This window comes from Dipodomys spectabilis, unplaced genomic scaffold, assembly GCF_019054845.1.
Source record: "Dipodomys spectabilis isolate Male_0828 unplaced genomic scaffold, ASM1905484v1 ptg000032l, whole genome shotgun sequence".
Taxonomy (NCBI): Eukaryota; Metazoa; Chordata; class Mammalia; order Rodentia; family Heteromyidae; genus Dipodomys; species Dipodomys spectabilis.
In genome coordinates, this window is record NW_024870709.1 from 9223508 (window position 1) to 9367686 (window position 144179).

The window sequence follows — 144179 nt, forward strand, 5'->3', positions numbered from 1 at the left end:
TAGCAAGCATTGTTGCCTCCTCCTTTGTTTTGCTCATGTAACTATAACCCCTCTGTACAGTATTTTCACAATAAAAAACTTATTAAAAAACTTCAATTCACTAATGCTAGGTTCTTGTTACCTACTGATATAGAGAAATTTCATTTAAGAAATGAATCTGCCAATCTTTGGCTACCTTGTTCTTCTGATTGTGTAGATTCTAGAGAAAATAGCAAAATACTGTCACTTAGTTATGCTTTCTGTTAAAAAAGTTTTTTTGAAAAAAGATGTAAATAACAGGTTTACAGCAGTGTCAGCTCGGAATAAAAAGGAAACTTTACAATGAAAATACATTAGCAATTTCATCAGCACTCATAAAAAACAAAACTATTCCCAAACACAGTATTATGACACCACCTACTGGGAATTTAGAAGACAACAGTTATCTCAGTGTAACTATCCCTTCTTGAACTATAGACTTTAAAATTTACAGTGATTGAACGATAAATCATTAAAAATTATCAGTAATAGTCAACTTCCACATACTGATAATAAAATTGCACAATTTGGCAAAATTATTAGTAAAGTTCTATATTAGAAAAGCCTCTTAATTTTAACTATCTATTTGGGGACACATCCTATTAACCAGGATGGATTATAGCTATCTAAAACAGTTTGGTTCAACAGGTAGGGGTTTTCAAGTGGTAGAATATATGAGTAGAAAGTGTGAGGCCGTGAGTTCAAATGCCAGTGCTACCAAAAACATATAAAAATAATACTGTCAACTTTATTGTCAGAACATATCTTTAACCTCAATTTTGGCCTCCCACCCACATTCTGTAGGTACTCAGTTTGTGGTACTCAGATTGCAAATAAATCTCTCCATCCAAACTATGAAAAAAGATGAGATTCCTATTTACTGTCTTCCTTCCAAAGGTTTATGCTCCCTTTATACTAATGATCTTTCTTTTTGCGTTGGCTGTAGGCTGTTTTTTCCCCTGCTCCTTACTAGTCCTGAATTGTTTTATGAGCCCAAAGATAAAACATATTGTGTTATTGTTGTTGTGTGTAAACTCACTATTATTCCAAAACCTTAAGGCTATGCCCTTAGTGTATCTTCTAAATGATTTACAGATGTGTGATTAAGCCCTCCCTATCTGAGTAACTTCTCTGACATAAATAACCATAAACTGTATTATATATAATACCCTAACCCTATATATATATATATATATATATATATATATATATATATATATATATATGAGAGAATCAACTCTTCAGTGTTTGGACAAAGGCCTGCCTGATGTAAGGTTGCAAATTGTAAGAGCAGAAAAACACATAAGGAAAGTACTACCTGGAGATCTCTCAATGTAGGGAATAAAAGAACTGCAACCTAAACAAAGAACAGGCATTCTACTTAGTAAAAACTTCTAGACCAATAAAGGGAATCCAAAGTTCCACACTATTACCCCAGACCAACTTTATAAAATAATTAAATTTCCAAGAAAGTATAGGAGTGCTATGAGAAACAAGTCCCAATAACTTTTTAAAATAAACATTTGAGTCCTTGCTAAATTTTAAGTTAATTGTGTGGGAAGTGTGGGTACAGAATAATCTTCATCATTATGCTGTAGGTTTGGGGAGTTGTAATTACTACTTTTTCTTCCGTTCAAGCCTTAGCTTTGTGATTTAAGCACAGCTGCTGCCAACAAAAAGCCCAGGCAGGCAGGAAAAAAAAAGTTAGTTTTCCCCTTAAAGTGTCTGTCACAGGGTAAGTTAATGCTGACATGCCACTTAAAATGTAATTATTTTCAAACATTTTTAGTTTCTAAAATGACATCAACCCTCCCCCACTCCTCACGGTATATCCCCTGCTTTCACTGTATTTGATGCTAGTATAATTAGGGGAGGGGAAGGAAAAAAAAATAAATTGTTTAAATAGGGATACAAATTGACCCATTGCAACAATGAGATACACAAGACACTGTTGAAAAACAGAACTTTACAATTTAGGAGGGAGGGGGGAGGTGTTAGGGAGTATAGTTGTGGAGGTGGGAGGGAAGGGATGGTAGGGGAAAAACAAGAGGAGGTAACAATGCTGGATAAGAAATGTACTCATTACCTTGCTCATGTAACTTAACCCCTCTGTACAGTATTTTCACAATAAAAAACTTTTTAAAAATAAAATGACATCAAGTGATATAGTCTACCTGCACAAAAAAATATCTCAAGACTTTTGAATGTAAATAGGTTCTGAGTTGAAAAGTTTGAAAAATTCTTTTCAAAAATCTTTTCAAAAATCTCCCTGGTTCTCTGAGGAAAAGAGGGAACCATTCATAAATGCGGCAAAAACAAATACATTGAGATAATTAAACTTAATAAAATGAAAATAATTTAGAAGCCCACTGAAAGACACATGAATCTAACAGAAATATGAATATTTTAGATAGAAATATTCAGTATTATAAGAACACCATAACTTCTCAGTATATTTACATCCCATGTTCTATTTCTGTAGCATATATAATCAGAATGCCAACTGAACTTAATTGAGGAAAAATTAAATAATTCTAAGAGAGTATGGAAAACTATGAAAGACAATAGGTAATAAAGGTGAATATCTTGGAGAGTAACTAATACAAAAATGTGTACTTGTTAGGAAAAGGCTAAAACTTGGCCTCAACCCTTAGATTTATGTAATTGCCAACTGTATAAAAGATGAGATAAAATGTTTTAAAAAGAAAAATAACGTACTATATAAAAGGCAGAGAACTATTACATGATAGAAGTTCAACAGATTTTATTACATAAAAATTATCATAAAATAATAAATTTTACCATAAATGATAGTAAAAAAAAGTTTGCATCAATTGCTAAAATATTTGGATGTGAATACCTAAAAGAAACAATAAGGGCAAGAAATTTTCTTTTCCTTTTAGAATGTGGGGCTGTGCTGCTGAGTAAGTGATCTTCCACCTGAATAATCTGCCCCCCAACTTTAAGCAAGTACACTATTAATACATTGAAATACTCTTTTAGTAAAAATAAATAATTCACAAAAATTAATCCTTTGGTTGCTACTTAAAAGTACTAATTTCTAATAACGTTCTGTGTTACTGACTGAAGAAGTAAGTCTTCTGTACTGAGGATGGCAGTATAAAAGGGAACAGCTAGTTTGTGAGTGGGAATTTGATAATTGGACTATTGTCCAAACTTTTAAATATGGAACTCAAGAATCCATATTAAAAATCTACATTTAGAAATTTATCAAGACAACATCTATAGAAACTAAATATAGGAATATACATGTGGTAGCCTACACATATATTTAGATGATAAATAGGACCCTTTATTTTTATTATGTAACAGTAAGTAGATCTATGCACATTTTCTCATATGTGCGATAAAGTTTTTATGAAATCATTTGAATACAGTTGTGTGCATATATATGTAAACATGCATATCACAAAAATGTTAACAGAGGCTAAATCTGGAGAATTAAGGTTTTGGTTGTTATATGTCTCAATATTCATTTTGCTTAATGTAATTTATTGAAGTTGCCAAATCCTAATGCTGATTGTTATATTCGGTAGACATTCAATAGGTGTTTGAATGAATGATGGGCACGAATTACTTATGATACTTTCCCATGAATTACTGGTTATACCCCTCGATTGTGGGTTTTATAACATAATTAAACAAGATCACTAAACATTTCGTTTGATATAAGAACCCAAGATTTCCATTAGAGCTAGTACACTATCTACTGAAGCCGAGACAGTATCTACAAATTTGAGCCCCAGTTCCATTCTTCTACCATCTGCTTGTGATTCTAGGGTCGGGGGACTGAAAACTACATTTCTCTCATTCCAACTTGATAGGCACTGTCACAGGTAAGTTCTAGAGGGACGTGGGATGGTAAGAAGCAAGGAAGTTCTACTTTTTCTTTCCTAGTTCCATCAGTGTTGACTTAATATTGGTAGCTAAGCCTTTCAAAGCTTTATATTGATCTGTAAAATGCACAGCATTACCAAAGGCAGTTTGGTGTGGTATATGCCCTGCATTCAGTCAGAGGTCTGAGCAACAGTCATGTGCACTTCTTTCTTGGAATTCAAAATTTCCCTTTTTGTTTTCCTACTAGGAATAGGAGATACATTTTGCATTTACCATCTCTTAGTTTACAATTGATCTGTACTTCCAACTCTTCTACTACTTGTGTGCAGTAGAAGTACTGACTGCACAGATGCTGCTAGATAGACATGCTACCTGAAGAACAGATTAGTAAAGTTGTTAATGGCAGGATTAGGATAAAGTGAAATCAACGCTGAAGCCAAATTTATTCAGCTTATACTTTTGAGTACCTGAACAGTAAAGTGAGTTAGAAAGATGTCCACATAATCAAGGGTCTCGAACAGCTTGAGCCATGGAATATTGTTATGATAGTGGAAACATCCTAAAGCATGCTACCCAATATGGTAGTCGACAGTAATGCACAACTACTGAACATTTAAAATGTGGGTAATTTGACTAAGAGAAGGATATTTTAAATGCCATTTAAAATACATTTACTTATTTTTTTCTTGTCCATCCTGGGGTGCTGTCCCTGAGCTCTTTTTGCTCAGGGCTAACACTCTACCACTTTGAGCCACAGTACCACTTTCTGGTTTTCTGGTGATTAATTGGAGATAAAGCCTGCCTGGGCTGGCTTTGAATAATCCTCAGATCTCAGCCTCCTGAGTAGCTAGGATTATTAGTGTGTACCACCAGCACCCAGCTCATTTACATTTAAGTAGCCACTGTCACTGGCTATCATATTGGACAGTGGAGGCCAAAAGTGGCTGGAGGGCTTAAGAAGATTCCGAGTGCTACAAAAACAGGTACAACAAACACAGACATGATTTCCCATTAAGAGAATTCAGTCCAGCAACGGAAAACACATGGCGGAAACAAGGCAACAAGCTTCTTCTGCCAACAACACAGAAGATAAATTAGGACAACAGAGAGGATACTCATTGGCAAAACAAAAAGAGGTCATACTGCAGCTATAGTATTGAGGAAATATTACAGTTTTGACTTTTCAACAGTTGATAAATGGTGGAAATAAGTAGTGAATTCAGTGTCTCTGAAACATGCAAGTACATAAAATGAACAACTGGAAATACGTATCAGTCTAATGAAGACACAAAGGGGAAAGAATGATGTCATAAAACTCAATGTATATCCTAAAAAATTAAGAAAATTGAGGGAAGGGGTAGAGTTGGGAGGGATGGAAGAATGATGAAAGGGTAACCTTTGTATTTATAAACTGATTTGTTGGACAGCAACTCCTTTGTACAACTAATTAAAATATTACAAAAATATACTACACAAACACACACACAAGTATGGAGCTAGCAAAAGATTGACAAGTGGGTCAAGTAGTATGGTTTCAGCAATCACAATATTTAAGTATTAATAAAAAAGGAAATAGCTGGGCGGCGGTGGCTCATGCCTGTAATCCTAGCTACTCAGGAGGCTGAGCTCTGAGGATCACGATTCAAAGCCAGCCCAGACAGGAAAGTCTGTGAGACTCGTATCTCCAATAAACCACCAGGAAACCGGAAGTGGCACTTTGACTCAAGTGGTAGAGCACTAGCTTTGAGCTTTGAGCTGAGGGACAGACCCCAGAGTTCAAGACCCATGAAAAACCAAAAAAAAAAAAAAAAGGAAATAATGAGTAATGTAGTCAAAAATAAGAAAAAGCTTGAAGAAGTGTTCTTCAAGAAATAATAGATCCTGAAAATCAGGAATAACCAGATGTGGTAACTGTGAAGCATGTAAGGATGAAGGAGCATGCAGTTTTGCCCAGTGCTCATGCAAGAGAATGCAAGAAACATGCAACATGCAAAGGGCAGATGAAATCACTTTAGCTAGGCTCAGTTTCTCAGGACAGAAGAGAATATCTAGATAGTTCTCAACCAAGAATCTTGTATTAAAGAACACACATAATAGAAATTAAAACAAACATAAAACTATATGCATTTGATGAGCAACAAAGAACTGTCTACCTCATGATCATTGAGTTTTTGTACCAGTTCTGGGAACTGTCCTTTAGTTTAGTGTTGTTTTTTTTTTCCTTTTTGCTCAAGACTAGGGTTCTGCAACTTGACAGCTTCATTTCTGGCTTTTAGCTGGCTAACTGAAGATAAGAGTTTCACAAAAATGGCATCAAATTGAAATGTGCAGATTTTAATATTCTGAGAAACTAAGATTGTAGGCATGAGCCACCAGCACCTCTCAGTTATTAAAAATATATGTAAACAAAATTAGTTGATGAAGAACAAATAAATATACTTCAAACACTGTGGACCCATTCATATAGGTAATGTTGTTCAGGCAAGGAAAATAATTATTATGTTGAGCAAAAAGTAGGAGACAGAAAAGGTACACGGAGCAGGCAAGAATGAAAACAGCAAAATAGAAACACATCCATGGCATATCAATGAAACTGACAAGATAGTCATCAATGTGAAATATTTTCTTTATTCAAGAAACATCTATTCAATGAAAAGTCTAACATTAATGCTAGTGGCTCATGCCAATATCCCTAACAACTCATAAAGCTGAGATATGATGAAAGACACTGACAGGATCATTTGAAAGAATTCTAGTTTCAAACCTAGAATACCATCATAATCTTTTTGTGTTTGTGCATGTCAGTTTGGGGGCTTGAACTTAGGGCCTGGGCTCTGTCCCTAAGCCTCTCTGTGCTAAAGGCTAGTAGTGCTCTACCACTTGAGTCACAGCTCCACCTCCAGCTTTTTCTGTTTATGTGGTACTGAGGAATCGAACCCAGGGCTTCATGCCTGCTAGGCAGGCACTCTACCACTGAGCCACATTCCTAACCCCATCATAACTTTTAGAATAAAGTAATAAAACACAAAGAAGTAAAATAGACCTGAGAACAGAATTATGGACATTTGCACTGTATCCTGAGGCTAAAGAGAAGGGGCAAGTAATCCTACTATTGTTTCTGGAAGAAGGGTATAAAAACTAGCTGTTCACAGAAATTGAGGGACAAAGGGTAAATGAACGCAGCAGTGATAGTCAATAGACAGTATGTTGAAAATGAACTATGCAACTTATGGGTGGTGATGGGAGGGAAAAACTGGGAAAGAGCAAGTGAAAGGATGACACTGTCCAAAAAGCAATGTACTCATTAGTACCTGACTTATAAATCTGTAACACCTCTGTACATCCTCTTTATAAAAATAGGAGCAAAAAACCCTACGTGTCACATACTGTAAGTGACTGAATTATGACTCACCAAAATCCACATGTGACAGTTCCAACCCCAGTGCAACTTTGTTTTAATATGAAGAAGGTAAATTTGCTCCAACTGAACTGTGTGTGTTGATGGCAACATCACAGCAAAAAACCCTTGAATATAAATTCAGAACTAACATTTAAGACTGAAAGTAACTAAGGTTAAATGAGGTTATAGTTTCAAAGACAAAAAGCCATGCAAGAGTACAGAAGATGGCCATCTCTGCCAAGATGTTAGGCCTCCACAGAAACTAAACCTTCCAACTTCTTCATCTGGAACTGGCAGCTCCCACGACTATGAGAAAATAAAGCACCGGAGAACCAGTCTGCAGTATTTTGTTAAGAAATCTTTACACACCAACATAAATACTCTAGATGAAGTTACTATGGCCAAAGTAAATGGCACTCAATCTATTTAAAAAAATAAAATTACATAAGGAAGTACCCACTCTGCACCTAAAAGCAATCAAGTTTTTGTTTTCTGGGGATGAGTGGATCCTAGAGGCAAGTTGACAAATCTGAATCACAAAACAAAAATATTAAACTTCTGGAAAATCAGACACAAAAAGAGAAAACCCATCATATTCTATTAAATCTAAGATGAAATAGAAAAACAAAATCACTTCCTTGAAGCGACTAATAAAAGAAATATGAGAAAGCCCCTAATAAAGAGGATCAGAAGAATGTATGGAAATCAGTAAGCATCAGTTAAAATTGCATGAATGCTACCAATAATTTTATCAAAGGCAGAAGTGCTCGGCCTTAAGGAGATGTCAAAATTGTATTTAGGATTTGATAAAAGCTCATAACACTTGAAGTTTCTGAATCTGAACTCTGAAGGTAGGGTTCAAGAATTTTCCTTTCTGTTGTATTTTCAGATTCTGCTAAAACTTTTGGGTAAGAGACCATACCTTGACAGTGAATAATTTTGTTATTGGTTATTACAGTGAATGTGATCAATGTGGGAAGGGTCACATAGATTCATTCAGAGCTTCTGGTCTCCTTAAACTATGAATTTAGAAGCAGTTCCTAGAAGTCAAATTCTATCTATTTGGATTTGACCCTGTATTATTTCAAATGTAATTGGGGGGGGAGAGAAAGTTCCAATTAATCAAACAGTGTAATAGTTATTTAAAGTCAAATGTGCATGGACAACAGAACTATGAAATTCTAATTCTTAAATTACTAGCTATGTTACATTTAATCCTGCAAACTATATAAAGAAATACCACATACTTCATCTTAAAACTAGATTAAGAACCAATAAATGTAAGAACCAATAAAAGTAAGTTGTATCCCCAGGCTTGGAAATAGTTTACTCCTTTAAATAAATTATTTTAGATTACCAGATTTCAAATTCATTACTAAGAATCAATAACCTAGTTTTTAAGTACAATGTAAAGATATGCCTTCCACAGGATTAATTTGCACTTAATAGTTGAGCATGTTTGTGTCTCAGCAGTCAATTATAAACAAACATGAACTAACTTACCACTGTGAGGATGATGACACCTGTGAAGTTTTTAGATTTTTTTCTTTAAAACAAAACCAACCACCATTGAAAACGAATGCAATATTCTGCTCGTCAGAGAAATCAAACTCCAAACCAAAACACATTGTGATAAACTATGATGAGCAAAATGAAACTTAACAATAGGAATGGAACAAATTCTTCATCACTATCAGATTAGCAATGCAATGATATCTTTATAAAGACTATCATATAATAGATATATATTTCCTCTTTCACTATAGGTCTTCTTATGAGACACTAATTAAAAGCCTTAGTTTGGTGATGCTAAAACACACACATAACATGATGCATGTTGTGTGTGTATGTATATAATCTGCTAACACAGCATCATTTATACAGAAATTTTTATAAGTTCAAAAAAAGATGTCATGATTAAAGGTTACGTAGTTACCTTTAAAGAACTGATTTTGATTTTGATTCACAATACTTCATTAATCTTAAAACAGAAGTTCCATATACAGGACTTTCTATAGCTTTGTTTTTGGAAAAAAAATGAAGATACTTATAGCTTCTAATAGTTAAACAATATCAATTTCATTTCACAGCATTGATTAGTAGAGAACATTTTCAATGAAAGTGGTATACAATTTACAAAAATACAATAATTATATAATGCTAACATTGTCCTCCATTATGAAGAATATACATGTTTGTGGTGTACATATATATGTACATGTGTGTATATAGATATGCACACATAGTTAAGTTATACAAATAATCCTTATTCAAGTGCTTTATTCATGTTTCATTTGAAATAATCACTTTACTATATTATTTGTAAAAACATAAAAGGTCAATCTAAGAAAAGACTAAAAACTTCCATGTAGCTTGACTTATAAATCAGTTGCTACTTTCAGTGAAAACTTGATTCAATCAAAGTAGGTTTTAGACTCCATTTAAATTCAACAACTTGGTTAAAAATATAGCCAAAATATTATGTGTCAAATAGTAAATTGTCAATATGCTACCAATACAGCAAAATAAAAAGACTGTATAAGCCACTCGACCTAACATCAATCCCAAGGCCAAGTTCATAATATACCTGCTTGCAGACACATAGGTAGCCATAAATAAAACTTTATTCTTTCATTTCATTTACAAGCTATCAAATAATTATGTATCATACAGTGTTGAACACTTAAATGGCTTAGTCATGGAAATATCCAGACTGCAATGAAAGCTGTTGATAAAGAAAAGATGAAAGCGAAGTAATACTGTAATAGAAGGGTGGCAAAAGAAGTTTTGCCATAATGAAAGCAATTGGGTTGCCGTTTTTCATCAGTTCTGGTTAAAACGAAGTCTGAGTGCCATGCAATTCTCAGCTTTATTGTGTGTAGTCTGGCTAAAGTCTGTATAGACATTTTGTCTTTTGCAGTTATTAAAATAAAAAAGTTAAAAACTATAGCAGCAACAAGCAAACCCTGTGACAGCAAGGCAAGGGTTAAGAACTAAAAAAAGTTTATACAGTGCGTTTAAGGAAAGAGTGCGCTGTTTATCTTCCATCAGCAGGCGTTCGACTGAGGGACAACATGATTCGGGCAAATCGCTCACAGAGTTCATGTGTAGAATATGAAGGTAACTTCGGGGGCTCATGGAAACCTTTAATCTCTGAAGAGCAGTCAAGCAGTTTTGGAAGAAAATCTGTCAGCTTTTCTTGGAGATTTGCTGCAAATAAAAACAATTCGATGAATCAGGCCCTGGGCTCTTGCCTGTAATCCTAGCTACTCAGGAGTAGAGCTGTGGGTGAAGTAGCAGAGCTCCATTCTGGAGCGAAAAGCTAAGGACTAGTGTTCAGGCCCTAAGTTCAAGTCCCAGTTCTGGCCACATACACACACAAAATTAGATGCATCTTAACAGCAAATTTACCAAGTTATTATCTGCAATGTGATTCATTAATCTGCTTTATTTTGAACTAGGTAAATTAACTGCCATGCTCTAATAGATATTAAGAGAATAAATGGCAATAGCACTGTGTAAAAAATATTATGCAATACAAAATTGGCAATAAAATAACCATATCCTAACTATTTTCATCCTCATAACTCAGATAACTACTAGCATTAAACTTACATTCCATTTCTTGTCCTAAGTAGGAACACCATCGATTCCTCATATCTTCCACAGCAAGTATATCTTTCTCCTCCATCTCATCCACCAATAACAGAGGCAAAAATGGAACAATAAATTCATTCATGATAATCAAGCCATTGTTTACTTCTCGATCCTCTCCAGATTCAAATAGTTCTGCAGCTTGCTCATTTAATTTCTTAATGCAAAAGAAATGACCAAATGTTATTCTTAAATGAAAAAGATCGTTTTACTTCCTTTTATAATTAAATAAAAGAAACTGTAAATATTAATGCTTAAGATAGCAAGGTGAATTTGATTACTACCAGCAACAGAGTAAATAGAATATAAAAAATACAAACTATTCTAACACCAAAAATTTGCAGAGTAAAAGCTATTCATGTAAGAGCAACAAAAACAAAAGCTAACATAATAAAATTATAACCAGCTAATACTTCTTTTAAAAAATGATAAAGACAATATACATTAAAATTATGTAACCTGGATTTCTTTCTCAATGAAAACATTTCACCACCACAACTACCTGGTGTTTTAAAAAGTACTCTTCAGGCATATAACCAAATTGTAAAGGTTAAAAAGACACTAATCATTCAGTATCTTTTTTTTGTATTTGTTTTATAAGAAAAAACTACAACTTTAGAATTCACAATATGGAACAGAGTAAAGTTAACAATTAACTAAGAAAAAAAATAAAAATAAGAATTTTTAAAGGAGTCTGTGATTATATGACATTTACTCATTCAAGGATCATCGACAAAGTATTTCTGATATCTAGTTATGTGAACTCGAATAAAAATTTTTACATGTAGTTCAATACATAGTGAAAAATTTTGAATCAAGAACTATCAGCAGGTGCAAGATAGATAAACAAAAAGATACTATATCACAAAGAACTGTTAGACATTATGCATGCTGAGTAAACCACCATTTGCAAAGTCTCAGAAAATCTATTATTTGCTTTCTAAAATATTTCCTCATGAACTATGCAGTACTTTCTTGCCTACCAGAAAAGGAATGGTAGCATGATGATAAAATCTAACTATATAATGAAAATAATCTGGTCTCATTTCAAGAGCATTTCTGGTTTATCAACGAAGTATTTGAGATCCATAAAGGAAGATTTTTGCCACTCTACGGGAACAGACTCAGTGTTATAGTCGTTACCACGATACTTACTCCATTAGAGTTTAGAATCACTCACTTACACATGAGTCTGGAAAATGTACCCAATGTATGAAAGAAACCAAATAAACACATGTACACTGAACTGGACTTACTAGTAAACATTCTCTTCTATAATGTGATATCAACTCTTCATCATGTCCTCTGTATGGACCCTTGGACAAGAGCTCTTTGTTATTCTGGTAAGCACAGATAAGGAACAGCAAGGAATCTATATAACTTAAAAAATTAAAGACAATGTTAGAATTTCATTTCTGTAAAAACTATAAAGCATTTGGTGTATACTCTTAAATTTTAAACATTATGCACTGACTTTCCCAAAGCATCTTTTGAACAGCAACACCTTAAGTTATGCTTTAAATGAAATTAAAACAGTAGCTAGGAAATAAAAACTGGAAGAGAGGCTCATTGCTGAAGAAGGCAAAATGGTCATTCTATGTTATTTTGTTACTTCGTTTTCTCACTATCTTCCAGTTGCACTCACAATTTAGATTGATGTGAAAGCCTACTATGTACTTGTTTAACAACACAACATTTTTTAATGAAACAAAGATCAGGTTTCTTTGTTTTATAATCACAAATATTGTTTGGTTCATGCAGAGACTCCTTAGTATGAGCAAAGTCTATACAGTTTAAACCTAAAATGTCATATGTTCAACTAGGTCTAAAGAATAGGTGTAAAAGTGTTTAACAAAATATTATGTTTGTATCTAAAATAATTATCTTTACAGGCATTTAAGGAGTAAGGAGTCATATTTACAAATGAAAGATAAAAAACATATTAAGATATCTCCTTTTTCATTTTTCTAATCCTTAGTCAATTAATGATTATTATCTTTACAGAGATTAATAGAGAAAAATATAACATCTTAAACAGTGAAAAAGTATAAAGAAACATTTGTTTCCAAACCTGAGCCTAGATGGCCAATCAGTGTTAATGTTTATGATTTACTTCATATGCTCAGAGAGAAGATAAATCTACATTACAAAACGCAAACTGCTATATTATTTGAAAATTAATATACACATTTATGACAAATTAGATTATGTATCAGACACTAATTTGATAAGTTTAAATATTTTTTGAAAATACTTTTCCAGGAATTTGGTTTTCATAAAACTTGTGTGAAATTTTATTTTTAAATTGCATGATTATGCCAATAAATAAATCCTCAACTAAATGTCTTTCTTATGAAAAACAGGGATGATTTTAAGCGTATAAATTGTGGTCGTTGGCTATTTAATATATCATTGACCTACGAATCTTTTGTATCATAGCTGTTAGTTTGCAATTCAAGATCTCTCTTGAATTACACTTTTGGCCTGATAGAGCTGAGTCCCCTCCCTGAGGATAGTCTCAGTTCTGCACTGAGGTGGACAAATAGTTTTTGTCAACCTTTAAAGTTCTTACAAATACATAAAATTCAGAGTAAAAGCCAACAGTCCAGTTACCATTCATTTGAAACAAAATATGCTTCTTTACCTTCCACTCGTACTACTGTTCCAAAAAATATTTCATTTTACTGTCCAGAAATTGACATGTCTTCGGTTACGTTTTTATAAATATAAGATTAACACAAGATTTCTACATAGTAGCTAAAAAATTAAAAATAGCATTTCTTTTGAAAATATTTGATACCATTATAACTTTTGTAGCCAAGTATCCCACTATAAAAGACATTGACTATCCTAGAATACTGACATGTTTAACTGTATATTGAAACCAAATAAGCTCATTATGTAATGGAACCATTCTTCTAAGTTATGCAATTAAAAAAAAACTAGGAAGAATTATAGTGTAAGCCAGGCTTTTAGTTAAACAATTACTTTCATCTTTTAAGTGTTTACTGGGTAAGATATATGAATACATTTTTTGGAGACACTGTGCAATTATGTTGCCCAAGCTGGTCTCATGGCTTAGAGTACATTTGGCATGTATTTTATTCTATTTTATTTCACTCAACATAGTTGTCTCTATTTTAATTTTTCTCTCCATAGTTGCAAGTTAACATTAAAGATATCTATGTTAAGAAATGTGTAGAGAAATAAATATATGTAAACTAGTAATTGGAATGGTAAGCAAATCAAAATCCATCCTTTTCTTAACTATACATAATAACATTAGTTAAATAAGAAGTTCCTTCAAGATTATACATAAATAGAAATCAATTTAAAATGTGTTTAAAAATCACATTACTTTGAGATTTTCTATACATATAATTTACAAGGTTCCTGAGATAGGTATAATGGGTATTCTACCTCTGATTTAAGTTTACTAAAAGTATAAAAGACTACTGGGTTAAAGGTAGATGTTAGGGAATATTAAAGAGTTCTCTGTGCTTGGTAATCAGCTCCTCTGATCCCAAGCAAACTCAGTAGTTTTTAAATCGAAGCCTATTTCACCATAAACTCTTACTATAACATTTGAGAGCTTATAAAAACACAGACACTAGCTGGGCATGATGGTATGTATATATTCACAGCCCTAGCACCTTGCTAGGCGGAGGGAGGAAGATCTCTAGTCTGAGGCCAGCCAGACACTTTCAAAACACAAAACAAAACAAACCCTCAATGGATAAAATTATAAAACCAAAACAATGCCAACAAAAGAATTTGCTCATCTTATAGATTTAACATAAAACAATATATTTTATGTTGGGCATATAAGAACTATTTATTCTAATTTTCAAATATTCTAGAACTTAACATAGTTTTAAAATGAAATGTTTATTAAAATAGGCAACAAAAATAAAAATAAATATTGTGAGACTTTTTTTCTATTAAGTGAGATCATAACTGAATCATTTTGCCAACAGCTATAGTCTCAAGTTGTAAAGTGCTGCCTAGCCAAAACGAAGTCCTAAGCTCAAATCCTAGCTCATCAAGATACATTTTTGTTGTTTTGCCAGTTCTGGGGCTAGAACTCAAGGCCTGAGTGCTGTCCCTGAGTCTCTTTTTGCTCAACACTACCACTTATGTACTACCAGTTGAGCCACAGTGCCATTTCTGGGTTTTTCTGAGTAGTTTATTGGCAGTAATAGTCTCACGGACTTTCCTGCCCTGGCTGACTTCAAACCATGATTCTCACATCTCAGCTTCCTGAGTAGAAGATTACAGATGAGCCACATCCAGCGCCCAGCAATAAACAGTTTTAAATAAAATGGTTTAGTTCTTCTTCTTTTTTGTTTTTAATATTTATCCACGGAGCTTTACCTTTCTCTTTGAAAATTTTCTAATCCAATTATGAGATACATAGTGGTTTCCCTGAATTTCTTATAATCTTGATGCCACTCCTGCAGTGAAAACAAAAATATAATGAATTATTCAAAAGGTAACTCATAGTTATGACTATCCAATACAAGAGAAATGAAAATTTCAAAATTAAACTATATAACTCATAATTTATTTTCTGGCAGACCACTTTTTTCAAAAAATATCAAGCACTGAGAAGTTAAGCAATAAAGATCTAACTAGAAAATTAAAGATGCAAAGTCAAGGTAAGTCATTTTTCTTTCCATCCAAACTACCTTCAGTGATTGAACAAGTTTACTCTCCCACCAACAATGAAGTAGGCTTCCCTTTTGGCCACATCCCCTTCAGCATCTGTTGTCATTAGATTTCTTGATTATAGCCACTCTAACTGGGGTGAGGTGGAATCTCAATGTTGTTTTGATTTACATTTCTGTTATGGCTAGAGAGGTTGAACATTTCTTCATATGTCTATTGGCCATTCTTATTTCCTCTTCAGAGAAGTCTCTCTTCAAGTCTTTAGCCCACTTATCAATCAGGTAGTTGTTTCTTTTGAGGATTTCTTGTTGGGGGACTTAAATTTTTTTATTTCTACATGGGTTCCCTTATTTGCAATAACTAGTATATGTCTAGGACAAGCAGAACAGGTCAAAAGCTATGTACATATGACCGTATAAGATGATACTAAACAAAATGAACCCCAAGATAGGGACACAAGGAGTTTTATCTTTCTTGCTGTTGTTTATAATGTACTGTATGATATTTTTTGTTTCTTTGGTACATTCTTCCCCCATAGTATAACCCCTGGTGTCACTGTATTTGGTTCTGGTGCCCTGCATCTTGTATACACATTTTTATAATTTGGGGAGGGGAAGGGAAGTAATAAAATGCAAAACAAGGATACAGGTTGAACCAATGTAACAATGAGATGTACAAGAAACTATGTTGAAAATGAACTTTACAACTTCGAGGTGGGGGTAGGAGAGAGGGAGGAGTTGGGGAGGTGAGAAGAAAAAGGATGGTAGGGGAAAAAAAAGGAGGGGTTAACAATACTTGATAGGAAATGTATTCATTACCTTACTCATGTAACTATAACCCCTCTGTACAGTATCTTTACAATACAAATGTATTTAAAAAACTGCATTCAGTATACATTTATATTACTCACACACAGCAATTTTATAGAATATTGTTTATCTAAAATGCTTGGGACCAGGAGTGTTTCAGATTTCAGTTTTCAGATTTTGGAATATTTGCTCAAAAAAAAAAAAAAAGAGCAGACAGATTAAAAAAAAACAGTTTATCATCTCTAATTCAAAAATCCAAAATTTTTCATTCTCTAGAACCCAAAACTTTTAGAATATCATGTTGGCACTTAAATACTTTTAGATGTTAGAGTATTTCAGAAAATTTATCTCTCTCACATTGAAGGAAGGAAGTAAATTTATTACTTCAATGTGCATAAAAGTTGAAATGCTTAGTAAATGTTATCATGCATTTATTTACTTTTGTTGAATGCATGGTATCCTCAGGTGCAGAACATTTAAGATATGGTGACCGGAGGACAAGTCAACAAAATTAGGATTTTATTAATTTATTTAAAAAATTTTGACTAAAGAAAACTAAAATACAATATATAATTAAAATCTAAACTCATTAAAAAATAAAATTTGAAGTGGTAAAGCTTTAGTAAACATTAAAATAAAAACAGGTTATTAGCCAAATATGATCTTGCTTATAAGCTATCTTACTAAATAATTTTTACTCTCAATTTTAATTTTCAAGGCAGAATTTTGATGTTTTTATATCTAATAAGATAGGCAAAACTGCTTCAGCCAGTAGCTTTAATGAAGAAAATTCAAAATTAAACTGCTCCTGTGGGATATCATCAGAACTGGCTTAGAAGTTCTGAGGCAGCAAAGTTTCCCTGTGAAAGGATGAGAGAAAGAAGTTTTGGCTGTATAGGTCGTGCAGTCTCTGCCAACTAAGTGTTAGTGGGCAGTCAAAGGTGGCACGCAAACCAATTTCTATATGCCAATACACCTTATTGACAAAAGCAGGCAGTGAGTTATAGCTAGTTCACAGGCCAAAGTTTACTGACTCTTGAACTTAGAAGATGGCAAGGAAAGACAAGGAGTATGAGGAATCCAAAACCATGTTACTTAAATATTCACGTGATTTAGTGAACTATAGTTAAAAAGAACATGAGGTTTCAAAATTAAAAAATAGAAGAGAGGCAGATTTCAGTCTTTTGAAGCAGCCAGGAAGACTGCAGAATTACATCTAAGTAAAAATCAAGTCCCAGGCATGTAAATCCTGAGGGAGGAGAAGCATAAGATAAAACCATTATGAAAGGCACTATGAGTTAGGACCATTATCTACTAAAAGATTGGCTTGCTCCTCATGTCCATAAGGAACCATATTCTTTACATCTTTGGTGCCACACCATGTATACTAATCAGAGCTCTCTGGTCAATGTATTTCCTTTATGAGTTAATAAAGCCTAACTTCTAGACAGCTTTAGGCAGAAATCTTTCAGAAATGAAATAGACCTAATAAATAAAGTGAGGAAAAAATCCAGCTTTACTTACATCCCAGAATCCCTTAATGAAAAGCATTCTTATTGTTAATGGATTTACTTCCGATATCTCTGGCACATGTTCAGCATTACTCTCTGGCTTAAATCCAGTTAATACATGCAAAAGGTTGAGAAGAATGCTCTGCATATATACTAGGTTCCCGATAAATATTAGATGCTACCATATGAAAGCAGTTTCAAAATTAACAGTATGATGTTACACTCTTAATTAGAAAAGTTGTTTTTAAAGGTATATAAAAATTAAAAAAATCAAAACACAAAATCCCTTTGGATTTTGAACTTTTTAGCCAAGATACCACTATACCAAATTAGCCCTAAATCATTTACGAAAGTATTAGTATCTCGGGCGTGATTTAGACATTTAATTCTTATTCATCATCCATGACGCATTCAAGGTTATGCTGAAACAAAAGGAGTTATCAGTAAGCTGCAAGATACCTCAACTGAGAGTTCAAGTTTTCAAAAGTATATTACCTCATATTCCTCCATGTTTACTTCTTCCGGTTTTATCATTTCAAGTTTAGCTTGAGCAACTTTCATGATATTATGACACCTTCAAATAAAAGAAAATATATTTCTAAATTAAAATTCAAAAAAATGAAAAATATGTAAAACTAAACTACTAAAATACACATAAAAATAAAATCTACTATATCTGAACTTATTTGTGAAATAACTTTCAAATAACCTGAAGTGGCAAATATGGCTTATTAAAAAAAAAATTTGGGAGTGAGTGACAAAGAAAATAAGATCGTAATTCTAATTCCAAGTTACTATGTTATATTAACATATGCCTTTGAAACTCTAAGCTCTATTAAAACAGTTTACATAGACAAAAACTAACCATGTTTTTATTTTATTGTTTCTTTTCTTCTTTTTATTGTCAAAGTGATGTACAGAGGGATTACAGTTACATAAGGTAATAAGTACATTTCTTCTCAAACTTTTTACCCCTTCCCTCATCATTATCTGACTTTCCTTCCTCCCCAGCCCCCCAACCCAAGTTATGCAGATCATTTCCAACACATTGTCTTATGAATATCACTGCTGGATTGGTTCCCTCCTTGTCCTTTGTCTTACCATTCTGTTGTTCCCCTTCCCTTCCCTGATTCAGATAAATGTATAAGTAATACCATACCAAAATCAAATACAGTGACAACAGGGGCTATACCATAGGGCAAGAACATACGAAAGAAACAAGAAATTACATAGTATATTAAAAACAACAATGTGGTACACACACACATAAACACACTTATATATACATACAATGGAATTCTATGCTTCCATCAGAAAGAATTGACACTGCCCCATTTGTAAGGAAATGGAAAGACTTAGAAAAAATCAAGTAAGCCAGACCCAAAGAAACATAGGTTCCATGGTTTCCCTTATTTGCAATAAATAGTACATGTCTAGGATAATCTTAGCAGATGAACACAAAAGCTCATTAGCTATGTACATATAACTATATAAGATGATGCTAAGCAAAATGAACTCCAAGACATGGACACAAGAAGTTTTTCTTTGTTGTTTTTAATCATGTTTTAAATAACATATCTCTATTAAAGCAAAGAGACAGTGTTTCTTCTTTTCCCTTGAAATGGGATTATTTTGAAATAGTAAATAGTTCAAAATGTCTTATCAAAATGCCACCTCATGTCAGGTAAAAATAGAAAATTTTGATGAATGTTATGATTAGACTCATATAGTAACAGTCCTCATCAATTGTACTGCTGAGTCCTCTGTAGTGATATGTATTAAAATAAGCTATATTCATGCTGTGACTAATATAGTCAGAGCCAGCATTTATTGAACACTCAACTGCCTACTACATATTTTTCAAAATCATGTACTTGTATTATTTTATTTAATTCTAAATTTCACAAGAGACATACGATGAGGCAGCAACTGATCCCAGATGGTCTGCTTCCCTCATGTTTTCCTCAAATACAATTTTCAACTTCAGTATTTTAGAAGCATTTAAGAAGATAATCATGTATGTATTTCACAATTTAAAAATTAGGATAAGGAGGGTTGGGTGTGGGAGGGGTGGGGGGGGGAGGGAGGATGGGATGGGAAGGGGAAACAAAGGAGGAGGCTACAATGCTTGATAAGAAATGAATGTAATTATAATCCCTCTGTACAGTATTTTCACAATAATTGTTCTGGATACTAAAATAACTCTTCAAAATCTTTTGAAACTTAAGCTGCATAGTAAGAGTTCATTTACTGTTATCAAACAAAATTTAATTAATTTTAAAATTTATTTATTGTTGGTTGCAGGGCTTGAACCCAGGGCCTGGGCATGTCCCTGAGCATTTTTACTCAAGGGTAGTGCTCTACCACTTAGAGATACAGCTTGACTTCCAGATTGTGGTGGTTAATTGGAGATCAGAGTCTCACAGACTCTCCTGCCTGAGCTGGCTTTGAACCGTGATCCTAAACAATCAATCTCCTGAGTAGCTAGGATTACAGGTGTGAGCCACCAGTGCCCAGCTAAAATTTAATTTTTAATGTGTGGAATTTTTTAGTAGAAAATAACTTTTGGTGACCCAAATTAATTTAACTATTATAAGTGCCCTTAATGTCAATGCAAGCTTAATTATTTTGTTTTCATAAATGAAGAGAAACTTTTCTTCAGTGATTCTCCAGTGTATTTTTCTCTGAGGTTTTATTTGAAAAATAAAATTTCGACATGTTGTAGGCTTGTCACAGTTGGGATATTATTGCTATCTATCAAGCGGAGATCAGTGGCACTGCTAAGCATCCTACAGTCACGTCAGTGCACACAACACTATTTACTGACTTGAATTATCTGAATTTAAGATTGAAAAATATTTTTCTCTCTAAATTACTGAGAGTGACCTTTTGACTTACAATTAAGATATAGTAAAATTATCAAAATTATTTTCAGTTTACACTTTAAAAGGTCATATAGACTTCAGATAAATTATAATGTATTGCTCTAACTGATATCAAATGCAGTGGTACATTTATTAAAATTTTGTATGAAAACTAAATACAAATTATATTTGAGCTTTGAAAAAGGACAAATGGACAATATGAATTAGATAGTTTACCTATCACATTACCTTTCATCGAAACTCAAATTTCTGTCTCCAAATTGTTCTAGTAGGGTTTTCTCAATGATTTTCTTTGGAGCCTGGTTCTGGATGAAGTAGACTACTACATGATGTAAACGAAAATCTGTCTCTGGTGGGGTGTCTTCCTGGGCCAACTTAACCAATCTTGTATATTCCAACTTAATGGCCTATAAAATATAACAAGAATGACAATTTTAACTAGTTATAATCCCTTAGAAACCTTTAAAATTACAATTATAATACTTGTATTCAAATATGTCTTCATTTTAGCATACCACAAGTACAGTAGCATACCTAAGAATGTTCCGTATTTTACTTTCGAAGAACTTTCTGAATAAGTGGTCACATAGACCCTTCCTTATCACATCATTACTGTATATTTATTTCTGGCTTCAACACAGAAGTGACAAAATACTATATTTTGTTTATGATGTAACTAATCATGTAAAATTTACCAAACCATCGTCAAAATCTATATAGTGGCAACACGCAAGGGATATACTAAGTTCTCACTTGCTACCTTTCTCGCATCAGTTTAGGTATCTAAAGTTTAGAGCTGATATAGTTACCTAGCATACCTTAAAAGCATAGTTAGCTTACTACAATTAACTTTTAAACAGTCTACAAATAAGCATGAACTAGAAAACTCTGAATTGCAAAATGATTCTTTGATGCTTTCACAGTATATAGGTTTTATTACTGTGGTTACAATTATTACATACTGTTATTACTGTTACCTTCCTATTTGTTTTCCTTTAGAAAAACAAGCATCTCAGAATAAGTAATTAGTAAGTATTTTTGCATTTCCATATATGAGCAAAATCTGTAAAGTATATGACTATAAAATGCTAGGCTTATCCATCAAACACTCATGTACCCATGTAGTACACACAATAAAGACAAAACTTTTGAAACTTTCCTCTACATTAGGCTTACATCTATAGTCTAGACTACAAAACATTTTGAGATACATAAAAGATAATGTTACAAGAAACTATTCTATGAGAAAGGTGGGGATTTTTTTGGTGGGGAGGGGTGGTACTGGGTTTCAACTGAGGGCCTCATGCTTGCTACACAACAACTCTAACCACTTGAGTGAATTAGGTTTTCATGGTTTTCCTCAGTCCAGCCTCAGACTACAGTCCTCATACCTTCACTTCCTGAGTATAATTGAGATTAATAGGTATGCCTTCACTATGCCCTGCTTGTTTTATGATATAGATCCTGGCTAACTTTTGTCTTCAAACCACAATCCTCTTATTAAGTACACTACCACAACACCCAGAAGAAAAATTTTGTCCAATGTATGTATTCCTTAAGGACTTTATGTAGCTGTGTTCAACTGAAGGTACAAAATACAACTATTCAGTCTCATTTAATGTTACTCTTCCAACTGGACATCTTTCCACTGTGATCTGTGTACCCATAAATGCACGTCCCCCCCTCCCTGCCCCAAGGTTCTCAACAAATATCCTCTCATTTATTCCCCATCTATCCATGGAGACCCACCTGGTTAGCGTAGTCATGTCACTTTTAAGAAACTCCTCTTCAAGTAATTTCTGCATAGAATTTTGTTCTACATTTCTAAAGTATGTCATAATATCATTTTCTGAATTTTTCTTATAAACACATTGGAACATCAAATGCATAAGCATATAGAATATTGGATTCAAAAAGTTATGTATGCCATTTACTAATAGGTTAAACAAACCATATACTATTCTAAATCTTCATTCTCTTATTTGTAGTTATAAGAGTATGTTTCAAAATGACCTATCATTTAAGACGTTATATGCCAAGAAATGAAAACAATTTAACCTTCTTAAGGTTTCAGAACAAATGAAATAATATTCTTTGACTCTTACGCAAAACAAAGATGAAACTTAGGAACTTTAAAAATGTTGTCCTAATATGGAGCCAAATTATCCATGAATCAACTGACTTAGCATATTTAATGTTTACAAAACCCTCAAAGGAGATAAACAAAACCCTCAAAGGAGATAAACAATCAACATAAATATCCACACATAAAATATTTATGAGAAGGTACTGACTCTCACCAAAAAGAGCATACATTTTAAAAATGGATTACACTTTTAATGCCATTTTGCTAGACAACCACCAATAAGAGTTAAAACTAGCAAATCTACGTGAAGGTAATTTGGTAGTTTTATCAACAGGAGAATTTATAAACACTTTTGAGTTGTCAATTATATTCTTCTATATATATACACACACAATGGCCAATAATATATATGTAAGAATGCTTGCAACAATATTGGAAGTGACCTAGATCCACAGTAACGGACAGGGCAATGATGAATTTAGTAAAAGCTTAACAATTTTCAAGTATTTTTATGCAAAAACATAATCTAATGAGCTCCATATGGATTATCTCATTTACTTTTCAGATGTCTCCTTTAGAAATAGAAACACTGGCTCTCATAACTTAATAAACCACCTAACTTAATAAGTCACACAATTATCTAGTGAGAAAACTAAGACTGAAATCTGGGTACCCAACCACAGTGTTCTTCCTGGTTTGTAGCTGGTTTAAGAAGGAACTTCCTTGCCTAGAGCATGAACAGGTTTGCTGAGATACTGATCCCATCAGCCTGTTTAGAAGGAGGGAGCTCTTAAGTGCATCATTGATGGACATATATCATGATTATTTTATACTTGGCAGAACATGGGGAAAAGGTAAATAGGATGCTCTTCTATGCAGATATTTAACTATATTTTGGTAATCCCAATAGGAAATAATGGAAGTGCAATAAATCTATAAAGTCTGATATAAATAATTATGTAAATTATATTATGTGAAAAAAGAACCCAAGAAAAAGAAGCAAACAAGTCAAATAATATCATTCTACTTCTTGAAATTATGAGTGCTTAAATGTAAGTCAAACTTGTTTATCTTTCTTCCTATGTAAGAAACAGTATTAGAAGCTAATTGTACAAGTGAGAGATGCAAGAAAACCACTTATAATCTATATTTTGGTGTGTGTAGTTTAAATGTCATTTTCCTAAGCTTTCTAGATTCCAGCTCTTTTCTCATTTTGTGTACTCCTTATCAAGTTGCTTCTTCATCATACTGATTATAGTTCAAATTAATGTTTGCCTCCCCACTATGACCAAAACTCACCCAAAATTATCCTAGCTATAGCCACTAGATTTAGGACAATATCTTGTGTATTTTGTATAGCAATTGTAGGATGGGAAACTCTTTCTTACTGTTTATGAGGATAGACACTGTCGTGGGAAGAACTGTAAAAGTGCTCTTATAATGGATTGATAACTCTTCCTAAAGCAAGTCCGTTTACCAAGACACATGTTTTATTCTCCAACACTTTTTTTTAAAAAACCAATTACAGTGCTGAGAGTTTCACTGGATGCTTTTAACACCATCAAACATACAGAGCTTTGGAAAACTGGTATGGAAGTCATTTTTAATATTCCTCAAATACTTATAAACCAAACTATTCTGGAATCCAATGATACCACACTTGGGGCATTTATCTGAAGGATACAAATCCTGCACACTGAATTTCCATGGAAGCACTATTCACTACAGTCAAATATATGCTAATGGCCAAGATGATCTATATTCAGTAAGTGGACCAAGCATATGTGTGTATGTATGTTTGCATACATACACAGTGGAATTGTATTTATGCACCACAAAGAATAGAGTAATTTGCAGGAAAATGGATGGACCCAGAAAAAAATCGTATTAGGTAAAGTAAGCTAGTAAAGAGTGCATGGTTTTCATGTATATATTAGATATATATTAATAACATATTATATATATATATCTAATATATACCTAGCATATATATAATATAATTATATATATTAGATATACAATCAAAAAGTCAAAAGTATGGCTTTTACAGCAGTGAAATTCCTTGTCATAACCCTTTTTTGAACAATTAACATACAGTTTAACAAAATGATTATCAAGAAGCTGAAAGGTCTTGAATGTGAGGGGTCAAGTTAAAAGAAGAGTGGCAAATATACTCTTAAGACTCAATGTATATACATAAACATGAAACTAGTAACCTTGATGAGACTGGTGGGAAAGGGACAGGTAAACGCAGCAAAAGGATACCAGATGTGACTGATCAGGATACATTTACACATAAATGGACACATTTTATGGAAAGTGGAAACCCACTTGTACCACTATTTGGAGGAAAAAAATCTAGTCTTATCTTACTTAATGCATAAGAAATTCCTTGTGCATTAAGAAACACTTTCAAGCACAGAACTGAAAAGCTTTCCCTCGAAGTCCCTCGATGTGCAATAAGTCTAAAGATTTTTTGTGAAGTGGCAAGAACAAAATGTGAGATATCATTTTCCACAACTTATAATAACAACAAAAACTAGAATAGGAAGAAAATAGGGAGACAAAAGCAACTTTCATATGTCAGATGTTGTGTATGTATTTTATGAATTAGAACTCAATAATGACTAGAACGAACTGTCAAGAAAAAGAAGCCAAAATGAGACAGAGACAGAGAGAGAATATAAGAATGAATAAGTGAGTTCCTAGGTGCTAGTAGCTACGCTAGAGGAGTAAAAGAAAACAAATCCATATTGAAGTATGTCCATAAACCTCTAGGACAGGCTTCTCCAACAAGGTAAAATTGGTAAAGGTTAATAAGATTTAGAAAACCATACAAACCAAACTAGGAAATGACTAACTTCAAGAAGATGAAGGCCAAAGAAAGAAAGAGTGATGTTTGTAGCTTGGTTCAATGCTGTGCAATACATACAGTAATAATACTACAACCTTCTCCAATCCTTCCCTCTTCCCTTCTTTTCCTGTCTTTCTTTTCAATGTTTTAAAACAGTAGATTTTTAGCATTTCATATAAGATCTTAATAAGAGGATGATTTTGTCCTGGAACTAGTGTACCTAGAAGTAGTTTTGTATAGCACTTCAAGTCCATATTCTAGAAAACTCTCAGTCCTAGGCATGTCAAACCATTGCATACGGAAGAAGTGGTGAACAGATAATGATGTACTCTCACAGTAATACACTGACATATATTGCCAGTGATAGCAAGCAAAATCTGTCAAATGTCACTGTGCGGTTTACAGTTTCAAGCTCCCTGGGCTAGTTGAAATGATCTATTCTATCAATTTTGATAGTTGTATCAACTATAAAAAAGTGATTACACTAATCCTAGAAAATTATAAAATGTTCATTGAGAAAAGCTATTGCACGCAAGACTTTTATTTTATATACTATGTTTTGCAACAGTGGTGAGGATGAGGAACTTTTAGAAGACCAGTCTAGATAACTGAAAAGTATAGGAAATCAAGAGATATTTCGAAGCCAGGTGCCAGTGGCTCTCACCTGTAATCCTAGCTACTCAGGGGCTGAGATCAAAGGACTGCAGTCCAAAGCCAGCCTGGGAAAGGAAAGTCCATGAGATTCTTATCTCCAATTAACCACCAGAAAACCAGAAGTGGCGCTGTGGCAAGTGGTGGAGCATTTGCCTTGGGCTGAAGAGGGACAGTGCCCAAGCCCAGAGGTCAAGCCTCACAACTGACAATATACATATTTATTTTTTCTTGAATTTTTAAATATCAAAAAATTGTTTAGTTAAAACACAACATGAAGAAGTAATAGAAAAGGTGAGGATGTGTGGCAAATCTAAATGATAATGTATGAGAAAACATATGTGGTACTTCATCTTATAAATATGTAAATAAAATAACTTAGGTTGGGTGCCAGTAGCTCACATTTGTAAGCCTAGTTATTGAAAACACTGAGATCTGAAGATCAGATTCACATATAGCATTGGTACAAATCTGAGATATTCTTTCATCCAATTAACCAGCAAGAAGCTTGAACTGGAAATGTGTCTCAAGTGTACATCACAAGTCTTGAGAAGAAAAGCTAAGCCACAGTGTGAGGCCATGAGTTCAAGTCCCAGTACCAGCACCAATAAATAAATAAATAATCAAAATATTGAAAAGTTCCCATATTAATTGGGAAAAGGTGTGATCACAGAATAGTGAAGCAGGCTGATTGTCTTATATGCATGAACCAACTAGGCTATTACAAATTCATTTTGTAGGAAAATGGGTAACAAAAAGATTGAATAAGAAAAAGAAACAAGATAATAAATGAGCAATTTGTTTCAGAAATATTTAAATGAATAAATCAGTTTGCTGTCAAATAACATAAGCAATAAATAACTATGACCATAAGTAGTTGTTTCTATAATTGTTCATCAATACTGTTATTTCCTTCAAATGTAAATATCAATTCAAATTTGTGGTAATGAACCACATTATAGTAGCACATTATAGAAGCACATTATAGTAACTTAGGTAAAATATTTTCATTTTCTTAAATTATCTAAATTCAGAGAAAAGCGTTCTGGATCATGCATATAAGAAACAGCCCCAGAATTTCAGGTGGTCATGGCTAATAGAGGAAAAGAGAAATTATACAGGAAATGAATCTAAGATGTTATTCCTTAGAAACGCAAAGGCAAAGTTCAAAAACATAAACACCACAGGAAATAGGAGAACAGAGGGAAAATGGAGTGAATAATTCAAAATTAGGAAGAGTGAGGGAAGTGGTGGGTAGCGGAGGGATGGGTGAGAATGTTGAGGGGAGACATTGTTCAAGATGTATCCATAAACTGCTTTGTTAAACAGCAACGCCTTTGCACAAGTACTTAAAGGTAATAAACATTTAACAAATTTCATTGTATGAGCAAAAAAGACATTAGGACATATTTCAAATCAGGAAAATAAAATGAAAATATTAATAGTACCTTAAAGAACCCTGCTTCAGGACCACACCTGTCATACACATTCCTGGATTTACCTATGGCCATGATAATACCTTGCATATTCGGTGTCATCATGATCTGCCACAGGAATTTAAAGTAAGAGGTTTTGAATGGTTAACATACAAAAATTTAAAAATCAAAACAATGTCTTTCCATGCAAGTTAAAACACCACTTGGTTTCCACTGCTTATAAATCAAATGTAGCCTTTATTAAACAGCAAATGTTATCTGATGTGCAAGTAAGCATCTTTCAGAATCATCCATACAAGGTACAGGTGACTCAAACAGTGCCTTCGTGCAAACTGCAAAAAGGCATCTTCTTTAAACTCTAGATTTTTTTTTTTTTTTTTGGTCAGTTGTGGGGGCTTGAACTCTGGGCCTGGGTGCTGTCCCTCAGCTCTTCAGCTCAAGGCTAGCACTCTACCACTTGAACCACAGTGCCACTTCTGGTTTTTCTGATGGTTTATTGGAGATTAGAGTCTCACAGACTTTCCTGCCCGGGCTGGCTCTGAACCGCAATCCTCAGATCTCAGCCTCCTGAGTAGCTAGGATTACAGGTGTGAGTCATCGGTGCCTGGCAATTCTGAAGTTTTTTAAAGGCATTTCCTTCTAGACAAATCAGAACAATCTCTGACCTCTGAGAGAACTTAGAAGCCTCAAGGGTTGGTGACCTCAGAAAAAGCTAAACTTTAACCTCAGTTCAGCCCCCAGGTTAGGAGTCCCGGTAAAACTATAATGTGCATCTATTAGCACCTGTCTTGTACCCATGACTTACTCTAAAAACATTCAACACACATGCACTGTTAAACTATCATTCTAATAAATTAAGACAATGACAACAAACACAATTCAGCCAATAACCAAAGAATTAGCACAAAACAGTGTGTTAAGTGATTAATAACAGATCCACTTAAAATGCTAGGAGGCTTATTAATGCAAGCAACTAATGCCTAACAAATAATTTTTATTACTAAAAACTTGCTGGTTTCTATAACTTTTGAGAATAAACATTGCAAGAAAGTAGTGAGTTGGAATAATAAAGAAATATTAAGTACTTAATTTTTGTTTTTATACTAAGTGTTCAGAGCTGTTTATATTTTAAAATACCTGCATAATTAAATAAAGCACTCTAAAGGTACCGTATATCAATCAAAAGATTGTAGCCACTACTTCTGACTCAATGAACGTATTATTCATAGTTTTAGTCTGGAATGTACAGTGATAGTTGTCTAAATGTGTCTAAAATCTAAGTAAGAAAACATTCTGATAAGTTCCTATTTTACAAATCTACTTTTTCTTTAAATAGCCATGTTATCTTACATTGAACAGTAATATTAATGATTTTGTAATGTTTTTGATTTTGATGATTCACTTTTATGTAATAGTCTTACATAATTAAGTTGGAGGTAGTTATTTTAAAAATTATACAAGCATGTATTTTTAATTCATACATTCACTCACACTCACACTTTCCTCTCTCTGTCTCTGTCACACACACACACACACACACACACACACACACACACTCCATTTTTTATCCACACATCCATAAGAACTAACAAAGGACATAGATCATCAAGTCACTCAATTGTCCTAAAGGAATTGCCTTCTCCGCTGTTACTGTGCAGAAATTGCTTTACTGGCCTTCTCTCAAACACACAAAAGGGAACCATTTGAAAAGGCTCAAGAGAAAGGTATAAAATGAATGGAAAATAATCCAATGGACCAAACAATAGATCACTTTCATCTGGATTTTGAAGAACTCTTGTGAGAACTAACATACCTCCAGAATATATGAAAAACTACGTAGATGAGAATAGAGATAGAGATGAATTAAGACAGAGGCACCACAGTGTGTGAAACATCACAAGGTATAGTCACGTGGAGAAATGCCATTCATGATCACAAGCAGAGGCTGTAGCAGCAAAAATATCATGTGTCTATCTTTTAATCATGCTTTAGAATGATCTACCTGGTAGATAATAGTAGGCAACTTACAAATAAATTATTTAAATAAAACAGGAAAAATATTTTAAAATATTTTTAAATGCAAAATAGTCTGTTGTGTGTCTATCAACCTGAGAGTAAACTGATCCTATTTTCGTGTACAATAATTCTTTTAGTATACTCCATTGCTTTCTACTTTGTGTTAATTTATATTCAAAGTCGTGTTAGTAATTGGTAAGAGAATTTTACACTAAGGGTGGCAAAGCTGTATGTTATGCAGCAAGACATCAAGTGTGAGGGTGTAGGCATGCCTAAAGTGCTTGTATCAAACAACAAACATTAAGAATGGTGCAGAGTGATAAAATAAAGTACCTCATCGTCATACCCCCCCTCCTTTGATTCAATCATAAATTTGCCTACATGAGGAATCGCCACCTCTACAACTTGCTGGTTAGAAGGTGGTTGGCTTGTGGTAGTTTCAGGTTTCTGTAGAAGAAAATCATTAGTATGAACATTAGAAAATACAACAATGAAAGCACCAGCTTTAAGTGCCTGGATTCTCACACCTTTTTTTTCTTTTTTCTTTTTTTTTTTTAACAATGCCTGAATTTGCATTTGCTAAGTACAAACTTAAACAGAACATTGGAAGCAATTTTTTAACCAAAGTAATACAAAATCTACACGCTTTTCCGTTGCATCCAGCACACTTAGAAATAGTATTTCAGTTTTCCTTCAAAGCATCTGAGGCTCTACTTAAAATTACTGAAGTTAAAAATAAATACTGAAGATGAATTTCCTTCTATTTATTCAGCTGGAGTTTTATTTCAAACCAAAATTCCAGTGACACTCAAAAGTTTGTCTTGATATTTTAATACAAGTAAGACTATACTTTCTACAATCTCATCAAGAATAAGAAGAATTTTCTTAGTAGGACTTACTTTTTTTTTTTTGTCAGTCATGGGGCCTGAGCACTGTCCCTACGCTCTTTAGCTCAAGGTGAATGCTCTACTGCTTGAGCCACAGGGCCACTTCTGGTTTTCTAGTGGTTTAGTGGAGATAAGAGTCTCATGGACTTTTCTGCCCGGACTGGCTTTGAACCGTGATCCTCCAATCTCAGCCCCCTGAGTAGCTAGGATTACAGGAATGAGCCACTGGTACCCGGCTAGGACTTACTTTCTAGTATCCTTTCTAGTAATCAGTTGTGTTTCCATCCAGTTAATATCCATTCTCTATTGTGGTTAACTCATTTTGAAAGCCTACAAGACTTCAATACAGTGCATTTACATCTTAAGTATTCAGTGAATTCAGAAGTACTAAGGCAAGTGTCAAAAGTTTACACGGTGCTTGGAATCATCTTGCATAAGTTATTCTAATTTGTAGTGGGCTCCAACATGATTATTCTTAATTCTGATATAAAACAAAGAAATTTTATAACAATGGAGGGAATGTTAAATGTTAAATAAATAAATTCATGGCCAAGGCCAGTAATTAATGCCTCTTCTAAAAGAACTGTTGTCTCTTTAAAAGAAAATGGTATTTTCATAGTGCTTTTAAAAATGGTGTTCTTATTTGTGTGACCCTTTAACTTTTCATGGGGAAATAACTAATCAGCACTGTTTTGTGATCCTGAGAGGTAATATTCAGCTAAGCCAATATCTAGTGCATAACAGTTGCTTTATAAATGATAAATGATAGGCTTTACCAATGTCATTATACTACTCTAAATTAATTATACTTATATAATGCTTACTAATATTACTACCAGATTCTATAAAGATGTGCTTATAACTATAGATTGCAAATTCTAGCATGTAAGAGAGGAAATATTAGCTAGTTCACCATTCACAAGAATCAAAGATAAAATAGAAATTAAGAAATCTTACAGGATTTTTGGTGATAAATTTCGAATTAGAAAACAAATCTAATGGAAACTAAAGCAAACTGGGAAATAGATGACTGAGAATATTTAGGAAATGCATAGGACCTGGGGGTGAGAGGAGCAATTTGAGAAATGTGTTATAAGCCTAAGTAGTTGCTGTCGAAGAGTTCCAACAACATTAATGTTGAGGAATTCTATGGATGTAAGTTGAGGACAGGAAGACAATTCATCTATATCAAGCTTTGAAACACTCGGAGACTACTTTCTGTTGCTCTAAGATTGGAACTTAATATATAGTTTACCAAATTTGGAATAGTAAGGAGTAATAAATTCAGTATCAAATTTAGATACATTAAGATGCAATTTTTCACATAAACAAGGGTTCACTAAAGAAAAACACGTTTATTTTTCCATTATTTTCAGTCTTTATATGAGCACATTAAGAAAGGGTAAGCTTGAGAACAGTTTTTAAAAGTTCCTCAGTAAGGTAAAAAAAATATGATAAAGAATTTTACTAATTTTCTAAATCCCACTAACTATACAATTTTTTTTAAGTGTTCTCATAGTCAGGTGCTGGTGGCTCACACCTTTAATCCTAGCTACTCAGGATGCTAGATCCCAATTCAAAGCCAGCCCAGGCAGAAAAGTCCCCGTGAGACTCTTTATCTCCAATTAACCACTCAAAAACTGGAAGTGAAGTGGTAGGTAGGTAGAGTACTAGTCTTGAGCAAAAGAGCTCAGGGACAGTGCTCAGGCCCTGAGTTCAAACCCCACAACTGACTCCTCCCCCCCCAAAAAAAATGTTCTCATAGGAAGGTAGCTATAAAGTCACAGAACTATAATCCCTTTGGCCACCTTAACATGTCATTCTTTTAATAAAATTAAGCTATGTTTTCATAGAATAGATTTTTCTATTCTAAGGAAAACACTTGAAAATACAGATTTTTATTTTAACAGCTTATTTATAATAAAAGTAAAAAAATGTGAATGTATAAATAAGTATACAACAGAATGCTTAAGCAAACAATAATTTAATTATTTAATGAAACAGTACTCAGCAGAATTTGTTTAGTTTACAACATCAGGAGACATTATAAGATTAGTGAAGAAAAGGCAAGACATGAAATTTTATATGCAGTAATAACTCAACTACAAAAATAAATCCAAGAATTATATTTACAAATAAAGATCGGAAAAAAAACCCAACATATTGACAGGAATGGGTGCTAGGATCATTGAAGGTTCTTTCTCCAAGTCTAATTCTCTGGATTTTGTTAATAACCTAAAGCATTCCAAATAATATAAAACACAAAGCTGCTTAAACATTTCAATGCTGCCTACTGTTTCCATCAACCTAAGATTTACAGAATATTCTTATATTTTAACGTTGGAAAATAAATACTATATATGCAAAATTTCTAGGACTAACATAACAGAAAAATTACTTCTTTGTCCCACAATTATCTCCATTTATTTCCATTTTTGAGACTTAGGGAAATTTAGTCATCAGACAAGGCTGCATTACTAGTAAACATAAAAATCCCAGCAATACCTGATCCTAAATATTGAAGACTTAATTTAGCTTCTATCATATATTAAACTTCAATGAAAATAAAACACCATATAAAACTGTGACCAGGCTATTAAGTAATAATGAGATCAAAATTGCCATATTATAAGAGACAATGAAGTTAACTGTGGATTATATTACTAGAAGACAGTAATGTAGGAAAGTATTTACACTATTTCCCTATCGTATTCTCTCCCTGCCATTGTACTTTTCTAAGTAGAGATGCAGCAGCAGGTTACTAGTTCACAAGATAATAACTTTATTAGTAAAACAAAATCATCAAAACTTGAATTACTTATGATTAACCAGACTTAAAAAAAAAAGAATGTGACTCTAAATGAAACTAGCTGTTTTGGGTTTTAAAATACCAGGAGAAAAAGCTGACAGTAATTAGCTATCATTTAGAATCTACCAAACAAAAGTTCTAGTTACCCAAGTCCCTACAAATTAATTTGCGGCTGGGGCAAAATTACTACTACTCTGTTTTTATTTCCTACATTTTCCTCTTCCCACCCACCTAGAGGCAGAATTCTGACCAAAGAATTTTCCAAGAAAAACTTCAGCGTTAGTTCATGCTCATCTTAAATTCATTTACAGTCTCCAAGCATTTACAAATTTCGGAATCATAAGAAAAATCTTACTTAACGGTAAGATGATGTTAATACATTTTCCAGTTTACAAACTGGAAATAAAGGTAAGGAAATACAATTAACAAAATATAATTAACAAAATACTCTATTTGACATTTTAGTTAATATGGATTTAATATCAAAGTCTCATTGCAATTTTAAGTTACTCCTGAGAGTTCACTTGCTATGCAGAATATTGTGTTGTAAAATTATGATACATCCTTCTATCAATAGTTCTCTCAGAGGAGAATTTTCAAACACTAAAAGGCATTACCATAAAATCTGCATTAGAACTGCTGATTCTTACTACTGAAGTACAATAAATGATAAATAACAAAAACTGAGAGGTTTTGCAATACCAAATTCTTGAAATAGCATCTCTCAAAGTCGTATGCACTTATATACCACTGTCCTCATTTAGGGTTACAGAAACACAAAACTACAAAATAAAAATATGATAGGGAAATAGTGTAAATACTTTCCTATATTACTGTCTTCTGGTAATATAAGCCACAGTTAATCTCATTGTCTCTAATAAGATAGCATTATCTTTAGCCTGCTAACAATGCTCTAGCAAGGAGTATCTGACACTCTTACGGCCAAATATATTTTATGAAATAAAATTTATGTCTTCAATTCTCAACTATTCCAATGCAATTGTATTTTAGGTAAGAGGTGTGATGGGCAGGGAAAAGGACAGTAACAAACTTATTAACTTCTCTTTTTAAGTTTCTAGTCAAATGCATTATTTGGTTTATAATTAGGATTCTTCCTAGTTCTCTCACATACAGCCCAGGGTTTATGTGAGTTGCCACGATGACTGACCCAACACTGTTTCCTGTCTCTCAACTCCCAGACAGGTTGCTCTCCTTCATATTGCAGGAAATGTCATGAACATGGCTACGTTCAGAGAGCCAAAAGAAAAGTTCTTACCGACTGCAAAACTGTTTCAGGACTTTTATCTTCATGCTCATGTGATGCCTTGGTAATTATTCGAATAGTTTCTTCTTTCAAGTGCTTTGAGAAATCACTTCTTGAAGGCTGTTCTAGATATTCTGGTTCTCCTGCTTGTGCTTCATGAGAAAAGAATCAATTGTATATCTAATATAAATCACAGAGTCTGTACTAAGATGAATCTGTTATTTATTTCTAATCTGCAGTTATACAATAACCAATTTTAGTATTCTGTTTACAATAAAATATATCCTTCAAAATACAGCACTTTCCACTTGAAATTTACAAAGAAACAAAAAATAACAATGAATAAGAACCAAGAGCATTTAAACAATTATCAAAGAAAGCACTCATCATCATTTATGATAACTTATGTTAAAACTTTTCTAGAATGGAAAGTACCAAATCTCATTTTAGAAAATAAACATTTTGTCAAGAACAGAATTTGATATGGATGAGAACAGAATACCCTTCTTCAAACACCTACCTAACAAAATCCTAATCCTGAATGAAACTAACCATTCATACTTTCTAAATTTGCCCTGGTAGGAGAATATTGTCTGAGAGGAAGCAATCTCAAGTTGGGAAACTAGTACCAGTATTATGGTATATTAATGTATATTAATGGCATATTAATGCCATCTATGTAAGGATATTCTAACATATCTCTCTTACCTACGTTTTGAGCTCAAAACAATGAATCCAACAATATGAGTATGTCACAAACAACCTCCTTGCATAACTTACATATTCACAAAGCTTTGTGTCAGTGCCTTTCCCTTCAATGTCACCTTGTGCCCTTTACTCAAAGGGCACAAGTTTACTTTTCTCCATTTCTTCAAGTACAATGAAAGTGACATTTACTTTCCAATTTTCCTACATATTCTTCCCTCTGCTCAACCTACACTCACCTACTCTTCTGCTCTACTCAGACATTTTCACTCATCCTTGTCCTTGATATTTCTACTACAGTAGGCTTCCTTCAGCATTGGCATTACCAAGATATTATTTCAGATAGTTCAGTATTAGGCAGGGCTATGCTAAGAAACTAGCATCTACTTCCTAGATGCCAGTAATTCTGTTTCTGCCTGCCAGGGCATAAAAGTCAGTGTCTTCAGCATGGTCAAGTATCCATTAAAAGACTAAATCACTGATAAATGAGAATACCCTAAAATTTCCTTTTAAACATCATTTACTACAATGTTAACCTAATTACTATTGCATCTGTTTCAAGCCCCTATAAGACTGTAAGGATTGCATGAGCTATCCCTTGCATTGCTGTCTTCAATGCACAAAACAGGAACATAATAACTTAATGGAACAAATGAATTAATGCCTCAGTTAAGGAATGGATATGAAAATAAAGAGGTAAAATCCCGCACTGTTCCTGAAAGTGATTAAATAAGTCTTTCCTCACCTACCTACTGAGGCACAGCAGGGCTACTGTCAGAAACATTCCATTAAATTTAAAAATCTCTAAGGTAAAATAAATATTCAAAAAGTAATTTCAACATACATGGCTGAGTGGTCATTCATTTAGCCAACACATTTTAATTAAGCACCTAAATGTATGCCAGGTACTACAACTCCAGTTGTCTAGTTTCTTTCCTCTTAAAGTAAACTATGGACAAAGTCATTAATCAAACGACCACAGATATAAATTGTGACAACATTCTAATAGTACATTCTATAAGGATAATGAAGGTAGTGTGCTGTGGTAATTTAATTAGTATGATAAGGAAAATCTAATTTAGCTAAATGAGTTGTTTTCATCTAAATGTGTTGATTCACCAGACAAAAAAACAACGGCCCAAGCACTTTGCATGAGCTGAATCCAAGTAACAATGTGCCTGCACAACAGTAAAAGAGACAGATAGATATATTAAAAGATGATGAGGTAACTCACAAGTTATGTGAAAGTTTAGAGGGAAATAGGAAATTAATGATACTTTAAATAATGACAACATAGCAAATTAAAAACAGAAATGTCTTGGGAGCCTTTAGGGGAAGATCAGTGGTAGAATGCTTGCCTAACCTGTTCAAGTCCTTGCATTTAATACTTAGCACAGAAAAAAATATAATCCTAGTTACATTGCGAAGAAAATTTAGAAACGAGATTATAATTTAAGGTCAGCAAAGGTACTAAATGTGTGTTAGAGCAATCCAAAAAGAAATAACTGTACTTCTGGATACCAGACACCAATAGTGGTTGTAAGAAGTGGCTAGATTCAAGATTTACTTTGGACACAGAGGTTTAGAGACCAGAATCAGGTATAGTGGAGTATATCTATCTGTAAGGCCAGCATGTGGGAAGCTGGGGCAGGAAGTTGTGAGTTGCAGGTCAGTCTGGGACACATCTGAGACACTGTCTCAAAAGCCAAAAAGATTTGGAGACTATACATGAAGTTGAGACAAAGGTTTTGGCATGAATAATGAAGATGACAGAGATAAAAAATTATTGTAAAGAAAACTCAAGTTAAGAAGGGATGTGAAGGGTAAACAAAGGAGGAGGCAGCAATGCTTGATAAGAAATGTACGCATTATCCTGCCCATGTAATTGTAACCCCTCTGTACAGCATGTTCACAAAAAATAAAATTAAATTAAATTTAAAAAAAAAGATTTAAAGTAAAAAAAATGTTTAACATGTATCTAACAAGAGGAAGAAGTTAAAATGTAACTGTCATACATATGTATTTCCTGACTTTAGACTGGCTTCTATCTATCCTTGGATGGTCTTAAATGATAATGGAAAGATACCTTAGGCTACTTCCAGTTATGCACTGCAACTTTCTCTGAAGGTTTTATGCAAGTGCTTAAAGCCAGCAATTCTAGGGCTTTTCAGAAGAAACTTCTTGAAGTTTTTTATTGTGTTTGCCACTCTTTTCACTATATAGTCAAGAGTAGGATATGAACTTAATGTACTGAGGGTCAAAAGATCAATCTAGCCAAACATTGGCCTAACTGGGAATATATGTAAAATAAGTCCTTAGGAACAAGAGTAATTTTATTTAATTAACACAGTCAACCCACTATGGGACATCAGGGCAAAAAGTTTTCTTCCATGTAGAAGTTTAAGTACAAAAAAAAAATTATGGGTGATAACTACTGGTTTTGCCTCCACCTCACAGAAAGGTATTTTCTCTAGAATATTTAGAATATTATTGTTTCCAGACAACTTATTGGATTGGTGATATAGGCATAGAATACAAGCTTACAAGGACTCAGAATTTTGGGAAACTGGAATAAGCAACATGTTACATTTCCAGTATATGTGTGAACCTGTAACAATTTCAGTACTGTGCTATATATTTTTATATATCTAAATATTTTGTTCATATTAAAGAATTCCCAGTAAAATCAGACACGTATAAACTCTATTATCATACTATGTGCTAATTGCAGTAAGATACACATATGGTTCTACAGAAGAATACACACACTTGATATGGTGTTGTATGAAAAGAAAGATTTTCTGGAGATGAGTCTTGAAGGATTTGCAGAGAATATTAAGAGGGAATAGCATGTGGGAAATCACTGTTGGACAGATACGCATGAAATTCCTGTTATCAGTGAGTCTTTATGATGGTAATCAAACCAAAATATATGTGAAATATAAAGAGGGATATGATAAATTGGGTAGTCTGACAGATGTAGGTGATGTAAAAGGGATTCACAAAGACTTCTGGATAAGAGATTGCTTTTAAGAAAAATCTATGAATAGTGACTTTTTCAAGATGAAAGATACTCTACTAGCCAGGTCATGATTATAAGAAAGCTCCTACATGTAAGAAAAATGGTAATTACTTTAGATGAAGCATTACAGACAATTCATCATAGGAGATTAACAAGAGAATCAGATAATAACAAGATCCTCAAGAAAGGAGATTTTGCCTTAATTTTATCAAACCAAAATAGTAAACATGTGTGTACTAAAATTATAATAAGCAAGCAGATGCAAAGAAATATACGTCCCCATAGTTTTCCCTTATCTGCAATAACTAGTATATGTCTAGGACAAGCAAAAGAGGTCAAAATCTATGTACATATGACCATATAACATGATGCTAAGTGAAAATGAACCCCAAGATAGGGACAAAAGAGTTTTTATCTTTGTTGTTCTTTTTAAGGTACTTATAATGTACTATGTGATTTTTGTTCTGTTTTGTTTCTTTTATGTTCTTCCCCCATGGTATAAGCCCTGTTGTATTTGATTCTGGTGTCCAGCACCTTGTATACACATTTTTCTAATTTGGGGAGGGGAAAGGAAATAACAAAATGCTGAAACAAGGATACAGGCTGACCCACTGTAACAATAAGATGTACAAGACACTATGTTGAAAACAAACTTTACAACTTTGCAGGGTGGGGAAGGAGGGGTTGGGGAGGTGTGAGGAAAGGGATGGTAGGGAAAAAAATAAAGGAGGGTGTAACAATGCTTAATAGGAAATGGACTCATTACCTTGCTCATGTAACTGTAACCCCTCTATACAATATCTTTACAATAAAATATACATTAAGAAAAAAATCTATAAACCAAAAAAAATCAAAAGCTCTTTCCACTACTCAGATAAAGTAATTGTTAATGTTTTATATTACTTATTTTTGTATATTACCTGTCTGATCTATTTTTAAAATAAGTTACATACATTGGTTTTAATTTAAAACATATTTTCATATCAATATACATCATTTCTTTTAACCAAGAAGTTATGTACAACTAAGTCTCACCGTCACATGTAGGCAATTCCCCTATCATTGTTAATGAGAGCAGTAGGACAAAACATTTAGCTTTTACCTGTAACCCTATACAACTGCCATAACTGCTGGCCTGTATGATTGCTAAAACTTTAATAAGTGGAGACCATGCTGCTTGATAAATCTTCTGCCTCTACATATGAATTGCTTTGGCTTAATATATTGTCACTTAAGACAGTGCAGATTACTTGTGAAAGTTTTGTTGGAATTTTTTCTCCCCCTGAGAATCTTTTGTTTCCCAATCTGGTTTAGATGTTAAATTTCCCCCAAAGCACATGTGTCATAGGCTTGGTCACCATCCAATGGTGTTATAAGAAGGTGGTACAAACTTTAGTTCGAAGAAGTAGATCACAGACTGCATGCTGCTGAAGAGCCTAGCCCCTTCCTCTATCCCTCTCTCTGCTTCCTGGTGACAGCGAGATGAGCAACTGTACTCCATAACATACTTCCACCCACCATAATGTTCTGCCTCACCACAATGCTAAAGGCAAGGGGCCAGTAAACTATGGGCTAGAAGATCTGACACTATGAGACTAAACTATTTCTCTTTAAGTTATTTATCTTTGGTATTTCGTCAAAGGGAAGGAAAGGCAATACAATTCCCTACCTATAGCTACAAGCTACTACATGCACTCATTTTGCCATGATTGACAGGTCTCTACAGACTGGTCATATCTGTTCCTTAAATACCTCTCAAATCATTTCTGTGCTTTTCAGGGTGACTGCTGAGATTTTTCAAACAAGTAACATCCACAAAAGATAATTTGCTACATATACTAGTCATTTCATTCACCTATTTCACTGTTATAGCAGATCCAGTGTTCACTGGCTCATTGGATATGCCTTCATATTAAAGTAATAAACTGAAGGAATGTTTTACTTAAGTGTATTTCTTAGCTGTAGTATCCAATATTTTAACAAGAAAGTTAATTGAACTACCAATTCTATGAAAGTATAAGAATCTGTTCTTAACAATAAAAAAAAAAAAAAGAATCTGTTCTTAAACAACAATAAAAAGTAACCTTTGAGCTGGGTACTGGTGGCTCATGCCTGTAATCCTAGCTACTCAGGAGGCTAAGATCTGAGGATCCTGGTTCAAAGCCAGCCCAGGCAGGAAAGTTCGTGACACTCATGTCCGATAACCACCAGGAAACTGGAAGTGGTGCTGTGGCTCAAGTGCTTGCCTTGAGCTGAAGAGCTTAGGGACAGTGCCCATGCCCAGAGTTCAAACCCCACAGCAACAACAACAACAAAAAGTAACCTTTGAGATGTATTTCACATGTATTTATTACCTTGACTTATTAATGAGTCATAATGATTACTCACACTGAAGGAGAATTAAATATTTAATAGATATATAGTCCCTATACTCTTCTAGAAATGCATTTAAAATTAGTTCCTTAACAACAACTATAGAACTGTGAAACTATCGAACTGGCTACATAGAACACTTTAGATTCCTGGGCCCTACTCTAAACAGGTGAGTTAATACAAGTCAAAATTGATGCAGAATATAGAGTACTATAGCATTACTATGCACTTAAACCTATCAACTGTAAACTACACTGTGAGTATACTTGAAAGTCTTAACTTCACCCTAGAAAAGCCAAATTGAAATTTCCAGACAAAGAACTCATGACAGAAAATATTCCAAGAGACATATACCATCTATCATCATCATACTAGGTAACATCCTGTACCAGCTTTTTAAAAATCTGAGCATAGTAAGTATCTATCAGGTCTTACCTTAGGAAATAATTCTACCCTTCCTAGAACATTAGTTGATTTCGGACTTCTAGACAGTGTTTGCAGCTAAGTCCCAATCTGTCTCCTACACATAGACAAAATGCATGAAATCTTATGGAACACATCTCATGTCAATCTTAACCAGTGGTACAATACTTTTTCACCTTTCTTTTTATTTCTTTCATTTGAAATCTGAGTACACTATGTGTAGCTGTAAGGACCTCAACTATTTTTTGGAGGAAGAATATAATACTCTTCTCTCTAATATAGATTTTCTATTGTATAAATACAACTTAGAGCCAAGCTGATCAAGCAAAATTATATCTCTGAATTTTCTGAAGATTATTCAACAAATACTATCTGGATCTATCTTCCTGTAATTCTGATTCCACGAAGTCTTAGATGTGATGTGATGCTTATATGCAGAGGAGAAGCCAACTGATACAATTCTGATATGTAAAATTATAGTGAAGAACATGGGCTAGAAACCTACACAGAAGTAGTAAGGTAAGTTTCACTTTGGAGTAAGTAGGTTTAAAGAGGAAACATGAGATGAACCTAATCCTTTCTTACTACTTATTACTCATTACACCTTCAGTTAGGTAATGAATAATGCTGGAGAGCTGAGGCTGACAGTATTATTAATCATATATATAAAACAAAGACATGCTAATTTGATAGATTAATATTCTTGTGTGGAACCAAAGTCAGTATAACTAGGACTTAAACTGGTTCCTCTATTACATCTTTATTGAGACTTCCAAGGAGGGAAGGAAAATTGCTGCTGAATTCTATAAACAAGGTTTTCTTCTATTATTTGTACCAGCTAACTCATAATCTTAGGGCATACCTGTGAGACTTAAATACAGGTTCTCTGAGTTCCTCAAAGTAGTACACTTAAATTTTGAAAATCTAAGTAAAACAGGAAGACAACAGGAACATTTCAACAAAAAAATCATAGACTAATGATAGGAGATAGGATTTATAATGAAATTTAGCCTTTTTTTCAAGAGAAAGAGAGTGTGAGAGAGAGAGAGAGAGAGAGAGAGAGAGAGAGAGAGAGAGAGAGTGCCAATACTATAGCTTGAACTCATGACCTGGTGCTCTTGCTTCATTTTTTTCACTCAAGGCTGATGCTCTGTCACTTGTGACATCTTCACTGCTGGCTTTTTTTTTTTAACTGAAGAGAAGAGCCTCAAAGATTTGCCTGCTCAAGCTGGCTTTGAATTGCAATTCTCAGATCAAGCCTCCTAAATAGTGAGCCACCTTTGCTCTGCTTCAACTATGATATCTGAAACTCCCATACAACAAAAGGTTGTTGGCATGACAGATAATAAATCAAATATACTAATAGAAATTGAAGATAAAATATTTTATCTAATCAAAAGTCAAAGATAAGATAGTAATAGAAATGAATCTTGAAATAAAGTCTACAAATCTGCAGACTTGGCACATTCTACTTCCACTAAATCAAAAAATATATTTACCATAGAAGATACACCTTCCCCATTGTAACATTGCCACTGCTTATTCAAAACTCAATCTGGGGCTGGGAAGGTGGCTCAGTGGTAGAGTGCTTGCCTTGCATGTATGAGGCCCTGGGTTCCATTCCTCAGCACCACATAAGCAGAAAAGGCCGGAAATGGTGCTATGGCTCAAGTAGTAGAGCGCTAGCCTTGAGCTGAAGAGCTGAGGGACAGCGGCCAAGACCAGAGTTCAAGCCCCACGGTCGACCAAAAAAACAAACAAACAAACAAAAAAAAATGACTGAATCTGGAATTGGGTATTTCTATTCTTTATGTTCAAGTCATTCTGCCTCTGCTCATGTTCACAGCTGCCTTTAAGTTTAGTTTCCACATTATAAAAAGACATGAGGGCTGGGAAGGTGGTAGAGTGCTTGCCTTGCATGCATGAGATCCTGGGTTCGATTTCTCAGCACCACATAAGCAGAAAGGCTGGAAGTGGAGCTATGGCTCAAGTGCTTGAGCTGAATAGTTGAGGGACAGTGCCCAGGCCCAGAGTTTAGGCCCCATGACTGATCAAAAAAAAAAAAAAAAGACATGAACCAGATATAAGTGACTCATGCCTATGACCCAAGCTTCTTGGAAGCTGAAACTGGGAAGACTGCAGTTTGAGACCAGCCCAGGCTTAAAAAAATATATTTGAGAGTCCCCTTTTCATACTGAACACAGGGACATGTGCATGTTATCTTAGCTGCAACTGGAAGCCTAAAGCAGGCAGACTTGTCCAGGTACATGCCTGGGAAGAAAGTGATAAATCATCTCATAATTAATCATCAGAAGGAGAAGCTGAAGGCAAAGATCGTATCTGCCTAGCAGAGCATGCATGGCTGAGTTCAAAACCTTAGTTACAGCAAAATGAATTAAAATTAAACATTAAATAAATAAAACATGAGAAGCCAACAATTAATACTGAATTCTAAAAACTACAGAACAGTTTGGAAATGTGTAATGGGAAGCACTGATTATAAAAAAAACTGACTGGCGTCAGTCTTACAAAATGGCCAATAAAATCAAGAATGTAGTTCTTATCAAACAGGTATGCTAATTTGATAGTAAAATAAAATGTATTAACCCTAAATTTGGGGAGCTAAATGAGAAGCAAGCAAGATGATTTTATGAAACAAAGAAGGAATTCTGTGACACTCATTCTCTGAAGCCAGAATTACCAGAACAGGTTAAAAAAAAAAATGCAGGCCAATTTCCTTAACGAAAAAAAAAGAAAACAAAAACAAAAACAAAAGCCCTTAATACTTGGAGGCTGAATTAAAAAACCAATAAACGAGATCATAAACCATGACTGTTTCACTCCAAAGATGAAAGAATTGTTCAATATATACAAATCAACAATACAATATAGGGCTTAAACAGAATCAGGGACAAAAATCACATAATCACCTCACCAGATGCACAAAAAGCCTTTGACAGAGTTCAACATCCCTTCATAATAAAAGCCATGAAGAAAATAAGGAACATACTTCAATATAACACAAGTTATATCATTTTCAACCTATAGCCAACATTATCCTGAATGGGGGAATACTGAAACTACTTGTTCAAAACTGAAAAATAAAAACTTGCACACTGTCTCCATTCTTACTCAATATAGTGCAGGAATTCCTAGCCAGAGCAATAAGGCAACAGAAAGAAATAAAAAGCATTCATTAGGGAAAAGAAGTCAAATTATCCTGTTGATGATGATATAACGCTATACTTAATCCCTAAAGACAAATGAACACAAAACAAAACTCTTAGATCTGATCAACACTTCTGCAATGTAGCAGAATACAAAATAAACATACAAAACTCAGTAGCTTTCCTCTATAAACAACAAATGAACAGGAAAAAAAAAGTCAGGAATATTATTCCATTTACAATGTAGGAACATGAAATACCTCTACAATGAAAACTATGAAACCTTAAAGGAAAAATAAAAAAGACATAAGAAAATGAACTGACAGAAGCGGTATTGTGAAAAAAACCTGTACTATGGAAAGCAATCTACAGATTCACTATAATGCTCACCAAAATCTCAAGGTGATATATCACAATATTTTACCTTTATTTTGCTGAACCACAGTAACAAAAACATTATGTCAATGGCACAAAAAATGTCAATTGCACAAAAATATAGATAAATGGTGTAACAATAGACAATTCGGAAATAAACCCACATAATTATGGCCATCTGAGTTTTGATAAACAAGCCTAAGTATCTTCAACAAATGTTGGAAAACTGGATATCTAGATACACAAAACTAAAATTAGATACCAGTCTCTCACTCTGTTCTAAAATCATTTCCAAGACAAATATCTTAATGTAAGAACTTCATCAATGAAATTACTACTTTCTAAATAGGACTCGAAGAGCTCAGCAAGTAGTGGCAAAAAACAGGCAGGTAAGACAGCATAAAATTAAAGTGTTCTGTGTATCAAAATAAATAATTACCAAGATCAAGGGACCACCCAGAAAATAGGGAGAAAATTTTTGCTACTTTATCAATGGATAAAGAATTATTCAGCATATACAGAGCTAAAAAAATAAAAGAGCCAAAGAACAAATAGCCCTATTGGGATTGGGTAAATGAACAAATAGTTCTCAAAATACAAATGATTAATAAAGCATGAAGAAATAGTCAACATCCTTAGACATAAAGGAAAGGCAAATCAGAAAGATATTGAGTGAGAATGGTAGTTGTAATCAAGAAGACAAATAATAAACACTGTTGATGGCAATGTAAAACTAGTTTAGCAATGACAGAAATAAGTATAGAGATTCCTCGAGAAACTAAATATAGATTCTGTTACAACCTCTTGGCTATATACCAAAAGGAATGTTAGTCAAAATTTGAGAGATACTAGCACACAGAGATTTCTAGCAGCACTAAACAGCCAAAAAACCTGAACCAGCCTAGGTGCCCAACACCAATTTTGGATAGAGAAAATGTGGTGTATACTTAATGGAGAATTATTAGATCATAAAGAAGAAATGATGTGGGACTGGGAATATGGCCTAGTGGTAGAATGCTTGCCTAGCATGCCTGAAGTTCATAAACAGAAAAACCTAGAAGTGATGCTGTGGTTCAAGTGGTAGAGTGTTAGCCTTGAGCTTCAGGGACAGTGCCCAAGCCCTGAGTTCAAGCCCTAGGACTGGCAAAAAAAAAAAAAAAGAGAGAGAGAGAGAAATGATGTCAATTACAAGAAAATGAATAGAAACATAGATCATGTTAAACAAAGCTCTGAAAAATAAATGCTGTATATTTTCATTATATACAGATACTAGACCTAGAATAATGATAACAGTATGTATATATGACATAACTGTAAAAGGGGGACTATTTGGGGAGAGAAACCAGGGAGAAGAAAAGACAGATTGACAGAATATTATAGAAGTAATATATATTACTTCTTATATATTGTACACACATGCATACACACACATACATATACTTGAGCTAAACGAAACTCACTAAAAACTCTTTAAAAGGGGAAGAAAGAGGGTTAAGGAAGAGTACTATAAATTACTATAAAGCAGAAAAACAGTATATGCATGTAATTAAATATCACAATGGATTAATTTATGCTAAAAATAAAGAACAAGCAAGATAAAGAAGAGTATGCTCACAAAATTTTCTATTTTAGAATGATAAAATGTAGGTACACCAAGAGTAATGTTGTAGCTCCATCAATGATGGAAAGCTCACAGTGCCTACGCGCTCAGGTACTACTTCCACAACTTATGTTAATTATGTGGCCCTATGCTTCTATAAATAAAAAGAAAATTTGCATGTGCACTTTAAGGGAAGAATAACAAAGTAGCTTCATCCTGGGCAAGTTCAAGAGAGTGATTGGGAAGGATATGTATAAAAGATGATGAAGGATGAAATAAAGTCACAAAGAAATGGATCTGGCTTAAAAATGAAAGGAATATATTGGAGTCAGGAACCTCTTGACATCTGCCAACAGTAGAGTGCTGCAGACCCACAGTCTCACCTCTTCCACATGGCAAACATGGATGGATATGTGGGAAGAAAGCACAGTCCTGCAAAATGGTAGAGCTCACCAGCCATTATAGTGTAGTGGGATATATATATATATATATCATATATGATATATATATATATATCATAATACTTGCATTTTGTTTGATATCCAACAAAAGTAGTCTTTAGTAATTCTGAATTATTAGTGTCTTCAGATAAAAAAAAAATCAAGGAATCAACTATTTGATTGCATCAAAAGAAATTTACAAGTCAGAATGGACTGACCTATGCAGTCCTGCCTCCATCAGCCAACAATAACATCTGACAGTATTTGAAACTTCCTACTAGAGGAAACATTCTGCCAGTGTTCAAAATGGTAATGCTCAAGCCTACTCACAAAATGCTGCACAGACATTTCTCTATGAAAGATGAAATTAAACAAAAATGAAATTCCTTTAAAAACACCACAGATCAGAAAATAAAAGGTTATTACCAAAAAAACTACCCAGATAGAAAAGAGACATTGAAAATATTAATCCAGGTTTAGTTATAATTTCCCCAACTTTTACAGAAAAACAGTACTTTGTTTACAGCAAAAGAATATATTGCCCTAAAATATATTTACAACTCTGTGATGATTAATCTTAAAAACAAGAATTAGAAAACAAGTTACTCTCAATATCCTCAAATATATTTTCATTTTAAGTATTTACTTTGATCATTTAGTTTTATCAGTTTTGAGAATGGCCTTTTTAATATTTATATTTTTATGCACTTCTATCTTCAATAGGTCTACTGTATTTTTCTTGGACTACTTTAGTGTTGGTTTTTAATCTGAAGATTTTCAAAAATAAAATATCCTATTGGATGGTGTTATTTCAGTATTGTACAAAATACAGATTAATATACCAATAGTATTTCTCTTATAAAACCAGAAGTAAATAGAACTTATTCTTTTGACAGATTCAGTGAAATTGGTTGAGTTACTTGATAATTTCACAGTTTTTCCTGTTTCTTTCCAAGAAGATCCAAGACTTAAAGCAGACAAGTATGAAGAATCACAACTACCTTGAGAAAGTACTACTGATATTCAGTGGTATGTGGTAAAGTAACAAAAATTATAACCTGTGGTTACTTCTGAGTGCTAGAATTATAGTTGGTTTCCACCGGCTTCTCTGTCGTTGAACATAGTTGAGATTTTATGCATCTGTATTTTCAATTAGTAATCCTTAGTTTATTATTAATGATATAATGTATCAAAAGTAAAATACAATTGAATAGAAATTAACAAACCTGTTGTCACAGAAGATTCTGATTCTCTCATCTTCTGAGCTGCTAAAAGCTTTTCCTGCAAAGCTTTCTGCGTTAGTTGTGCATCCCATTCTTCTAGTTCTTTTTCAAATCGTTGGTTGTCTTCCTCAACAAAATCTCTTAAATCTGGTGGTAATGTTTCTATTCCAACAAGGGCCTGCCCAGTTTCTTTATTAAATTCCTCTGCAAATCATTTTAAAAACTAGTATAAAATTTAGAGTTAAGAAAAATACAATGCTCAAAACAGACTGCATTACAAATGGATGTGCTATTGGTATACAGCAAATCAATTTTATTCAATCTTTTTAAAACAAAGGCCCAGAAGCAGAAATTTATTCAATTATTTTTAACTAAGCAATAAATATGAGACAAGATATAAAATACTACAATTTTTTTGTTCTCTAACACTATGTAATACTATTTTGCTATAATAAAGGACCAAATGTTTGAACAATTACGATTATGAAATAAAATTTCAGGAAGTGAAGGTTTACTTTTTCAATAGATTTATTAAACTAAGTAAAATTGGTGAAGTATAGCCATAAATCAGTGAACCAAAGCCATAAAAATATGTAATTATGAAGATAACCAACATATGAAAATGTTTTATAGTTACATACTATTTAAATTGTGAATCAATTTTACAATCACAAACATCCTATATATACCTTTTTAATTATAAATGGCTGCTTTGTTGAATTCAATGGTTAAATATTAAAGTTTATCATTTTCAGCTAGGCAACAGTGGATCACATTTCTAATCCTAACTACTCAGGAGGCTGCAATCTAAGGATAATGGTTTAACAAACAAGGAAAGTCTGTGAAATTCTTATCTCCAATTAACTTAAAAAATAAAAAAGAAATGAAGATGTGTCTCAAGTTGGTAGAACAGAGTTGGTAGTCTGAGCAAAAAGAAAGTTCAAAATATCAGGACCAACACACACAGACCAACACACACACACACACACACACACACACACACACACACACACTTTATCATTTTAATATAATTTTACTGTTTCCTAAATCAAAACCCATACCTACCTATCAAAAATAAATTATGACACAGAATGTCATGAACTTTGGTTTTAAAGGGAAATAAAGGGCACAAAGGTAAATGTGCAAAACAAGTCAACACACAATTAAAACACAACTATAAGTGCCAAAAAGTATGCTACGAGAGCACAAGGAGAACAAATCTGAGGATGGCACCCAAACAGACTCCTGACAGATGAGCTAGAATTAGACAGAGAATGAAGTAAGGAAGAGAGAGGGGACTGGGAACTGAAAAAAAATAATAATAAATTAAAAGCCTAGAGATGTAATTCTGTGAAGTAGTGTTATGTATCAGCAAAAGTAAGTGTAAATTTCAAGGTAACAGTGATAAATGAAGCTGGCAGGAATGTTAGAGGCCAGAAAACAGAGGCCTCTGTGCTAGGCTAAGGAGTTCACATATGAATTAATACTATAGTATTGGTTATAGTTATAGTAGTTATTAGAAGGTTTTGTTTGTTTTTTGTGCTGGTCCTAGGGTTTGAACTCAGGGTCTGGAAGCTGTCCTTGAACTTTTCATTCAAGGCTAGTGCTCTACCACGTAAGTCATAGCTCTACTTCTGGCTTTTTGCTGTTTAATTGGGGATCAGAATCTCATAGAATTTCCTACTGGGGCTGGCTTCAAACCTTGATCCTTAGATCTTAGCCTCCTTAGTAGCTAGGCTTATAGGTGTGAGCCACCAGTGCTAAGCATTAAAAGAGGTTTTAAAGAGGTTAAAGAGATTTTAGCAAAACCTCTTTTGTCAAAAATGAAAAAGGGAAAAACAGATTCATATTTGACAGATAACTTTGAACATAAAATGTATACCAATTCTCAGGTTTCGTCCCCATTTCAATTCCAGCTTTCGTACTAGTGATAACATACTTCCTGGTCAGAGCTACGAACCTCTGAGCTACACTTAACTCATCACACTGCATATAGCCACAAAAAAGTACTTTTTAAATATATGCCACCATCTTCTTACCTTGTATTAAGAATTGTGCCTTATCATTTATGTACATTAAGCAATATGCACTGGCGTTTCTATAACCACCGAAGGAGTCCCTCATGAGTTCTTCCCATGATGATTTTGTCACAGCAATATCATTGTACTTCATCCACCTGCTTTCACGATGGTCAAATATATAGGCCCAGTAGTGCCCTGCATTAGCTTGGCCTTCATGAACTAAAACAGCATGTAAGCGGTAAGGAACCTAAATACAGAATTAAAAAAAAACAAAAACAAAAAAAAAAACATTAAATTTCAGTTCAATAGTCGACTATATTATATCCCCGTGAAATTCACAACTACCTTTTTAAGGGAAAGAATAGATGCACATTATTTAAAATAAGATAAAAATGGCTGGAATTTAAACTTGGAAAGAGGTAACTAGACCACAAAATTAAAAAAAAAAAAAGCTAAATAAGCAATAGATGTATAAAACAGTTCTGTCAATTAGATGATTTTTCAAAAATGAAGATATATTTGTTGTGCATATACATGTTGACCCACGTAAGTCCAATTTGTTGCCTTCCATTAGGTGAAATTTTATACATAAAATTTGTCAAAATCTTCACAACTCTAGTTGATTCCTAAAAAATGGATGACATAATATATACCAAGAGTTAAAAGTAATCTTATACTTTCTCCTAAATCTTGCACCTTTAAAACAATTATATAGTTCTTCACAATGGACTTTTTTTTTTCTTTTTTGCCCATTCAGGGTCTTGAATTCAGGGTCTGGGTGCTGTCCCTGAGCTTTGTGGTCAAAGATAGTGCTCTACCACTTGAGCCATAGAGTCACTTCTGGCTTTTACTGAGTAGTTTATTGGAGATAAGAATCTCACAGACTTTTCTGCCTAGGCTGGCTTCGAACTGTGATCCTCTTGAGTAGCTAGGATTACTGGTGTGAACTACCAGTACCTCGATCCATTTTTTTTTAACTGAAACTTTTAAAAAATTCTGATGTTAACTATAAAATTAGAAAAAGTGAAAACTAAGTAGGAAAGAGAATACAAGTGAATAAAGAAAATGTTTATGAGAAATTTAATGTTGTGACTATTGCTTATTGCTGATCTTTTGTTCTTTTGTGATAAAATTTATGCAAATCTTATGAGGAAACATGTAATAAAGAATTCAGTTAAATAATAAAAAAGTAAATTAAAGTATGAGTAAATAATACAGAATAAATATTCGCTCAAATTATTACTTACTTGGATCATGGATTTGTCAGAGTACATTAGTTCAATTGTTCGGTGGATTCTGGATATGCTTTCCTGCAAATCTAAAGATGTAAGATGTCATCTCATGATTAACATCAAGTGTATTTATATTTAAACTTACAAGTGTACTGGAATTTTCTTACAATCATGTTAGAGGAATAAAGAAGAGTTGTTACAACTGTGCTTAAAATATCACAAAATGAAGTAAGTGTTTCTTCTAAAACATGATACAGTTCAAATGCATAGTTAAAGCAAATTTGTGTCATCTATAAAATATGCACAGCTATCAAAACTGAACTTTGTTCAAAAAAAAAACCTCTAAACGAAGATTTCAATGGAAGTGAAAAACAGCACTAAATACTGAAACAAAATAAATGAAATAACATCACAACCCTTTGTATATATATAATATGTATATACATGCAAAACTGAATAAAAATCCACTATAATTATTAATGACAATAAAATTACAGGCTACGATTTTCCACTATTTCCACATCTAGGAGAAAATAACCTATAAAATTATTCAGAAATAAGAACATTCCCAGAAATATTTTTGTAGTTTTAAGAATTATATAATATAAATATGTGCCAAAAGGGAAATGGATAAATTACAGTATAACACTATAGTATACTGTTAATCTATTGCAAAGAAGTAGGAGAAAGCCAAGAAATACTACACAAAAATAGTAACTTTATAGTGGAAAAACACCTTAGGAATCATCGATTAGCACTGCCTCCCACACAAAAAACTTAAACCAACACTACAGTATGAAAACAAAACAAAACCCAACAACATAAAAGTCAAATGATAAATAAAAAAATAAAATCTATAGCATATAAATCAAGGCAAATTTTAAAATCTATATTAACTATCATTTAAGCAATAAGCAACAGACAAGTGGCTCCATATAAAAAAAAAAAAAAAGCAGTTAAGACACTGCTGGCTCACACTTTGTAATCCTTGCTACTCAGAAGGCTGGAATCTCAGGATTGTGGTTCAAAGCCAGCCTGAGCATAAAAGTCTATGAGACTCTTACCTCCAATTAATCACCAAAAAAGCTGGAAGGGGTGCTATTGTTCAGATGGTAGAGTACAAGCCTTGAGTAAAAGTAGCCTAAAAACAGCACCCAGGTCCAGAGTCCAAGGCCCAGGACTGGCCACAAAAAAAAAAAAAAAAAAAAAAGCAAACAGACTACTCCTTTATAAATTGCTGGAGAGATTAAATAATGTTTTATACTTTTATCATTTGGTCTTTTTTTTGTTTGTTTTTTTATTGTGAAAATACCGTGCAGAGGGGTTACAATTACTTGATAATGAGTACATTTCTATATTAAATATATTAAGTTGTCTATAAATACAAAAATAGACGAAGAACAGAAAGAATTTTTTAAAAACGTAGTCAATTACATCTGCACTCATAATGAAGAAACGAAATATCATTTAACAAGTTAACAGACTACTGCAGATGAAAAAAGTACCCAGGATCTCTGAGGGCTATTCTGGGAGTCAGTTCTCTGCTAAACACCTAGTGGGATTCAATGTTTTGAGGAGACAGAAATCAAATTTTTAAATATATGGAGCAGTACATAAATATATAGCTACATAAAAAGTTAGCACTATTTACAGTGAATACCAATATGGATATTATATCAAAATACTGTTTTGAAGTATTAGTTCGAGTAATTAATCAAACTAATGTGTTGGAGTAAGATAGCTTCTAAAATAATGTAATTTAATATCAATAGAGAGAGGAAATGAACATCTGAATGAAGTTTCTTTCTGGCCCACAATACTGTCTAATAAACATGATGATATGTTTCTGAAGCTCTTCTCATCTAAAATGATCATATTGTGAATTCATATTTTCACTAACTTGCTCATTACTTTGCCTTTATCTAAACTATATTCTATTTAGTTATTCCTATCACTTACCTATAGTCAATGGTCCACATGTGTCACTGTCCCCCATATATGTCTATGTATATCTACATGTAGATATGTAGATATATGCAAATTTTAAAAATTAAGGTACACTTATTTCTTTTCTCATTCAATGTCACCATCTTTGTTTCAATGATTCCTTAGCTTCCACCTCTCTGAATAAACTCTTAAAACCATGCCCAGTGGAAAAGTACCCAATATTTACCAGCATTTAACAAAATACTGTCAGGTAAACAATGTGTGCTTTATGTTTGTAACATGTCTTATATTTAAAACATATTAAGGAAAATCTTTATACCTAGGGAAGGTAATGGTTACTATTTTTTGGTCTCTATTAAATTAGGACTAATCTTTATCAGCATGTCATTTACAAGGAATCAAGTTTTTCACTGAAAATCCTACAATGTTATGCAATATAACTTCATTCTTTCAGTGTAAAATAGTTCTAATATTTTTTTCTAGAGAACAATAAAATTGGTGTAACACTGGGGGATAATGATAGCATGATATAGTTTAACAATATGGAAAATATAAACAAACTGTCATGAAATATTGACAGCATCATTGCACTAAAAATGAAAAGCGGTTTTTTAAATCAGAAAAAAAAATTAAGTTCACAGCAAAAGAAAGTTTGGAACAATTTAAGTTCAGAACAAAGGACAGTTTCCTTAAAACATTGGACAGATGACAACTTAGTAACACATGCATGTGCATGTAGTCTTATTTTGCTGCATGTCAGTTAAAACTTACATACTAGTCCTGTGTAGCACAGACCATGTCTAGAAATCAGAGTAGATTCAAAATAAAAATTCCTATTTCCAATTCTGAAGCTAAAGGAAAAGATTATTTTATCACTCAAAATTCTTTAGTATGCAAATACTAGGTCAAAAACAAAATTGGTATGTATAAACTAGTATTATATGGCATTTCACCAATGGAGTAACTGAATACCAGTTTGATATAAATTTAGAACACTAAAGTAGAAAATCAGACCATCTGCTATGTCATTAATCAGCCACATAATCTAGGAAAGTTTTGGTCCCTGTAATTCTAATATTAGATCCAAGAAAATGGAGAGTCAGACAACTTTAGTATAAATAAAACCTTTTCTAGAAAATGGTGAGTAGGATATTTAAATCTGAAATCTAGAAGTGATTTTCCTTCTCTCAATGTGAGTATACACACCCAGGTCAAACGACAGTAGCTACATGATAAGAAGCTTCTTACCTCTTGTGTCATTTTCTATTTCTGTCCTCCAGCGATGTAAACAGCTTTCCAGAACAGAAAGTTCTTCTTCTGTGATGTGCCTTGGTGCCGGATGCATGGGTAAATCTGGGGGTATCCGAGACTGAGTGAATGGCTTGTGTATCACTGACCTCGAGGGAATGGCAGCAACTAATGCAGGCGACGTGCTGGGCAGCTCTGAAGAAGGAGTTCCCTGTTGTTCTGTTGCACTGTGTTTTCCAAGCACAGGATATTTTAATTAGGAAGACATCAAACAAAAGTGCTGAGTATAGACGATGGCAAACACATAACTTACAATTTCAAAACCAAAAGGCCTTTATATGAATTGACCTAATATGCTAGGATTCTTAATATATGGGAATTATATTACTATAAGGATAAAGTTGTGGTTTTAAAGTAAACAAAAAAAGTGGTGTAATTGCATTTATTTTTAGAAACCAGAAAAGGTAATATATGATAAAGTTAACATATTTGTAACCATAAAGATCTTCCATTGCTAATATTTACAAGTTCCTATTATAAAAACAAAAACACTTATTTAAAAGTATGATTTTCACAAGTTGTAGAAAGTTGAAACATATAACTACATACATATAAAAAGAATCTAAAGTGTAATTCTGAATTTAAAGAGAAAATGAAAATTTCAACCCACAACTATAAAAATCCACCAAAATAAGGAAATAAGCCTGTTTCCAAAGACTAAATGAATTTACTCTTTCAAATATTCATTAAAAACTCCACAATTCTCATTTTATAAAACTTGAAGGCATCCATTGTATGTAATATAACAGGAGCCTACAGCAAACTTTACCTTGGTAATGGTTGTGATGTTACAGAACCACTAGGTGGAGAACTAGAGTCAATATCTTCAATAGGAGATGTGCAAACAGGTTTACTTGAGGCAAATTCCAATGCATACTGTAAAACATCTACCAAAGGGAATCGTTTGGGACCTGAACCATAGCTTAAATATCTGTTTAAAAACAACAACACACAAATGCTTTTATTTGCATGTACAATACGTTTTTTTTTAATGACTCTCATAAAACATGTTACAGTGGTTCAGTAACTCTGCTACAACAGTAAAATTCACTTCTTTAAAATGAAGAATGTAAACTGAATCACACTCAAGAAATATAATATAGGTTCTCCAAAGAAAGAAAACTAAAGCTGATAAACTGTTAAAATGTTCAAATCATTATGATAATAGTATTTAAACAGGAAAAAGACACTGACAGTACCCACTCCAGAGATTCTTTTCTTTTTTCTAAATTTCATACGTGGCCTCATGACCCAAGATGGTGATTTATACCCTCCTACTTTCATTTGTCAATACTGTTTAATAGTATTGGTACATTTTGGTGGGACAAAAATTATTGAAGTAAGAAATGTTATTTTTGTTCAGGAATTTTAGGCTATTAGTTTGCAAATAAGAAGGAAGTTACAGAGATTTAAGTTAGAGGCGGTAAACTTGGATCTATCAAGCCCCATTTCACTCTGTAGACTGTCTACTTGCAGAATATTTTGGTCTTGATTTTGGCTTGTTTTAGAAATAATGCAAAGCTCTAAGACAACAGAGATACCATATGCACAAATCTCTTCACTTACCCTCAGAAATAGTAAGCATGCATTCTGGCTATGCAAGACGTGGTACTGAGGTACCCCTTAACCCCTGTTTTGGACCTGGTTCCCTCTTTTTACAAAGCTGTAGTCAGGTACTGTTATTTACTCAAGTTTGTATCTTGTATATTAAGGAGAAAAACACAAGACACTATTCATTTTAATAGAAAGTTCAGGAGTAATATTGAATCTTAGGCACAATAGTAATTTACTCTTTATTCCTACTTTTACCACCATGATAATTACTTGTTGATATTTAATTTTACATATTAAAATAATCCTCTAAATTCACCTATAAATTATTTCAAGTTTCTAACAAAGCTCAAAATTATTGAAGCAAATTGTCAATACAGAAAGATTACTAGTTACTCTTATACTATGAATCACATAAAGCAAATTTAAAAGAAAAAACCTAGTCACTAATTAACATGATTTCCTATAGTTATAATTTCAAAATGTTATACCTTTCTAATCTTTGCTGTAATACTGTGAGGTAATCTTTCAGTCTCTTGATCTCTTCTCGCTTAATTCTTGTTATTTCTCTGTTTCTGTGCATATATCTATTAAGAAAAAAAAAACACTATTAGTATTTCCAAATATCTTAGAAATAGATACAAGGCTAGGTATAACGATCACCGTGAGCGATAAATTTATTTAAAATTCTAAATAACACAAAATTGTATTTTTAAAAATGCTAACAGTAGTTTGAGATCACAAAAAAATCTCATTTTTAATTTCCCTGTAGTAATATTTCCATTATCTATACTTTTGTAATATAATTTAACTCCATTTTCCTTGGTATATAGTATGAGGTGTATCATGAAAAACATAGATTTTATTAATTCATTTGCTTCTCGATTGTTAGAAAGCTAAGCATGTTTTATAGCAGATCATACCTGTCCAAATATAATACTTGAGGGAATTCTAATTTGTTGTGTATTTTTTCTGGTCGTCCTAATGCCTGATTAAATTCAAATCTTGACAATTCAAAAGTTAACACAGGTGGCAGTTCAGTAAACCAATGCTGAAAGAAAACAAACAAACAAAAAACAAACTTTTAACATTTCCATTTTTACCATGGAAATCTTACACATCAATTTTACATTCCATCATGTTAATATGTCTAAGAACATAGGGCTTGGGAACACACACGATTTAGTTAAAATGCAACTTCTTCCTGAAAGTTTCCCATACCTTTTGACAACTCCAACAGTGAGTATAACACATAATCAGAAAAGATAAAAATCTGCTAACAATTTCCTTCTAAGATCATTGCATACATTAGACATTCTAATCAAAAGAAAAGACACTGGTTAAGATCAAGGCTTCATAGCTCAGGTTTTCTTTTTCAAAATCATGTTGAATTGCACTGGCAAAATCTTGTGAAAAAAATAATTTGTAAGGTATAATACTGAAAAGAAAAAAGGTACTTTTATATCACAAATGATAACTATTTTTATCCTAAAAACAAAACATAACATTTTCATATATTTAACTAATTGCTGAAAAGTATCAATCACTAACAAGCATGAGATTGGAACTTAAAATGATTATATTAAAATATATATAGCAAGAACTAACAAGTATTTGTTGTTATGAGCCAAATAATAATGAATGTGAGGCTGGGAAGGTGGCTCAGTGGTAGAGTGCTTGCCTTGCATGCATGAGGCTCTGGGTTCAATTCCCCAGCACCACATAAGCAAAAAGAAAAAAAAAGCCGGAAGTGGCACTGTGGCTCAAGTGGTAGAGTGCTAACCTTGAGCTGAAGAGCTGAGGCACAGAGCCCAGGCCCAGAGTTCAGGCCCCACGACCAGACCCAAAAAAAAAATAATGAATGTGGTTATAATTTCCCACCTCCACTCAAAAGCCCAGACAGAATTTGGTAGCTGTTCAATGAAATATGAAATTCAACCAATCCTCAAAAGAAAATTATTTTTATGTAAATTTTGTTTTACATAAACAATTACTTCATGAGAAGGAAAAGTTTTTAACTTGTCAATCAATATAAAGTAAAAAAATTGTACTATTATTTGATGCATTTAATAAGCTTTACAAGTTACTTCTATAAAAAAGAAACTGCTGTACAGATTTTACTGTGTGTAATCATTTCCACTGACATAAAATGCCACATTCTCTGTCAATATGTTAAAAGGATACTAATTTAAATTAAGGCATCTAACAAAAGCAGAAAGGAAGCTCACCTGGTAAACTGAATTAAACTAGGATCTTGAAAGATGCTACTTTTATCTAGAGAAAGCATTAATTAAATAAGTGGTTATTTAACACTACTTCTCCCTCCCCAAATGCTAATGATCTTGCAAACTGGTATTTCCTCAGCTGGATATGGGTAATTTTTTACCCCAATATTATAAACATCTCAAATTTTATTTTGCTAAGAAAAATATGCTTACTTATTTTTATTTCACAGGGCACTGATAGGAATTTTAGTGAATTCTAATTTATACCCACATTACTGCTAAAAATCAAAATAGCTAGGCATGGTATTGCCTAGGTGTAATCTTGGCACTCTGTCCTGAATGTCCAGGCAAGTCTCAGCCACATGAGTTTTCAAGGCCAACCTGGACTGTACTGACTCAAGAAGAAAAAAAACCCAAAACATTAGCCTACATATCTCATGAAAATGTGATTATTTAAGATAATATCCCATATTCCATTTTAGTGCTATACAAACAAGTAAGCACATTTCAAGCACTGTTACTTGTATATTTTACTGTGATACTTTAAACATCAGCATTAAAATTAAAGCTACATGCTGTAATTCATTAGAAGTCGACAGTAGCTAGATTGGGTATGCTCTTGCACAGACTGTAAAATGTCCAGGAAACACAAATTGCTTCCTTACCTTGCAAAAGATGTTCATATAATGTTTTGTGTCTGTGCTATGAATGCACTTCCTCTGTGAGTAATGGCAGGTGTTTCCTACCATGAGAAGTGGAAGGATTTTACTGCCTCATTCTACTGCTCATGCAACATAATGATATGACCAGACATTACCAAAATTCATTTTACAAGCCATTAATAATATTCTGAGCTCTGCAATTAATCACATTAAAAGTGTAGCAGTATATATTCATATAATATGAACTAGAATTAAAAAAATAAAACAATTTTTCATTTGACAAAAAAACTGTATTTACTTTTCTATAATCTAATATCCCATGCTAGTAACACACAGGTCATTAAAGGTAACTTTAATATTATCTCTAAGCACAGCATCATTGCCGTACTGTATAATGGTCTAATATTAAGAACAAATTTCTGCAGTTCGAAAAGATTTACATAATCACCATTAACAGTCAAAGTGCTCTTAAATTTGTCATAATTCTGTAAGATAATTTCTAGAGGAAATATAGGACTCTTAAAACATTTTTTAAAAAACAGATTTTTCTCTCAAAATGTACTTGCTTTTGTGAGATTACACATATTTAACAGAAAGTTACACTTCTTTGTTGAAAAAGCAAGTTCTTCCATCTGACCTTATGTAATCAACCAGAAAGTATGTATGCAAATCCCAATACCCGATGTAAGCAACAAGTACCAGTATAAACATCTGCCCTAGTAGTAGTGCACGTTTCTTAACTTCCAGGTCTGATATGCTACTAATACCATGATTCAAAGGTACTGTAACATTAAGCAATATACCAAAGACAGACTGATACAAAAAAATGTTTTAATAAATTGTTTAAATGAGAATTTCACATATACTATAGATCATATTAACTGTTCATATTTCCAAGTCTATCTAAACTAATGTAAGTATCTCCAAAATTATGTTTCTGAATTATTTTTCAATGATTAAGAACCGTATAATTAAAATACTGAATTGTGCTTTATGTCTGTGTAGGAAAGACCTGAGCAAACAAGAGGGTAATAGCAATGCTAACCTCACCTCTTGGCCTGACTTTCCTGAATTTTCTGAATGTAAAGATTCAATTTCTCCTTCAATCATTGCAGCTTCTAGGCACTCATGCAGATCTTTGAATCCATTGACTTGAAGTGGATACTGACCAAACATCTCAGTGTTTTCAAATTTTTTGCCTATAGGAAGAAGAAAAGCTGACCTGATTAATATCCCTCAAAGGAGTTTTTCCACAAAAGAATACTTACGGATTCTTTCCTAAACCTCAAAATTTTAACACTCAGGTTCTGTGTCAAATAGTATAACTTCCCCATTAGTTTATAGATATATTGATTCATACACCTGTGTGCTTATATTAGTTACCCCCCCACACACACATACATACATAGAGAGAGAGAGAGAGAGAGAGAGAGGGGAGGGAGAGAGAAGCAGAAACACAATAACTCTTGCAAGAAGTTTTGTTTTTGCCAGTCCTGGGGCTTAAGCTCAGGGCCTGGGCGCTGTCTCTGATCTCTCTTGTGCTCAAGGCTAGTGCTCTACCACTTGATCCATGCTACCACTTCTGGCTTTTTCAGAGTAATTTATTAGAGGTAAGAGTCTCATAGACTTTTCTACCTGGGATGGCTTTGAACCACAATCCTCAGATCTCAGCCTCCTGAGTAGCTAGGATTACAGGTGTGAGCCACCAGAGCCCAGCTGCAAGAAGTATTTTTAAGAGCAAGATATCATGTTACCCAGGGACATACCTATAGCAGTTAGCATAGAGAGGTGATCCTAAACTAAAAAATAACTTCACTTCTGTTTGCAACATATCATACACAATTATTTCACACATACTTATAAATTATTAATTCTTCTTTTATGCTAGCAATTAAAAAGATACACACACACACACACACACACACACACACACACACACACACACACAGTGTGCTATGAGGGGGTACAGAAGGAGACCAAATCCAGTCTTGGGAGGGGGGGGGCAGTGGATACCATAGGGAAGACTATCAAGGTAAAGTGATATTCAGGCTGAGATTTGAAGGGTGAATAGAAGTTTGCCAGGTCAGACTGTTGCAGACTATGTAATACTCTTGGCCAAGGAATGGCATAAAAAGTATGTTAATGCATGTTTCATGTAAGGAAGGTCAGTGTAACATGGAGAAACAAGGAGAAGACAATGAGGTATAGCAGGGTTTCATAGAGACTATAAGGCTCTGAAACCTCATAGAAATCTTTTATACTACATTCTGAATATGAACAGTTGCTCAGTTACCTCTAAGAATAATGGAATTGGACATGTCTCTGAAATGCTTTTATGACTGTGTACAATGGGTGATAGAATGTTAGGTAACTATTGCAGAAGCCATCTAGAAATAAAATAGCATGGGCTGAGGTGCTAACAGAAATTTACAAATGTAGATGAAATCAAACACACAAACATGCACACACGTATACATGTATGGAAAGGGCACAGGACTGGACTTAAATGACCAGCCTGGAGATAACATGATGAGTAATAATACATCAAAATGACACTGAAGCCAGGCACCAGGATAGTGGCTCATACCTAGCTATTTAGGAGACTAAAAAGGGGGAGGAACATGGTTCATTGTCATCCCAGGCAGCAGGGTTTGAAAAACCCTTTTCTCATTCCACACAATGGTATGTGCCTATTACCCTAAGGTATGCAGGAGTCTGAGATTGGGAGGACTGTGGTTCTAGGCCAGCCCAGGCAGAAAAGCCTATGAAAGGCCCATTTCTATAAGGGGAAGATGATAACGTGAAGTGCATCTGACATCCCAGCTATGTTGAGAAGCCTAAATAAAACAGGTGGACTGTATTCCTAGTGCACCATGGCAGATAGTGAGACCCTATCACAAAAAAATAAATAACTAAGCAAAAAGATCTGGAGACATGGCTCAGTATTAGAGTGCTACCTGGTGAGCATTAAGATCTGAGTTTAAACTCCAGCACCAATAAACCAGAAAATAAGAGCCAATGACAGCTTGGAATGGTAGCACATGTTTATATTTCCAGCTACTTGGGAGGTGACATTAGAGGGATTACAGTATGAGGCCCACGAGAAGCAAAAATGCTATACTCTTATCTGACAAAGAAAGAAAGAAAGTGTGCTGGGGTATGGCTCAAGTAGTGGAGCAAGCACCTACCTAGCAAGAACAAGGCCTAGACTTCATATTCCAGTAGGTGGGGGAGGAAGAAAGGAAGAGAGAGAGAAAAGAAAAAAATATATATAAAAGAGTCAACGGAGGGTAGTGTCATTTTCACTTGCAATAAAGAGAAAATGTGTAACCATACCTTCTAGTATTCCTACAGCGAGGAATCTTCCATAGAACAACTCTACCATGGGGTTCTTTGGCTTCTCTTCATCCCTGAGGATATTAAAAATTAACACACAAGTCTATAATTTTAGATCTATAAATAGCAGGGAAAGCATTAATAAAAATATAATATACAACAAGATGGGAACGTTTATTGGCTGTCATGCACACAGTTCTGTTATTTCCTGTGTCACCTAGACAAGGAAGTTTACTCTTTACTTTGTTCACCTGGCAACTAAAAGTAGTGATGTAATTGAACTCACAGAAAACTGTGACAAGAGTTAAAATGAGTTATTACATAGACCAATCTTAGAAAAGACACATCATAGTTGGTGCTCACAAAGTGTCTGCTTTTTCCTATTATCATGATATATTTCAACCATATACTTAAAAATGCACAATTTGGCTTGACGGAGAATGAGGTAAAACAATGTCCCTACTTTTATTATTTCCTACATGGAACGGTGAATGTAATCCAAAAATCACCAGCTCCAAACAGACGCACTAAGAACCTACTCTATCCTTTACTGTAAGTTTCACACTGCTAGTAGAATTGGCTATCTGTGAATCAGCCAAATAATTTTAAAATACATTTTCATATAATTTAATACTTTTTGAAGTAAGCAAACACAAAAACAATTTTGGACTAGGTACCTAATGCCAGCATTTAGAAAGCCAAGGGAGGAGGAGTAGTAGTATGGGCTATACAGTAAAGATCCCATGTCAAAAAGCAAAAAAAAAAAAAAAAAAGGACCTAAATAAAGTATTTATGTGGTCCCCCAAACACAACTTATCTTGGTTTTGTTGTGTTAAAATGTGCTGTACTCAAACATCATATATAATATTTTGCTACATTTTGTATTTGAATCAAATTGATTTGTAAATACTGTTTAAAAAAGACAGGCCGGCCCTGGTGGCTCATGTCAATAATCCTAGCTACTCAGTAGACTGAAGGATCACGGTTTAAACCCAGCCTAGGCTGGACAGTCTGTGAGACTCTTACCTCCATCTAACCACCAGTAAACCAGAAGTGGAGCTATTGATCAAAGTGGTAGAATGCTAGCCTTAAGCAAAAGAAGTTCAGGGACAGGGCCTAGGCCCTAAATTCAAGCCTCAAAACTCACAAAAAAACTAAAAAGACACTTTTTTTTGTTGGTCATGGGCTTGAACTATGGGTCTGGGCACTGTCCCTCAGCTCTTCAGCTCAAGGTCAATTCTCTACCACTTGAGCCACAGCGCCACTTCCAGCTTTTTCTGTTTATGTGGTGCTGAGGAATCCAACCCAGGGCCTCATGCATGTGAGGTAAGCACTCTACCACTGAACCACTTTCCCAGCCAGAAACACATGCTTTTGATGAATGTGTCACAAAGGACACCATTCAATCCTTAGAAAAAGAGTGGTATATCACTTAATTCTTTCAATAATACAACAGGCTGTATGTTCCTCTTTAATACTATTCAAAAAAAATTCTGTCCTTTTGCTTGCAAGTACATGGTAAGCCACACTCTAACTCACTCTTTAATTTTTGTTTTTTTCGTGTGTGTGTGTGTGTGTGTGTGTGTGTGTGTGTGTGTGTCTGTGTGTCTGTGTGTCTGTGTCCGTGTCTATATGTGTATGCTGGAGGTAGGTCTTGAACTTACAGTCTGGCCACTGTTTCTGAGCTTTTGTGCTCAAGGCTAGTACTCTTCTAATTGGGCCATAGCTCCACTTTCAGTTTTTCTGGTAGATAACTGGAGAGAAGAGTCTCTGGACTTTCCTGCCCAGGCTGGCTTTAAACTATGACCCTCCTATTTCAGACTCCTGTGTAGCTAGGATTATAGGCATGAGCCGCCACTAATGTCAGTTGTTTTTTTGTTTTTTGGGTTTTTTTTGGGGGGGGTCCGGTTGTGGGGCCTGAACTCTGGGCCTGGGCGCTATCCCTCAGCTCTTCAGCTCAAGGCTAGCGTTCTACCACTTGAGCCACAGCACCACTTCCAGCTTTTTTCTTTTTGCTTATGTGGTGCTGAGGAATCGAACCCAGGGCTTCATGCATGCAAGGTAAGCGTTCAGGGCTTCATGCATGCAAGGTAAGCGCTCTACCACTGAGCCACCTTCCCAGCCCCTGTCAATTGTTTTTTAATTGTGATAAAATGACACAAAGTATATCATACTAGCAAAGTATAACACAAAGTATACCACACTAGCCACTTTTGTTTCCCATCATACAAGCAAACTCCAGAACTTTTTGTACTTGGTCGTTTCTTCTTTGGTACTAACAATCGAACCCAGGGGATGGAACTTTCTTAGCCAAGTGCTCTATCACTGAGCTAAATCCCAGCCCAAATTCTAGAACTCTTATTCTCTTTTAAAACTGAAATCCTATACACTAACCAATCCATTTCCATTCTCTCCACAGCCTGTGGCAACCATCATTCTGCATAGATCTCTAGGGTTATTTGTCTTTTTTTGGTGACTAGCTTAATTTCAGGATAATATCTTCTGGGTTCATCATGTCATACTATGTGTCAAAGTTCCTGAATAATATTTCATTGTTTCAACACACTACATCTTGCTCACTCAATCATCTTTTGATGAATTTGGTTTGTTTCTATTATTTGGCACTTGTGAATACTGCTGCTGTAATCATGCATGCTTAAATAATCTCTTGCAGACTGTTTGATATTCTTTCACATGTATAATACTCCCTACATTCTGTGGCTCCCCTGTCTCAGCATTCAGCAGTAAGCCACTATCCTGAGAAAGTGCCCATGTTGGGACTAAGTTCCTCTGGAAGCCTCCATAGATGGAGCAATCAGAGTTCAATGACTCACAGAACACTTCGCTATTGATTTTTGAGTTGCAAGAGTTGGTTGAGGAGAGGGAGTGTGTTTGACAGGGTCCCTCAGATAAACATAAACTGTCTCAAAATACAACATCACGTTAGACACCAGAGGCAGTGGCATTACCAGGTAACAGAAAATTCTGATTGTGAGATGTGCCAGACAGAATGGCACCCATTGTATTTGCCCATAAAGGACTAGAAAAGAGACTCATAACACTTGGCACAGCCCACCATTATAGCTAAAAAGGTAAAGGCAGCTGCCCAAAACACGACAGAGAGGAGCCTCATGAACCACTATCAGGTCACACAGCAGAGGTGCTATTGAGGTCACTGAGACTTATAAGGAATCATGGTTGTGGCTGCTGTCTATGGCTAAAAGCTTCCCGGGTAGAGGACAATTCCATTGTCCAAGGCCAGGCTGGCAAGAAACTTTTGAGCCTAAGGCTTCTAAAGTTTTCACTACCCTGTCCCTGGCTCTTGTGGTGACTGTTGATGGAGACGGAACCCTTCTACTTGGATCTATTACATTCAACTTCCACAGCCTTGATCCCCATACAGGTGTGTGTGTACATAGCCATACATCTAATCAGAGTTCAAACTAAAATCAGTTGGAAGAGACAAAAGTCACTTTATATTGAAAAAGGAATGAACTTTTAAAGGAAATTGCAGTTGTTAACAGACACACACCAGATAGCAGATGGACCTGGGTAAGTCTACTAAATAAACACTTCTAGAAATACAAGCACTGACAGACCTAAGAACAATTAATAGTAGGAGACTTTAATGCCTCTTACCAATAGATAGGACAAAAAGTCAACAAAGAAATCTCAGAACAAATGATACATATATCAAATGTATTTAACAGATATCTGCAGTGTTTCATCCAGAAGCTGCACAATATACATCCTTCTCAACAGCCCATGAAACATTATCCAAAATACATCATATTCCAAACTATAAAGAAGAAAACTGAAATAACTTCTTGGCTTAGAAGAAAACTGAAATAACTTCTTGTAACCTACCAAACCATAATGAAATTAGAGTTCAATAGCCACAGAGAGTATAGAAAAGTTTTAAACAAATGGAGATTTAACAACTCACTGGTCACAGGAGATATTAATGGAGATGCCACCATTAATCTGTTACTCCTTGTTAATAATGATTGTAGAATCGAAGGAACTTGACTGGGCACTTAAAAGAACCCTTTCAGCAATCACATTTTAGATCATCCTGGCTAGATTCTGAACTACATTGATGTCTAGGTGGAAACTAAAAGCTATGAGAATGTGTGCCCACAAATCCCAAAGAGCTTGCTAGTAATACAAGTAATACTGGTATTTTCACAAGTATGTCTTGGTTCCTATTTCTTTTTTGACATGGAGCACATAGGAGTAAAAATGTAATGCTATTTATAAAATTACTGTTCTCATCATTAAACTTCATGGTAACTTACGTCTCCTCTTCAGCTTTCATTTGGAAGGCATCTTCTAACCAATCTAATAATTTGTGTGTAAATTCACTCACATCTTGCTGTGGAAAAAGAAAAAGTCTTATTGAGCATACTAAAAACGGTGTTACCACATAAAACCTAGAGTCAGCTTTTAAAAAATATAATTACTAATTGTTCACAAACATCATGTGAAATGTTTCACATAGAACGAATTTTTATACTTTAACCAGTAAATAATTAATACTTTAAAATACGCTATAGCCATTTACTGGGTAATACATACATGCATACATGCTTGCTCTCTCTACAAATAAGCTTGTAAAAAAAATTTAGTACCATCCACAGAAATAAACTTCCTAATGGATCATCACTGCCTCTCTTTTAGAAAATTAGTGCTTTTTGTTTTGACAATTCAGTTTCTTGATTCAATAATTTTTAAGCGGTATCACCATTACCAAGATACTTGTTAGATTTGGCAGATTACTAAAGCTAATTACCAATACCTTAATAATTAAGTCCACAATCTCTTTTTAATATTGCAGGTAATTAATTCCAGGGCAGTGAAATCATTAAAACATATTCTTAGGATACTGTCTGATATATTCAATCACATGGGTATGTAACAAAAACAGTCACAAATTTCTATGTGTGTACTTTACATTGTATACTCAAAGCTATTAAGCTGGTTAAGTATGGGAGGATAATGATGACATGAGTTAAATAATTTCTCACTGCTCAATAGAAAGCAAACTTTAAGCTTTTCATGGAATAATGTACAAACAAAGCACTTTCTCTGTTGAAAGAACTGAAAGTGGGTAACACTACACACAAAATTCCATGTGCTCATCTTTCAAAGGCTGGTTTCCAACTAGATCAGTCTTGAAAAATCTCAAAACTAACAACTTATACAATGTAAGTTAAGTCCACAATCTTATGAAGCTCAAAACTGATCTTCTGTTAAAAGCCAGCATGTATGTTACTTTTCACATTACTTCCACATTATTGGAAAAGTTGTTCAGGGATCTATAGGATTCAATAGACAAAAATGTTTAATGATCAAATACCTGTTGTGAGTCATTTGATTTGAAGGCATCCTTAAGAATTTCTACTGCTCTTGATGGATCAACATATTTCCTTTTAGTACCAACAAGAAGTGCAAATAGGTACCTCAGTTCACGCATAAAAGGCAAATTTCGATGTTCCTACAAAGAAAACAAAAATCTAAGTGAAGATTAAAATCTTCACTAGACCAGTCATATAACCATAACCCAAAATTAAAATAACTAATACATATTATGGAAAAATACAGCACTTTATTTTGTTCTTAAAGATAATAACAGTGGCATTATCTATAAGACTTAAAAATCAAACAAGAAGAGAGAAGATCTAGGCTGGTTCACAATTTCAGCACAAATGCTATATATTCACAGCATATCATGTCATTACTCAGCCAAGAATATCCACTGCATTTGAGTGTGTTTATTATAATCCTTCCCATTCAGCAAGACCCAGCTGCTGCTGACAAAAGCAATAATAACAGCCAACATTCAATAAGCGCTCACTACAGGCCAGGCCCTGTTCTAAGTCGTTCCCCCAATAAACCCATGTAAGCCTTTCTAGACAACTCCAACGTAAGAATGTCTTCAAGTTCTATGAATCTCCACCTACTATTGCTGATGGGATGTTCCCAATTTTTAGACCAATACTATGACTTTATCTAAATACTTCTTAGCAATTTAATAAATAGCAAATAGTATTTACATTTATTTTTCATTTTTGCTACTTATGATTTTTTATTATTTATAGAAACACTGTCCTCAGTTTATAACATATTAAATGCAATCTAATTATAATTGCTATGCTTAATTTTGGTTTTTACTAAGTATATGAATCTAGTATTAAATCAGATCCCACTATGACACTAAAACATATTTCTCTTAGTACTCTAAAATTTTAATGTTCCTCTCAATAAAACCGCAACCTTCTCAAAGATAAAGTGTTCAGAATCCCTTAAGCAACATTTTGCTACACAAAGTATTCAACCAAACCCTCAAGAAAAAAAATAAAAACCTATGTTATCAATTATTTCCTACTTGTTTTAAAAGAGATAAAAGGAAATATTTAATAAACGTAATTATTTACATAATCAGGTGGAATGCTTCTAGACAACAAACTGGATAAGCAGTTCTTATATTTAGCTCTTACAGTACCAATTCTAATATAAATATGAGAGAAACTCCAAGTTTACAAAAATTATCATTAACAAAATCACTACAGACAGGTATTAAGTATCTTTACATAATATCTGCCTAGAAATCTATAGTTCAGAAAGAAATAGTTGTTCTCCAAGCATCACTGTGCAGATCTGTAATTCCACAGGGTGAGGCAGAGGCAGGAGAAGATGTTGCAGGACAAAAACTAAGAGCCTATCTGAAAAATAACTAAAAGTACACTTTTGTAGACAAGGACTTGCTCTGAATTCAAAATCCTCTCTGTCAATTTTCTGTAAAAACATGGCAGTTGAGTATTTTAGTGGAATATTGGCTTACTGAGACTGTAGGTCACTTCAGGTAATGTACTTCTACATCAGCGGATTTCATCAGCTGTGGCCTTCCACATACTTGTCTTTTGATTATGAGATCTCTCATACACAGAATGTAAAGTGTTCTTCCCTTTTCTCAGCCTTTATAGTCCTAGTTTCTGTATTTTCTTCCTTGATCCATAGTCTTTAGAACAATTGTACTAATTTTCTCAAGAAGCAGCTTTGCAGTCACTAATTTTCTATTATGTTTTTTTCTAATGTCTACTTCAGTGATTCCTATTTTTATTTTATCATTTTCTCCTTTCTTCAACTTTGAGATTCATGCTTGTTTCTAATTTCTGGCTATGCAAGCAGTTGTTCATTAATATGATCTCTTCTGTGTCTACTAGGTGAGTTTTCCACTAATCATTGCTTTAATGAATCTAATTTTGGCAGGTCATGTTACAATTTTCATTCTGTTCAGAATATTCTAAAATTTCTAATTTTTGTAGGTTCCTTGGCATATTTAGAGACATGTTAGTTCCTAATTACTGAGATGTTCTAGATACCTTTCTATGGTTGATATCTAACAAGTTCCTTGTATTCAGAAAATATATTGCAACATGCTGAATCCTTTAAACACTTATTAAAACTTATAAATCCAGTCTCTGTCACTTCTGCATGGTTAAATACATATATCCCGAATTCTTTTTCTTTTTTGGGGGGTGAAGGTGGGAATAACTTCAAAAGTCTTTCAGGTATTAGCTTCTAAATACAGTGCATTCCTCAACTATACACAGTCCCTTGTATTTGATTCTCATTCCCATACAGGGGAAAGGAGACAGAAATGCTCATGTGGAAATTTTTGTCCTAAATTTAGATTTCAACTAATCTAAGCCTTTGATTAATTATAAGCCATTACCAGATATTTATGTACTGATTTCTATTATATATGACATTTATTCTTTGTATTCTCAACAGTTATTGTGTTTTAGTCTCCATTTGTAACTTTTTAATCCAGATTTCCTTTGAGGACAAGGAAATGATTTAGTTTTTCTAGTAACCTCACCATTCTCAACATAAACTTACAAACAATTTAAACAAACATAAGTGGAAAAAAATAGTTTCAATTTCAAGAAGAAGCCCAATTTATCAATGTTCAAACCAGATCAAACGCAATCTGTTCTTCTCACTCTCTATATAAATATCTGTGGCAACTTTTGGTGGTTAGCTGCAAATGGCATCTCTGGGATTTGACTAAACTGATCCCAAATGTATTCATTTTTAAGCTCAATATAGCAGTACACAATTCATAAGTTGGATGTAAATTTGACATTAAATAATAAGTAGCAGAAGTTACACTGATACCTTATTTAAAAATGGGTCTTTTATGATCTCAAGTGAGCATAACACAAATCACTGCCTGACAAGGACTTATATCATCACATTTGCTTCAATGGCATCAATTCGGCACCATGTAAAATTGGAAAATAACTGCAGACAATCCTATATAAAATGATACAGTAGTCTCCTAAATGTATGTTTTAAATAATGAGAGAAATTGTTTTAACTCCCTAAATCAGAAGAATATCTGGGCCAGGTACTGGTGGTTCATGTCTATAATCCTAGTTACTCAGGAGGCTGAGATCTGAGGATTGTGGTTTGAAGCCAGCCGGGACAGGAGAATCTATTGGGATTCTGATCTCTAATTAATTACTTTTGAGCTATGGCTCAAAGTGGTAGAGCGTTAACCTTGAGCAAAAAAGAAAAGGGATAATATGCCCAGTCCCTGAGTTCAAGCCCCATGACTGAGAAAAATAAAAAATACCCGGATATGCTACTAATCCTTTCATTGCAAGAAATAAATATCTCTAGACCCATACAGAGTGGCTGATGCTTGTAATCCTCCCATCTCAGAAAAGAGGAGTAGGAAGATCATAGTTACAGGCCAGCATGGGAAAAAAGGGGAACAATCTCAACTAACAACCTTGGTATTGCAGTGCACTTTTGCAATCCAACTACATGGAAACTATACATAGATCCAAACAGATCCACGCAGGCAAAAATGCAAAGAACCTATTCAAAAAATAGGAAAAGCAGAAATGGAGTGGTCTACAACTCAAGTGGTAGAGAACTTGCCTAGAAAATGTAAGGCTCTCAGTTAAAACTCCAGTACAAACAAGAAAGAAAAGAAGGAAGGAAGGAAGGAAGGAAGGGAGGGCGGGAGGGAGGGGAGGGGAGGAGAGGGAGGAGGGAGAGGAGGAGGAGGGCTGATTGTACATTTCTCTAGCATGTTCATGGCCTCACTAACCCTGGTTATGGAAACAAAGCTATAATAAACACTTCTTAAAGTTTAAAGAAACTTTTTATTCAACTATAAAAAATAAAGCTCTCAAATTACTTAAGTGAGAAAAATTAAAGATCAAGACCATATACAGAGATATGTAGAGATATGTACGTCTGTCATGAAAATACAGGTATGTAAGCATAAATAACTACATAATGTCAAATAATTATACTTGAGATTGGTACCCTGGGTACTGTATATACATTTATCTAAACTAGGGAAGGGAAGGGGAACAACCAAACAGTGAGACAAAAGACAAAGGGGGAACCTACGCAACAGCGATGCAAGACAGTATGTTGGGAATGATCTGCACAACCTAGGGGCGGGAAGAGGGGCTTGGGGAAGGAGGGAAAGAGGGAGAAAAATGAGGGAAGGAGTAACAAGTTAGACAAAAAATGTAACCACTACCTTAGTTATGTAACGGCAACCCCTCTATACATCACCTTGACAATTTTTTTAAAAAAGAATTACTGATAATAACAAATTGTGATCAAAGGAAAGAATAGTCCAGGAAATGCCAAGTATAAACTACTAAGACTGGAGAGCTTTTGCCTAATTTTTCAGGAGTATGAGATGTTGTTAGAGTCAGTTCTCTTTTAAACATAATTGCTTTCAAGCCTGACATTTCACAACCTGAGATTACAGCCTGAAAAGTTGGTTTTACATCAAGTAATATCCCTTCCAGAGTGCTTTATGAATGTTTCACATGTTTGCAGAAAAAAAAGTTGTCTTAAAAATTAAACCCTAAAAGAAAAACATCATTTAATAATTTAGCACTACAATAATAGGTCACAAGAAGTTCAGTACTTTACTGTAACCTAAAACTTTACCACCTTCTTGCTACTTTAGGGCTCAGGCAGTTTATGACAAACACCACTCAATCCCTGTACCTCAGCATCTCATCTCCACAGTCAGTGTTTTTCCTGTTAAGTATCAACATCTGGGCACAAATGAGACCTACATTTTAAAGTCTTTAAAGTAAAAGTACTATATAATAACTGGCAATGGCTGCCACCTAATATTTAAATACTATAGGTACTTTTAAACTCTCACTAAATCCCCTCAAGCACTCTATGCAATAACTGCTATTATTTTCTGTATTTTACAGACCAAGGAACCTAACAAAGAAAAATTAAGTGACTAAACCAGTCGATCAGGCCTAGGAGTTTGTCTGCTCTCACTTTACACAATACTAGCTTCCAAAACAGAAGGTTAAAATTTGACTGTAAAGATACTATAGATAAATCTGTTTTTGTTTTTTTTAAGGATTCTTCTGAACAAGCAACTGAAAATAAATTTTGATTTCCCTATAATTTTTCAAGAGTAAATTGAGAAAAGATAATGAATTGTACATTGTAGCCTACAAATGTTACTGAAATTTTAGCAATCCCAATAGAGAGGTCCTGAGTGGAAATTTGGAATACTATTATTATTTACAATATACTGACAAAGGGTCTGAAGTTACTATAGCAAGTTAAAACATTCTTAATCTCATTTGATGAATCAGTAATTCATCAAGATGAATGGATATAAGATGACAGGATATAAACAGCATTTCAGTATTACTCTGTAAATCCTTTATAATTTTACCTTTTGATTTCGAGGTAAATCTTGAGCATTTGATGGAGGCTTGTAATTCAGAACTAATCTTCTAAATTCCAAAAGATTGAATAATGACTGAAAAAGAATTATTTAAGATATCTAAGAGAAAATTCTGCTGACAAAATTTGGAAAATCATTGTTCTTAGAGACATATTTCTGATAAATAAATATACTACTAATATACAAAACTCTTCCAACTAACAGAAGAAAACCTATTTCAAATTTCTTGTATTTTTATGCATTACTTTTGTTCAGTAACAATACTTACCCATACTTCTACTGCAAAGCACAAATGTATACGAGGGCAACTTTTAAAAGCCATACTATATATTATTAAAAGCTCTTTATTGGGGCTGGGAAGGTGGCTCAGTGGTAGAGTGCTTGCCTTGCATGCATGAGGCCCTGGGTTCGATTCCTCAGCACCACATAAGCAAAAAGAAAAAAGCCGGAAGTGGCACTGTGGCTCAAGTGGTAGAGCCTTGAGCTGAAGAGCTGAGGGACAGTGCCCAGGCCCAGAGTTCAGGCCCCACGACCAGACCCCTCAAAAAAAAAAAGCTCTTTATGTTATTATATAGCTAGCAAGTAGTTTTCTCAAAATTAAAGGTATATAACATAGTCAAGAACTTAAAACATTCCTGTGGAATATCTTGGGGAAAAACAAAAAGAGTAGCCAGACACTGGTGACTTGTGCCTGTAATCTTAGATGTTTAGGAGGGTGACACCTAAGGTTCATGGTTCAAAGCCAGTTTATGCTAGAACATCTATGAGACCTATTTCTAATTAAACACTAAAAGGCAGGAAGTGGAGCTGTAGCTCAAGTGGCAGAGTGTTAGCCTGGAGCACAAAAACTCAAGGACAGCTTCCTGGCCCTGAGTTCAAGCCTTATGACTAGCACAAAAATAAATAAGGTACCAATAAATGTATTCACCAACTGCTAGTAACAGTGATCTAAAATAGTTATACCTATAAGAAAACATAGTACTCAGGAAACTTTAGCAATAGAAATCTACCTCAAAAGCCTAGGAATACTGATTATGCATGAATGCTTTGAGAGCAAATGAAGAATAGTCACTGTAATAAACAATTTCATAGTACTGTATGAAATATCAGAATCTATCATACACAGTATATATATATTTATTTATTTATAGGTTTTTTTTTTTTTTTGTTTTGTTTTTTTTTGCCAGTCCTGGGACTTCAACTCTGGGCCTGGGTGCTCTCCCTAAGTTCTTTTTGCTCAAGGCTAGCACTCTACTACTTGAGCCACAGTATCACTTCCAGCTTTTTTTGTGTGATTAATTGAAGATAAGAGTCCTGCCCGGGCTGGCTTTGAGCTGCAGCCCTCAGATCTCAGTCTCCTGAGTAGCTAGAATTACAGATGTGAGTCACCAGCACGTGGCAAGAGGAATTTGATTAAAAAACATACTGTATATATTTTACACACATGTCTATGTATAATTAACAATATCAAATATATTTTGTTCTTGGGACAAAGATTAAACAGTTTGAATGTTACATTACAGGAAACAACAATAATATTTGCTAAAAGATGAGTTATTCTACTTTGTAGAATAGGTAAAGGTAGCTCCAAATAGCTCTGAGGTAACGAGGTTTCTATTAGTATCTGGTACTGAAACAAGTGGCTCACTGCTTATTTTTAAAATGGCATCAAATAAACAGATGGACTAGGAATTTAAATTGGAGGGTCAAACTAGCTTCTGATAGCTATAGAAAAATATTTTGGATTTCTTGTGTCCTGCACTTACACTTAAAGTATACAAGTTAAAAGAAGCACAGTCAATGCCACTTTCACTGCCATTATGCCAATCAAATAAAAGCTGAATAAAGACCCTTACCTGAATAACAGCACTAAACCAGCAAGTGTTGCCAACATTCTTTAGTCCAACAGGAGCCTTGTCCTGCCTTTTTCTATCATAAGGGTTTCGAGAATCCCTCCAAACTTCTGTGGGAGTCCTCTTCAAACAGGCTTTATTTTCTGCTATACTGGCTTCCAGAACTCTTAAGCAAAGGGAAGAAAGTAGCAAAAAAATATTATGTAAGTCTGTACCCTAAAAAATAAGCACAGCATAAATTTTGAGGATTTTAGTTACTTAAGTTCTGGGTAATGTGTCAGGAAAAGCATCATTTAATGCTAATCTTATTTAAGTAATATCAAGGGTTAGTTCTCTTTAAGAGCAAGGCAATGGTAACAGATCAGCACTGTTTTTCAAAAAAAAAAAAAAAAAGTCCAACAGGCTAAATATTGGTATCTCATGCCTGTCATCCTAGCTACTCAGAAGGTTGAGAACTGGCGAATCGCAGTTGGAAGCCAATCTGAGCAACAAAGTCTAACAGACTCTACCTATTTCTAATATGCTAAGCTTGAGATGAGGCTCAAGCAGTACAACAGCCAAGAGCAAACTACAGTACCAGAAAAAAACAACTGAACAAAAATGTTATATAATACAAAGTATGTCTCGGTGTATCACACATGTGTGTGTCTGTATCACACATGAGTGTGTCTGTAAAGTACCTAAGTAAAATTTCTGAGAAATGGCTGTATAAAATTACACGCTTACAATATAACATAATGACAATGTTTAATAGCAATTACTTTGAATCATGTAGAAAACATTTTAAATGAACAAACTGTATGTTTACTTATGTTTACTTCTCCAAAAGTAAATATTCCTCTTTTACTAAAAATAGTTATATAAGATGAATTCTAGAGTTCCACTCAATTTCAGACATCTTTGAGTCTATGGCTGCTAAATAAAAACACTGCCATGCTCACTTCTTCAAAAATTTGCCTATGCAAAAATAAACTAATGAAGTATTTCCATAAGCAAATAAAGTTTTTTTTATTTTTTTATATTGTGAGAATACCATACAGAGGAGTTACAACTACATGGGTAAGATAACCAGTACTCTATTTTTAACCTTTCTGAAACACTCACAATCTATAAACATCTAAAATATAGTTAAACAAGGCAAAAGTAATGCTATTTTACTTAATGATGTTTTTCTTGCTCTAAGCATCAAACAACATATCTATATAATAATGGTAAAACGAATTTCCATATTGAAACTGCTCTAATTTCCATGTTAAAACTGCCCCAATATTTTTGCCTTATCAAGAAATGTTTGACGATTCTAAATAAGCATTTAACCCTTGAGAACAGCTTAACCTACCTTGTGCTAATTATAAAACCTTGGCAAGAACTAAGATTTTACAACTCTTTGGCTTCCCCAGAAAATCTCATTCATGTCATATTACCTTTATCATAAATATTTCACCCTAATAGAGTAATGTCAAAAATATATTCTTTTAGATTAGGCTCAAATGGGAGACTGCTTAACTAAAATGCATGAGTCCTGGAGTTCAAATCCCAGTACCGCCAAAATAAATACTAAAGAATATTCTTTATTTCAGAATAATTTGTAATGTGACATTATATACAACATAGTAAGACTTCAAAGTTATCATTACTTGAAACAATCTATGTGAACATAGGAGAAGCTTAAGGAATTCAAATAAACTACATACTTTAAAATTGTTGGTAATAAAAAGGTGTTAATGGATAAAGATTAAACTTAATTATATAACAAATAATAGTTCAGACTTTTGTCATTTTAACAATGCTAAGCAGCTTGCTTAAATTGTTTATTATTTCATAAAGAAAGTTGGAAGGGAAAAAATGTAGTAATATAAACCAAACACTATCTTCAAAATATTTATGTATAACTTTTGTTTTTGGTAGTCACGGGGCTTGAACTCTGCATCTGGGCACTTTAACTCAGCTCTTCAGTTCAAGGCCTGCACTTTACCACTTGAGCCACAGCACCACTTCCAGCTTTCTGAGTGGTTTATTGGAGATAAGAATCTCACAGACTTTCCTTCCCAGGCTGGCTTTGACTTGAGATCCTCAGATCTCAGCCTCCTGAGTAGCTAGAATTATAGGCATGAGCCACTGGCACCCGGCATATAACCTCCTTTATCATGGTCAAATTAGGTACAAACTATAATAAATAGCTGCTTGATTAGAGCTAGAGAAATGCATATAATTGCCTGCTGCTCTTCAAGTCACCTAAGATTAAAAAATGAAACTAAGCCAGAAACCAGAGGCTAACACTTGTAATCCTCACTACTCTGTGATGTGCATGCAATGATGAAATTGCCGCTGGATCCACTTCTCAGAATCTGTCTCTATTTTTGAGCAGTTTATGAAGCAAATAGCCCCTGTTTTAACCAAAAAATACATCATTCAGAACTATGGGTACAGGGCTCAAATAAGGATCAAGAGACAGAGCACCTTCTTACCAATTATAAAGCCCTGAGTTCAAACCACAGGAATACCCAAATGCTTTTTCAATGTGGTTAAGAACAAGTAGTTTCGGGCTTGGAAGGTGGCTCAGTGGTAGAGCGCTTGCCTTGCATGCATGAGGCCCTGGGTGGTAGAGTGCACTCAGTGGTAGAGTGCTAGCCTTGAGCTGAAGAGCTGAGCTGTGCCCAGGCCCAGAGTTCAGGCCCCACAACCAGACCCACAAAAAAAAAAAAAAAAAAAAGAACAAGCAGTTTCTAAAAACAAAATCATTGGTATTAATCTGATCTATCAGACTTGTTCATATTCATATGTTAATATTATTTTCATGTGAATAAAATACACTTACAAAAATACTTATACCACACTTATGTTTTAATTTGTTACATTATATCCACCTAAGTCATCTTAGAACAGATAAGGAAAAACTGCATTCTTCATCACAGTTTAAGTGCTATCAATTCTTATTCCAAATAATTATTTATTTCAATGAACTATTCAGGAACAATGGATTTAAAGACACTAAAAATCACTTGGAAAAAAAAAAATCTGTGCTTTTATTAAACATCTCCCACCACACAGAAATCTCAAACTATTCAGAAAGGAATACATTGATTTTAAGCCAAGGGACAATGGTCTTTGAAAAAAGAAAAAGGTAGTACATTCTGCTACTATGTACTTGCTACTATGTACTTTTGCAAAAATCTTTAATCTTTTGAAAGCTAATTTCATTTCTTGTCTTTTAAGTTTGCTACTCCCTCCAAATAGCTATTTAAAAAAGAATAGCTACTACTTAAAGTTAAAAGTTCTTTTTAAAAATCATTGCCTAGCAAAATTTATTATTTATTCTTACTTGGATTAAACTAACTTAAACTAAAAAGTTTTAGTTGTTAAGTTGAAAACCATACTTCCAAACATCATGGAGAACTCTATATGTAAACATACTACTATATTACCAGATATGAGATTGGCATATCCAGCAAGCTGCTTATCTATGCAAATAAAGATTTACTGGAAAACAGTCATGCCAATTATATAAAAGCTATGACTGCTACAATGTGAGAGTTGAGTGGCTGTGGCAGAAACCATATGATCAACTAAGTCAAAAGTATTTAATAATGGCTATTCACAGCAAAATGTCCTGAACTATACTGTAAATCCATCAAGTTAATTGTTTACTGTGCTATAAATTATTAAGTTCATTGATAACAGCATGTTCAAGGGGATTGTAGAAAGAAAAATAGAGATAATTAAATACATGACTCAAATTTAGTACTCCATAATGCTATTCCAACAACCTAAAAATCTAAGCTTCAACTACCAACAGACCTGAAATATGAAAAATTTGATTACATAAGACATAAAAACAATACATAGAAGTTGCCATTGATTTACTTAGAACAAAGTACATCTTATTGCCTCTTAAAGTTAAAGCCAATTACTATTTCTTATAAACAGCATCTAGGGGCTGGGAATGCGGCCTAATGGGAGAATGCTTGCCTAACATGCATAAAGCCCTGTATTCAGTTCCTCAGTATCACATAAACAAAAAATAAAAGAAATAAAAAGAGAAAAAATTATTTTTAAAAATTAAATGAATAGCATCTATATCTGCTTCATACAAATTGTGTTTTTACCTGCTAATGGCTTGTTCCTCATCAGTTATTCCAGTCTCCCTGAATGCCCTGTTTGATTCTGCCAAACTTAAGGCAATTGCTCTCTGAAGATCATCTTTATCATCTCCAGTAAGATCAATCACATCTGAAAAGCAAAACTATCTTTGTCAGAATTCAGTCAAACAAAACAAAAAATAATGCTTATCGTTGAGATTTTACACCCAATAAACCCTTAACAAAGTCAACACCATTTTTAATGCCCAACTTCTTTTGTTTTTTGCCAGTCCTGAGCTCAGGACCTGGGCACTGTCCCTGAGCTTCTTTTGCTCAAGGCTAACACTACCACTTGAGCCACAGCAGCACTCTGCCTTTTTCTGTGTATGTGGTACTGAGAAATCAAATCCAGGGTTTCATGTATGCTAAGAAAGCACTCTATCACTAAGTCACATTCCCAGCCCCCAAATTTCTTTATAGGATCGAGCTTATATAAAAGAATGCACACTTTTAATGAATTATTACTGGCAACCTAAGATTTTCTCCTAGAAAATATATGAAAAGAGTAAGAGCATAAATGATTTTCACTGAATAATCCCTATATTTACAATGAAGTCTCTAAAAAAATGCTAATAAGAAGAATGCTAAGAATGATTTCTTTACTAATAAAAACTGAAACAAATAGAATCAAACAAGTTTTGCATTTATACTTTCTGAACTTAACCGGATCACAAATTCTCTCCATTCCACCATGTAGACATTGTTTATAAAATTATAATAAACAACTGTGTCTTCAAAAGTTTACATTTCATAAATATACTGACAGTAGATGCATGGTGTTTTCATGTCTGGAAGAATAATATGACAAACTGTCAAAAAATGGTTAGCTCTAATTAAATAAATCATGAAAGGAGAAACTACAGGGCTTTGACTTTCTTTTCTGCACACTTTGTACCATATGTATTATTTGGTAATCATGCATTTCTTTTAAACAAGATTCTCATTTCACTAAAACAACAAACATACAAATAAGTGAAATTGATCTTCTAACAAAGAAAACCCTTAGTACTGTAAGAATTACTTCTTTTTCTAAAAACTACTTTCAGTATAAGCCACTTTCAGTATAAGCATGGCATTGTTTAATTTTTCAATGTGTACTGGTTTTCATTTTAACACAGAACTGGCAATGAAAAATACTCCTACTGGCAATGAAAAATACTCCTATTATGACTGAAATGACAGGAATCAGTAAGATGAAAAAGAAAAGGAAGTACAGATGATATCTTGATGTAGCAGGGATTATTTTTATTTGTATTTTTTGATTTCGCTTATTGGTATTTCAAGCATGTTTAAAACTTGCCAATTTTCCAATTTTACTTTTTACTCATAAAGAATTTTATGAGAAACAAAAAAAAGTAAATGGTAGGGGTTATCTTCATTTTACCATATAATTACAAAATTATAAAAATAAATACTAAAAGCCATGCCAGTGGTTCACACCTCTAATCCTAGCTAGTCAGGCATCTAGGATCTGAGGATAGTGGTTCTGGAATCTATGAGACTCTTTACTCCAATAAACTACAAAAGAAAAGAAAAATCTGCGTGCTGGTGGCTCATGCCTATAATCCTAACTACAAAGGAGGCTGAGATCTGAGGATCATGGTTCAAAGCCAGCCGGTGCCGGAAAGTTGGTGAAACTCTTATCTCCAATTAACCACCAAAAAAACAGAAGTGGCTCTGTGGCTCCACTGGTACAATACTCTCCTTGAGCTGAAGAACTCAGAGACAGTGCCCAGGCCCAGAGTTCAAGCCCCATGACCAACAAAAGAAAAGAAAAGAAGAGAAAAGGCTAGAAGTAGAGCTATGGCCTTGTGTAAAAGAAGTTGAAGAACAGCACCCAGGACCTCTGAGTTCAAACCTTAAGACCTCTACAAAAAGAAAAATAAGTAGAAAAATATAATCTAAAACGTGAGAAAAAAAATACAAACTCTAATTCTATTGTTGCCTGTACTTCTTTTCTAAGCATGGTAGCTCACAAGAATATTTAAAGCTGGACACCAGTGACTCACACTTACAATCCTAGCTACTTGGAAACCTGAGGTCCAAAAGGTCGCAGTTTAAAGCCCTCAGAGGCAGAAAACTTCACTAGACTCCATCTTCAATTAGCAAAACCCAGACGGCAAGCATGTCTCAAGTGAGAGTCCCAACCCAGCATGTGTGAGGCCAGGAATTCAAACCTTAGTACCAGACATCTCCCTCTCCCCAAAAAATATTTAGAATAGCTGTCCATAAGAAATATTGAGTCTTTTGAATGCCCTTGAACAATAACCTCATGGAAACATTAGGCCAAGTCCAAAAGACTCAATCAACAAATATGCAGAACAGCTACATCACACACTAACTAAAATGATAGAATTCCTTACATATGCCAACAGGGCAAACGTTTCATAAATTTGGCTACAAGATCTATATACCACCAGACTATAGCTGAAGATGGGTTAGGCCACCCAGCTCAGAATAAATAATGAACCTGAACTATAGATAAACAAAAATGAATCATAAACAGTGAGGGGTATCATGGTATTTAGAACTTGGGTAAGTTAATCAAGAGAAGTCATTCTCTCATCTTTCTCAGATGCATTTGTCAACTGTAGAAACTGCAAAGATTAGAAAACAAAAACACGATCCATCTTCTCAATTTACTTTCAGCTCAGTAAGAAATGTACTCATTACCTTACTATGTACAGATACAGCATCTTTACAATAAAATAATTTTTTAAAGTTAGTTTACTGTCACCTAGACATACTAACAAGATCAGAAAGGCAAAAATAGGACGAAGCCATTATCCTGCTGCTTCTGGCTGTTTTCTCCCAGCAGAGTTTAATAAATATAAATTATTCTACAGTTGCCTTCCGGCATCTAATTTCTACTTCAAGGATGTCAGGTGATAAAGGAGAAGTGGCAATATGACTTGGTATTCCAATGTCCAGGAAGCATTCACTTGCAGTTACCTGATCTTGACATTCCATTGAGTAGGCCATAGCTACAGAAAGAAGTACGCTTTTGAACAGTTAGTCCTTGAGGGCTTGGAGCAGAGGGAAAAGCTATCCTGAAATGTCAGTCATACAGTGATATGTAACTCATTTCATAAAGCAGAGTTGGGGTTCTCTATACCCAGTCCTTCCAGGGATGTTTGGAGACTCAAATCCTCTATATTAAATGCCTTGAGAATATCTTAAAATATGTATAATGTTTCATGACTGATAAAATGCCTAGAGTAGAGGCTCATTGAGAAACAGCAAAAATCATATAATACCATATAATTTAAGCAAGACAAAAAGTAAAACACAAATCAAGATTTTTTTGTTTGCTTTTTTAAAAACAAAACAAAACAAAAGGGTCTTACTACGTAGCCCAGGCTGGACTTGTACTCATGAACCCCCACCCTCGACATAAGACAACTGGAGTTCTGACAAATGAAGCACAATGTCTTACAAATAAAAAATGCTACAAAGGCTTCAAATTTAACTCTTAAATTCAGTAGTCTTCAAGGTTTACCAAAATATTTTATGGAAGGGGTAAGGAGATCCTCAGGCACAAAAAAAAATCATAATAATACTAAATGTTTTTTGTCTTTTTCTACTGTGATTATATTTGTCACAGCGAATGATAAAAATGATAATAAGAAAAACTAGTATGCCTTGGCACAAATCAAGAGAGCACCAAGATGTGTAAAACAATTTCTTTTTAAATATTTCTACAAGTTTTTCTGAAGAATTATAATGAAGGTAGAAAACGGTAACTGTCTAAAAAATTCACAAAAATGCAATAGCAAATTTTACAAAATCCCATGTGTAACTGTGACAAAATAGACTACATAAAGTATCTCTGGCTACATATGTAAAGCATGTTCTTGCTATAGAAAAATAGTAGTGCAATGTTTGAGTTATAAAGCTAAAGTACAATTTAAACAAACAAACTTGTAACCAGTTACAAACTATGACTATTCAGGAACAACACACATACTTGCCACTAAGGAATATTTATTGAAAATTATTGGAAAACATGGAATTTTCAAGCAAAATCAGAACTTTGACAAACTTTGTTCACACTACGATCTTGATTATCTTCTAAATATCATAAAGCTTTCTAGTGAAAGAAGTGATGAACAAATTTCATTTTAGAATGCAGTAGACATTTTACACATTCAAAAGGAAATCTTTCCCAAATGCCTATGTAAAATTCCTAAAAAAGTTTTTCACAAGCACAAGTCACAATTGAAAATTTCCTCTGATAAACTTTTGAAGCCAGGCACTGGTGGCTAACACCTGAAATCCTAGGTACTCAGGAGTCTGAGCTCTAAAGATTGAGGTTAGAAGTCAGCCTGGGCAGGAAAGCTGTGAGACTCTTATCTCCAATTATGCACCACAAAAGCCAGAAGCAGATCTGTGTTTCAAGGGGTAGAGTACTAACCTTGAGCTTGAGCAAAGGAGGTCAGGGACAGTTCCCTGAGTTCATACTCCAGGACTGGCACGCACGCGCACACACACACACACACACACACACACACACAGTTTTAGGATATAAAGTTTAATTTTGGGGGGAGGGAGGATTGGGGAGAGGGGCAGGAAGAGGATGGGAAGAGATGGGAAGGGGAAACAAAGGAGGAGGCTACAATGCTTGATAAAAAATGTACTCAACTCTATACATTATTTTCACAATAAAAAAATAAAAAAATAAAAGTTTATTTTTAAGAAAGAATAAAAAGTTTATAAAACTTAAAAGACTAGTAGATTATAGGTGAATAAATATTTCTTCCCTTCTTCTCTGAGGGCAGAATTGGATAACCTGGTCTCGGGATTTCTGTATGGCAATACAACCACCATAACAAGATAGGGTGGTAGCTGAGGCTCTCTTTAGACAGAACGGTCACCTCCCCACTCTGACATATCCCCTGCCCCCTGTCTAGCCACACACATTCACATTACTTGCTTTGTTCATGCATCACTGTACTTTTCACTGGCATGAAGGAATAAAGCTGCCTGTAGTTAGAATTCACACTTTCTGGCTCCAGCTAACCCATACTGCCCCAGCCTTCTCCAATGTTTAGGGGGTTAAATATTCAGGCACATGTTGGTAATCTGAGCCTGCAACCCCTGATACAGGGGAACAGAAGTTATTAATAGTAGAAAACACTGATGATTGAGATCAGAAACTATCACCCATTAACTCAGAGTTAAGAATTTTTCTTTTAAGCAGTAGAAAAGTTTATTAATAATTTCCTCCGTGTTATTCCCATTTGTTCATAAAGCTTTCTTAGGCCAATGATAATCCTGTAAAATTAAAACCAATTTACAAGCCAATTTCATATTATTTTAGGATCCTTGTAATTAACAATCAACAAGTCAAATGATATTTTAATACAGTGCTTAAAACTGAATTTCTTCTTCTGGAATTAATGAACTAGTGATTGCAGAAAATACATGACCAATAACAACTTTTACGATGGAAGTTAGTACTTTCTTACAATTACAGGTTTATTTCAGAACATAGTAAATATTCTTGCCTGTGTGCCAAGGCAAGACCTTGGTAAAACCATTTTTTTAAAGTAACCTTCCTCTAGTATTATTATGACCACTTAAAAAGCACATGTATGGAAATTCTATAGAGATCTCTGCACACAAAAGTAATTATAAAAATTGACCGTTTAAGTCACAGTACCAATGTTTCTCTGCTAACTCCAAAATAGGGAGTGGTCATCAACTTACCAATAAATTAAACTTTAAATGTATGAAGTCCATAATTCATAATTTACTTTCTCATGAAACTATTGTATTAAGTAAGTGAAATGAAATTTGTACAATAAAAAGATTTTGATTTTGTAAAGGAAATAAATGTTCTTCCATTGGTTTTCTTATGTACAGGGAAGCTAAGCCTAGGGAATTTTAAGTAAAGCAAGACTATATTTACTACTGTTATGATTCTAGGCATGAGAATGAATGGGCAGAAAGGACTCAACATGCTTAGAGAGCTACAATAAAGCACTGACCAAGAGTTTAAGAAATATTCTAAGAGTATGTACCAAGGTAACAATTTAAAGAAAAGTTCTGAATACAAAATTTACAGAACTGCAAATTGAACACTTGTTCAAGAAGAATTGTTAAAAAAAGAAAACTCCTAGAACATCAGAAGTATATAGAAGAATGGGACAGATGTTTGAGATCAGATGATCAACACATCAGAAATAAGAGTACTGACACCCAGCCTTACTCCCTTCCACATCAGATTACATACTCACTGTTTATCTCATAGGCCAATCTTATTTCTGCCTCTAGTCTAGCCTAAGACATACTTCTCTCACAGTGCCAACTTTGCTCTTTTCTTCCCTTTAATCAAGTATCTTTACAAGAATAGCCTCCTTCAAGAGATAGTTCCTGAACACAGGAACTAAAACAGCTTATCCTATTCTAAAGACATGACACCCAGTTCACTGTGTCTGCATAGCTCTAATGTTCTTCACAAATTTCTGATTTCCTGACCTTATTCAATACTGTATTTTGTCTGTGAAGACAAACGCTGTATTTCTTTATGATCTATGAAAGTCTCTAATACATTTTAGTCAATCAACATACCTACGGAATAGAAATAGAAATTAGTGGGTTATCTGAACAGTGACACTAGTTAGCAGACTTGAGTACATGTCCTCATTTTCTAATAGGTGAGTATACAAATAAGGTACTATGTTAAAATAAAAACTTCAAAAACAAGAAGATATAAACAATGTAAATTGTGTTTCTCACCCTATCCTCCAATTCTTCCTTATCCTGACTGACTAATGGGATTCTTTAAGATATTTACATTTGTTCATTCCTGACATTATAGAATTCAGGGTTTTCAAAAGAATATTGTCTGAAAGAACTATCTACTGTTACCTGCACTCTCCAATATTATAGCTACTAGTATTGAACACTTAAAATACATTTTGGATAGCCTAAGCACCAAATTTCAATAATATTTAACTTTAATGGCCACATTTGACTAGTGGCAATTGCACTGTACAAAATATAGTTCTGCTTTTAATTGCTGCGAAAGTAAGGAAACAAGTATAATGAATACCAAGGGAGTTATGACAAGAGAATCTTTTCATTACCTAATGAGAGTGCATTTTCAACTTGGATTACTGAGGGGAAAAAAAAAATGAATGCAACACTCTACTACAACCTGTAAGTACAAAGGCTCATGGTTTATCATCCTGCCACAAATCTTAAAAAAAAAAAATCGAGAAGCAAGGATGGAAAATTACTTCAGTCCACATTTTTGAGGTCAACTTGGGCATTTGCAGTACATTTTATTTTCTACCTGAAGTTACTTGCTTAAAAACATTGGGAATAAGAAAAATATCAGATTGAATTAATAAAAACCCATGCCAGTTTGACTTAAGTGATTTATCCTCAGTAGGATAACATTAGCATTCGATGTATTCATTTTTAAATCACTGTTAGTCTGGCCAAGAACTGTACCCATAATCAGAATTTCAAGGTTTGTCTCAGTGTGAATAAATCTTTTCAAATAATTCAAGCTGTATGGGGAAAAAAATTCAATGCTTTCAAATTTTGGAACTATCAGTTCTCAATTACCATTTGTTATACCAATTTCTCTATAATTTAAATAAATAACATGGTATTATTTCCTCTGTTAAAATTAACTAGTCAAATCCCTCTTATCTTGATTTGATCCCTCTTATTTTGGCTGCTCAATTGTAGTACATCTGGTTGCCACATACTGCTTCTGTCCTGTTTTAAAGAAGTTCAAAATTATTTAACAATGTTCTTAGCCCATTAATCCATAGTTGTTTGATATTTAATAGATTGTATCTGTTGAACTAGATTGTATCTGCAGCCATTTTAACTGTACAACTACAGGACCCTGGTTGATGCTTGCCTTAAAAGAGTATTCCAGCATGAAATTGGTGTTACTTTCATACCAAATGAGCAGAACAAGCCAGAGAAACACAAGAAAAATGGCAAGTCCGGGTATCTCAACTCCCTGTCAAGATATTCAGGTAACAGAACAGTTCATGAATCCAGAGGAGAGTTCCCAAAAAGCTCTACAAACATTACTAGTAAAAAATGGTGAATGAAAAGATTGAAAACCTGCAAAGACTCAGTGTGAGTGTGACAGGGAGCAACACTAGGCTAACCAAAGATTAATACAGGAACTTTGTGAGCATGAGGCCAACCAAAAATTAATACAGGAATCTCGTGAGCATGAGGAAGCTAATCAAAGATTAATACAGAAATTGTGTGAGCAGGCTGAGACCAGTCAAAGAAAAATACAGGAATTGCATCAGCATGAGGAAGCTAATCAAAGAGTGATACAGGATTTGTGTGAACTGGATGAGAATAGACAAAGATCAATGGAGGCATTCAGGGAATCCATAAACAGACAGTTGAAGAAATCCAGGAAGACCACAAAGGGAATGCTGTAAATGGAGCCTGTAAGAAGGAAAGGGAGTCCAATGAAACCATAACCAATCAACTAAGTGATTTGAGAATAAACATTGAACACCAAATTAAGGAAGTAAACAAGTCCATACAAGATCTAAAACAAAGCTCCAACAAAGAATCTAAAGCCATCAAAGCTGACCAATTAGAAGGAAAGAAAATAAAGTAGAAAGTCTTGACAGTAGGTTAGACCATGCAGAAGACTGAATCTCGGGGATTGAAGACAGCTTAGATATTATAGAGAAAGAACATACAACTATCCAAGACAAATCCAAGAAATATGATAGAACTATTCAACCTAATATAAGGATAATGTGTGTAGAGGAGCACCTAGAGACAGAAGTTAATGGTCTAGGAAATTTATTTAACAGTTCTCTGCTAGGAAGCAGAGAACTTCCCAAACATGCAAAAAGATAGGCCAATTCAGATACAAGAAGGTTTTAGAACCCCAAATAGACCAGAGCAGAACATGACATCCCACCGTCACATTATAATCCACACAGGATCAACTCAGACCAAGGAGAGGATCCTTAAAGCTGTCAAGGAGAAAAGATCAATCACTAGCTATGAAGGGAAACCAATTAGAATCACCTCAGATTTCTCAGCAGAGCCAATTAAAGCAAGAAGAGCTTGGAATGATGTATGCCATGCCCTAAAGACATACAACTGTTGACCAAGAATACTGTACCCAGCTAAACTCTCCTTCATAACGGAATGTCAAATAAAAATCTTCCATAGCAAAGAAAAACTGAAACAAAGTATCTCCACCAAACCAGTCCTACAAAAGATACTTAAAAGGGGCTGGGAAGGAGGCTCAGTGGTAGAGTGCTTCCCTTGAATGCATGAAGGCCTGAGTAAGATTCCTCAGCACCACATAAGCAGAAAAAGATGGAATTGGTGCTGCGGTTCAAGTGGTTCAAGTGCTAACGTTGAGCTGAAAAGCTGAGGAACAGGCCCAGGCCTAGAGTGCATGTCTCACGATTGGCAAAAAAAAAAAAGAAAGAAGGAAAGAAAGAAGGAAGGAAGGAAGGAACTTAAAGATGTACAAATAGAAAAGCCAACAAGACCAAAATAAAGGCCAAGAAACTGCACCGAAACTGAGAATCCAAGAACCACAGGAAGAACCCAAATGTCACAGCCCCCAAAAAGGTGGATAACATGGCAGGAACTACCAAACATCTCTCAGTCCTAACTCTCAATATCAATTAACTTAACTCTCCAATTAAGCAACACAGACTGTCTAGTTGGATTAAAAAGCAAGATTCTTCTATTCACCTTCAAGAGTCACACCTTGCCCATTAAAAACAAACATTCTGAAAGTGAAAGACAGGAATAAAATCTACCAAGCAAATTGCCCCATAAAGAGGCAGGAGTTGAAATCCTAATATCAGATAAAATAGACTTCAAATTAAAATTAGTGACAAGAGATCAAGAAGATCACTACATACTAATTAAGAGATCTCTCTCAAAAGCATATTACAATTTTAAATATCTACTCACCAAAAAGCAGAGCACCCAAATTTATCCAAGAAACAATAATTTCCCTCATATCTCACATAGATCCAAAGACATTAATTGTTGGGGACTTTAACACACCACTAGCCGCACTAGATAGATCAACTCAGCAAAAACAACAGAGAAACCGCAGATCTAAACAATTGCATACATCAACTAGATTTAAGACATATAACCAAATGTTTCATCCAGCAGCATCAGAATACACATTCTTCTCAGCAGCACACAGAACATTTTCCAAAATAGAACACATTTTAGGTCACAAAGCGAACGTCCAAATTCAGAAACATTGAAGTTATGTCCTGCATTCTCTCAAACCACAAGGGAATAAAATTAGAATTCAACACTAAAAGCCACCAAAGAAAGTCCTATAACACATAGAAGCTGAAAAACACACTGTTGTATCACCAGTGGGTCATGGAACTGATTAGAAAATTCAAATGTTCATGATATTCATGAACACACATATTACTAGTTCCTCTGGGACACAGCAAAGGCAAGGTTTATAGTTTGAGTTCCTACATCAACAAATTGGAGAGATCTGAAACCAACAATTTAATGACACATCTGAACCTCCCTGAAAAAGAGCAGCCAGCTAAACCCCAATCCAGTAGATGGAAAGAAATAATTAAAATAAAATCAAAATTAAATGAATTAGAATCCAAAAAAAAAAAACAGAATCAACAAAACGAAGAGTTGGTTCTTGGACAAAATTAACAAAATTGACAGACCCTTAGCAAATCTTATCAGAAAAAGAAGAGAACACACCCAAATAAAGAAACTCAGAGATGAGAATGGAAACATCACCACAGAAACAACCAAGATTCAGAACATTATAAGGGAATACTTCTCAAACTTTTATGCTAATAAATTTGAGAATCTGGAAGAAATGGACTATTTCCTAGCAAATATCAACATGCCAAAACTAAACCAAGATGAATTGGACCAAATTAACAGACCCATATCAAGCATTGAAATAAACAGTAGTAAGAGACCTCCCACCCAAGAAAAGCCCATGACCAGATGGATTTACAGCAGAATTCTACAAGCCCTTCAAAGCAGAACACCAATACTCCTTCAACTCTTCAATGAAACTGAAACAGAAAGTTTACTACCAAACTCTTTCTAGGAAGCCATCATAACCCTCATCCCAAAACCAGGCAGGGACTCATCAAAGAAAGAGAACTATAGACCCATGTCTTTGATGAACATCAATGCAAAACTTCTCAACAAAATTTTGGCTAATCGACTTCAACAATTCATCAAAAAAATCATACACCACGATCAAACAGGATTCATTTCAGGGATGCAAAGCTGGTTCAATATACACAAATCAATTAATATAATTCATCACATCAACAAGAGCAAGGATAAGAACCACATGGTTATCTCAATAGATGCAGAAAAAGCATTTGACAAGATCCAACACCTTTATGATGAAGGCTTTGGAAAAACTAGGAATTCATGGAACATTCCTCAATACAATAAAGGCTGTATATCACAAACTTACAGCCAGCATTATAATTAATGGTGAAAAACTAAAGCCATTTCCTCTAAACTCAGGAACAAGATAAGGATGTCCACTCTCCACTTCTCTTCAATTTAGTATTAGAATACCTAACTAAAACATAAAGGGGATCCAAATATGGAAAGATGAAGTAAAACTCTCCCTCTTCTCAGATGACATGATCTTGTATTTAAAGAATCCCATGGACTCCACTCCCAAATTACTTGAGCTGCTGCAAAACTTTGGCAAAGTAGCAGGGTATAAAATTAACCCTCAAAAATCAACGTGTGCCAACAATGAGAAGAGTGCGGCTGAAATCAGGAAAGCAACTCCTTAATAACCCCACAAAAAATAAAATACCTAAGAATTAACATAGCTAAAGAAGTGAAGGACCTCTAAGATGAAAATTTTAAAAACCTGAAAAAGGAAATCAAAGCAGAACTTACGAAGTGGAAAAACCTCCTATGCTCCTGGATTGGAAGGATCAACATCGTGAAAATGGCAATACTTCCCAAGGCTATCTACAAATTCAACGCAATACCTATCAAAATTCCAACCTCATTCTTCAAGGAAATAGAAGAGGCAAGCCAAAAATTCATATGGAACAATAAAAGACCCCGAATAGCAAAAACGCTCCTCAATGGAAAGAACACTGCTGGAGGAATATCAATACCAAACTTCAAACTCTACTATAAAGCCATAGTAATCAAAACAGCTTGGTACTGGCACAAGAACAGACCTCAGGACCAATGGAATAGAATTGAAAACCCAGAAATGAACCCATAGACCTATAGCCACCTGAACTTCGCTAAGGGAGCTAAAAAACTAAAACGGAAAAAAGACAGTATCTTTAGTCAATGGTGCTGGCAAAATTGGTTAAACACCTGTAGAAAACTAAAGCTAGATCCTTATAAATCACCCTGCACCAGAATCAACTCCAAATGGATCAAAGACCTTGTATTCAATGTAAACACCCTGAAAACATTACAGGACAGAATAGGAGAATCCCTAGGTCTCCTTGGCACAAGCCAAAATTTTCTTAATAGAGACCCAGAAACACAACAAATCAAAGAAAGGTTAGACAAATGGGATCGCATGAAGCTGCAAAGCTTCTGCATGGCAAAGGACACAGCTAGCAAGATCAATAGAAAGCCCATGGACTGGGAGAACAAGGGTCTCATATCTAAAATATACTTGAAATTCAAAGAATTAAATCCCCCAACAACAAATCCTCAAAGAAACAACTGCCTGATAAATAAATAGGCTAAAGACTTAAAGAGAAACTTCTCTGAAGAGGAAAGAAAGATAGCCAATAGACACATGAAGAAATGCTCAACCTCTCTAGCCATAAAAGAAATGCAAATCAAAACAACGTTGAGATTCCACCTCACCCCCAGTTAGAATGGCTATCATCAGGAACTTTAATAACAACAGATGCTGGAGGGGATGTGGCCAGAAGAGAACCTTACTGCATTGTTGATGGGAGTATAAACTTGTTCAACCACTTTGGAAAGTAGTATGGAAGCTCCTCAAAAGATTCCACATAGAGCTCTCCTATGACCCAGCAATCCCACTTTTGGGCATTTATCCAAATGATCACAAACAAGACCATACTAAAGCTACCAGCACAACTATGTTTACTGCAGCATTATTTACCATAGCTAAAATATGGAACCAACCCTGCTGTACCTCGGTAGATGAATGGATCAAGAAAATGTGGTGTATGTACACACACACACACACACACACACACACACACACACACACACACACACACACAAAATGGAATCAGAAAGAATGGCATCACCCCATTTGTTAGGAAATGGAAAGACTTGGAAAAAATTATATTAAGTGATGTTAGCCAGGCCCAAAGAAACATAGATCCCATGGTTTCCCTTATTTGCAATAAATAGCATATGTCTGGGATAAGCAGAAAAGGTCAAAAGCTAGGCACATATGACCAGATAAAATGATGTTAAGAGAAATGAACACAAGATAGGGACACAAGTGGTTTTTTTCTTTCTTGCTATTGTTTCTAACGTATTTATAATGTACCATGTGATTTTTTTGTTGCTTTGTATGTTCCTTCCCCCCTGGGGGGTAGAGAAGAGGGAGGTAGGGGGAGTGTAGTTGTGGAGGTGGGAGGGAAGGGATGGTAGGGAAAAAAAAAGGAGGAGGCAACAATGCTTGACAGGAAACGTACCCATTACCTTGTTCATGTAACTGCAACCCCTCTGTACAGTGTTTTTTACAATAAAATGATTTAACAGTCATGATACAAAAAATATTGCCACTAGACTTCACAGTGGGCAAAAGTGTTATCCAATTATGGCCTCATGGCTGTGATTTTATGTTCCAGGAAACAAAAACCTCAGAGAATCTCTCCTCCATTAAGTAGTTATGATACTCAATATCTTGCCTTGTATCCTACCACATTTTCATTTGTATTTTTGTTGTTGTTGGTTGTGGGGCTTGAACTCTGGGCCTGTGCACTATCCCAGAGCACTTCAGCTCAAGGACAGAGCTCTACCACTTTGAGCCACAGCACCTCTTTCCATTTTCTGCTGGTTAATTAGAGTATAAGAGTCTCACTAATGTTCTTGCCCGGACTAGCTCTGAACTGCACACAATCCTCAGATCTCAGCCTTCTAAGTAGCTAGGATTACAGGCCTGAGCTGGTATCCAGCTCATTGGTAATTTTGGCTGTAAAATTCTAATATAATTTAAACCCCAATTTAAGCTAGGGCCAGGAGTCATTCATCTGAAAAATCCAATATTCAAATAATGAAAGTTGCCTAGAATTCTGGCTAATGATTTGAACCTTTCTCTGAGAATCTGTCATACAACTACAGTACAGAATGTTACTGAAATAAAGACACCAGGTACTCTACTTCTAAATTCCTTATTATTCAAACTACAAACTTCCCTTGACACACTTCCTTTTTCTCTCAGAATCAAGTGGCTTTAAAAAAAAGACTGAAAAAAGCACATGGTTGTTCTATTATTGAAAAGGTAATTACTTCTTCAATATTAAATAAAGGCTCACAAACACAAGTGCTCTTTAAATCAGGTGTCATAACTCGTTCTCTCCAATACATCAGAATATACATGAGAAAAAGTTTCCCAATCAGCTAGAAATATTTACTCGCAAACTCCATTTTTTCACAAACGATTAATTTACTCACAAACTATTATTTTTCTAATTACCCTAAGAAATGTGTTTTATCCCTTCTAAAAGAGCCACTCAGTTACAAATTGTTATATTTCAACTTATTATCAACAAGGATGCCCTATATTTTCAATTTTGAAAAACCGATGTTTTCATCACTACTGAAACCAACAAATAACCTATTTATAGTTGGCATGACTATTTACTCTTTACTCTTCAGTTGCAGAAAATTTTTTAAATGCCAAAGTAAAATATGGCCATATTTGAAAAAATTAGGTAAGAGTAGGATAAATTTTCAACTAGCAATATAGTTCAAGTAAGTAAGAAAATGGTCGGAAAATATTCTCAGAATCTGTAATGATCCCTTGAGAAATTCCCATAATTCTAGCATTGTCACTCCACATTCCTTCAGCACACACACAGTTTTTCCAGCAGAGGCTTGCACTTAAACAAGTATCCTTTCATAATATTTCCTATCTTTCCATCCCACATGCAAAGTTTACTACTCCTTCCAAGAACTAAAACTATACCAGAAAAAACCTTTCACTTCTCAACAATAACTGCATAGTAAAAAGAGTATTTTTCAGCATCCATTGATGTGCTGTTTTCTATTTTAAACAATCTAACACTACTATAACACAGTTTACTGAATAAAAGTTATTTCCTAAGGATAACTATGCTTCTCAGAATTTTACAAAACATGGTATTAATATATTAAATGGAAAGTTATTGTTATTCCATCAGTTATTTTGGTCCAGTTTGACACTAATACTACAATTATACAACCTCCATATCAACTTGCTACAAGTTTGCTTCTCAATATCTCAAACCAACTTAATGGGTATTTTGTCCCAGTAATCATTCCTGTAAGAAAGATGACACATTTTATAGATCAAAAGAACACCGTGATAGTAAACAATTTATTCAAAATGCCAGTTGATCAGTTGAAATACAAAGAGAAACATCATTTATCTTTTAAGTGAAAAAATAAAATTACATAGTATTTTGTTCAGGACACAGAATAAAATTGTTAGCAAGTGAACACATGATTTCCACCAATTAGGTAGCCTCCCCTAACATAGCTATTCAATTTTTTTCTTACCCTTCATGACAATTTTCACTATTCTTAATCAAGTCTGGAAGTAGTATTAACACTTGATTTAAGACAATGTTCTCAGTTTTACACAGCAAATAAGCTATTTTCTCTTCTTTCTGACAGTCTCATAATTTTAATTTTCTCTATAATACATTTATATGCTATTCATGTCAAAGTATATCATCTCCATTAAGTGCTCTCAAGTATCTAAGTCTTTTTACAATTAGAACATCAACCAGTATTCATTTCCTTGACTTAATTCCACTTTAACCAGAAGTCTTTAACCATAACTCTTCAATTAAAATCACTTGTTTTATTACATAACTAAATTTGTGCCCCACCTCTAGGTCAGAACCTTGGAAGAAATGAGATCTCATTCTCAAACTACTTCTCAAACTAATTCTTCCTATATTTATACCACTTTTCTTCTTTCTGCAGTAAATCTAGAAACAAACTTCTCAATCTCATTCCCTTTCGTAAGTCTTCAAACAGATAGGCTGTAGGTATTGCCAAAAATAATTCAACAAACTTTTTTTCCAATACCAGCAAATAATTTCAAAATAACAGAACTTGTTAGAAATATGGTCTATATGCTGAAAAACACTTGGTCCTATCTTCCAAGAGACCAAAAAAAATGTTTTCTAGCAACCAATTCCTGCAGTAACCCTTTTAAGACCAGATAAATTAGACTAGAGAGGGAAAGGATAGAGAGGATTCCTGACAGAAGAAAAAACAAGTATAAAATGAAACGACACTGAGTTGTGTGGGAACTGCCATGACAGTGTAAACTGACATAGAAAACCAGATAGAAATGAGGCTGGAGATATATCTAGAGCCAAGTCACAATTGGTCCTAATAGACATAAGCACCTGCATCTCTATCATATATACAAAACTTCTCTCATTATCTATTAACTATGAGAGGAAGGAGTAAATGGGCTTTTTCTGTATTTTTCCCAACTTCAACGAAGTCTATTAGCAAAGTCTCTTTAAACACATTAGCAATCACACTTGTTAAATCCAAACTTCCCTATGTAGAGGGAGGATAGGGGGGAGATGTGAGTGGATGGGAAGGGGAAACAAAGGAGGAGGCAACAATGCTTGATAAGAAATGTACTCATTACCTTGCTCAGGTAATTGTAACCCCTCTGTATGGTATTTTCACAATAAATAAATAAATAAATTGATAAATCAATATCCAAAGTTCCCAAATAAATGCTTATACATGGGTAGTGTAGTTTTTTTTTTCTTGTTTTAGGTATAGAGAACTGAACTCAGTGTCTCACACAAGCTAAGTACATACTTTACCATATGCACCCTCAGTCAGAGTACAGTTATTAACTCATGATGTGATATAGAGGTAACTTGAGTGTATCCTGAAAAGCTCTTGCTGCTAAATAATAATATCTATACTATGAGAAAAAAAAGCCCTAAAATCACATGTGAATCTGCCATGTATGCATTAATATGTGCATACACATCTGTGAGGTCTCAAAATACCTCTCCCAGGTTTTTATGGGGTTTTTTTGTTTTGGATTAAAGGAGATTTTGATGCAGAGTGATAGGTCTTTTTCCCAAATTTTTACTGGAAGTTGGGAGAAGGGAAAAGAAATTTTGTTGAAAAATAGACTTTCTAGTGATTAGAACTAGTACTTTACCTCCAAAGTAGTACAAAGCACACTAATTACAGTCCACCAGTGATCATGATCTTTTTAAAATTCTAGCTATTTCTAATAAATATAGTTGAGACAATTCTATATTTCAAAGCCATAACTAGGTAGCTAAATATACAGATAACTAAATATAATCTGTTACCTCTAATTCAAGGGGAAAAAAAGTAGAATGTAGCTAATAACACATGTTCTTTTCAACTACATTAAAAGAAACCAAGGCTAATTTAGTTCCTTTGCTGCGCTGTTCTTCACCCCTGTTCAAGAAACATCAGTATATTACCATGAGATATTTCTCATACATTTCCATTCCATTATTTAAAAGGAAAAGACAACTTACTTGTATCTGCTTGGCTTCCTACGCTGATGTATCTATCATTGCCAGGAAGTGCTGTTTGATAGTAAGTGGTCTCCTCCTGCTGAGGGGTCTTTGCATTCTTTGCAGTAAGAAAAGCCACTGCTAATTCCAAGTTTCCATTACTATCCTTCAAAGGTCAAGACAGGAACATAGAATGTTTAGGAATAATTCTACACAGTATCTCACAAACTTTATATAATTTTCTGTATCATAAAAATCCTCCATACAAAAGCATACTTTTAAACACTTGAATAAACTCAATCTTTTTCTAGGACTTGCCATATAAAAAGGAAATACAAAGCACTATAAAAGTACAATGAAAGATAATATATTTAATTTACGTATCAGATGTGTAGCTTGGGGTGACACACAAGCAAAATGTCAGGGACTCAGAACACAAATAGCAAAACATATTGAAATTCAACAGTATGGAAAGGTATGTGTAACTCCTGGACAGAAATCGTCAAATTAATCAAGATGACAATCCCATTCGAGTTTACGCATGAATTTTACTTAAGTTCTTTCTAAAATATATACCTAAGGTAAAAAGTCTTAAGTTCACTTAAAAGTAATAACATTAGAATAAAAATTTTAAAGCAGCAAAGTGAAAAGAGCCTTGTCCAATTTTATCTTTATATTCTCTACATGGTTAATAAAATAGAATCACACTAAACACAGCTAACTGAAACAACATGAGAAGCTGATTACATGAATAATGGTCATTACAGTGGCAGATGTTAGAACATGGACAGCCCTGAGAACTTCACTATATACAACAGTGTAAAAGGAAGGCAGTGGAAGATTGTGCACAGGAATTACATGTTAAGACCTCATGAATTTTCATTGTAAAAGGTTTACACTGGCTATATATTAAGAACAGAACATGTGGTCGGGTGCCAATGGCTCATGCCTATAATCCTAACTGCTCAGAAGGCTGAGATCTCAGGATAATGGTTTAAAACCAGCACAGGATAGAAACTCAGTGAGATTCTAATCTCCAATTAGCTTTCAAAAAGTCAGATGTGGACCAGTAGGTTCAAGTGCTTAAGTGCTAGCCTTGAGCAAAAAGCTGAGGGATAACACCATGACTCTGAGCTCAAGCCCCAGGACTACTGAGGAAAAAAAATAATAATAAGATTAAAGGACAAAAGCAAATCACCTTAAATATGGGAAATGATAGAAATATCAAGATGTATTTGATGGATCAAGATCCGGTATTTGATGCATTCCTAAATGACTGAAACAAATGAAGTTCCCAAAATCCAGCTCAACTCTAATTCTAGCAGTCAACGGGGAGAAGAAAATTTGAAAAGAGAACAATTTGCAAAAACACCTCTGATTTATTCTGTATTACATTCAACATTGTGACATTATAAATGACTCATCAAAAATATGAGTAGACAATACTATCAGATTAGTAAATTAATCAAAAATGGTAATGGCTATCACATTGTAATGGCTATAAATTAATCATAGTCATGGCCAATTTTATTAAACACTAGTTCTATGCCAAGAAATGTGCTGAGCATGTCATATGTCATCACACATAATAATGAAAAAATTAAGTACATAGCCTGCAACTGGTAGCTTATGCCTATAAGCCTAATCACTCAGGAGGCTCAGATCTGAGGATCACAGTTCAAAGACAAACCAGGCAGGAAAGTCTGTGACATTCTTATCTCCAATTAACCACCAAAACCCAGGCAGTAATATTCTGGGGCTCAAATGTTAGAGCGTGTGCCTTAAGTAAAAAAGCTCAGTCTCAGGCCCTGAGTTCAAGCCTCAAAACTGAAATCACACACCAAAAAAAATTAGTACATAAAAAATGTCATACTTTGATTTAAAAGTATTGAAATTTATCAGAAACAAAGTGTTTCCAAAGTAGATTCCACATTGGTGATTCTCAAGAGCACTGACTCATTATTAAACATCTCAAAAATTTACAACAGGCAACAAGGAAGGTCTAAATACGTTCTCCCACCCTCCCCCCCACCCAGTGATTAAAATGAAACTGAAGCTTGGGAAAACAAGGTCTCCTATTCATGCAAATTACATCAAAGGAATGTAGATAAGACTTAATTTGGTCTACATTCTTCAAGTTAAAAAAGTAAAAATCTGCAAATTGAAACTGGGAAAGTGATGGCCAGGAGCTTTATATTCTATGATATATTGAGAAAGGCATTTTCTGAAAACTGACTTGGAATGATGCAGTCATGGTATTTATCAGAATAAAGGAAGGACTGGCAACATCTCAATGTCACACTCATAAAAGATGAGGTGCAATACTACTTCTTCTCTCCAACAACTTACAGTGGCTTCGTAACTCCTGTACTAATGCCCTAACAGTACTGTTGCATCACTTTCTTTATAGGGAAAACAAGATGAAGCAAAGCTTCCAATAAAAGAAACAAAAAATTTAATGTGGCATCCAGAGATCAAGCTGTTGTGGCTTCTCTGCCAGCTTCTTCCACTTTCTGGCTATGAGATCTCAGGGAGTTAAACTGTTTTCCCATTATCTTCAAAAGGGGGGGTGGGGAGAGGAGAGACTCAGGATGGTGGAAGCAACACTATTTAAGAATCATTATGAGGATGAGTTAGCACAAATAAAATCAGATAGTACCTAGCTCTATCAACTGTTTAGTTACTATTATCAGTATGGTGATTACTATTTTAATTATCTCATGATTTAAATTGTTTCTGGAAACAAAGACCTTTTGGCTCAAAATTAGTAATCATTTAATTAACTTTGTCTCATAGAGTAAGCTCTAAAGACTGTAATTGTATACATGACCATAGTAACAAAAACACTACATTACTTTTAACCTTTAATAGCAACAAATAATGAGCTTAAATTATAGTTCTAGTTCAAGAGCGTCATACATTCACTGTGAATTATCCACATGACTTATACTTGAACTTCTATGTGGTAATGAAGATATTTCACAGACATAACCAATGTACTTTATTTTGCTGCCTATTACTACTGAAACTTGAAGCTGAATATTTTTATACAATTGAATGCAAAAATAAAATTGTATTTCTTCCTCTTGAGAAAAGTAAATACAAGCTTTAACTCTATTTTCTACTTTATACTCCATTTATGCAACTTTCTGTAACACCTAACCCTGAGTCCCCAATTTAAATTCTAAGACTAGGTCTGTGGTAATAACATTAGTGATAGGATTCACATCCTACTGTTTTGCCAAAAGAAGCTTTCATGTAGAGAGAAGGTATCCATCATTCCAATCTGAAACATCAGATTGCTGAAAGTTAATATGGTCAAAATTGCAGTGCACTGAGTAAGGCTCTTTTAAAAGGTCATTCCTCTATCTCCAAAACTACCACAGTCAAAATAAATATCTCAACTTCCAACTTCAATACAGAGTGGAGGTGAAGATGTAATACAAAGTCCATGTTTCAGATAGGCCATACCTTCAAAGCTTGCTGCAGTATCTGGGTGTCATTAATGCCAGTAATTTCTCTCAGCTGATTCAAAAATGTCTGTTGGTGCTAGAAGAAAGTAAAAAGTGAATTATTACACCATGAACTCTGAAAATACATAAGACCATTTATTCATAGAATTTCTTTGTATTACTCGTGCAAACTTTTAAATGATTTCAAAATAAAGTTCTAAAATATTCTGCATTCAAATGTATTGGAGTCAGAATTGCAAAATGTACATTTTAAAACATGCTTAATTAGCCTAAGTATGCATAACATACAAATTCAGGTCCTAAGTAAAGTAGAAGGGGGAAAAAATAAAATGTCAAAGACTTCCCTATCCATGTAACTCTTGAAAAAGAAAATCTTTTCCATAAAAATTTTATTAAGGAGCTGAATTGAGATTAACCAATAAATAAGATAAATAATAATAAAATAAATAATAAATAAGTACAATAAATAAGTACTTAGGCAAAGTTATGTTAAAATCTAAGAAAGTATAACAATTCAATGAAACAATCAAATTGCCAAATTTACAGGGTTTAAAGAAAAATTGTCTTTAAACCTATCGACTTTCCTATCAATTTCCATTTAGAAAAGTATTAGGAATTCCTAACAATGGACTCATGACTGAGTTAGGCAGCACTCTATATGAGGACGTATAAAAATACTATGGAGAGGGGCTGGGAAGATGGCTCAGTGGTAGAGCGCTTGCCTTGCATGCCTGAGGCCCTAGGTTTGATTCCTCAGCACCACATAAGCAAAAAGAAAAAAGCCGGAAGTGGCGCTGTGGCTCAAGTGGTAGAGCGCTAGCCTTGTGCTGAAGAGCTAAGGGACAGCGCCCAGGCCCAGAGTTCAGGCCCCAGGACCGGACCAAAAAAAAAAAATACTATGGAGATTCTCTTCAGCTAATTTGATGTCTTAGTCATTAAAAAAAAAAACAAGAAACTTTAGAAGCCTGTCTATAATCTCACTGCTACCAGCAACAGAACCCTATTATTTTCCTCAATGGCAAATTTTTCAACTATGAATCTATTAAGATAGATAATTGGAAATCTGAAGGAACAAGTCATTTATATAAATGTTGACGGATATTATTTTTTAAATGCTGGAAAAAAATGGAAACCATGCAAATGTCCTTCCACTAAAGAAACAGTTCTCAACTTACAGAGAGTTTTCTTAATATACAGAGGCTGATCTATGTCTAATTATAAAAATAAAGTCAGGCCCCAAGACAATAGTGTAATTCTAGGGAGCAATTATATCAAATAATTTTGATGTAAATGAACCAAGAAGCAGTTTGAATTAAACAATGATGTGTGTGTGTGTATATATATATATTCATCATTTACAAAATAATTTTTATTATCATTTAGTAGTTGTAAAAGAAGTTGCCATTTAACATGCGAGTTTATAAACGCAATGTATCATGATTAATGTCACCTCTTTCAAATATTTTCATTAATAACTTTATTGTGAAAATACTATACAGAGGGGTTACAATTACATGAGCAAGGTAATGAGTACATTTCTTATCAAGCATTGTTGCCCCCTCCTTTGTTTTCCCTTACCATCCCTGACCCAAGACCCCCTACCCCCCCCCAAAGTTGTAAAGTTTGTTTTTCAACATAACATCTTGTACATCTTTCAAATCTTATTAAGCTAACAGGGTAGAATACCAACCAGTATAAAACCACCTTAATGCCCACATAGTAAGTGCCAAGCTGAATATAGAGCCAGAAATGATTATACAGAACATGCCAAATCCTTATTTTTGTCTGACATCACTGTCTTAACACAAAGGACAATACTTGCATGAGTTGCTTCCTCAAACATGTACAACTCTCTTAAGAAGATGACTTGGGTAGTCCACTTACACTGGAAGAATGAAGCACTTGGCCAACCAGCAACCATCTGTGAGCATGATGATAATATTCAGTATGCAAATGAATTTTCGGATGGTTCGTTATAACCAATAGTTCACTGGTAAGGGTGCAGAATGCTATTTTATTTTAGAAAAAAGCAAGACCTGGGAATCTTGTTATAGTTCTTTAGGGTTTTACTTTTTACTAGTCATACTGCCTAGAAAAATAGCAGATACATATATATATATATCTATGTGTATATATATATATATATATATATGTTCATGGTTTAAGTTTTCATAAGTTGTGACTCAGACTGAATGATAACAAAAGATAGGGGGAAGATGCTTAGGTGGATTAAAGGTAGAAAGAATGTTCTTAGCTGAACTGGGGGGATGGGGGAAAGGAAAGATTTTGCTCCAGAGATGTACAATCAAAAAAAAAATTCTGTTAAGGCAGAGGGAGCCATTTCACTTATATAGTAAAACATCTTCTTGTCTTTGAAAATCTGGTTGTTCATCTCCTACAAAATCTGTTTTGAGGTTTCTTTTTTTCTGTTTTGTTTTTCGTGGCTGCAAGAGCCTACTGTCTTTCAAAGTTGGACTGTCTACTTTACTAAAGTTCTACTCTGTGATATATCCTGATCCTTAACTAGAAACATGTAAGGATCTCTCTTCCTATAGCACCAATTACAGATCCAATATGGACCCAATACCGTTTAGAGTTCCAAGGTCCTCCTTCTATTGATTCCTTACCCATAAAAGTAAATAGGGATGGGCTCAACCTGTTCCTAGTGCTGCACCAAGAAGGGCAAGATGAAATGTCTAATAAGTCTCCAACCTGTGTATTGAGAGCCCTAAGTCTATAGCTTCTAAAGCCTGGAACACCAGGCCCTTAACTCTCAAGGCTTAGAGATGTAAACCTCTTTATCTTTCAATCTAGCCTTAGGGGACTTGGACTCAAAGGCCCAGGATTGCCAATCCTCAAGAGCTTCTCTTCTCACAATTTTTATCTAGGTAAAGCAAAAAGATGCAGCAAGCTCATTTGTGACAAAAGAAAAGCATGTTTAGCAACAATACAATTTTCTGAGGATGCAAAAAAGGAGGAATCAATCACTGGCTTACATTAAGAAGACTGGCATTTATTATGCTCTTGCTATACAAGACTATCTTAATGTTTCTAGTAGAAAACCTCACACCCACTTTTTAGGAAGTAGCTACTGAAGTATCAAAATCTCTTCAACAGATTTTAGCATGCATTCAAAGACAGGAATGAAACTAGGTCTTTGAAACTCTAGCTCATATACTCTCCATATTTTCTTGATTACTGACTGATTTCATGAAAAATAAAAACTCATTATAAAAAATCACCATTGACATAAAATATTCAGATAACAGTCAAAGAAAACTGAAGCACTGTTGAATTTATGGCAGAATAAAAACTGTGCTAAGAGTTGAATGACTCATAAGTCAGTCATTGGCTTCTTGAAATAAATTTCCAAAAATAAATGAAATTCAGTTAAGTCCAAACAAAAGGAAGCCAAAGGTTTTTATACCTAAGGGAAAAGGCTAGCTTTTCAAAATGATCTCTAGAAAATAGAGAGAAAGAGGAGAAAAGAGGGGGTAGGGAGCCTTCAAGTTTTCTAAGAATACAGAAAAAAAAAAAAAAACCTTGGCAGAAAATGACATGCCATTCTTAAACTTCAAAACAGTGTGTAGGAAAACACTGGGAGGCAGTAATGGGCAGGCATTTCCACAATATCCATTTATACAAGTCTTAATTCATTCTACTGTCTTTAAGGTGATCAGCTATCAGTATATTTATTTTTGCAAATAATTATATATGTACTGGCTATCACTTAGCTGTTTCGTTTCATGTTCTCACCATAACAAAAAATCTCCAAAACTCACTGACAGATAATTTCATTTATATAATAATCCTTTGTGAAGGGAAATTTCCCTTCTGATAATACTCTGGCAGTCAACTGACAGACACTTTAAACAGGAGATAAGGCACACAAATTCATTGTGTGAGAGCCTCACTAACCTTTCTCTGGGTTGGCCTTGGACCTATATCTTTTAGTTACCTTCCAAATAGCTGGAATTACAGGTATGTGCAACCATGCCTGGATTACAGAGCTGTCTTTTAATATGAAAAGGCCCTCTGCATGCCAGAATCTCTATCTGAAGCCCTCCTTGATCTTCAGGTTTCTTTCTTTTCCCTCTAATGCTCATTCAGGGTCCACAAAGTACCTTTCTCTTTCCTAAGACAAAACTCTGCACATTCACACATTCGTTTGTTCTCTTTTAAGGTTAGAAAAGTTCTCTTCAAGCTCACCATAGATATATATATAATGCAGTATGGCTTATCATCAGATCAAAACTATTTCTCTCATTAGTGTACTCCTGGTACCAACTATAATGCTAGCACATGAGGAGCTCATTCATTATGAACAGAATGAATACAGCAGTGTGTAAAGATGAATTCAATAAGCCATAGAACAAGACTTAAGCTCATCCACAGGAAAAATCCAAATCTAGTTACTAAGCAAATGTTTTACACTTTCTACACTTTCCTACACTATATTTGAACTTCACAGGCATTATTTTCTAATCCTGATGTTGTCAATCCTACTGGAAGGTTCATGCACATGTTCATGAACATATCAAATGTTCAAAAGGAAACTGAGCCACAACAAAAATTTTAAAGCATTTACTTCAGTGAAATAACTACTCAATAAATGGCTGATCTAAACCAGAAGCTCCACCTAGGAAACACAAGAAGAGGCTTTCATTGGATGAAAACAGAAGTAAAGCAAAGACAATTTTGCTTTTCTTAGTCTATCCTGGTGAAAAATCTTCAGGTGTTATTCAAGTTTGTTGGTGACTTCTGATTGAGCTTAATGTCTCTTTAATATTGGCATTTACAATAAATCACTAGAGTTTTGCTTATGCTTACATATCAAGCAAAGTTTAGGTCATTTATGAAGTCGAATGGTTTTTGTCTCCTCAGAGATTCATTAAGGCCTGACTTTCACTCAAAATGAATTTAACACATCTAATGTAGTAACCCAAGAGTGGTTTCAGGTATGTTGTATTTCATACTTCCAGTTAAGTATACTTAAAAGAACTTCAACATTTAAATGAATGACATATACCACTGTATCTTATTATGCTATATCATTTCCATGGAGTCTTATAAATGCAGAAATTCCAATTTTGGTAAGTTTCTTCCTATCTTTTTATAGAATACCAAAGCAACACTAAGCATTTATGTAATGTAATAGAATACTAAAGCAATATTAAGCATTTATGTAATACAAGCACTCATATTCCAGTGAGGCATCTTGCTGATTATTCTGGAGATAAGCGTCACTCAAATTTTTCTGCCTAGTCAGATTTCAAACCAGATCCTCCAGATCTCAGCCTCTTGAATAGCCAAAATTGCAGACATGAGTCACTGGTATCTACCTCAAAAATCAATTTATTATCCCACAGTCAGCCACATAAAGCTACTTGTAGTTGCTGTTTCAGTGTCGTCCATTGTTTATAACTTTTCTTAGCCTAGAATAATAACATCACTCTGCCTATATATCTTCAGCAGTTTATTGCAAACATTATCTGCTCTGTGACACTTTCCCTGACCTTCCTAGATCCTACCTTCCCCTTAACAATTTCTAATATTGTATATGTATCTCTGACTCACACTAACATGTAACCAAAAGGTCTGGCGTATTATTTACTTTTCAATGTGCTTAAAACTGAGAAAAAATGAGACATGATACTAACTAGTGATTGCATACTTTAGTAGAATAGGGAAAATGAAAGCCTGAATCCACAGTTAATATGAGGAGGCAAGATTACATTTATTTTGAATATACAAATTTGGTAGTAGTTGATATACATGAATGGGAAAAGACACCGCCTCTCAAAGATGGAGTTTACAAAAAATAGCAGAAACTTAAACACTAATTCTTAGTAAAACCAGAGTTTTAGACATCCGGATGTTAGGTATGGCTAAAGAGACATGGTGAAGGGCAAAGAAAGAACATTTATTATTATTTAGCATAGGCAATCATGGAAAGACAGCACTTTATTTCAACCATCCTTGGAGCACAGACACATGCTACAGTTTAAACAGACAAAGAACTAAGGGGAGAGAAGTGCATAGTTATTAGACATCCCCAGTTCTTGATGTGATCTGCTGGTTATTTTCTCAGTCCTTGTACTGTGAGTTCTGGAGAAGCTGATACACCTTGATTACCTTAGGGGAGCAGAGGGGTCAGGATAAATCTCTGACACCTAGCAGGTGGTCCATTCCTTCCTGGATTCTAAGATGGCTACAAACTAACTGTAGAGAATGGCTCAAGACAAAGCACATAGATATAAAGTGGAGGTTGGAATGCTTGGCTCTTACCCTACTTTTAGTTAATTGATGGGTCTAAGTGAGGAGTTAGTGTTCCTGAACAAAAGCAGCATTTTAGTAACTGCTACATTAGGAAATTATCACAGTTAAAAGACACAGAAAAATATAGTATACTTAATGGCAAAATTCCATTGCCCTGGATTTCCATGTATATGTTCACAATTTAACTACACAAGATTAAAGTTGTAGTTTAAATATATGTTCTTAAGGCTAAAAAGCTCACAGAATTCTGCCCAACAGTACAACCTACTTGCCACTGTTTTCTACTGATAAGTCTCATCTTTCTCCTCATATAATAAGCTTACAAACATTTAAAAAATGTGGGCAGCCCTATTATTACTCTAGAAAATGCTATGATGTGGTATCTGCAAGAGCAGTTTTCACAATGCACAGCCGCATCTTCCTCTCTGGACTAGCCAGACACTCAGATATGTTCACAAGGCAAAGTTCCATAAATTTTGGCATTGACCAAAGTAAACAATGACCACTACCTCTTATTTACATCGTATGTACTCCACTCTATACTAAACTACACAACCTATTTGGTATAATATGCAGCTTGAGTACACTGCTAAAACTACATTTTCTGAGCTAGAGGAGGAAAAAAAATAGAGAGCAGTGGAAGAAGGAAGAAGAAAGAAGAAATGGGGAGAGAGACAGGGAGGAAGACTGAGGGAAGGGAGGGAATGAGGAAAGGATGAAGAGAGGAAGGGTGGAGGGAAGAAAGGGAAAGAGGTTAAACTGTAATCCAAACCTGGGGACTCATCTTAGGCAACTTGATAATGGCTATCAACTAACTACCAGGGTAACAGATGTAGTACAGAGGACAACAGCAATAAAATTTACTCCAAAACATATTACAAGAATATCCTGAACGCATGCAGTAATCCCTTTATTTGAAGTCAAATAAAGTTGACCATCTGTCAAAATTAACCTTGTTATTCTCAATGTTCCTATTTAGTAACTTTGGTTATATCTAAATTATCTGTTTATTGTGAAGCAACTTTTAGCAAAATTGCAATAAAACATTTCAAAGTAGACAGTCACTGCTATCCCTTTACTTAGAAAAACAGAAATAAGCATAAAAATTACTGCCATAGATTCAATGTTGAGGAAGGTTCTATTCAATAAAGTTGTTGGTTCTTGAAGTGAAATCGGGGAGGATGAATTTATCTACCTACTAAAACAAAATTCAAGCAGAATAGAAACAAATGCAGAAAGAAAGAAAAAGAAAGAAAGAAAGAAAGAAAGAAAGAAAGAAAGAAAGAAAGAAAGAAAGAAAGAAAGAAAGAAAGAAAGAAAGAAAGAAAGAAAGGAAGGAAGGAAGGAAGGAAGGAAGGAAGGAAGGGAGGGAGGAAAGAGAAAGAAAGAGAAAGAGGTGGGGGAGGGACAGAGAGGAAAGGAAGGGAGAGGAGGGATGATTAATTAGACAGCAATAAGGAAATACAAAGTGGGCAAGAAAATTCAAATAATAAAGAAAACTACTTACATATAAGAATAAATTAAATCTAAGTATGCATTAATCAGGATGCAGGGGCAGACTGCTGTAGTCTCAGATACCTGGGACACTTAAAGGAAGAGGATTTTGTGCCCCAGGGTTCAAAGCCAGCCCCCAAACAACAGACAATCACTTCTGTTCATAAAAGTACACCATAGAGCAAACAGACATCCAGAAAGTAAAGAAAGATATAAATTTATAAAACATAAATGGGAAAGCAAATGTAGTGCTATGGTTTGGGTAAGCATTCCCCCAAAGCCCACACTTAATGTTTGTTAAAACCTTATGAACTTGGCCATGAGAAAATGTTATTCAGCTGAGCATGAGGACCTTAATATTGGGAAGCTGGCTATATAGCCAGACACTGTCTCAAGAAAAAGAAAATGCTGACAAATTCGTAGAACTATTACAAATCATATTTCCTAAACAATGTACCAAAAATAAAAATCAGTAAATGAAAGGAAGGATACATCACAAATCCTACCCATAAAGTAAACCAAAAAGAGAGGAATGAACTGGAGGCAACACAAGCAACCTAATGAAAAAGTTCAATGCACTGACTGAGTTCAAGCCCTGGTACTAGAAGGAAGGAAGGTAGGTAGATAGGAGGGGGATTGGAGGAACAGGGAGGGGAGGGGAGGGGGAAGGAGGAGGGGGAGGGGAGGGGAGGGGAGGGTACAGACTGAAGATTCTAACGATTCATGTAGTTCAGTGCAGAACAGCAAATGTTGGATTCATTTTTTTCCTATAGTACTGCCCAACTTCAAAGATATGTCACCTCATAACAAATCTGAAATGTTCATTTCAACACTTCCATTAAGTACATTCAGTCTGGTTTTTCTTGACCACACTTGATCAGTCATATGTAAAAAATACGTTAACCTGCTATCATTTTGGTTATTTTATGGACACAAAATATACTGTGCCTTCTAGTGGATGAGGGATATTTAAATGAGACAATTATCTAGAGCGTGGCACCAGTAAGTAGCTCATGCCTATAATCCTAGCTGCTCAGGAGGTTGAGGCCTAGAGAATCACAGCTAATACTACCTCAAGAGACTCTATTTCCAATTAACAAGCAAAAATAACCCACAACTGGAAGTATGGTTAAAGTGACAGAGCAACAGCCTTAGACAAGGAAGCCAAGTAACCAATAGGCCCCTAAATTCACGTCACAGCACTGGCAAAAAAAAAAGGGGGGGGAGGGGCAAAATTCAAATCAGATTTAAAAACATTTACAAAACTTAGGAAATGAAGACTGAGGTTTTGGCATAGTGGCATGCCACTCAAGAAGTATAATGGTTTAACACACACACCTTTTTTTCACACACACACCTTTTTTTTCTAGACCTGATCTGAAATTAAAACAAAAAGGCCTGGAATTATTGTTCAAATGGTGGAGCACCCACCTAGCAAAAGCAGGAACTTGAGTTCAAACCCCAGTACCACCGAAAATAAAAATAAAATCAGGAAACTCTGTAATATAGTTTATAATGATGAAACAATACACAACTAAAAACTAATGTTAATAGTGTTCTAGAACTTAGTTAAAATGGAAAATGAAAGAGGTACAATGACAAGAGTTAGAATGGTATACTGAAGAAATTTTTTAAATGTTTATTAGAACAGAATTAAGAAGGCTAGATATAACGTTAGAATACAAATCAAAATTAGTTATGGCTAAGGAACAAGTAAGGCATAAGCAGCTAGAACACTATCTCTGTGCTCAAATCAGGTCTTATGCTAACATTGCAACCCTTTCAGAGTATAGAATGTCCCTTTCATGTAACCTTTAATTAATATAGCTATTAAATGTTATATGATTTTATAACATTAGATTATATCTAAACTTGAAAATCTGCATGTTAGCTTCCCAGTTTGTGTTGTTCTTCTGGTTTTGTTTTAACTCTGTATTTGTTTTTCTTTTTTGTTATTGTGCAGATACTGTACAGGAGAGTTACAGTTACATGAGTAAGGTAACAAGTACATTTCCTATCCAGCATTGTTACCCCCTCCTTTTCCCCTACTATCCCCCCCCCAAGTTGTAAAGTTTGTTTTTAACAGTGTCTTGTATGTCTCATTGTCACAATGGGGTAACTGTATTTGTTTAATCTTGTGGCATACTTTCCATCTAACCCTAACCACCCATGGAATTAAATGAAATCTGACAGGTAGACCCATGAGATTCCTGTCTACATTCTCTGCAATTGCTTTATCTTCCATGTATAGAATACTTGCTTGTAACTCCAGCAAACATTCAGAACTAAAGAAGTCACTTTTGTCTGTTCTAATTTTAAAACTTTAGAAGATTCAGAGGCATTTGATCAGTTGTACAAGGTCATAGAAAGGTGTTTTAAGCCTACTCCAAATCTTGTCTTTTCTCTCACACTGCCTATTTTCCTAGCATGAATGCAGTTTCAAGTTTTCACTATTCCTTCATATTTACATCTTGAAATTTAGTGGGGGAAATAAGGCAAGTAATAGACATGCATTCCTATAGGAGGAAACCACCTATTACTATATGAAAAAAAATACTGGCTGAGTCCTACTATACACAAAGAACAGTCTAAGGAACTTCCTGTTTTATTCAACTCAAAAGGATGCTTTCATCCTCATCTATAAGTTAAACTAGATCCTGGAGGAAAGAATTTATGCTGCCCTAAAAAATCTTCACAGTGAGCTTGAATATCAAATTTCTAAGGATCTAAGGATTCTCCACTTAAATAATCATAAAGCACAAAAGCTGAAGATACACGTCCAAGATCCAAATTACCACAGGTTTAACGATACTTCATACTGTTTTTAACTTCACCTGTAACATCTCAAACTCAGAAAAGCAGTCTCTGGAGTTTTCTCCCCTGGCCTGACCAAATTTGAACAATCAACCAAAGAAGGCAAAGACAACCTCTTATCTCTTTATATACAATGTCTCAAGCCTCTTTTTCGGTGAATAAAAGACCTAGGTACGTTTGTGTAGGGTTTAGATTAAAAAAAATAATAACCTTGAAACTATTTTAACCACTGTAATGTAGCTTAGTAACTTAAAATTTATGAGCACACCTGCACACACACTACCTTTTTAGAGGAGAAAAACAGGGAGAGCAGAAAACAAGCTAGAAGTTTGGCTATACAATATCCATTACCTAAGCCATCAAGTTTCAAAGTGAAAATAGTTTCACTTTTGTTTCTTTCCAAGTTTGAAGTTTACTTCCTAGTTCCTCACTTGAAATCTATCTACTTCCTATTCCCTTCCTAGGTGGTTTGAAACCTGTCAACTTCCTTTCTTTCAACATAGTTTCAAGGATTAATAAAGTTGTACATGATTTTAATAGTTCTAGTACTTGTAAAAAAAAAAAAAGTAATAGTCTGTTAACACAGAAAGCAACAACAACACACATTTAAGTTTTCAGTTTTAAATACTAGCGTTAGAACTCATAGGCAGCTTCATAGGTAGGCCCTGTCATTTGAGCCATATCAGTCTTTTTTTTTTTTTAAGCACAAGAATCATGATGAAACTATAAACACATGTTGTTCTAAAAACATTTTCTCAATATCAATGAAATGACCTAAATCACACATACAACATATTAAAAATAGCATCTATACAGTGATTCCAATAAAGACTACTGCCTCTGTGTAGGGAAGGGACTCACTAAGAAAGAGGACTTGCTAAAACCAAGATCACTTTCTGAAACTTGATTCTGGACAATTTTATGCAGACACATAGGAACCACCCAAGAGTCAGCATATCTGACTCAATGCTTCAGTTTAGGCAATTTTTGTTTATTATTTGTGTTGGTTGTGGGGCTTGAACTCAGGGCCTGGGCACTGTCCCTGAGCCTTTTTGTGCTCAAGGCTAGTGTTCTACTGCTTGAGCCACAGTGCCACTTCCAGTTTTTGAATGGTTAGTTTTGGAGTAAGAGTCTCACAGCGACTTTTCTGCCCCAGCTAGCTTCAAACTCTCATCCTCAGATCTCAGCCTCCTGAGTTGCTGAGATTACAGATGTGGGCCACCAATGTCCAGCCGGTTTACTCAATTTTAAAAACCCACAAATTCATAAATTTCTTGCCATTGTTTAAGCTTATTAAAAGATGTGAAAAACGGGAGCTACGTTGTCCCTTCTGAAATAAATAGCCGTTAGCATACAACTCAGAACAGGAAGCATAAACAAAATGCTGCCGAAGCTTTAAACTATTACTTGGTAGTTATATGACCACATGATTCTCCCTAAGTCTGTAACTACCACACACTCAACATCAAAGATTAAGGTCTTCAAAATACACATGCAGGATTAGGAGGTAAACTTCTTATCTTCATTATCCAATCTTGAATGGAGCTGCAATAATCTGCAATAATCTCAATTTTTCCAACAACTTTGCCAAAGTACTTAAATTTAAATAATGCACTGTCCTTGTTTCCAAAATTTTAGAGTATCTTTAGTTACTACCAGGTGGCAAAACTACATCAGGGTGGGGCACTCATTACTCACTGGAGTAAATTAGAACAGCTTCAGTGGTTGTTCACGAAGCACCTGACTAAGCCTCCAATACCAACACAACTAAGGCAACGTTTCTTTTTGGCCCAAAATGCTTTACACCGGAAAGGGGGAGGGAAACAAAAAATCAAGTCATACACAACTACAACTCCTTGGAGCCATGATTAGTGCACTTAAAATCAAGAAAAGCGAGAGCCTGGTGTTCCAGAAATAGACTTTAAACAAATATAAAAGTTTGACTGAAGTGAACGACCATCGGAATGGGTGACCGACCCAATCCCGGAGCCGAGGGTAAATGACAAAACAAGGTCAAACTTCGGGGACAGAGGACTCGTGGAAAAACGTAGCCGGAAAGGATCTCTTTGCTAAGGAGATAGGTTCCAATATTTGCAGGGGGGGGGGGGACTTTAAAATGAGAGAAAAAAAGAAAAGAAACGACCCCCCCCCCTCCCGCGTGGATGGCCCGTAGCCGCCGCGGCGAACCTGCCCGGCGAGGCGGGCAGGTGGTTCGCCAGGGGTGGGTTTCCCGGCGGCGGCAGGCCTGGAATGCCATCGGGAACGCCAGCGGTGTTCACAGGGATGACAACCGGCATTGTTCTTAAAAACAACCCCGAAAACCACGGGGGGGGGGGGGGACGCGTCGGGAAGAAAAAAGTTTAACGGGAGGAGAGGCTGCGGGCACCGAGCGCGGTCGGAGCGAGGGCTCACCACGGCGCCTACCTGGCGCGGTCTGTCACGGGAGACAATCGGCCCGGGGGAGTGACGGAGCCCCCCCCCCCCCCCACACACACCTCCCCACCAACTACACCCCACTTCCACGCGCAGAGCCGGGCACCGGCCGGGCGCGACACCCCCGGGGCTGAAGGCTGGGGTGGTCGTGAGGCGTGCTGGAGGGAAGAGGAGGAGGAGGAAGCCCCGGGCAGCCGGGTGCCGACGCGGGTGGGGTGGGCCCCGGGGCCCCGGCACGGCGGGCAGGAGGAGCGGGGGGAGCGCGGGGTGCGCGCGCCTCACCTTCTGCGCCGCGCTCTGCTGCAGCACGTTCTGCTCCACGGTCATGGCCCCCGCGGCGGCGGCGTCCGGCTGCTCGCGCCTCGGCCGGCCCCAGCGGCCCCACTCGGCCGAGCTCCGCGGAGCGGCGCGGACGGCCGGGGAGGACAGCGCCCCCGCCAGCCAGGCGCGCAGGCGATGGCGGCCGGCGTGCGCGGGCACCGCGGGCACCGCGGGCGGGAGGAGCGGCGCGGACGGCGAGGACCACCAGCGCCGCCGCAGCCCCACGGCCTCCGCGAGACCTGCCTCAGCGCGACTTATCGGCCGCGACCTGGGCCATGGACGGGCGGCTGGGACCCCGGGAGCGGGGGACGCGGGAAGGCGCGAGCCGAGCCGAGCCGCGTCACGCGTTCGCGCGCTCCTGGGCTGGGCAGTGCCGGGGCCACGCCGGGGGGAGGGGGGGAAGGGAGCGAGGGGGACGGAGGGAGCGGCCGGCCGGAATGGCGCTGTCCTCCTCCCTCCGCGACTCCTCCTCCCTTCCCCTCCCCCCGGCCGCCGTCACCGCCCCCGCCCCGTGGCTCCTCCCCCGCGCCGCCCCGCCCGCCGGCCGCCCTAACCCTACATTGTGACCCAGGGACGACAGGTCGGGGCGGGGCCGTCGCGGGGCCCCACCCCTTTCCTGGTCCCGCCCTCTCCGCGCCAGGCCGGGCGGGGCGAGGCCTGGTGTTCTGGGGTGTGGCCAAGCCAGGGCACGGCGCCCCGGATCGCCTCTGGGGCAGGTTCCTCTGGGCGTCTGATGGAAGGAGAGGGTATTGTCGGGCTCTGGGGGCCCCCACGTTTCCCAGCTGCAGCCGGAGGGGGGGCGGGGGGGTGCAGTCATACCTGCGTCCCGGATCTGTCTCATTGCCCAATTGGCCCAGTGTCTCCAAGACAATCGTGTTCTACCTACCTGCAAAGGCACGGAAACCTGACTGGGTCCAGGATTGTAGTTACTTCCATCCACTCGCCTTTCTAGGAATTTCACCCGCGGTGAACCTGCCCGTAGAGAAAAGCCAAATAAGGGGCTGTCAAAAGTCCCTACAGTCACGTGCTTTTCTCCTTAACGAATCCTGGGGTGCAGCTTGCGTCTACTCCAGGTATTCCAATGTGTGCCAGTCACTGCTAGCCTCCTGGGAAATAAAGTTTATTTACCTAAGACTTCACAGAAATGAGTAAGACCTGTAAAGCAAACATTACAAAAGAACCACTGCCTCGATGATACGTAATTCTAATATCCCAGTTGCCAAATGAAGCGAACCATTAACATGCATGGAATTCTTGACTGTATATGGAATTGTAAGGAAAACCCAGCAATAGGAAAGCGCTCTGAAATATTATCTGGTTTTATTTAATCATACTGACGCATAAAGGCTCTGTAAGAATTCTCTGTACTTTGCAACCATGTTTGATTTGCCCCTTGGATTCCTTCAGCCATCTTTCCTTTCTTTGAATACCCATATTTATTTGCCTCCTTTTGATTTTGACAACTTAAAATTTTATTTTATTTATATCCAAAACATACTTGCCAGAAAAGCTTGAAATGCTGTTAAGTGATTGGGCGTAAGAATTTCAGGAGTAATACAACAGAACACTGAGTCCCAGAGACTTATGACCTGTCAAACAAAGCACATTAGATCTCACCTCCCACTTGTTTATAGACTAGTTTCTTCTTTTCCTTGCTTATGGACAAATTTCATGTTTCTCCATACTTATAAACATTTTTAGGGAACCAGGTTCCTGCATTTGAATTTAAGAAGGTTTAACTGAGCTATGGATGAAGCTCATTGGTTTTAACCTGTCTTTCAAATCAAACCCCCGAGCTCAATCCCCACCACCACACACAGGTTTAAAAGATTAACTTTAAAATCCAGTAATTTGGTTAAAGAAAAGGTTTTGTCATATGCCACATTTTAATGCCCAGAATGTGTCAATGCAACCAATATTCCTTGGGTTCAATTCTTTTCTTTGAGGTTACAAAAACAAAAACAAGCAAATAAACAAAATAAAACACCTTACCAAGTCTTACCATTCAATTCAAATGAAAAATGCTCTCTAAAGGGCTGTCATATTTGTCTACTTATATCATTACAATCACTTCTGGTGATTTGCAATTTGAAATCTTCATACTAAAAGAGTTTGAAAATAAATTACTAAGTTTACTCACAACTACCCTTCATAGAACATTTACAGTCTGAATGGTTAGATGAGAGAAATTTCAGAAATTGATGTAAAGAATCCTTTGCTGGTACAATTAACTCATTTTCAAATTTTGTCATTGTATCAGCTTTACTGTTCATGAGTCAGCTTTAATGTGCATGGTAGTTGGAATTATGTATTCTCAAAATGTTATTTAATAACCCCTAAGCTGTTATATTATTCTGTACTGTTGATATTCAGGCAAAGACATAAGTGGTAGAATTCATAAAGAATTATGAATATGTCTACTGAAATACATAAAAACTTAGTCTTCAGTTAAATAGTGTTGGGAAGACTTGCCTTATGTGAGGTACAGGCATAAAGACACACCCTATCCTCAGTTAATAATAATCAAAAAAGTTTGCCCGTTTATTATCACGTGAATAGTTCCATCCAAGCACAGTTTCTGTCTCCTCTCCCCTCCCCCCTTCATTCTTCTCTCCTCCTCTCTCTTTATAAGAAGGACCTCACCAAATGCTCGCTGCCCTTCCCCACCTCTAGGAATCGAAAGCAATAAATATGTGTCAATAAATTCAATATGTAGTTATCCATTCTCCAACTGTAATAGCAGCATAAAACAGACTACCAAAAATCTCAAATATTATTTTCTATTTCAAATAAAAATACAATTTCCAGCCAGGCCCTCTTGTCTCACACCTGTAATCCTAACTACTTAGGAGGCTGAGTCCTGAGGATCACAGTTCAAAGCCAGCCCAGGCAGGAAACTCCGTGAGACTCTTATCTCCACTTAACTATCAGAAAAACAAAAGTGGTGCTGCGGCTCAAGTGGTAGAGTCCCTGAGGTGAAGAGCTGAGGGACAGTGCTTAGGCCCAGACTTCAATATAAAAAATAAATAAATAAATAAATTTCCAATAATACTACTGTATTTTTACATGAACAAAGGATTTGACTGTTCATATCTCTTTGTTCAGACAAAATTTGAAAATCCATTTCTGGGCTCTAAAATCTACCTTGTTGCCAAAACATATTTGTAAGACATCAGTAAGAGGGAAAAGTTCAATTCATATTTCCTATTTGAACAACTTCCATAATACAAGGGTGGGAAGAAGGGGAATTACTGTCCTTCTTGAGGTGGAATGATATTCCAAAATAATTTTGTTTTTGTTTTGGGTCCTGTTGTGGGGCCTGAACTCTGGGCCTGGGCGCTATCCCTCAGTTCTTCAGCTCAAGGCTAGTGCTCTACCACTTGAGCCACAGCGCCACTTCCGGCTTTTTTCTTTTTGCTTATGTGGTGCTGAGGAATCGAACCCAGGGCCTCAGGCATGCAAGGCAAGCGCTCTACCACTGAGCCACCTTCCCAGCCCCCAAAATAAGTTTGTTTGCACCAATAAGCAAACAATAAGGAATCATTAAAATAGTGATTTCTATGATGTCACAATGACACTATTCAGGGTGTTCATAGATTAGAACCTATGAAAGTATTATCTGCCTGATACCACAAAATGCCTATTGTATTAAATAGGTGCCTAATAAGTTTATTTATGCTTTTAGTATTTTATGTCAAATAGGTCTAACTTCTTATCCAAGTGAATGGCTCTGACATATTATGACAGTCCTGCCATATTATTCTATGTGAAAAAATATCAATTACATCATTGCTAGTGTCTTAGGCACTCAATAGTGTCTGATATTTCCAGAGACAGGCTCTAGATGTTGCTCTAGTAATACTGTGTCTCTGGGCTCAAGGTTGATAGCACAGTACTATAGACTGGTTACCAGAGTCTTTAAAGGACAGAAAATTTATTTCTTTGAGTTCTGGGAAATGAAAATCCAAGATGAGTTTTAGCAGTTCTGTTTTCATTCTGTTCTCTCTCTCCTTGGCCTCTGTCCCCATGGCCATACTCTGGTGGTCTCTGCCTGTAATTGTTCTCTCTAAAGGAGGGCTCATCATTTCATCTTCTTCTAAGGACACCAATCTCATTGGAGGTCACCACACAGTCTCATTCTAACTTAATCACCTCTTTAAAGAATTTGCTTCAAAATATAGTTGTTTTCCAAGACACTCAGGCTTAGGATTTTGACAAATAAGATTTAAGGGAATATAATTTAGTCCAGAAGTCCCTTATTCCTACACATCTTTGTGCCTTTAAGTATGTTTTTGCTGTCCAATCCCATACCCTTAGCACATTAAAGGGTGGTAACTTTACACATTTTCCCCAGTGTTGACACCTCAGTTGAATCCTTTGGAGACACAGGCATTCTATGAATTTAAAAAGGAATGTAGACTAATGTCAACTACTGCTTTGCAAAGTGTACTCCTTTATCTATACCCTTTCTGTTTCTTTGAATAATCTGAAAGACATTGTCTCACAGTAAAGATAGCTTGAACCGGAACCCTAGACCCTATGTCATTTATTTTTCCATCCCTTTTCTTCATGCTCAGAGGACATTATTGCCCTTTCTATGGCAACATGCAGAAAGTTTTCTATGATTAGCCTATAATGTGTAAGGGCCAAGAAAACCACATATTAGAAAGTCTTTGTGTTGTCAGAAAGGAGAGAAGGTTAGCACTCTCCTTGGCAAGCATGGGTCTGACAACAGGTATATGGTTAAGGCATTACCATCTACTCCATGGCATCTAACCATCATTGTTAGCCAGACCCAAAGAAACATAGACTCTATGGTTTCCCTCATTTTGTAATAATTACTATATGCCTGGCACAGAGTCATAACTGCTCAATAGCTATGTTTATATGACCATGCAACATGATACTAATTGAAATAAACTCCAAGACATGGAAACAGCAGGTCTGTTGTTGTTGTTGTTGTTGTTGTTGTTGACCCTGTTGTCACCAATGTGCTGTATCGAGTTCTTTCTTCTTATTTTATATCATTTATCTTTTTCCCTTAGTTTATCCCTGGAAATCACTGTCTTTGATTCTGGTACCCTGCGTCTAGTATATATACATTTATCTGATTTGGGAAACAATGACAAAGGATGACCCACTGGAACTATGTTGGAAATGAACTTCATAACTTTGGAGGAGGGGAGAAGTAAGAGAGGTGGGGGGGAGGGAAGGGATGGTGGGAGAAAAACAAAGGAGTGTGTAACAATGTTCAACAAGAAGTACTCATTACCTTACTCATTTAACTATGACCTCTCTGTACATTATCTTTACAATTAAAAATTAAAAATAAATTAAAAAAAGAAAGTCATGTACGTCACTTTCCAAGACTTTTCTCTCTGTTCAGACAACTTGATTTGTACACGTATGCAAATCCCAAGGAACAACCCAGGAAGTCCTAGTTGCTTAAACTTTTAAGTCAAGCCTTGATTTGCCTCTTTGCCATGAGATTCATATCTTGGGTTCCTATTTATCTGCTACTGAAGGCCATGATTCATGGGCATCTTCTCTACCAAATAAACCTGTCATAAATGTGTTTGTCACTTTTCAGCTCAGCCTTCCACAGATTTTTCTACAAAGAAATTGATAATAATATAACCAAATTCTTTGTCACCATGGAGAGGATTCTGCCCACTCACATACTCAGATCATCTAGAATGGATTTGGCCACTTGGTGACTAGGTAAGGAAGGCACTGGAACATGGGAGTAAGAGAAAAGGCAAACAATTCCTCTTTCTCCTGTTCTTTCTTTTCTTAGCAGCCTCTCCGTAGGCTCTATTTCTTTGTTGGTTCTACCTCTTTCCAGACTGGTTTCCCCTTGTTCCAGATCTTCCTTGTTATGCCGGTTCTTGAGATCAGCAAAACGTTTGTCCACCCTTCGTCTTTCCGAATCAGAGGTAGTAATGACATCTTCCTATTGCTAAGCTCTGGCTTAACTCAGTGTCATAGTTTAGATCATGAATATCCCACATGTGTTGAAAGTTCCAGCCTGTGGAAGTACTGGGAGGAGGCAAAAGTGGCCCAGCAGAGGGAAATGAGGTCATTACATCAAGGAGTTTGGACCCTATTTTCCTCTTTCTCTCACTTTGCTCCCTGGCTGCTTTGAGGTGAGCAGTGTTCACTACCGTATGAGCCCCTCCCCATGGTGTGTTGCCAGCACAGGTCCCAAAGCCAATGTCCAACTGACCATGGACAGTCATCATAATCTAAAATACACATTCTTATCTCAGGCATTTTGCCACAGTGGCAGAAAGCTAACACACTCCCTGCACTGTCTGGCTTCTTACCAATTCTTTTACCTGTACAGAATATTTTTTTCTCTGAAGTAATCTGTTTTAACTACTTGGGTAGCATCCAACTTTTTGAACATGACTGACCTACTTTCTCTCTTTTTCATTCCATCATATATCCAATGACAATCATTGATCTGTAATACATCTATACAATGAACACTAATGACATAGGGTCATTTTGATGATTGACTTACAACATAAAAAATGTTTAGAACTCAAATGACTTCTTGTTATAGCTAACCTATAGTTTAACCCACTGCCATAGCCTGAATTTTGAAGATCCCTAAATGTCCACATGTAAAAGGCTTAGTGCATAGGAAGATCAATTGTTCATAAGCAAACTGTGGTCCCTATGAATTCAGTGCCAACTTGGTTTCATAGTAAGTTTGTATCTCACAAAGCCAAAAAGAAAAAAAAAATTAGCAAGGCTTAGCAGTGGATCTTAAATCATTATGGCATGCATTTTTTTTTAATTTTTTTCTTCCCTCTTATAAACATGACTAGTTTCCTCTGCTACCACACAAAGATCTTGGACTGAAACTGTGAACCAAAATATCCTTTCTTCCCCCTCCCCCCTCTCTTTCAAGATCACACTATATAGTCCAAGCTGGCCTCAAAGAGAGCCCTGTGCCACCACAGGTAATTAGCCTTTCCTCTTTGTAAGTTGAACACCTTAAGTAATTCATCAAAATAATTAAAAGTAGGCTAACACAAATCATCAGTGTGTAGTAGCTGCGATTTTAACTACCAATGAGCAGAAGGTTTTGGAACTTGTTTGTAGGAGTTTTTAAACTTTTGTAGTGGGTGAGGGAAAGCATAGAACATCATAAACAATGAAGAATTAGACCAGAAGGCTGACAGAAATGTGGATAATGAAGGTTATGCCTATGAGGTTGCAAATGAAACAGACTTTACTGGAAACAGAATTAAAGGTACTCAGGTTACTAGGGACAAAGAATTCCTCTGTGTTACGCTTATTCATTGAGTCTTGATGGAAAGCTGAGTTTAGGGGTGACTGACTGATTTATTTGACAGAGATAATTTCTTTATTTCCCCTCCAAATATTTCTTTATTGAGATTAAGTGACTACATTAATTTTACACTACATAGTTATGCTTAGCTAAAATCACAAACACATTTTAACCTTCATAATGATAATCATCATTATATTAATCTACAAAACTTCTGAATGCTACAAACTTTAACAATAAAACTATTTCTTACAAATCTGCTTATAGGTATATTTCTTTCTTTTTGCTCAGTATCAGCTGACAATTACCAGAGATAAATTCAAAGCAACACAACCTTCTGGTGGGTACACAGGTATTGCTGACTGCTTTTAGCCAGATATACAATAAAACAGACAAAAATGGGCGAAACAACAACAAAAAATGGACCCAAAATGCAGAACAGAAAAATTGGTTAATCACTTGTAGAAAAATAAAGATAGATCCTTATATATCACCCTGCACCAGAATCAACTCCAAATGGATCAAAGACCTCGAAGTCAAAGCAGACACTCTGAAAACATTACAGGATAGAATAGGAGAAACCCTAGGTCTCCTTGGCTCAGGCCGAAATTTTCTGAATAGAGACCCGGAAACACAACAAATCAAAGAAAGGTTGGACAAATGGGATTGCATAAAGTTGCAGAGCTTCTGCATGGCAAAGGACATAGCTAGCAAGATCAATAGAAAGCCCACGGATTGGGAGAAGATCTTTACTAGCCATACAACGGACAAGGGTCTCATATCTAAAATATACTTGGAACTCAAAAAATTAAACCACCCAACAACAAATCCTCAAAGAAACAACTGCCCAATAAGTAAGTGGGCGAAAGACTTAAAGAGAAACTTCTCTGACGAAGAAAGAAGGATGACCAATAGACACATGAAGAAATGCTCAACCTCCCTAGCCATAAAAGAAATGCAAATCAAAACAACATTGAGATACCACCTCACCCCAGTTAGAATGGCAAAAATCAAGAACTCTAACAACAACAGATGCTGGAGGGGATGTGGACAGAAGGGAACCTTACTTCATTGTTGGTGGGAATGTAAACTTGTTCAACCACTTTGAAAAGTTACAGTATGGAGGTTCCTCAAAAGACTTCACCATAGAACTCCCCTATGACCCAGCAATCCCACTTTTGAGCATTTACCCAAATGTTTACAAACAAGACCACACTAAAGCTACCAGCACAACTATGCTTATTGCAGCATTATTTACTATAGCTAAGATATGGAACCAACCCAGATGCCCCTCAGTAGATGAATGGATCAAGAAAATATGGTATATATACACAATGGAATTCTATGCCTCCATCAGAAAGAATGACATTGCCCCATTTGTTAGGAAATGGAAAAACTTGGAAAAAATTATATTAAGTGAAGTAAGCCAGGCCCAAAGAAACATAGGTCCCATTGTTTCCTTTATTTGCAATATCTAGTATATGTATGAGTCAAGCGGAAAAGGTCAGATAATGTGATGTTAGGAAAATGAACCCTTAGCTATGTATTTTAATGTTTTTTCTTTCATGCATGTGTTTCTAACGCATTTATAAGATTATCTCTTTGTTGCTTTGTATGTCCCTCCCCCACATTATAACCCCTGCTTTCACTATATTTGATGTCAGTATAACTTGTGGAGGAGATGGGGAAAAACAAGTCGTTTAAGGATACAGGTGGACCTGTTGCAAGAATGAGAAGTACAAGTTGTCATGTCCAAAACGAGCTTTACAACGTTGGTGCGGGGGGGGGGAGAGGGGGGGAGAAGGATTGGGATGGGGGGGGGAGGGGGGAGGCTGGGAAGGGATGTGAAGGTTAAACAAAGGAGGAGGCTGCAGTGCTTGATAAGAAATATACGCATTACATGTAATTGTAACCCCTCTGTACAGTATGTTCACAAATAAAATAAAATAAAATTTAAAAAAAATGGGCAAAACAACAACAAAAAATGGACCCAAAATGCAGAACAGAAAAATCGGAAAAACTCAAAGTTTCGTGAGTATTAAAGGAGTCTGCTTAAAAGTGCATCTGCAGAAATGTGGCTATTAGTTCCTTTAGAAAGAATCCGAAGCCTTAACCCTAGAAAAATAGGAAAAATGTCTTGAAGAATCTCCAAAAGTAGTTAGATCCAGATTCATTGCATGCCACAAAGTAAAAAAGTGTGCATTTGATTCCAACGTAGAGGATTTGCAAAAGAGAACCTTAGGTCAATCAAGGTGGCATGGTCTTCAAAGGCCACTGCAGTCATGATGCAAGGGGACCCAACTATAGCTGGCACCGGTGGCCGGTCTTGTCATCATACACCACACTGATTCTGCAGGCTTGTAGGAAGAGAGTTTTGAGCTCTCAGAGGCTTCTGGTGAGATTTCAAAGGAAAGCCTGAGAGAACAGGCAAGTGTGTATATCATAGTGGGGAGGGGTCTGTGAGTAGATTCTCACTTCCCTTGTATGTGGAACTCAGAGAGTGAATGAAGCACAAACTGCAAAAAGAGATGCCAAGAAGTTACCAACGCCAGGAATGTGGAGCATCTGCTGAGAGAAGCTGTAGGAAGTGAGGAGAGCCAGCCTGACAGGTCAAAACATCAGGGAACCACGTCCTACCTCTGTGTGTCATGGGTGCTGGACAGAGGACTGTAGTATTTGATGGAATAGCTACTGGGTTTCCATCTTTGACCTACTACCTCCTTTTCTAGGGACCTATTCCCCTTCTGGAATAGCAGTACTTATTGCATTTATTGTATCTGGGAACTATATAATTTTCATTTTTGGTTTTTACAGGGTTTCCAATTTGAGTTTGCCTAAACTCTCAAGAAACATTGGATTTGGACTTGCAGCAAACGCTGGAACAGTCAAGACATTGGGGACTCTTGAGAAGAACTGAATGTATTTTGCATGGTGAGTTGGACATGAGACTTTGGAGTCCACATGCAAAATTTAGATCCTGGAGGAGGCTGCAATGCTTGGTAAGAAATGTATGCATTATCCTTCCCATGTAATTGTAACCCCTCTGTACAGTATGTTCTCAAATAAAATAAAATTAAATTAAAAAAAAAATTTAGATCCTGAAGTGTCCCAAAAGGCCCATATGTTACAAACTTGTTCCTAGCTTGGCACTACTGAGAGGTGATGGATATCTTTCAAAGATGGGATCTAGTGTTAGGTCATTGGCAGCATGATGATGATAGTGGAACCCTCACTCCTTTTAATCTTCCCTTTTGTTTTATAGCTGCCATAGCAAGAATAATTGCTTCACCTCACACTCCAACTCTGAAGTGTCATCTTACATACACAGAGCAACAAGTTCAATAGGCCATGTGTTTAAAACCTCCAAAACTGTGACTACAATAAGCCTTTCCTCTTTAAATTCATTATCTCAGCTGTTTAGTTGAATAATCAGAAGCTGATTGATACAAGTCCCAAATAAGTGCGACAGTTTAACCTCAGAAACAAACAAAAAAAACCTTTAAGATCATAAGAACTACAATTCCAGAAATCGATTCAGATTGTAAATCAGTGTTTTGACAATGGTAAGAAGGGTAGGATCATATGCAAAGCAAAAAATCTTGATTTTTTTTTTTTTGGGGGGGTCCGGTCGTGTGGGGCCTGAACTCTGGGCCTGAGCGCTGTCCCTCAGCTCTTCAGCTCAAGGCTAGCGCTCTACCACTTGAGCCACAGCGGCACTTCTGGCTTTTTTTCTTTTTGCTTATGTGGTGCATAAGCCTCAGGGCCTCAGGCATGCAAGGCAAGCGCTCTACCACTGAGCCACCTTCCCAGCCCCAAATCTTGATTCTTATAAGGCAATAAAAATCTTCTTTTGTGGGAAAACTTACATTGGAGATGAGAATGGGTGCTTTGTGACAGGGACTACATGACCAACAAGAAATAGAAGTGACTATATATATATTTAAATATATATATATTTATATATATAAATATACATATTTATATATATGTATATGAGATCACCTATCGGCAAGCAGTTTAACTTTCTGGACACGGTGTAATCATTTCCTGTAAGTACTACAGTTAGGCAAACACGTTTATAAACAAAGTTCACATCTCTGGGTAGCAGTTGAAATTGGGCATTTAAGAAATGTCTGTCAGCCGGGCACTGGTGGCTCACGCCTGTAATCCTAGCTACTCAGGAGGCTGAGATCTGAGGACTGCAGTTCAAAATCAGCCTGGGCAGGAAAGACCTTGAGACTCTTATCTCCAATAAACCACTCAGAAAACCAGAAGTGGTGCTGTGGCTCAAGTGGTAGAGTGCTAGCCTTCAGCTGAAGAGCTCAGGGACAGTGCCCAGGCCCAGAGTTCAATCCCCATGACAGACCAAAAAAAAAAAAAAAAAGGAAAAGAAATGTCTGTCAATATTGTTTTACCATGGTTTTTCGTACTATTTTTATACACATGAGCAAGTTTCTTCCTTTTACAAATCCTTGAAGATTATTATTAGGGTTTCTTTGTGACCTCAAAGTTGCAAAATGTTGAGGTTCCAATGCAGATATAGAAGACAAGACTATGCTCCCCAGATAAATCTTTTCTTCCTTTCTTTCTTTCTTTCTTTCTTTCTTTCTTTCTTTCTTTCTTTCTTTCTTTCTTTCTTTCTTTCTTTCTTTCTTTCTTTCTTTCTTTCTTTCTTTCTTTCTTTCTTTCTGTCATCCTTCCTTCCTTCCTTTCTTCCTTTCTTCCTTCCTTCCTTTTTTTTTTGATATGTTGAGTTCTTCTGAGAAAGTATAGGGCAACTCCAAAAAGCTGTGCTTTGGTAAAAGAAATTTATACCTTTAAATCTATACTAATAAAATATCAATATTAGAGTGAAGGTTGCTCCAAGGAAAGTTTTATTACTAGAGAGAGTTGGTAATACAATGAATAGTAACATATCTGTGTTTTTCACCATACCTTTCCTTCTCTGGACCTCCCAGGATTTATCCATTAAATCCCATCCTTTTGTGCTCAGCATTCCATATCAGCTTTAATCTCCTGCGTTAGTACAAACTGGATGAGTAGACCCTCATGGTTTGTGGGACTCTTTTTTATATAAACCTAATTAAACTCATTTTTTCTCTTGTTAATTTGTCCTTTGTCAATTCAATTTGGAGTTTAGCCAAACAACCCAGAAAGGCTGAAGGAAGCCAGTTATTGCTTCCCTACGGAAGTTAAGACCATTAGATGAGCACCAAGAAGACTTACCAAGCTTCTTATTGAGTATTTCAACCCTAGGGAAACAAGACAAGAAGCAGGGTTAAGTGAGGCCAGGAAGCTACTGTTATGTTGGCATTTGTGTAATACTTCAATAGATTAGAGCATGTGAAGAGTATCTGGTATAGTAATTCCTGAGCAACTACTTTATTTTTAGCCTCTTAATGATTGGTATTTATTTTTTTAGATGCTAGAAAAGACACACAACTTGAATGTGCATGTTCTTAATTTTAAAACATATTAGAGATGTGAAAATCAGCTACTTCTTCCCATGCAGTGATTGTGAGCCTGTAATCCCCATTACTGCAGAGCCTGAGATAAAGAGTATCTTGGTTTACGGCCAGCCTGGGCAAATAGTGAGCAAGACCTTATCTCAATAGACAAGCTGGGCAAGGTGAAACATCACCAGCTATATGAAAAGCATAAATAAGAGGATCATAGTCCAAGTCTGGATCAGATACCCACTCAAATAAAGCAAGAAAGAGCTATGGGTGTGGCTCAAATTGTATAGCACTTGCCAAGCAAGTACAAGGCCCAGATTTTAAACTCAAACTATCAAAATAAAAAAAGAAATATAGAAAACAAAAGAAGAGGAAAATTTTTCATTTTGAGACAAATTAAGCTATCAGCACATAATTTTTAAAGAAAATCTCAAATATTACTAGAAATGCTATTTGTTCTTGTATTTTTCACTGTGACACACACTGCCTGGGTACTCAAAAAGTGAGTTTATAGCAAAAATAAAACATTTTTTCAAATATCCTTTCTTACTTTCTGGTCTTCAGAAAATATTTTAGGATAGTTGATATACCACATAACATGGAACTGAATACCATAGTTGACAATAGTCTCTGCCTTTTTTTTTCATCAATTATAATACATGCAACCCTTTTCTGTGTAGACCTACTTAGCTTTCAATTTGAGTTATCACATTACAGCATTTCTCCCTTACCCTTAGAGCATATAATCCAACACTTCCAGTATATGCATGAAATCTCAGTACCAGAAGGTGCAGAGTCCATGGCTTTTCTTGTATATAGCTACAATAAACCTTAATATATAAATGATAATAACCATTAGCAAAACAGAAAAATCTCAAAATAAAAGCTATGTGAATGTGGTCTTTCAAAATTCTTACCATACTTTTACCTTTCATATAAAGAAAAGACTTGGCTGATTTTCTTGGTATATTTGAAATGCCACCATTATTATTACTCTTTGGGGGCCATGATTAATTCCAACAAAGACCATGATAACAGTTAATAAATATGACGACCCCATTAGCTAGTAAAAGACCATGATAACAGTTAATAAATATGACGACCCCATTAGCTAGTAAGTAGCAAGTGGAGAGGTAGCACATACAGTGCAGAACCATTAGACCATGAGCTGATCCACCTCTAGGAGGGATGGAAGGACATAATTATTTTATTACACTGCTTAGAATAGTGCCCAATTTAAGACTTAAGGAAATTCTGAAGTTTCCATTTAATATATTCAAGTTTTGGTTTACTACGTGCTGCAACCACAGATATGGGAACCATGGGAATTGATGGGCATACTGACTGAAACAAATCCTGTATAAATAAAAACAGAATTACATACCCTAAAATGAGTTCCTATGAGTTCTAATTAGCAATTATTTGAATTAGTTCCTTTAGGACTGGCCCAGTAAGTTTCAGTGGTCTTGTAGTTTGGAGGGATATGCAAGAGGACTGGGGTACATTGACAGCCAGCTATATATATATATTTTTAGGGGGGGGTCCAGTCTTGGGGCCTGAACTCTGGGTCTGGGCGCTGTCCCTCAGCTCTTCAGCTCAAGGCTAGCGCTCTACCACTTGAGCCATAGCGCCACTTCCGGCTTTTTCTTTCTTATGTGGTGCTGAGGACTCGAACCCAGGGCCTCAGGCATGCAAGGCAAGCGCTCTACCACTGAGCCACCTTCCCAGCCTCAGCTGTATTTTTTGTATACTTACTAAATGCAGTGCTAAGCACATTATTTATTTAATCCATGTAACAGTATAGTGAAGACAGACTTATGCGTGTCCTACAGAAAAATGTTGAAGCTTATAAATTAAATACATTGTCTAAGAGCACAGGACCAAAACCTGTTAAGCTATTTTAAACCCAGATAAATGGTCTGCATGAATTCACAGATTCTTCATTTTTAACAGCCTGCACTGTAGACCAGCCATTCTCAGAGAGTGGTATACAAATAAATAAGTAATAAAGAATCCAGGACTTTTATTCCTGGTCTAATGTCTTCACTCTGGTTAGTCTGATTTAAAAGAGGGAAATCAATTTTGCAAAAGTATCTCATTTACTGTCATTATTTAAGACAGATTTTAAAAAGGCATGTTGTGGCATTTATTTAGCACTAATTTATGCATAACTTTGTCAGGAGAGCAATATGTAGGAAGATGATATTCACTCTTATTTTTAGGGATGATACTCATTCTTCAAATTTATTTCTTTTTCATCTTCTAGGAGTAATGTAGTGTTATCTGTTTTTTTACATGGTATGTTTAGATTAATTTCCCAAAACAGGAAAAAGAATGCAAGAGTTTCATTGACATTTCACAAATAAAACAAATCTGCCAAGTAAATGGGAATTTAATCTATGTCTTGAATAAGGCAAGTTTACTTATGACAAATAAATGGTTTCTCTTATTGGCTTTTTCAAATTTCAGTACCATGGACAAAGACCAAGAAACCTTTTCTACCTCCCAAGAGCCTACAAAGTAATAAGAAGGTAGTTCCAGAATCAATGTCATATGTACAAGGTGATTAGGAAGTCAAGAATCAGGAATCAAGAACTCTGCTTAATTCATACAGTCTACTGACACCATTCACAATCCAGTAGGAGATCAGAAACTAAGACAACAGACTCTGAAGTGTTAATAGTCACCTAATAAAATTATGAGAATTCTGAAAGCAGAGTGGATCCAGCCTGGCAGGGATGTAGATGTCATTTTTTTCCTTAGAGAGGTGACATCTAATAGAGACCTTGACAGAGAAAGAATTAAGCAAATGTACTTGGTAATATGGTCTTCAGATCCCAGCCTGATGAATGAGTGTACTAAGAACTTGATCTTTCCTTTACTTTTGAGCTGCAGAAAGCTTAAATAAATGACCCTGCACCTATTTTGATATTTTCAAACAATCACATGCATGTGAGAAGAAAGTCTTCAGCTAGCATTTTTACAATAGGTAGGTAAGGACTAGGCTTTCCTTTCCTTTCTCATTTTTTAAAGAAAATCTTAAAAATGTCAGTCACACTTCTTGAACTTCTATAATCTTCATTCCACTGAGATGGAATCATCTACCACTGTTCATACCAGTGACAACTTTGGGGAACTCATAAAACCTCCAGGAAATTTTCTAACATCACTTTCTTTATGTAGCCATTGACATAAGTGAGTTTCTATTGGATTCCATATTTAATTACACAGTCTTACTTGGATATTTTGGATGTCTCTGCCTTTATTTGAAGTCCTTCCTAAAAATCCTATCAGTTGTACACTTTCTTTCAAACATTCCAGCTAAATAAGCTTACTTCTAGATGTCAACACTTGGCCGTAAATGTATTAGTAGCTGTGGTTTTTGGTGAGACTGAACAGAAAATGAATCTTCAGCCATAAGGTAAAAAAAAAAGATATTTTATAATTTGTAAGTATAATTGAATTAGTGGGGAGTGGGAGCAGGGAGATAATGAGGGTTTCATTGTGGTATCCAGAGTTTACCCACAGGTATAGAAACAAACTACGCTGACTCTGAACTTTGTCTCTTTGACTGAAGTTCAAAGTACCACCCACTTATTTTCTTGTTGTTTTTAATATTACCTTTAAATAGCTGTATAAAGAGATTTCAACTCAACATGTCAATTTATACATACAATACATCTTGATCAATACCACCGCTTCCTATCCATTTTCTAAGCTAGTTTCTTTATAATTCTTTTTTCATTTGTCAGCTGACAAATAGGTGTCAAAATCACTTTTCTCTTAAAAAATGAATTCTTTAAATATTATGATACATTATTTGTAGAGGAGGGTTTCACTGTGATATTTCCACATACATATACAATGTATTCTGACCACGTTTGCTCCATGTATCACTCTCCTACCCTGTCAGCCGAAGTGATTCTGTAATTGATAATAATGAACCTTGACTGTTCCAGTTTTTCCTAAAGAACCAAATATATAAGGCAATTGTATATTGTAGTACTTCTAATTGGAAAGTTTCAATAGGAAATACATTTCAAGAAGTCCTAACAATTTCCAAGTGACAGGCAATTATTCCAAAGAAGAGCAATGTTTATTAAATATGACGTCAGATACATTTAATGTGAATTGCTGGAAACATCTTCCTACCAAAATGTAACTGGTTGATTCTACAATTGGAATAAATTAGAGGAAGAAATAAAATAATCTGGTGAGTAGTTTGTTAGCAAAAGAAATGGTTATTAAAAGAATCAGGGCAGTATAAAAGGGGATTTATTCATTAACTTATTCACTTAATGAACATTTAAGGAAGATTTATGTGCTTAGTAAAGGGAGGCACAGATAGGCAACCAACCCTTAAGCTTTGTAATATAGAGTGACCTTGTATTCTGTTGCATTCTAAAAGAAAAACAAATTGGCAGCATACTAGTTATTCATGGACCCTCTGTAGCTGGAACCAGTGTAGTCTGTTAGAAATGTTCTTATGGAAGAGGAGAGCAAAACTATGATGGATAGAGATGGGGAACTTATCACTAGAGATAGGGAACTTATCCAAAATATGATGCTAACCCCACATGCCCAATACCCAAACTCTTGGTTTTAGATTTCCTCATTTACCCTTGCAGATAGCAAGCATTCAGGTGACTGGTGGTCAAAAATGGAAAAGAAACTTGTGAGAATATCCTATTATTGATCCTTACTTGGCTATGAAACAGGAAAATTTGGAAGTAAAAGTACGTGAATGATTTCACAGTGGTGTTGAAATTTTCTGCTGAAAACCCTTCCTCTCAATAATGTGAGTTAACAGGAAACAGGAAACTTTCACAATATCTTGTCAACTGAAAGCAAAAGGACTTATTTCCTCATTGTATGGTTCCTTAGCTTGGGAAAAGTAAGTTATATTTTGGTATGAATAGCCGTGAAAAGCCAACACAGTAACAAATGCAAGATAAGCATATTCAAATTCAAATATCACAACAAATTCTAGAGATTTTCTTGAAGAAGAGTAAGTTTCCTGGAATCAGTGTAAATTTAAAATAGATAATATATACATGAAGGACAAACTCATAATCTTTGAAAGGATATACATACATTTTGAAAATATTTCATACAATTCCATGTTTTTCTACCACAGGGTAATTATTCCTAAAAGTTCTTTTATATCTTTAGAGTTATATTCTGTTCATATACCAGTATAAAATATGCACAGGAAAAAATATTCTGTTTTTTGCTTGGCTTTCTTTCTATTTAATTATATATTGAAGATTATTGTAAATTATTAAGAACACTCTGGAAACATTTTGATCTGTTGAAGATACTAGGAAAAATCTCCATAACATGTTTAACTTCCTCCAATATTCATATATACATGTGTGTGTGTGTGTGTGTGTGTGTGTGTGTGTACGTTATGGGGCTTGAACTCTGGGCCTGGGTGCTGTCCCTCAGCTCTTCAACTCAAGGCTAGTAGTCTACCACTTGAGCCACAGTGCCACTTCCGGTTTTCTGGTGGTTTATTGGAGATAAGAGTCTCATAGAGTTTCCTGCCCGGGCTGGCTTTGAACTGCAATCCTCAGATCTCAGCCTCCTGAGTAGGTAGGATTACAGGCATGAGTCACCAACGCCTGGCAAGAATTCCTCCGATATTCTTTAAGAAGAAAGTTCTGTGTTTGTTCCAGAATACTTTCCGAATATCCATTTATTCTACAATCTTTTTATTCTTATTTATGAATTCAATGTATCTAACCTTCTAATTTAATTTTTTTGTCATGCAAAATATATATTTGTTATTAGGCCACTGAATATATCAAGAACTTTCTATCTAAATCAATCAAAACTAAGAATATTAGACATAGCCACCCCTCATACAACTGTAACTTTTTTTAGTGTTTTATGCATACAGTTAAATAAATAGAAAAAAGAGTTTAATTTGCAAATATTTGTACTCTAAAGATGATAAACTGTATGTTTAATGGTATATTATTAAGATAAACAAAAGAAAAAACAAAAGCAAAAGTATCATTGCAAACTTAAAAATACGATACTTTCCTTGTAAAAATTGAGCACAAAGTGCTTAATCTTACACCTAGTATTGTTGTCTCTTAAACCTGAATAAAAATTAGTTGAGAAACTATATTCAGTAGACTGAAAATTACTAGCATACACACAGATGCCTTATACTTGTGGATCCTCAAATTCAGGATACAAATACAGGAATAGTAAATTAGTTTACTTGGAATTTAATGTGTAGTTTGCTATTTAAATATTAACTAATGTACTTAAATATTAAATAGAAAAACCTCTCTGATACTAGGCATGCACTCAGACAAATTGGAGTTGGCTCTGACTTACAATGCTGACATTCTCTTTGGAAACAACTAACAGTGAGTTTAATGACAAAACTGCATGAAGGTTTATCCTTTAAAACCAGAAGTAAGATACTGCATATTCTATTGATACAGAAAAATTCAAAATCATCTACATTCACATTCTCACTCCTGATTATAAATAAATAAAATTAGGATAGATATATCTCATTTTAGAAGTAATTGTATATAAAATGTAATTCAACTAGTCATAGGGAGGAAATATTGTGTGATTTGTTTGGTAGTGAAAAGGCTCTTCAGTACCTATTTTATTTTTAAATTTTGATAGTTTGGTCTTTTCCATTAGGTTGCAGGTTATTTTCTTCTGCATAGCTTATAAATTTGAGCAGTATTTACTAGTGAACAGTATATTTTTCTAAAATACATTTGCTGAACAGATCCTACCTACTCATAGTAAGAAATGGAACAGTATCTAGAGAATATAGCAATGTTTTGTTCCTTCTCTACTCTAAGGCCTTCCATTTTAAGAAGCAATTGTAATGACTTACATCATACATATATATGTATATTATACATATATTGACTTACATCATACATATATATGTATATTATATATATATGTGTATGATGTACTTTGATCATTGTTACCACTCCATCATGTTCTCCTTTAACTCTTTATATTCATGTCACGTTTTGGTTTGGTCTAGATTCACCTTATGAGAGAAACTACAGCATGTGTTTTTGAATTTGGCTTATTTTGCTTAATACTATAATCAACAGTTCCATCCATATTCTTGCAAATAATAAAATTCCATTCTTACTTATGACTGAGTAATCCTTCATAGTGTACATGCACACATTTTTTTCTTTATCCATTCCTCTGTTGATAATCATGTAGGTTTATTCCATAGTATGGCTATTGTGAATAGAGCTGGTATACATATGAATGAATATGAGTCCATGCTAATTTGATTTGTTGAGATATAAACCCTGAAGTAGTAGGGAAGATCATATGATTGTTTTTTTTGCTAATGTTTGAGGAAAGAAGAAAAAGAAGAAACGATTTGTATTGTATTTTTCTTATAGTTTCAATTCCATTGATTTCTGCATTGCTAGTTATTATTTCTGCCATCAAGTGATTGGCTTGGTTTTGCTTTACTAACCACAGTACTAGCTTAGTAATATGAATTTCTTTAGCTTTTATTTATTATGGAAGTTTCTAATATTCAGTTTTCTTCAATTATGCAGGATAACTTTGCTAGATATAGGAATCCACGTTGGCAATTACTTTCTGTGCTCAGAGCTCAGGAATTGATCCTTTTGCAAAAAGTAAATAAAGGACTCACTTCTAACCAAAATGGTCATTACCAACTACTGCAACTTTCATTGCCCGAGGTCTCCACTGCTCAGATCTTTCAGGGTATACATACCAGGTACTTTCCTTCTCCATGGTTACCTTTCTTGGCCATCTCCCACCCAGATATTCTGGCAGTTTATTCCAAGAGTAGTCTGATCCCTGAGTTGTTTGTTCACTGCTTCTCTTTGTCTGCCTCTGTCTCTGTCTTTCTGCTTCCCTCTGTCTGTCTGTCTGTCTTTCTCTTTCTCTGTTTCCTCTTCTTTTGTTTGTTAATCAATTCTCCCTTAGTAGGCCAATCTCAAACAATAGGTTTACTCTTAAGATTGTTCCTTGCTATGGCAGTCCAAGTTCTGGAGATTAACAGAACGTGTTTTATTCTTGAATCTAGTCTGCCTGTCACACTAAATCCCACACTGGATTTAAAGCTTCAGAGAAATGTGGGTTCATTCTGCTGCTAGAATTGCCAGTCTGCACCAGGACCATCTGGCTTACATTGTGGTTGGGTCTTCGGTTTTTCCTTCCCCTCTAGGGAGCCAGGGTTGGAATTTCAGAACATTTTCTACTTCCCTCTGGTGCCGTTCTGTTTCTCTGTGGTTCTCAGTTGTTCTGTCACCTCTTTCTTAATTCCTGATGCTCATCCTCTCTTTCTCTCTTCAGAATACAGTCTCTCCTTTGTTACCTAGACTTTTCTATTCATAGATTCAAACAGAGAACCTTCTAATCCACCATGCGGCCTTACCTCTCTCTCCATTTTGACCTTTCTTGATATAAAATGTGCACTACAAAAGTACATTAGATCTACAAAGTTCAGTGACTAACTTTTGTAATTTGGATTAAATACCATACTAATAGCTGTTCATTTTTCTATGTCTTAATTTGCTTTTTATAAATTCATTTTATTCTTCTGATAATGAATATATTTGTTTCTCCTCTTCTGTATAGAATGTATATCCAGCCAGTGCCCCAAATTTAATCATATTATGAGTCATGGGATGAATACAGATAAATCACGAGACTGGAAATAGAATTTTTTATTTTCAGGACAATTAAGAAAGTGGTAACAATCTCAATATTTTAACTCAAGTCTATGCTATTTCCAAATGTGAATGTCCTGCATTTGTAAGCTGTAATGTAAATAGCCTACATTTACATATTGCTTGAACACTCACACTAGTCTTATTTTCAAATAACTTTTATAATATTCTTTTGCTATGAGGCATGTCATTTTGTTGACATGCATTCAAACATAAACATGTCTTATATTTTAGCATGACAATCAATCAATTTATAAATATTTTAACTGTCTACCAGGTTTTTTTTCACATTTTTTACCAATTATTGTTAAGTTTAAATTGATTTTTATAACATGGAAGGAAATATTATCTTATCTGATACTCCATTAGAAATGACAAGTAATAATACTAGTAGATAACCAGCAGAAAATAATTTAGTATATATCCACCAACATTATAAATACACAGATAGTGACAAGACAGATTTATTTTTTTTATATACAAAACGGTACCTGAGGTGTGTGAAATTATCACTATTACTTTTGTGTAATCATATGTGTGGAGGTGGGGTACTAGAGTTTGTATCTAGCATCCACAGCAGGCGAGGTAAATGTTCTACAACTGAACAGAGCTCCTAACCCTTAAACAATTGTTAAAAAAATTCTCTTAGTTAAAAGAGCAGAGATATTTCAGTATGGGTAATTTTTAAAAATTGAATTGCTTAGGGTTTTTTTTAATGAGACTTTAAAGAGCTAAATCAGTCTTTATGAAGTAGTTGGAAAAGATCAAACTTTAATATTTTTTATTGCCAAACAGGATTGATTAGTACTAGTTCTGACTAAACTGTTAATGCCATATATTTGTCTAAGATACTTCATAAATGTAGTACAAGATTTAAAAAATATACAGTGCACAAACTCTTCTCAATCTGTCTTAACACAGATTGAACATGTACCTTATTTTCTTTCATTAAAATTTCTTGACATTAAGTTTAGAAATGAGTGTTCAAATGCTAATCCACTCAAAGACTTAAAGTATATTTACTTTTATCACATACTGAGTAAGGTCAACATCAAATAAAGAGTAATTTTTTTAAAGTGAATGAGATGGCCCTTGTAGTCAGTAAACATAATGTTTTCTTGAGATAAAACATTTAAATGCTCTTGACATGGGTATTTGCAGGTACATGTGTGACCAATTCTAGGGAAGAAGGACACTAAAATCTTGGTAGCAGTACCAGTACAAATCTATCTCCAACTGTGGATAAGTGCTCTCAAGGTGAGAGGAGAAAACTACACAAGCAGAGGCATAGACACATGAAGTCCCAGATGTCTTATGGGAATTTCAGGGTGTGGTGGGGTAGGACAGTACATGAGAAGTTAAAGCTTGGAGAATGGTTGGAGGCCATTTCATGGAGCTCAGTCATGTATTCTCCACCATGATCTTCTTGCGCGCGCGCGCGCGCGCGCGCGCGCGCGCGCGCGTGTGTGTGTGTGTGTGTGTGTGTGTGTGTGTGTGTGTGTGTGTGTGTTTGCTGGTCTTGGTGCCTGAACTCTGGGCCTGGGCACTGTTCCTCAGCTCTTCAGCTCAAGGCTAGCACTCTACTACTTGAGCCACAGAGCCACTTGTGGTTTTGTCTGCTTATGTGGTGCTGAGGAATTGAACCCAGGGCCTCATGCATGTGAGGCAAGCACTCTACCACTGAGCCAAATACCCAGCCCTTATTTAACCACTGGCCCAAAAGAAACAGGACAATTGACCATGGGTGAAAATCTACATCTTCAGATGTGAGTCAAAATATATCTGTTTTCTTTACAGCTGATTATCATTTGTTAGAGTAATGAAAAGTTGACCAACACAATGGCATGTGCACTCATTCCTTTGCTGTCAGGATAAACATTTTTATTTTTAGTTCTATGTAAAAAGAGAATTCTCTGTGGAGCTCCTCAGCCCCAGCTTTCTCCTGGGTATTGCTCTCTAGGATGTGGGTAGTAACTGAATAGAGAATAGCAGATGTGCTCAGTGTTCTAAGAACAAATGCATCTTGGCTGGTTGCAATATACATTTATAGTGTGGGGAAAAAAATCTGTTTTCTGTTCAGAAAGTTGTAAAATGTACAAAGATAAAGCAGATATCAACAATCCTTGGTAATGGAAACAGAAAGTGAATCGTGAATGTTGTATGTGTCTAAGGAAAGCTTGATTTCTATCAGCCTCCCCATGGTTTAGTAGCCATGATGCATCTCCTTTTATCCCAACTAGGAAGTTAAGAGATCTTGCTCCTCAGGAGTTTCATGGAGAAGCTGGTGATTGTGAAGCCAGATGTTCACTTGAGTTCCAGGAAGTGAAAGAGTTTGGGAAACTACTCAATCCCACTATGTTAGCAATGATTCCCCACAAGTTTGCTGATACTCACTTGAAATGCATGTGAATGGGAGCTTCTCTTTAAATAGTGTGGCTGGTATGTCTTTTTGTCAGAAAAAAAGTCAGAGAAGAAGGTAAAGAGGAGGGAACATCCTCTTTCCTGGCATAAGGGTTGTGGAAGGAGCTTTGGTGTCTAAGATCTCTAGTCCAGAGGAAACAAAGAATTCCAGTTAAAGCTGCCCAGTTAGCCCATTGCCCATGGCTCATGCCTGTAATTCTAGCTACTCAGGAGGCTGAGATCTGAGGGTCGCGATTCAAAGCCAGCCCAGGAAAGAAAGTCTGTGAGACTTTCATCTCCAATTGACCACCAGAAAAACAGAAGTGGTGCTGTGGCTCAAGTGGTAGAGTGCCTGTCTTGAGCTGAAAAGCTGAGTGACAGTGCCCAGGCCCAGAGTTCAAGTCCCAAGACCGACCAAACAAACAAAAAAGCTGCCCAGTAGCTTATTCCTGTAATACTAACTATTCAGGAGGTTGAGATCTGAGGACTGTGGTTCCGAGCCATCCCAGGCAGGAAAGTCCATGAGACTTCTATCTCCAATAAACTAGTAAGTGGTAGAGCAGTGTCTTTGAGCAAAAAAGCTCAGCAACAGTGTGCAAGCCCTGAATTGAAGCCCCAGGACCTGCGCGCACATACACATGCATGCACACACAATTGCAATTATGAGTCTTATCCAAACACTGACCATTTTTCTGAAATACAGCATGGATGATTTGGTGTGATCCAAAATGTTGAGTTGCAATTACTAAAATATCGGTAAAGAGTACATAGCAATATACAATATTTAGCTTTTATGATACCTCTGAAAGAGCTCAGGTAATTGAGAAGAACCTTATATCTTTTGAAGGAAAACAGTGTGAAAAACATACCAGGATAATGCCAACTGAGCACTTACAAAAACTGAAAAAACTAAGCCGGTTTTGAAACCTATTTCTGGGAAATTGAGTCAGTAGGAAATGGGCTTTGTTCAAGCAGAAGAGTGTGCAAACTTATGAACAGAGCAGAAAGCCAACTTCACCTTCATCCATGGGAGGTGAGGTGGGAGATCATTTCACTTCAGCCCTCAAGGAGCTAAGCATGTTTGGATAATTCAAAAATCCGCAACCGAATTTTGTAAGTATGAGTGAAGAACAGTTGATCTTGAAACCTACCTCTCACATTCATATATGAACGTAGATGATAGCTACTAAGTCACTGATGTATATGGCTAGAGGCGTAGTTCAAATCCCAGGATTTCACACACAAAACTATGATGATGATAAATTGTAACGGCATCTGATCTCCTACTTCCTCTGCTACTTGGACTCCACGTCAAAATTAGTTTTACCCTCCTGACCATTTACTGACACTACATTAACATCAATTATGTGAATAATCATGCAGTGAGTAGGGATCATTTCGTACATCAGTTTTTTAGTTCTTCAGCTGCTATGAGATTACATATATTGACAATTGTTGAGAATTAAATACAAATGTATATTCATTTATTCCCTAACTAAAAATGTCCTACTTTCTTAATTCATCTCTGCTCAGAATATCAAATGCTAGCAGAAGTGCTGAAGACTCTACCCAGGGAGAGGGAGGAGGTGGAAGAACTCAAGTCACCAATTGGAACTTCACCTTCCAGACCTAATTAAGGAAGGGGTTCCTTTTTCTCTCATCTATTCGGTGAATGGTAAAGAGAAAAGGATTGGTGGATTGCTATTTTCATTTTCTCAGGATAAAAAGAAGAGCCAGGCTAGTGGTATAATTCAGGTGGTAGAATACCTGTCTAGCAAACACAAGGTCCTGAGTTTAATTTCTAGTAGCTAATGGAAGCAAAAATGCATTTTACAAAAATAAACATGCATCTTTACACAAAAGAAAAGAAAAGGAAATCCTACTCTCTGGTTAATGAAGTGTCAACAGCACTGATATATAGCAATGAAGAACAATGATTTGAAGGCAAAGTTTTAAAACAGCACCTAGGAATTTAATGAAAATTTAAATTCTGATTGACTTGCTTTAGCAGATGGACCAAAGATCTGCATTTCTAATGATTTCACCAGTCATACAATTCTACTTGTCCTGGGAACTTACTCTGACTAGCAAAATTCTTGAGTCAGATTACCTGGGTTCAAGTTCTGGTTCTCTGTCAGGGTAGTTGATTTTGGATAATACTATACCACATGCCTCAGTTTCCTTTTTGGTAAAATGGAACAAATAGTATTCCCTACCTCTATGAGTTGTTAGAATTAGTAGACATATATTAGTAGAATATACAACAACGCTGAGAATAGTGTCTGACACATGGTAGGCAACTCAATAAATATTTGCTGAATGCGTCACTTAGCATAAAAAGGGTTGGATGACTTAAACCCCACCCTTCATGTGTTATCATTAGATTAATTTTCCATTTTAGCTTCTAAAGATACCATTTGGTGTCTCGGAGTCAACTCTATGGGATTTCAATTAATGCCAGAAAGAATAAATGAACAATTTCTTCAGAAGACAATGAAGAGTCCTTTATTTTTCATTTATGTACAGCAAATAATCAGTGATATACTTGGGAAAATAACTTGAGTATATGAGAGTCAGTAAGATGGTGGAAGACTAAGGATAAGGAGATATGTTTAGATATTGTTGTACTAATTAGTTGTTATTATATTAAGCAGAGAAGGGGTAGAGAATCTGCAGATAGTATAGTGAAGGGGGAGGAAAGTAGGAAGACACACTACATGATTGCTAACACGTGACATTATTGAGTGGTTCAGTTAATATTTGGAGTGATATTTGAGGAAGCTTTCCTGATTTTCTACGTTAGGTGATAAGATAGATATTGGAGACCATTTTTAGAAATAGGGAGCAAAGGAGAAGGAATAAATAATAAGAGGATGAATAAAACAGAATTGGAGAAAGAAGGTAAAGAAATTAATTTTGGAAATGTTCAAAGTAGCTGTGGAGATAGAGGCTGGCAATTAGAAATCTTCTTTTGGAGCTGAGACATTTATGTCAAACACACAAATTTCAGACTTACAAGCATTTGCAGCTAGGCCTTGAAAGTAAATAAATGGATCCAGGAAGATTACAAACAATAAGCCAAAATGGATAGAAAATACAGACATTAAAGGAGACTAAAAGGAACTATGAGAGAAATAGGATCAAAGCCAGAAGAAAAGGATGGCAGAAGAATGTGGCAGAGAGCACATCGAGCACATCAGCAAGGCAGGAACGGCCAGTAATGCCAGTTCCCACAAAACAACATGTATTCTTCTGGAAACAGTCCTCTTCCTCCATGACTCATTGAATCTGTCAACACCACATTATTGTCCTAATCTCTCAGGGCCAAATTCTAGCATCTTTGCTTTGGCTCATCCTGCTTCCTCCTTTATTTTCATGGCACTAAGATTCCCCTTCCATTCTTCCATTCTTCTGTTTGATTTTTGCATGCTCATTCCAACAGTCCTTGCTGACACAAAATCTTTCTGTATGCTATAGTTAGTCTCAACTTGCTGAAAAATCCTTTTGATCTGCTATATTTAATTGCATCAATAATTTACAATTACGGCCTTCAGTAGTGGCTCATGTTTATAATCCAGGCTACTCAGGAGATGGAGAGCAGGAGGATTGTTATTTAAGGTAAGCCCAGACAAAAACTTAGGGATACTCTTGTCACAACTAGTAAAGATGGGTGTGGCAGCAGCATGGGAAATGTAAATAGGAGGACCACAATCCAGACCATCTGAGAAAACGTTCTTGACCCTACTGAAAAATAGGTAAAGCAAAAAGGGTTAGGGGTCAAGTGGTAAAGTGCCAGCACAAAGCCTTGATTTCAAACCCCAGTCTTGCCCTTCTTTCTATTGCATTGTATTTATTTACTTGGGAAATATGTCTTGTAAAGGAACATAAACATCTTTGTACCTAAGTCAACATCTATACATCTAAATTACACGTATGTCTTGTAAAGGAACATAAACATCTTTGTACCTAAGTCAACATCTATACATCTAAATTACATGTTCTAAATCTATATATTCAAGTATGAAGAAATGCTCCAAAGTACTAAATAGCAAATTTCCAAGAATGATTACAAAAAATTATAATTATAGAATGAGGTGATAAAAATTTTAAATGTATTGTTTATTTCTTAAGTTGAGGAATAGGATCACAGATGTAAGTTGTACATATATAAATAGAGGAAAAAAACTATAGAAAGAAGCAGTAATGATAGCATTCTGAGATCCAAATCTTTATGGTCTTCTTCGGTCTGTATGTCTATTCTCTTTCATCTTATCTCTTCTTTCCTTGTTGTGTCCTTTTCTAGGCCTCTGTCTTCTGTATGGTCCAGAAAGGTCTTTGTCAGGTGCATTTGTCTAATTTATTTTGTAACAGTGTCTTTGTCAGGAATACATCTCCACTCTGTCAGCTTTTCTTCTCCAAAAATTTTTACATAGGTTTACTTGCAGCTCAGAAAACTTGGCTGCTGAATTTTATTATAATCTCTTTGTCCACTGAAATCTCATAAGTGAGTATGAGTGTGTGTGTGTGTGTGTGTGTGTGTGTGTGTGTGTGTGTGTGTGTGTGTGTGTCTGTGTGAGAGAGAGATTCACATATATTTCTTCAAAATCTATTTGTGCTATTTTTAATGTATAGTCACATGTTTTAAACTCTGTTGCACATTTAAATTATTTAAGGAGCTCTTCAAAAGTACGGTATGAATGGATCTGATTCAATAGGCCCATTTCAAATGGTCTCACTGACAAAATTTTGACAGCATTTTCAAGATAATTCCTATACCACAAGTATAGTCTGATCATATTTTAAAGGCAGGCCCTGTTGTAAGATTCAACTTGAAAAATATTTTTTCTGGGCCTTGTGAATTAACTAAAATCTGGACACAAAATCTCCTTTGATTTGAGCAATTACCTCCTGCAGTCCTTTTACACTCACCTTGGACTCCAAGAAAAATCTGAATCATGATACATATCTTCTCAAAAAAGGCAAACTGCCGCACAGACAGGCAAAACCATCTCATTATTTTGTGGCAAAGACAAAACTGTTCATCTCATGAAATAAAAGAAAGTACTTCTTCAGAGATCAAGACTGAGCTCATGGTTAACCAGGCTGTATCTGTGACTTGGGAACTATTTTAACCATGTACGCATTTTCCTCACCCTTTCCCCACTTCTATTTAAGGTGAGGCAAATGTCTGTACCATGAAGATGTCTGAAGATGTACTGAAATGTGGACTTTCTGTGACTGCCATGTAATAAATCTAATTTCTCTGTCCTTCACTGTGTTTGACATATGGGGGCTAGTGGCTAGACATATTGGAACTCCTTCACTTTGGCTCTTTCCCAGCTTTGTTATCTTTTAGCTATGTGTACATCAGTGCAGAAGTTTATATATGCAGTATGTAGGGTGCAAGTGTGAAATATGTGATCATGAGCTTAAATACCAATTAAAATCAATGAGTAGGAAAATCTAATAATCTTAAGAAACTGCTGAAGTCTTGTTCTGATATTATATTATTACAAAAGATACACTTAGAAGCAAGTTGACCTTCAATAGTTCAGTGTCGTAAGTATTTAGAACTAAGTTATCTAAATGCTCAAACATGAACAGCTGGACTGAAATTGACACTGACTGGAGTGACATGAAATACTGGAGTCCAAGAAGGGAAGGCCATAAATCAGAGCTCTTAGTTTTATCTTTGACAACTTGGAATCTCTGGAAGGGTCAACGTACTAGTGGGTTCTTGTAGTAGAGGCAGCCTGAAGAATATCAGGTACTTATTAAAAGAATATCATGAGAAAGCTATTAAAAATCTTGGTCACAAAACTGTGTATATCCTCCTAAACCAGACAAACTTTCCAAGTTAAAACATAAATTATCTATTTTGAGAAAGTGAGTTATTTTTTGAATGATTATTTTACTGTGATAATGCTACCCATGTGTGAAGCTTACTTGGAACATGTTCACTCCATCCTTTCTATATTCATTCCCCTTACCATCCCCACTTTTCAAACAGGATTTGATAGATTTCATTCTGTTGTCTTTCTTTATACTTTAGTCCTCTTCTCTCTTCATTACTCTTTCTTTTCCCTTCTCCCTTCCCAGTGATCCTCCATGAATTGCCTCCCATTCACAATTAGATCCCATCTTCTTCATCATGATCATCTCTTACTGAGCTTCATGGTGTTACACCATCTCTGTACAGTTCTTAAAATCAATATCCACCTGCTCAACCCTACATGGACATATGCAGCACTCCAAACATACTGTCCAGGAACTACTCCATGAAATTTGGGCATGAGTGTGAGAATGTGACTCAGGTACTAAAGACTAATGCAGAAAACAAGAAGGTAGTTTAAAAAAGAAAAAGGGACTTTGAGAATTCTTATTTTAAAATATTTTCTCAGTTGACACATTCATCAGTGACTCTTGGTTTAAAGAGAAAAGAGAAAAATGTCATTGTTATACTATTAGCTCCTACCCTAAAATGAATACAATTTTAAATTAAGGGATCCATGTCACAGATAACTTGATGAGACAGTTGGGTGAGGATGGATAGATGGGAAGAACCGGGGAAAGTGATGAGAAGAGTTATTCTGATC

The 144179-nt window shown here is 35.3% G+C and overlaps 1 protein-coding gene and 1 pseudogene across 4 annotated transcripts; one reads left to right on the forward strand and one right to left on the reverse strand.

Annotated features, from left to right (window-relative positions):
* Positions 1-9522: 9522 nt before the first annotated feature.
* Positions 9523-113776, reverse strand: Usp25 (ubiquitin specific peptidase 25). Of its 4 annotated transcripts, none has more exons than XM_042676788.1 (26): positions 113669-113776; positions 100365-100442; positions 96915-97059; positions 79141-79264; positions 75038-75200; positions 73170-73256; positions 67776-67913; positions 66715-66791; positions 62417-62490; positions 60131-60279; positions 57117-57244; positions 56685-56780; positions 55412-55573; positions 54583-54809; positions 51403-51473; positions 50174-50402; positions 48138-48338; positions 34819-34958; positions 30228-30293; positions 27843-27938; positions 21032-21210; positions 18414-18492; positions 15305-15384; positions 12187-12310; positions 10892-11087; positions 9523-10486 (listed from the first exon to the last, which is right to left on the reverse strand). In XM_042676788.1, the coding sequence occupies exons 1-26, from the start codon at positions 113711-113713 to the stop codon at positions 10314-10316; spliced, it is 3327 nt and encodes a 1108-aa protein (XP_042532722.1). In that variant the 5' UTR covers positions 113714-113776; the 3' UTR covers positions 9523-10313. The 4 variants fall into 4 exon arrangements, with proteins under 4 accessions (XP_042532722.1, XP_042532721.1, XP_042532723.1 ...); XM_042676787.1 differs by having other exon boundaries at positions 30180-30293; XM_042676789.1 differs by lacking the exon at positions 27843-27938.
* A 4606-nt stretch (positions 113777-118382) lies between these two features.
* Positions 118383-118495, forward strand: LOC122105726 (annotated as a pseudogene).
* The last annotated feature ends 25684 nt before the right edge of the window (positions 118496-144179 follow it).

What these genes read in the sequence shown, in the direction of transcription:
- Usp25 (XM_042676787.1), bottom strand. Translation starts at nt 113,713, where the DNA reads ATGACCGTGGAGCAGAACGTGCTGCAGCAGAGCGCGGCGCAGAAG. An exon ending in CAAGTATTATATTTGGACAG is followed by an intron (nt 56,781 to 57,116) that starts GTATGATCTGCT and finishes TTTTCTTAATAG; the next exon opens with ATATATGCACAGAAACAGAG. An exon ending in GAAAATTTTCAAAGAGAAAG is followed by an intron (nt 12,311 to 15,304) that starts GTAAAGCTCCGT and finishes TAATTTTTTAAG; the next exon opens with TTATATAGATTCCTTGCTGT.